Source organism: Tachypleus tridentatus, chromosome 6 (genome assembly GCF_004210375.1).
Source record: "Tachypleus tridentatus isolate NWPU-2018 chromosome 6, ASM421037v1, whole genome shotgun sequence".
Classification (NCBI taxonomy): Eukaryota; Metazoa; Arthropoda; class Merostomata; order Xiphosura; family Limulidae; genus Tachypleus; species Tachypleus tridentatus.
In genome coordinates, this window is record NC_134830.1 from 43,149,082 (window position 1) to 43,293,260 (window position 144,179).

A 144,179-nucleotide genomic window follows, 5' to 3' on the forward strand; every position below is an offset into this window, starting at 1 on the left:
TGGATACGTATCAATATGTAGCTATTCTGATACGTCAGATGTTATGAGCGTAAAGGGATAACATGATGAGGAAATATTTTGTACAGTGAAAACTTCTCATAAAATAAATTATAATAGTTATGTGACTCTGATATCTATAAATTAAAAACGTCTTTTGGCGTAGTTTCCGACTACTTGAAATTAACTCCCAAATATATCGAAAGGTAATAACAGAACAAGCTTATGTACAGTTTTGACAACTTTAATAACTCTATTGAACTATATTAAGAATTTAAAATGAAAGAAAAACAACTGTAAGGTTTATACCGGTAAAGCACAAATGGTTAATAGGTATTAGGTATAGGAAGATGCTTATATGTATCCACTGATGCTGCCTTGCCTCTAGTAAAGGGATTTGAAATTCAGTGACGGCTTACTTACGTAAAATAAGGTTAATCCGACTTTATTAGAATAATTTGCTGGACACTGATGTAAACCGTAACGCCACCTAAGAGATAGCACTTATATATTTGGTTAATGAAAATTCTTGATCATTTGACAGTGCAACGCTGTCATGGGGAGAATACTATGGCTGGAGGCTTTATCACGGTTATTTCGGGGAAAAGGATGCTCGTATATCGAAATAGCAAAGAGATAAAAACCAGGAACATGCTAATTTTAAAAAGGACTATTTATAACAAGGCGAACAGTCGAAGTAAAATATGAGATCTAGTGCTACAAACTAAGGTTTTAGCGATCGAAAATTAATTGTTGCAATAGTTAGGCCTTATTTAATCAATTTAGTCTAACTGTTATTAAAACAATAACAAGACCCCTACAGCACATAGTGCAAAAGAATACTAGCCCTTCCATTGAAGGATATAAAAACCATCAAAGTGGCGTTTCATCTCGTCTAAAATTGGTCGTGCTGCTGCCCAAAAAATTGCATACTGTTATTTTTTACCTTGTCCAATCACGCAAAAAGTGATTTTTAAAAAGTTGCAAATGTTGCACAGGACAATTTACAAAAATCTTACATTTGTGAATAAATACAAAATGCATTACAGACAGAAAGACGAACCGTTCGAAAATATGCCTTCCACCTGAGAAGTAGTTGTTTTTGGTTTTAACAGCGGACGAGGCATGAACTGGAATAACTGCGATAAGTAACAATCGATATACTACGGATTACAAAGTGTTATGGATTTTCCGACGTGTAAAATATGGTTGTCACAATTTTCTTGTGTGATGAAAAGCGTAACATAAAAAAAAAAGTACATAGTAAAACAAAGTTGATTTCTAGTTACTACCAAAACACCGTATCTAGCGACAGTATATTTCTGTGCTATGGGGTTAGGATAGATAGCCCAAAGATATGACCACATCAGGATAAAGCATCAAGTCATACTTCTAAATCCACATCATTAGTTACACAAAGGATGGGAACAGAAACCGGTGTATTCATGTTCTCTTCTTCTCCAATACATCTATGAAATTATCTTTCCAACGCACGGACTTCTGTGCAAAATAATTACTCGCAAGTTTAGAGGAACGTCCACCTGGCGGATAAAAACTTAACAGAGTGTAAGAAACGTTCTATATTGTTACCATCACAATATGAATCAGGAACGACTCGACTGGACTATGACACTATCGGATACAGAGTTATCATAAAAACATAAAATAATCACTAATTAAATTGTTATATTAAGGGTGTGTTAACCCTCAGAGAACTTATGTTAAGGCGATCTTATATAAAATAAGTTCAGATATATCTTAAAGTTATACACATATACAACTTTACAAATTATTATTAAACGAAATGGTTTTTGACCTCATAAAGTTTTTTAGAGAAATGGCTGAGAACGAGAGTTCTAGCGATATTTTTTTGTAATGTTAAGATAAATTATAGTAAACTATCGAATGTTATAGAAGTGAGATACTGTATTACGCATAAAACTATAAATTAATATACATCTCCTTGTTTCCCAACTATTTATACTTTAACATGTATATAAACTGTGTTCCGACACAGACATCAAGCACGTTTGATGCCCAAAACAAGTCATCCGATATAACATGGCGTTTAATCGACAATTTATATCCTTGTGTTATACATCATAACAAATCGCCCGGCATGGCCAGGTGGGTTAAGGCGTTCAACTCGTAATCTGAGGATCGCAGGTTCGAATACACGTCGCACCAAACATGTTTGCCTTTTCCGCCGTTGGGGCGTTATAATGTCATGGTCAATCCCTCTATTCGTTGGTAAAAGAGTAGCCCAAGAGTTGGCGATGGATGTGATGACTAGCAGGCCTTCCCTGTGGCCCTCGTGTAGCTTTGCGCGAAATTCAAAAACAAACTATTTTTACCCTTAATAACTTCATCGTGTAACAAAAAAAAAAAAAAAATCAGCCTTCCCTCAACCAGTAGCACAATTGTGTGTCTGTGTACTTCTATTACGGGTTTAGATGCTCATGGGGGGTATAGCACAGATAGTCCTTTGTGTTTATTGACAACAAGCAATTCAGATTTATCTACAAGGACTACAAAAAGAGCCATTTACAGATCATTGGCCAGGTGGTTAGGACTCTCAACTCGTAATCCGAGGGACGCGGGTTCGAATCCTCTTTGCACCAAACATGCTCGCCTTTTCCGCCGTGGGAGCGTTATAATGTCATGGTTAATCCCTCTATTCGTTGGTAAAAAAGCAGCCCAACATTTGGCGGCGGGTAGTGATGACTAACGCCTTTCATCTAGTCTTACACTGCTAAATTAGGGACGGCTAACGCAGATAGCTCTATTGTAGCTTTACGCGAAGTTAAAAAAAATAAACAGATAATCTTGATAAATGCTGATGTGGTCGTGTAAACTCTGTCGTCGTTTGATGCGTTATTCAACGCAAAGTTTTGTGTAAAGGAAAAGAAATGATAAAATTCCAAAGAACATTTATTCAGAATGTGTATGTGTTTTTGTATTATAAATCTGTGTACACCGAGGTGGATCAAACCCCTGATTTACCGTTGTAAATCCGTAGGGGAACATTTATACAGTATGATTCTATTGGTTTTAGTGTTTTACTTTCCCGGCCTTTGCTACAAGCTCGGTGAAGAAATTAACATATTATATTGTTTACATTATATTATATGAATAGTGGTAAACTGTAACATTAACGAGAAGTAACTACTGCAGAAGATATTTTAAACACCACGTTTTAAACAACCATTTCAGTTCTCTTCTCAATTTGGACCTGATATGGCCATGTGATTAGGTCGCTCGACTCACAGTCTCAGGATTCGAATCCCCGTCCCAATAGACATGCTCGCCCTTGCAGCTGTGGGTTCAGTTCCACTATTCCTTGGTAAAAGAGTAGCTCAAAGGTTGGCAATGGGTGATGACGACTAGCTAGCTGCCTTTCCTCTAGTCTTTTACTGCTAAATTTAAGGACGGCTAGCGTATACAGCCCCCGTGTAGCTTTGTGCGAAATACTAACAAATCAAACCAAATTATTCTCAATTTACGAATAAATCCCGAGAGCCCCAAATACTCTTAATCCATATTTAGAAACATTTTAAAATGTAAAGGATGTTTTTTTTTTCCATATCAGGTTTTACGTAAACCCGTAGATCCAGCTCCAAGACTCACCGACATGGTTTTAAACTCCCTATGAAGCTAGCAATTTAAAAATTTCTAATATTAAAATTTAGATTACAGTTTTAATCCGATTACTTATATGATAATACAAATTTCTAAGTAAATCAAGTCAGTCAAACCAGAGAGCATCAACATTCACCTTGTTCCACATTTTAGGGCTTTCTTCATGACGTTTCAACAAATACACATTGATAAAACCTGTGAAAGGAGTTAAAAATCAATACGGAATCATGGTCACAATTGAGGATTAATATAATTGTAACTAATTTATCAAAATCATTTCATTTCTCGAATTTTTTATCATTTTTATGTCCACCGTTTTAAGTTATAAGTATCTTGTGTCGATAGACTCCTTTCTTAGTCGTAATTATAAGTATATTGTATCTTGTGTCGATAGACTCCTTTCTTAGTCGTAAGAACTTCTTGAAAACCCATACTTCAAGTTTAAAACCCAATAATTAAACTTCTCATTGTCACGTTGATTACAGAAGCATTATAAATGAAACTATTGAGCCTGATAGGCCATAATATAATTGTTTTATTTATTGAAGCTGTTTATCACACAGTTTTCAATTCCACAAGCGACCAGGACCACTGATAACGATACCAGGATGAGAACACTGATAACAATACCAGGATGAGAACCTAGGCCTTACACTCCCTCTTCAATCACTGACGATGCTTTGTGTTGAGGCTTTGGTTATGAGCTATTGCTTTAAGCGCAATTTCATCTGCAAATGGTTTTTTTTTTTTACGTTACAGTAATTTCAATGTTATGACAGTCCTTTTTTACATGCTTTCCAATGTCAATTACCCACGCGCAAACAACAACTCCCGAAGGCTCTTGTAACATGTCAAAGGCACATAATTCCAAGTAACATATCTTTGAACGCTATAGTACGAATTACATATTATTATTTCCATCATTTTCATAACAACTGCTTTTTCTTGATGGAACTGTACCTTACTGGCGTCCAGTTTGTAAAAGTACATTACGTCTTCGTGGTATAATGGGGTCAACGAGTTAGCCTGATAGTAAACAGCGAAGTACATCTCAACGTTTTTCTCGACTATCCAGATGTCTATTTATTCTTATAGCTGTAATCTATATCCATAATATACTCATTGTACCAACCACATATTCTACTCATACAGCTTCCGACAGTTGCTCTATTCACACTATGTGCTTTAGAAGCAGTTTTTGCCACAGTTATAGAGCCATGCCCGTGCAAATAAATACCTTGTTTACAGCTTTGAAGGAGCTTGAGTTACTCTCTGAGATAAACTGTTTAACCTTCTTCGCTGCCTCCGATGGGTAACTGTTAGCCGATCGTGGAATAGTCTATTTGTCTCTGTTGGAAACAAGCGTTACACGATTTTTAAATTGCAGAATAGAAGGGCTTTAGGTCGAAAACATCTTGTAATGTTACCCTCTCCGAAGCAATATATGTTTTAAAAACCGTCTGAGACAGCTGATTCCTACCCTCCAACAACTAAGTTACAGGAGGGTCACAACTTTTAACTTAGTTCTTTAGTTATAAATATGCATATTGTGACCATAAGGTAAAACAACAATCTCTACACACTTTGAACCCTTTACTCTTCTGTCGTATTTAATTGCAAATGATAAACCTAATTATCTGGGTATCTTTTGTACATAAGAAAAACGTTTCTTTGTGTTTGATATGAACAACCTGTATTACACTATGTAACACAAATTTTGTTCCTAGATAGTGTGTGTTATTAATTAATTGCTTATGTTGTAAAGTACAGAAAATGGCCATTATTCCCTTCAAACTTTGCTTTTGTGATCTGGATAACGAAATTTATAAATTAACCTATTTTTCTGTGTAAAAAACGGGAAAATTTGCACATTTTCATTTACATAAAGTCTGAATAAAACAACATATGAATCAAGATTTACATGTATTTGTATTAAAGTTATACAAAAATGTTTAAAAGTGAGTACGTTTTTGAGATTTGCGACTGTAATGTAAATCACTTCCACGTATCAGTCCCCAAATGTAGTCTCCCATCATGTTTTCGTTATACGCTCCCAGGTCACAAAAGCAAAGTTTGAAGAAAAAAAAAAAAGTCTTTTCCATTTACTTTAGGCATAAGTAATTGGGAAATAACACTTTCTGTCCAGGAACAAGAAAAAGTAAAAATTTTGTTACCTAGTGTAATCCAGTACTAAGGTGACAAAGTTACTTAATAGTGAGAGAATGTTGTGTATCAATATATTTAAATTATATGTTCAAGATATTTTGTAGTTCATATGGAACTACAAATATGGAAGAGTGAAATATGGACGTGTGGAAGTAAAGGAGGAAAGACTGACTCATTCCAGCAAGAATTTAATTTATAAATCTCGATTCATAAATAAAATTTGTTTTCACAACATAGTAATATACAAGAAAACACAGACATAATAAACCAGAGGTTAACAAAGAAATCTAATACTGGTGAGAGAGAAAAAAGAGTGAGAGAGAGAGAGAGAAAAAATCGCTGGAGCCGAGAATATATTTATCAAACCTAAACAATTAACAAAAAAAACCTTCCAAGACGATAATCATTACTTTCTTTTTGTACCATTTCAATATCTTAAAACACGTGGTTAGATCTAATAATCTAAATTGTGTACTTCAAAAACGAATTACGTTTTTAATTAAAAAAATTTAATCAAAATTAGCGACTCTGTTATAACGTATTAATCCATATAATAAAATTAAAGTAACGTGGCAAAATAACACGTAGAAATGAAAACAAAATAATGTCAGAGAAAAAAAAAGTAGCCATTAAAACACTTTATATTGATACTGACACAGCCCAGAACAACAGTCTGATCCGGTTAATAGTTTAACTGGCTTAGATATGTTCGTCCCCCTGGAGTTTTAACAAAAAGCAACTTATTAACATCAAGCCAGGAATAACGTATATAATTACCACATGCCTATGAGTCCTTCTTCATTACACTATTCTTTTCACCGGATACTTTTTATTTTGTATACATTACCCTTTAGACATGATAACCTAATATCTAGGTTTGCTGAAAAAGTGTCTCAAACAGCGTTACTAATTTATGATGAACAAGAGAGCGACTATTCACACATCTTTGTTATACATATCAGTATCAATAGAGAAACAACCAAAATAATATTTATGAGGATCCCTAATCGTTAAAGAATCATCGATACATTACTCTCTTCTAACATGTCATCACACCTCACGATATAATTATTTTAAGACAAGATATAATATACAAACATACATACAGTATGAGCCTTCTCAAATCGCCACGAGACATAGCCCCAACTACGTAATTTGCAAATATTTTTGCACCGAGCAAAAAAAAAAAAAAAAAAATACGGGACAGTAATATCATCCAAACTCTTATCACTCGTAATAAAACAAAGCACACCTACTTACATTTAAAGGTACATTTTTACCTTGGTAACATATAACCCGGAAACTGGGCACTTCTGTAGTGCTCGCAAGATAGTGCTTTAAGCAACAAACAACAAAAATATTCTACTGGACAATACTCTTTTAATGTTAAAAGCTAAAAAAAAAACACATCTGGGTTAAAATATAATTCTTCATAGCTACATTTCTTCACTTCAAAAGAAAGTTATTTCCAGCGAGAATGTTTCTTTCATTCGTTTCCGCGAGAAACTAATACAAAGCGCTGTTTCTGTTGTTTGTTTGTTTTTTTTTTGAAGGAGAAACGAACTCCAAAACTTATCTCAACATGAATATGGTTGTAGTTTATAATTCATTGACGGCCATATGCAGTGAACACTCGTGACAAGAAAATTTATCTTTCATTATATGTGTATAAATCTATAGTCCTACTCTGTAGAAATGACAACTAAGTCTGAAGGTTTGAAGATCGCCGAAAAAGAAACTGAGAGTTTCATATGCACTATTTTCTTTTTTATGCGTAAAGAAAAAGAAATTTCCATTTGACTTGAAAACATACTTCAAGAAATATACCAGTATAACATATCAATAATCTTGTAGGTTGTATATCTCTAGATGCTCTTGTGAGTTACACCGTACAACAACATAAAAACCACAAGCAACGTTCGCATTTCATTTTGAATCTCCATGTGTGTGTGTGTTGTTCTGATTTTTTATGTTTTATGTTCTTACTTTTAAGAGCGTATATAAATAAGAAACCTGGAGGTAATAAAAATGACTTCAAGTTTTTAGACTTCTGTGTTTAATATTATTCTCTAGGGAAGTTAATTCCTGTTTCTTCATAATGGATAACACAGCTTCATTAAAAACAAAACAGAATAAAACAACAACAACAGTTGCACATAAAACAAATCCAAAAGAAAAGGATGTTACAAACGCAACGGGTGAACCAACTAACAGAACTTTGTAGCTCAATATGTATGAAGGCAGTTCCATAAAAACTGACAAAAATTTTACCAAAATTGCTTTCTATCGTTTTTGCTTTACAAAACTAACGCAGTCTTTGATAAATTCATGTACTCCATTCTTCCTGGTGATTTCGAGCAACTAAACTGAAATATGCAGAAACTGAGATTTCACGCTTTTAAAAAGCCCTTTTTTATGTGGTAAGAAAACTGAATTTAAAGATTCTAAAACCGTTAGAGTCTAGTTAGGATCCGTTTTAGAAAAACAAATATTTTCGTTAAAAATTTTAGGACTGGTGAATTATTAATTTCAAACTGCCCAAAACAAAGTAATACCTAAATCTGTTGCCCAAAACATAGTAATACCTAAATCTGTTCATCTGGAAAGTTCTCAAGCAACTTTTCACTGATCTCAATCATTCTATCTTCTTTTTCTTAAGTTTTGGTTTCTCTGATGTAAAATTAACACGTAAATATAATTAAATACGTTACTAACGCACTTTAATAATGTATGCATTTTGGATCAAGTTATTTAACACTGGTATGTGATTTACATTAATATTTAGGTTTAGCATAATATATTCCAGGTGGAGCTTTTCTTTAAACGTACACAAAGCAGCTTATCAAATTCTTATAATAGTTAAAAAATAATGACACGTGACAATGTGGAGATAAAACGGGTGTTCAATAGACGTAGAAAGGCACTGATTATCAGGTACGACTGCTTCTCGTACAGTGCTAAAGTATATATAACACGTATGGGATGAGGCCAGTTGTGGAAGCAATCTCTGCGCAACGTATATGCTTGTACCTGTACGTATATAGATGTATAACTTCACGATTTTGCAACATAAGTTACTTTTCATTTTCTCGAAAAATCACAGATTATCTTATGAATGACAAAAAAAATATATATAAGTTTAAAGAAAATATAAACTCAGAACTAACTGATAAGTTTTGTTCTAATGATCTTATATAAATTACTGGCTAACTACTGGCTGTAGTTTTAACAAAGTTAGATAAAACTACCACAATGTGGGAACATTTATAAAGCTTGATTTAGACGATACATCCAAATTACTTCCGACAGTCACATACTTGTAATCACTATGTATACACGTAACCATTCAGCTTCAACAAACGAGTCCATGAAGACGAATAATCAAAAGAGACTGAATCATAATCCGATATAAAAGATTCTAGTAAGAAAGGAAAGACTTACGATATTACCAATCAAAAGCTAATACAATTAATGTTAAAATATATCGTCCTTCAGTTCATCCTTAGCTAAGTGTCTGGGAAAACAACGTTTAAATTACGTATTTCTTTACGATTTTAGTTGGTATCTCTAACGTAAAATAACTCTGAAAAAAATTTTGAGCCACGTGTCTAACCGAGATTTTTGTTTTAAATGCAATAGATTTGAATGTCTTTAGTAGCCCTCTTAAAATCGCGAATATTAGCTCATCACTTCGGTAATAAAATTAAACAGAACGCTAAGACGATCCGAAAGACCATATATATAAATATACAGTCATGTAAGCACTCAAATTTCATTTTGTTTGTAAGCACGTGGGATTATCGTCATTAAACGTAACTCCAAAATTACTGACAAACAACGACATGGTTACGTTGGCAGGATTCAAATCCGCTGACATCTTTGTCTTATTAATATTTACAGACGCGTTTTCTTTACAGAGTTCAAAACTGTCTTTTTCAGTCAGTTTGCAACCTTATTAAAGTTCTGTACGTTCAGACCGAGTTTTGAAATCTCCCCCTTTTCTGTCCAACAAGGATAAAAATTAATATTGAAAAAAAAGAACTCTAATCATCACAAGATGACGTTTGAAAATGTATACGATCACAGAATAAACGTAATACACAATTTCTAACGGATTATATCTAATAATAGCTCCTAAATCTATGGAACAGAACAGGAAAAAATGGAATAAGGTGTTACAGTTAGTAAGGTGTTTCCTTTACTCTGCTGTGATTCATCTCTAATAACCGTTTTAATGGCTTTTATTTGTTGTTAGCTAACAGTGTTCCGTGTCTTTTTCGATGTAACATGAAACACTATCTTGGAAATCACATTTAATGCTACATAACTATCTCAGTTCTGCAATACTTTTGCCTACAATTGCTTTACTTTCATTTAAAATGTTGATTCTCTTTTCTTTTCTCTCAGGTTTAATTCAGTTTCGAAAGATATAACTTATACCAATTTTTCTTTCCTAATAATATTCTTCCAAATGACAGGCAAAGAATCCGCTTTCACTTTGAGCGAACGGAAGTTTGTACAAAGGAGACTCGCCGTGCCTTCCATGATGTAGTTTTAGATCCCCCGTACACATAGTAAAAAAGGTTTTGAACCTCGACACTGTATATTAACATACATATTTATAGGCACTTAGACAAGATGAGATCGGTCTTTGTCCGGTCATTTGGAGCAGGCCTTAGTTCACGGTTTGACTCGAAAATGTGACTCGGTACGTTGCGCAAAATTGTTAGATATAATTTCTAATGAGTTTATTTTATTTCTGTCCACCTTCGCTATTGGGCAAAAGACTAATGTGAGTAAAATAACGTTAGAATAATTTGTCTAAAACTATTCATTTAACCGTTAGTCGACGCAGGTATACACCTGGTGGAAACGTTTAGAACAAGCTGTTGAGCACTGACCCTCAACTATTGAACAAACGTTCTCCACGTATAAAAGTGTCTGCAATAATCTAACAATTTCCGTAACGAACAAATGTATGAAATAATTTAAGTTACTACTAAGACAATAACGTTGAAACTCTGTTGGTGATTATTTGCAAAATAGAAATAATTAAAATAATGTGTTGGGATTGTGGATCTAAATTAAAGAACCTTCTGTTTAAAATTCCCTCTAATAAGATATGGAATACATGAATAACGTTTTCTGAAAAATGAAATTATTATGATTGTCCAATGAAATAAGAACTTCACAATATGTTGGCTTAGCCAAAAGATATACTACATTTCGTTCTAAACCTCGTTTTTTGTTAAAAAAAAGGGAACAACAGGATATTTTAGCTAGGAAAAAGAGCAAATTTGAAGCTGTTACAATTCCCACGGATCAAGGCTTTCAAAAAAAACGGATATGCACCTTTCTTGGTTAACTACGCTTTTAAGCACAGCTGTTCCGCAAAATGGGCTAAACAGATACTAAAATACTTTCAAGAAATTTCTATCTTGGTTTTACCACAGATATGTTTTACATCGTGCAAACACGATGAAACATGTAGAAAGACAATTTATGTTTTTTTTTCTCTTCAATGCAGTGGAGAACATTACTAGTAGTGCATATTTTAGCTATAGACAGATAAATTTTGACACCTCATACACAACACAAACACACGCACACACACACACACACATATATATATATATATCATATCATATAAACGTGGAGCTACTCAAACAATATCTTCCCATTATATTAATAATGCACAAACACAAATAACCATGACACCAGAATGAATGTTCTAAGTGTAAGAAGTTAATAGATACTATTGCTATCAACGCTTTACGGGGTTTCTCTGGAGTCCGAATCTTTGCTATATGAGATGGCGACTTGACTCATCTGCTTGCTTTCACTGCTTTCAAGAGACTCACCATCCCTGTCTGCTAATAAAGGGTTGTTATCAACTACACATTTTCTCATGTGTTTCTCCAGTGTACTTACAACAGAGAAAGGCATGTTACACAAGCGACAGCGATACACATCTTTTCCAAACCGACCGTGGGTCTTCATGTGTCTGGTTAGTTTTGAGCTCTGAGCACAAGCGTAACTACACAATTCACATTTGTATGGCTTCTCGCCTGTGTGAGACCGTCTATGAACTGTCAAATTGCTACAATTCTTGAAGACTTTGCCACAAAACTCACATGTATCGTTCCGCCGCTGTTCTTTGGGTTTGGGGGTAGTTGTTGTGCAAGGCGTGCTAGTCCCTGGCAAGGGACTAGACGAACTGCTTGTTTTGTTGGAGGTGACCGCCATCAAGGCACTTTCACTGGCTGACATTTGGTCAGTGGTGGACGCACTTCCTTGGTAGTAGTCACGTTGGGGAGATGGAAGCCACATTCCTGCATAAAGACTGTTCTTTTCATGTTGACGGTCTCCGACAGCAAATTTGCCATGTTTCTTTGAATCCAAAACATCGAGAAGACTGTGGCTAAAGTCTACTGGTGGCTCTCTGGGCTTACTATTTTTCGAACCATCTGAGCAATCTAAGCCATTTTCAGGTAATGTATCAGTGGATCTTGCCTCAGACTTGATTTTTCCTGAACTGCTTTCTTCTAAAGCCTGTTTATAGGCATCATTATATTGTTGTATATTACCTAATCCAATCTTTTCCAAAACTTCGCCCAGTAAAGACTGTCTTTTTATAGGTGGATTTGACTGTTCTGTTTTACCAATTATATCCTCCTGAGTAGGAGATTCTGAAATACTCTTGGGTGTAGTACTTGTCGTCATATTTTCAGCAACATGTTCTTCTAGTTCCTCCTCTTCCAGTTCTTCTTCTTCATCTTCCAAGTCTTCTTCATCCTCATCCTCGTCGTTTTCCCCTTTAACTTCTTCTTCGTTATTCTGATCAGCATCATCTTTCACATCTGGTGTGGACCTTCCGGAACCAACAGTGGCACATGCTGCCAAACTTTTTTTACCTTTTCTATGAGTTTTCATATGCCTTTTTAGTTTACTGGCCTGAGTACAAGCGTGATTGCAAATGTTACATTTATAAGGTTTTTCGCCAGTGTGTGATCGACGATGAACCGTTAAGTTGCTCTGGAATCGAAACGACTTGCCACAAAATTCGCAAGACTTTAACTTTGCTGATTCCAAAAGATCACTTGGCGATGGAGACACTGTCTGTACTGGATGAGAAGTTATTGGTTGACTGGAAGCTAATGGTTGAGAAAATTGGATTGGCTGTTTGCCTAAGGATGCATTGGTAGGACTTGTGGCTCCTGCTAACTGGCGTAGCCTCTTAGAATAAAATCATTTTGGTGTTCAAAGCCAAGCCCTATAGACACTCCTCGAGAACGGTCAAAACGCCCTCTGTCCAAAGTATTATGGGTCTCAATCGAATTTACGTTCAAAGAGTTATTGGAGTTCAGCCGTTGGTACGTATCCCCAAGGATGTCTAGCCGGGTCCCTTGACTAGATGGACGGGGTAAGTAGTTGCTTTTGAGCGAAGAATTGAACTGCTTTTCACCCCGGGAATCTGCAAAGTTGCATGGCTGGGTGGATCAACTTCCTTCCTCTAGACACCCGAGTTTGGCCGGATAGCGTAGGGGACACGGAGGATGTTGTAGTTTGTTCCAAATTTGACCTATTTTTCTCTAAATTCTTTTCTAGAATGTTGCTTGTGTCCATATAGATCTTCATGCCATGCACATTCTGCACGTGCTGTAATAGAACCCAAGCTGTGACAAATGGCTGCTCACACGTGGAACACGAATAACTGTTTGGTTCTGAAAATATAAAAAAAAAAATACAAAATTTTCAAATTTTCATTTTGTGAAAACAGGCCAGTTAATTCCACCTTGAAAATTAAAATTACATATTGCATTTAATAATTATGATTATTATAATTGCATTTAATAATTATAAGCACACATACAAAACAAATCAGATTAGTTAAGTTCCCCCTCCTCGATAGCTCAGCGGCATGGGGACTTATAACGCTCAGAATCGGGTTCCGATACCTGTTGTGTGCAATGCAAAGATAGCACATTGTGCAGCTTTGCTCTAAACAACAAATAAACAATCAATTAAATCATTTTAAAATTTCAGTGTTCATCGACTACAACGTTTTCGCAAACATATCAGAGTTACTCAAGTGAAAATTGATTAATCCAATGTCGCACATAAATCATATTACCAAGTTCTGGAGAGAGTAATGTACATTGTGCTTTCTTCTGCGGAACACACATTTTTTTTTCATAGCAAAGCCACATCGGGCTAGCTGATGTGTCCACTAAGGAGAATGGAGCTCCTGATTGTAGCGTTGTAAATCCAAAGACTTACCGCTGTCACAGCTGGGGACGCATATTTTTTTGTTCGTTCGTTTTGAATTTCGCACAAAGCTGCTCGAGGGCTATCTGTGATAGCCGTCCCTAATTTAGCAGTGTGAGACTAGAGGGAAGGCAGCTAGCCATCACCACCCACCGCCAACTCTTGGGCTACTCTTTTTACCAACGAATAGTAGGATTGACCGTTACATTATAACGCCCCCACGGCTGAAAGGGCGAGCATGTTTGGCGCGACCGGGATGCGAACCCGCGACCCTCAGATTACGAGTCGCACGCCTTAACACGCTTGGCCATGTCTGCATATTTTGAAGATGTGCATCGTCTTATCACCTGATGGATATAATCAACCAATGGTACGTTGCCCATTTGTTTTAGATTATTAGGCCTAAAGTAGAGAAGTAAATGTAAGATGATATCCATAAGTAGTGCTTGAATACATTCACAATTATATAGTTTGAACTGACGCTTTTTGGTAATCGAAAATTTATAAGTACAATTTACTTTAATCATTTTCAACTTCTTTTATAGAGATTTGTAATAAATCGGTAGATTCGCAAATTACATAAATATTTCAAAATTACAAGTTCATCAGACCAAACTTCGCTGATGTTCCAATATACCCTAGCGGTCTATCCTAATGCACTGGCAGAATTAGTAGAGCTAGTGACGTCACACCATAACAGCAGGTACAGTTGTAATTAAACATTTATTGCTACAACCAAATACCTATGCACGAGCTTATATTTCGACATTAATAAATGTAATTGAAATTCTAATCAACGACAGGATGGCTAAGTAATCAGGTACTTAATAATTTTCGTACGTGGGCACGAACCGATAAAATAGAAACCGATATTGTTGCAACATGTATTTTTTAAATTTTTCATCACAGATATTACACTATATCAATAGCTATGGCTGAAACCTATTTAAATCTCCTATACATATGCATAAACTATAGTGTGATCATACACTTATGTTATCCTAGTTTAAACGTAAAGTCCATAACATTTATCACGACCGAGTAAGTGTGGCTAAACTTTGTAGGCATAGTTTTTCTGTTTTTTTCACATTTCAGTGGTTTCTTGAGTGACAACAGCACCCGGAGCTACAATGTTTCTATCACATTTCTGAGGAAATGTGTAAATACGAATCGTGATAACAATGTAAAACAATACTACTGTTTTAATATAATACATATTACATAATACATATAGTATTAACTTTATTCGTGTTCACTGATTCATGAAAGAAAAAAGAATAACAAGCACTGTTAAAAAATGGGTGTAGATAAGTCTGTCCAGTGAGCACTGAGCAACACTAAATACGGCGTTTATGTAAACACCTCTCCAGTGAGCACTGAGCAACACTAAATACGGCGTTTATGTAAACATCTCTCCAGTGAGCTGCACGAAATACAGTGTATATCAAAACCTCTTCAGCAACAAACATAAATGTGTGTGTGTATGTATAAACACCTCTCTAGCGAGCAGACGAAATACGGTACGTGCGTAAACACCTCTCTAGTGAACAGACGAAATACGGTACGTGTGTAAACACCTCTCTAGTGAACAGACGAAATACGGTACGTGTGTAAACACCTCTCTAGTGAACAGACGAAATACGGTACGTGTGTAAACACCTCTCTAGTGAACAGACGAAATACGGTACGTGTGTAAACACCTCTCTAGTGAACAGACGAAATACGGTACGTGTGTAAACACCTCTCTAGTGAACAGACGAAATACGGTACGTGTGTAAACACCTCTAGTGAACAGACGAAATACGGTACGTGTGTAAACACCTCTCTAGTGAACAGACGAAATACGGTACGTGTGTAAACACCTCTCTAGTGAACAGACGAAATACGGTACGTGTGTAAACACCTCTCTAGTGAACAGACGAAATACGGTACGTGTGTAAACACCTCTCCAGTGAACAGACGAAATACGGTACGTGTGTAAGCCTCTTCAGAATAAAGCACTAAATAAAGCGTGAGCAAACCTCTTCCTGTTATTGCTCCAGTTTGATATACTATTCTGTAAATAACTGAAATGTAAAAGATAACTGGTTGCATCTAAATTTTAAACAAGAGGTTTAATAGTTTCAAACATTTAATCATAAAATAAAGACACATTTGTGAAAGCAACCACCTATATCATGTCATCTTTCCTGTCTAATAAAGTAAGCATAAAATATTTTAAATAATTATTTTAAAAACTCCAAAGAACATAAACGTATTCAGTGCTAACATTTTCAAACAATCTTACTTATCTGCAAATAATAAGTTATTAATCTTGTATAAAATTCGTTTCTGAATATGAAGCCATATTGAGCCACTCATGAGCTTCGCGATATGTTCTCACAGAACGTATAATATTTTTTTCATAGATTATAGGTGTACTACGCAAGTTAGTACTTTACTAAAAAAAATTTCCTGTGGTTGGAAGTTGAAAAAAAAAAACAGATGAGGAGAGAAAATAAAATTGGAGATGTAGTTTTAAAATAAGACTGATGGTTACACGTATACGTGGCTAAGTCATGCACGTAGAAAATATTTGTTACGTGAAGTATATAATAAAGCAAGGAGAATGAATTTCCATAGTTACCAGCACAAAATGAACGTTTTGTGCTCTTATAGACCTCTCACATACATACACATGACATTCTACTTCGCAGATTTAAGGCGGTATTAAGTATTAGCTGTACAGATGTATACTTAAGATACATACACTACCTTATGCTCAATACCTATACTGTATATACTTCAGCAGCAATGACGTACGCACGTCATAAATAGCCGACGAGCTAGTGTTAGCCAATTTGTTTAGAGCGTTGCACTAGTGAAGTTGCGAATGCTTTGGCGACTATTTTATTCTTAGGGCATATTATTCCCGGGAAGGCTAGTAGAAAAAAAGAAAAAAAAAATTAAACATAAGCTTTATTTGTGGCGAGTCGAAACGTAATCACTTCAATTCGTTCCGAAGTATAATTTTCATGGTTAAGAAAAGAAAAGAACAATATTTGAAAATAAAATAAATATTCAGCCAATCCGTATGAGAGTTGGAATGTAATAAAAATTTCTGTTTTACACGCATTTTAAATTTATGGAAATTTTATTGCAAATAAAACTATCAAATTATAGGTAATCCTGAGTGTATGTGTATATATATATATATGCATATATCATATAAACAAACTCTGATTTAGGATATTTGAGTATAGTTGTTTAGGGGCTATTTGCGCTAGCTGTCTATAATTTTGAGCTGGTATACTAACAGGAAGGCAGTAAGTCAATAGCACCCACCGCCAACTCTTGGGATACTCTAATCTAATATCGGAATTTTCTGGTATCTTTTACGATATATAAATAAAAGCAAATTATGCAAAAATCTAAAGTTATATCAATGATAAAACAGAATTTTATGTCTCTAGTGGCACAGGAGTAAAGCTGTGGACTTACAACACTAAAACTGGGGTTTCCACACTCTCAGTGACCATACTGCAGATAACCCTTTAGTAGTTTCTTGTTCAACAATAAAAAATGAAACATAGAAAAATATCTGTAGGTAGCAAATATTACTTCGAATATCTTTAGCTCTCACGATCTTTAACAAAAGAAGGTGTTATGTCATGAGAACTTAAAATTTCGAAGCGTCTTTTACAGTGTATGTTGTGATACATTTGTAAGAACGTTTTTTTTTTTTTAAATCTGGTCATAAGTGTCTATAAATATTACCGTCAGCATTCGCATGCGTTAATATGTTTGTCACGCGTGGTTGTTTTACTTCGATTTTGGTTAAGATATCTAGTAGTTAAGTAGTCTATACTTCGGGGTGTATACTAACAATCGATTAAATGTACATGCAATTAAAAGAGTTATTAGTTCCAAGACAGTAACGTAATTTGTAATATCTACTTCATGAATTATTAAAACGTTTATGAAAATCTGATTTCCAACGGAACGTTGAAATACACCTGTTAAAACTACACCGTCGTGTGCATTAAATTCGTATACTAAACATTAAAGAAAAACTAAGTGTAATTACTAATAATTAAACATGAAACTTGCAGCGTTCGCTAGCTCGTAGTATGCTCTGCAACGCTTTAAAAAGAGAATTCATATTATACACGTTGCTGCTACACGGTTTTAGTAGTTCTATCGGCAAAAAGAAATATATATTACCTTATATATATGACAATCTTCATAATGGTTTGCAAAGCAAGCTGTTACTGTCTAAAGATTAAACATGACGTCATAATAAAACATAACGCTTTGACAAAGGTACCACTACGTTCTTTTTTACCTTACGTAAAGCCCCGCGTGTAATGAATAGTTTGTAATTTACATGAACAATCAAGAGATAATAACACATCAACAATAGCTTTGCACATGTACGACACACACACATACATACGCGTAATTCTTTATGCTTTCCGGTAAAAAAGCAAGTCTGACAATAACTATGTAAATCGTTCTCGTGAAGCTCTGAGCATGCGCTTAGTGGAAAAGGTTCCCACTTTTGCATTTTTATATATATTTTTAAATCGGATCATTATATGGACTTCGATTCGCTTGCTCACTCCTACAGCAGCATTAAAGCGATGGTAGCTTCGGTCTCTTCCTTCACAGGAGATGTAGTTAGGTACATCACGTATACACGGACTGTCCAGCCTGCTGTCTCTCGCTGGTTCTGCAAACGTCATTAAAATATTGATTTCAACTTAGGAACAGTTGAACTGTGTGTTTAAAATGTCTAGTTTGGCAGCCGTACAGCCAGACAACCCGATCAATATTTCTAATAAGACGTTTTCCCTCAGTTCTCTTCCTTTCTCCCTGTGTTTCTAGTCATTTAAATAAATGGCATCATCCTCATTTACCACATGTTCCAACCTTTATCTTCCTGTCTCTTTTTATCCTATATTCACCACATGTTCCAACCCTTATCTTCCTGTCTCTTATTATCCTATATTCGCAGCTATTTTTATTCTTTCATTTTCCACCTTTTTAGTATCAATGATATTTTCTGCTTTCACTTCTCTACCAATAAAAATAAAAACGCTAAAGAATTTAATTTAGTTTGGAATGAGCTAGTCACATTTCTAATTTGAAATAGTATATACTTTATAAAGCAAGCTCGTATGTCTGCCTCGAACAGTACGTGATGGGTTTATGATGAGTTTCGTACGAATAATAAAAATTTGAACCTAGCGGATGAAAAAAAAATTATTTTAAAAATTAATTAGCAATAGTTTTTTTGTTAAAGCTGACGACTGTAATCGTGGAGTAGAATAAGAGTCGGCATGTGAAAGGTGCAAAATAATGTAGTTAAAATACACATACAAACGGTGAGCTCGTTTCAATACCTATTAGTAAATACATTTTGTTTTGAATTTCGCGCAAAGCTACTCGAGGGCTATCTGCGCTAGCCGTCCCTAATTTAGCAGTGTAAGACTAGAGGGAAGGCAGCTAGTCATCACCACCCACCGCCAACTCTTGGGCTATTCTTTTACCAACGAATAGTGGGATTGACCGTAACATTATAACGCCCCCACGGTTGAAAGGGCGAGCATGTTTGGTGCGACCGGGATTTGAACCCGCGCCCCTCGGATTACGAGTCGAACGCCTTAACGCGCTTGGCCATGCTGGGCCCAAAGTAAATACGCATGGATATATTTTATTACAAAATACAGTAACAATAACCATAGTGATGATGAGGTGAAAACTTTTGTGAGTAATATTCTACAGGATTACACCCAACATAAAAATCACCAATTTTCTTAACAATATTTATCCTTCATACCTCTGTGTTTTGTTTTGTTTTTACATTCAATTTCCACTTCTATTTGCCTTGATGTTTCATTTCGTTGGTTAAATACATATGCTTATGTAGATAGACGTACACCTGAAAGAAAGTTTTGAATGTCTAATTTATCTTCATTACTATCGAGGTATAAATACATGCGTACGCTGACAGCAGTGTTTTCTACAGTTTCGATGTATTTCACATCTGAACAAAGATTGCGAACGTTCATATCCAGTCACAACGTCCTTCAATTTTGACAGGAGAGGAGGGAGGAGTCGAAAGAAGGGGAGTACGTTTCCCCAAGACCCCCATCACAGTATTTGTAGAGTATTGGCGGTGAATAGGAGAATGGGTCTTCATATCAGGGACTATTCCTGACCTGTATCTGACTACACGGACGATTCTGTGGTCCGCATGAACGTCATTACTCATTCTAATCGTGTGAAACCGCGAAGGCAAATGATAAAGTCTAAAAATATATGAAAACATCTATCATCTTTAACATTTGGGCCATTCAATTTCCACCCGCGTTCCTGTGAATGGAGAGCACAGAAATTCTTCTGAATAAGTAAAGTACGGTTCATTAATTTATATTCCGCTGTATAAAACTTACGTTTAACCAGTAGAAAGATAGCGCCATTAATCATTAAGCCTACATAAGGTGCACCAATCACCATGTGTGAAAATTGGGTTTTCTTACTCTTTAATCTCACCAGCAATGTTGTCACCATAATTATTGATCTCGATAATTTGTAGCGACTACTGTCTATACAAATGTTTCAAACATTTTTTTAGCTAATAATTCAATATCATCTAAATCCCCATGAAGCAGGGGGGAAGGTGAGAGTCTTGAGGCGTTCCATTTTAACATTACGCGTAATATGTAGCAAATACTTTTTACATGTGATATCAATAGTGTCCTCAAGATGTACGTAAGTTATCGTATTAACATGTGTAAAGTTAATTTTACGTTGTCGTTTTTGGCAATTGGTGATAAAGTGACATCGTAGCAGAACCCTGAATTTCTGAGCTGACGAGGTGGTTGCTAATCCGTGCGATACAACGAGATATCCCACACATTAAACCTCGAAGTATTATAAAAGTCAGAGTCAATTCCACTAGATGGTAAGGTGCTGCTACCTGGGTGCCTTTCTTCCGGTCTATAGTTCAAAATTAGGTATGCTGGGATAGAGCTTTAATAACTTTGATATAAATACAAAATAAAAACATGTACTAAGTGTTTTGGGAGTATTCAACCATTCGTTGTGTTAATACTTTAATGTGAAAATAAATTATATTTTAAGTTTATATATAAACCAGATCCGTTTAAATAATAAATATGCCCACGAACAGCGTAGAAACATCTTGTTAAAAAAAAACAAAATCAAACTGTGAGCACGATTCGTTTCACAAAGCGTCAAATATGAACGAACAAAAGCCACAAAGTTAATGACAACAAACTGAAAACATTCCAATAATACTTCGTAGAAATCGAGACGAAAATACAAACATCGCTTTTATGCTACTATTTAACGTTCTTTGAATTATCTAAAGTGCGTTTTTTGTTGCTATTATTTGTTATCTGTTTCTTCCCACCACGGGTATCGAAACCCAGTTTCTAGCGGTATAACTGAAGTGTTTGCCCAGAGGATCAAGTGTAAGCTCCTTATATGATAAACATACTCATGTTTAATAAGATTTGGAGATGGCTTGAACAGATAATGAAGGAAACTTTATTACAAGTACAAATGTACAGCGTTTCGACAAGCTTTTGTTAAGCAATATCCGGTCACGTGACCTCTTTGTTCTACATTGTATCTACAGATATTTTAAGTACTTGTACCTTCTGATGACAAAGGCTTATCAAAACGTTGTACAGTTGTTGCTTTTAATAAATTTTCTTGTTTGCTTGTTTTGAATTTCGCGCAAAGCTTAACCCTAACTACTAAAGCGCCCTAACAACTTAGCCATACCGAGCCCCAATAAAGTTTCTATTGACACCCACTGAAGCCACCTTCAAACTTTTATTTTCTAAAAATAGGTTATTGTCATCAAATTTGGACACCTGTGTTTTTGTTACATAAAGATCTGTTATCCAGTTCATATGTGCTTGCTTCAGGAACATTAAAGATGTATAAGTTACCAACTGGACAAAGTGCGTCATGCGTGGATCTGGTTTCTTCGGTTACCTTATGCACACAACAGAAACGGCCAGGTCGACGAGTTCTGCGTCAGAATTTGGTCCATGTTTCGACCAGGGAAGGTCAGGTTCATGTTCCTTCCTAAAGTCAAATATAGCCCTCACTAATTTTGAACTTTCGACCAAAGGAAAAGCAACCAGTTCGCATCCACCATCTCAGTGGCTGTTCTTAAACCGAACAAATATATCGGCTGTTACTCTTATAATGCATCCAACGCGGAAACTGCTAAGTGTGTTTAAGTAGCACCGTGCCTCGAATCCGAGACCCTATAATCATCAGTACAAAAACCATTAGACTTACTCGAGTCTGTGTGGTAACAAATTCAAATAATTTATGTTGCACTTCATATTTTAGCTGTTAAAGATTCTGAATCCACTACATCAGAAAAAAATTGTGACAAGTTGTTGTTGTTGCTAATTTTTAAGGATAAAGTTACACAATGAGCTATTCGCGCTTTATGTACTGTGAGAAATCGAGCCTCGAATTTTAGTGTTTTAAGTGCGGAAGCTTACCGCTGACCCACAGTTGGACATGGCCAAAAATATATGTATTTTTTTACTACTGCTGATGAACTTATGCCCTTTCAACAAAAAATGAACCAGCAACAACATACGAGAAAAATTATAAGAATACATTTTATATTCCCTCTTCCGCGAAATGTTTTCGTTCCGTCCAATATTCACGTCTATCTAACCTGTAGCCTCCCTCTCTTCTTCTCTTCTTATTTTCACAACACCCTCTGGTTGTATCTCCTCCATGGATGATCTACGTTTTCTTTGACTCGTTTCCGGCCCACCAGGAGACATGCTTTTAGATAGGCCTTCCTCAGGTTCTTCATCAGAATTAGATTCTGCTAAGGAAACTGAGGAAGGCCTCACTTTTTCCTCGTGCCCTCGGATCAAGATTGGTGTACTTCTGTTACTGTTTCCTTTACTGATGGGAGCTGATGATACACTGGATCTTCGAGTTGCCATCGCAACCGTGTCTGCCTCATTCTCATCACCACTAATGTCGTTTCTCTCATCATAGAGCAGACAGTTTTCTTTGTTACAACTCCGCACTTTGTGCTGAATAAACTTCAAAATGTCGGATAAGGCAAAATCTTTATGACAAACACCGCAGGTCAGGATATCTTGTAAAAGTTCAGGGTCGGCTGTAGAAGAAAAAAGAAACAAATTAAAACGGTGATGATACCAAACAGAAGTAGAAACAACAACTAAATAATCAACTCATTATTATTCAGATTTTAGGAAAATATAGGAGCCGAACTGTAAAGGTCAACACATCTAAGTCTTACTGAAGATAAAACAAAATAAACGTTAGTAGCTTTCCTTACTTAGTACCAAAACTCTGTTGTAATTTTACTGTGCCACCTTTTACTTCCAATGAGGTTCTTATTCCTCACTCTACAACATTACATTATTTTTATTATTTGTTCTTCAGAGAAATATTTTTTTTTTATGTTTTAAATGACAGCGTACGACATCACTACCTACTGATTTATCAACAGTTTTTATTTTTATTTTTTACATGGCAGATGTTTTATTTTTATTTACAACGGGTGTAGCCCCCAGTAGCACACCAGTATAAATGCTGGCTTCTACAGCTAGAACCCGAGTTAAGATACCCTAGGAGGGCATAGCACAGATAACTCCATTGTGTAGCTTTGTGGTTACCTGTAAGGAAACAGATACAACGTCTTTACCCAACCGGTGAAACAAAGCTTTCTATTTTTTTTTTAGAAGAAACTTAAGAAGGGCTTATTTAATTAAAAATATTGATTCCTGGGTTGAAGGGATTATTTAATGAGAAATATTGATTCCTGGGTTGAAAAGGTTATTTAATCAGAAATCTTCAATTCCTCGATTGAAGGGGTTATTGAATTAGAAATATTGATCCCTAAATTGATGGGGTTATTTAATCCGAGATATTGATTCCTAGGTTGAGGTTTTTTTTAATCAGAACTATTGATTCATCGGTTGAAGGGGGTTATAAAATTAGAAATATCGATTCCTAGATTGATGGGGCTATTTACTCCGAGATACTGATTCCTAGGTTGACGGGGTTAGTTAATTACAAATATTGGTTCCAAGGTTGATTTTGAGTTTTTCCTCTAAACACGTAGCTTTGCTCTGATCGAAAGTTGTTATTAACATCATAATTAATTTTCATTGCTTATATTGTATATCTCACTATTGTAACATAAATCACTTTTCAATATTAAATTACAAAAAAACAACAACAACCCTGACATCCAAAACACTCGCTGAATTGCACAAGTGGGCATTAATTTATCGTAATCCACTTTTCATAAAACCGACATTCAGTACCAAACTGGTACAGAACAACATATTGATAAATCCATATCAAACATTTACGGTTTCGAATTTACCGAACATAAAATAATAACTGGATAATCTACTCTATTCCAGCTAGAAATGTTATACAGAAATATACTGACAAATCCTAATATGACAACCTGGGCATTTCTAGCTACCGTATAGCTAAAAATGTTACTAATGATTAAAGTTGTTTCTTCTGGAAATCTACTTGATGGTTATCTTACATACCGGATCCCGCGCAGCTTCCGACATTGGTAGTTAGAAAAAACAAAAGCTTCAAAAATACGGTCAAATACAGTATGGATTTTAATATACTTCGATTAGTTTGGAGCTGTATCGTTGCGGTAAGATTCAAATTAAAATTCCAATTCTTGAACATTGTTGTATTATTTACGTACATAATATTCCTCTTACGTGATAATTCATGTAAAAAATAAAACGTTATTTAATTATAATTTTTATGGATACAAGACAAGCTCATCAAATATAAAACAGATGTTAATGAAACATATTCAACTTCGAGATCACCCGAATCTTCCTTCGTGTTTCAAAGATAATTCACTACAGGTGGTGGTGTTTGTTTTTTTTTATATTATCACTCAGTGCTAATTTTCAATATACTTGCTTTTAAAAATATAAGTTATAGTTTAATAGATTCGCTTGCGATATTCCGTACGATAAAATTAAGGCCGATATGACCAGTTTATATCAGCATACCTTGAAGTGCTAATAAAGATTAGGTACACGACTGCATATACTATAAACAGTTTACTGAAAATCGAGCTCTTTATTTTTTGTGTTCACAACTTTCACAAGAAATTCACACAGAACTATTCATAATTTTAAACTAAGTGGAGAAAAGGCAACTAGCAAATAGCACCTGCCGCCAATTCATAAACTACTCTCTTGCAACCGAATAGTGTAATCATCCCTCATGTAATGCGTTCACATCTCTAAAGTGCGGAGCAATTTTCTGTGGTAACGGGACGCGAACCATGAATTCTCGGATGTAAATTTTGAGTATGAAGTCCATTAGGCCAAATCTGGCTCAATATGACATCATAGTTACAAGTCCTAGTTTTTTGCTTTCTATTGCTTGTTCTGTCATTAGTCAGTCATACCCATATGATACGTTTTTGTCAATTTCTTATAAAATAGATAATTTTATTTTTAATTTTGTATTTTTATGCCATTACCACACCAGTTTTACTTTTACATAATTTATTTTAGGATTCAGATGTATAAAATGTACCTGAAGCTGTTGTTTTGGCACATAGTTACAATACTGGCTAACTGCCCTCTGTCGAGACGTAGAATCAAACTCCAGATTTTAGCATTATAAGCCCGTTAATTAAGAGCTGACCCACAGAGGAGACCGTACCGGAAGACCTTAGAAACAAGAATGAATAAGTTGATATTTCGGGATCGTTTTCATTAAACTTCTATAAAATCAAACAAATGTATAACTGTGTATTTGAAAAGTTATGCGGGAAAGCACACGTTCTTTATAGGAATAACTAACGCTTAAACTTAAGGGATGTTTTGCATTAACTAGCGAAACACGAAACAGAGCTAAGGTAAACGCAGAACGAAAAACAAATTCGATACATATGCCTGAATTTTACCTGTTGTTGTGGGTACGACTTTGAAACGAGCCATTTCCTGTGTACCGTTAGGGATTCCTACATCATGTACAAACTATTCTCACAAACACACACGCAGCTGACCATTGGTTCTTTCTCTGACCATGTCATTGTCCTAACCACCCTAGTGTGGGAAAGCCACGATGCGTCCATAGGTCAGGATATTTTTTGGTCGTGGAATACTACACCAACATAACAAACAAGTTTCTCTACTATAAGTTGGACCTCATGCTAACTTGTAATAAAATTTAGACTGCAAAGAAAATAACCTCCTTGATATGGCTTACCAGTTAGCCACTGAGGTCGTTGGCTATTTAACACTAAGCCTAGAAAATATTTCTTTACTGTTTATAAGTTACTAACAGTGAACACAAAATTCAGTCTTTCGAACTCTTAGCTGGTGAACCGTTAGGTTATACCACTTAAAAAAAATAACAACAAATATACAGTGCCTATTTATATTACGTACGAGAAAATATGTCCTGAAATTTCACATCTAGTTTAATTTTTTAAGACGGATATATTCCACACTTTTATATCCCGATTAACTCACTCTGACAACCTGTAGTAATGACAAGGAAGAATATTTTCGTTAACAAACACTTTTTTTCTTCAAGGCATATTATTTTGTATATTAAAATCCCTCTTTGGATACAAATGTTTAAACGTTTATTTTGCTACTTTTAATCATTATTTCAGTCCCAAGCAGGTTTTTAAATAGACTATTCATTCTTCAGACAAAGAAAAAATATTTTTGATTTCGCGAGACATTTTTATAACATGTAACGACAACAGAGCTATAAACATGTTAATGGAATAATAATAATAAAAAAGTAGAAACCTAAAATTGTTTTTGAATTTCGCGCAAAGCTACTCGAGGGCTATCTGCGCTAGCCATCCCTAATTTAGCGGTGTAAAACTAGACGGAAGGCAGCTAGTCATCACCACCCACCGCCAACTCTTGGGCTACTCTTTTACCAACGAATAGTTGGATTGAACGTCACATTATAACGCCCCCACGGCTGAAAGGGCGACCATGTTTGGCGTGACGGAGATTCAAACGCGCAACCTTCGGATTATAGGTCGAGCGCCTTAAACACCTGGCCATGCCTGGACGGTGACCTAAAACGACTTTACACGTGTACTTTGCAAACATTCAATTAAGTGAACATTTCTATTGAAATGGAATTAAAAATCTATTTATTATAACTGACAAAATGTCCAGAATGTACATAAGTAAGTGTGTTTTCTTATAGCAAAGCCACATCGGGCTATCTGCTAAGAAAGTACATAAGTAAGTGTGTTTTCTTACAGCAAAGCCACATCGGGCTATCTGCTAAGAAAGTACATAAGTAAGTGTATATGAATCTACTTATTTTTGTGTTTTTTTTTTATCTGAGTAGAAAATTAATGTAAGGTTAATTCAGAGCACTCGGTTCCTAGACTAGAATAGTTCCAGTAAGTAGTCAATAGAAACAATCTATAAAAAGACCATTTTTATGTATTAAATCTATTACCACAAAAATAATCTATCGTCAAGTATATATTATTAATACATTGCTTTTACTGATGCTGTCTATATAATCACACGACAAATGGATCTTATGTCATATATACTAAGCAAACAGAGACAGTTTATTGTTAGAAACACTTCCAAAAATTTAGTATACGAGTTACTGTGAATCTTCTGTGTATTTTTCTTACTTCATTTCGTATCCGACAGTATGACATATTCATAAGACAGTAATTTAGATAACACACTATATAATGTAAGAAACTGTGATAGCTTTGGTTGAGTTGTTTTCTTCAATATCATAAGTTTCTCTAAATAGTAAATGAAAACATTCTCACACAATAATCTGATTTGGATTTTGTTTTGAATCTCGCGCAAAGCAACATGAGGGCTATCTGTGCTAACCATCTCTAATTTAGCAGTATAAGACTAGTGGCAAGGCAGCTATTCATCACCACCCACTGCCAACTGTTGGGCTACTCTTGTACCAACGAATAATGAGATTGACCATCACATTATAACGCCCCCACGACTGAAAGGGCGAGCATGTTTGGTGTGACGGGGATTCGAACCCACCACCCTCGAATTACGAGCCGAGTGTCTTAACCACCTGGCCATGTCGGGACGATAATCTGACAGTGATTTAACGAAGCGTTTGGATGTGCAATTTTTATTTCATGTAAAGCCTAACCAAACATCTAAACACGTAAGTAACATTTTTTGGTTTTATATGTAATAATTGTGTTTATATACACAATCTTAGGTTTTTATTTCTTTCAAGCACAAACATGTTCCTAATCTTTGAGGTCTCACGGTCTCCAGTATTTGATTACTGTCAGCTCCAAGTTTTTCACATTTTTCAAGCAAATTACGAGAACCTCGAAACTCTACAAAATCAAATTTACTTGTTTTACAGAAAGAAAAATATTTCTGCAAAGATAACTCGAGTCAAAACAAGATACCAAGAGGCTTCATATGAACGAATATACGGTGAATATCTTTAAAAGGTCATGTAAGAGTCTAAAACATATGGCTTCCCTTTCAGAAATGCAGTGACAGCATGCTCATGTAGGAATGTTTGGTCTTTAAAGAGACAAGTCATAAAAGTTTTACGACTACCGTCTAGTGGTCAGCTACACAATGATGCCTATCTGCGAGTCAATCCGCTGCAGAGAAGGGGGGGAACACTAGACTTGTAACATACTAAGTGTTTAAAGAACGTTTTATTCGTGTCCTTGCAGGGTTTGCTTGTAAAGGCGTTCAGAAATGAAATGCCACTGACCGATAGACCCAGAGGTCTTGTTTGACGAAATTCCTTTCTACTTTTCGCCCTTTGGTCATCGTAGATGGTCATACGAGAATTTTACTCAACGGATAATCCGGTTTAAGTTGTGAGTAAATAACTCCTGCTCGTAAACTTTTGAGGCCAAGATGTAGTGTTGAACACTAAAACTGTGTAAGCGAATATCTTTCTTGGATTTAGCACTACGAGACTAAAGAGCATGACACAGTACGTTGGCACGTTAAAAGTTCAAGGAAAATATACTGTAAATAATATTTAAGCTTCATAACAAAGTCCATTGCTATAAAAAATAGATATTTTGTTAAAAAAACTGTCAAATTTGTATGAATGTTTGGTACTCACAAGTAAGGTAAAAAGGCGAAGTACAAGTTGTAGCAAGTTGCAAAATATGATATTGTATTCTCAAGACGGCTGGTATGGGTATTAAACCTTTAATTAAAGTACAAAACAACGCTTAGACCTTCTTAGTTCATCTTCAGGTTAATAATACCCATATCAGCCGTCTTGAGAATAAATGTATACTTCAAGTGGGTTTCTCGTCATCACGAAGATACGATATTATATACATTTTCCCAATTAAAATATCATTAAATTCGAGTATATACTTAAACTTTTTTCTTCAATTAATTGTTTATCTAATTTTAGGTAGCTAGTAAAAAATGTCTAGTTTTGAGAATAAAGTTTGTTTGTTCTTTGAATTTCGCGCAAAGCTACACGAGGGCTATCTGCGTTAGCTGTTCATAATTTTGCAGTGTAAGACTAGAGGGAAGGTAACTAGTAATCATCATCCACAGCCAGCTCTTGGGCTACTCTTTTACCAACGAATAGTGGGATTGACCGTCACGGCTGAAAGGGCGAGCATGTTTGGTGTGAGGGGGATTCGCACCCGCAACCCTCAGATTACAAGTCACGTGCCTTAACCACCTGGCCATGCCGAGCCTAGAATAAAGTACAAATGCATTTCGAACAAAAAATACAATGGTTTATATATAAAGAAACAATAAGACAATTTTTCTTTGGTACACCTATCTGTCCTCCTATACTTAGATCTGTTTTGTTTTGTTTTTTCCTTTCACAATGCATATATATATATATATATATATACACACACACTACTATAGTCATTTGTATTAACGATATAATACACATGGCTGATACTCAATATTTGTGTTGCATGTATTAAAAGTTCTTAAGGTATGCTAGTGAACAAGATGTCCTCGAGAGAGATCACGCACTAAAACCTCTAGGGTTAAAAGAAAACCAGCAACCAAGATACATACATAATATATTTAAAAGTTAAAAGTTTCTTAAAATGCCGTTATCTTCTACACTTTTGAAAATGAAAAACTGTCCTTAACTATGGTTGAGAAACGAATACTGGAACAAAGATGGATTCGAACACTATTTGATAGAGCAGTGTTTTAGCCACATACATTATTGACTCTGCAGGATAAAAACACATTATTTATCACTTCATTGTTTCCTAAGAAAGAGGTTGGTGAGGTTCTTGAACTGTGCGAAATTTCTCGGAAACTGTAACTTTGTGTGACAATAACCAATAACCTTCAGTGTTACAAACTTACATATACTTACATATGTATATAAAATAAAATTCAAGAAGCCTGCTAAATTAGGGACGGCTAGAGCAGATAGCCCATGTATAGCTTTGCCCGAATTTCAAAACAAAAAACTTTTAACACCTAAACTAAGTGTAACTATTTAATACTGACTAGACTAATATTGAAACTACTGAGAACAATAAACGTGCACACGTTTCTTTCTGTCAGCTCCAATGTTTACAAAACATTTGTGGGTCCGTGAAGACCCCGGAAAATTAACGCAGGGTTAATGTTATGAGATATGTTGATTTTTGGTTTTCAAGTTTATCATAATAATATGAAGCGTCAGTGGTGAAATGGACTAAACTGTTTCTGAAGATCTCGTTTACTAAGTGTTAGTATAACCAACGTTATATATTTATTATTGGTTAACAAAACCGGTGTCTTTTTCTCAATTTTCATATTGTTAATATCGTATTCTCAGTGGTTATTTTTGTGAAAATGTGTTGTGATCTATATAGTCAATGCAACATGTATCAATCCTTGTACGTATTAAGTGGCAGCGATGAAAAGTATTGGAATGTTGCTGTTGTTTTGTATTAAGCACAAAGCTACACAATGGGCTATCTGTGCTCTGCCCACCACGGGTATCGAAACCCGAATTTTAGCGTTGTAAATCCGCAGACATACCGCTGATCCACTGGGGGGCCGTATTGGAATGACAAAATAGTATAACCAAATCGAAAGAACTTCACAATTCCAGGTGAATCAATGGATGTTTGTTTGTTGAACGAAAGTTTACACACTGGGATCTGTCTGTTGCGGGTATTGAAACCCTATGTTTAGCGTTATAAACTCCCAGACGTACCTCCGGGGTACTATGGGGCGCTAACTGTGTAGTTTGTTGGCAAGATACTTATAACGAAGTCTAAAGAATTCCACAATCATAGAGGAAACAAGTAAAGTGTATGAGCTGAAAGAAAAATATTTGTTTGTTTGTTTCACTTGTTTTGTTTCTACTTTTGGAAGAGTGTTTTTTAGTCTTTGAGCTACCATTTTTGTGCCTAGAACGTTTGAATATTTAACATATATCACAAACCTTGTCTGTTAGGTACACTATTTTCAGTTGTTAGTAGTTTGTGTTTTGTTTAGATATGGACACAAACAACCAACAAGAGATTTAACATTTTCGTTTTGTATTATCCCTCTTTTAATGTGGTTAATATTGTTTTTTTTAAAGAAAGTTTAAAATGACATAAATATTTAACGCAACCACATGGGGACGCTGTGATTGTTCTAGTTTCTTGAATTATTTTTTTAAATTTCGCGCAAAGCTACTCGAGGGCTATCTGCGCTAGCCGTCCCTAATTTATGATAGTAACAAATGTTAAGAGTAATAATAATAATAATACTATAAATGCGACAATGTTTATCACTTTGCAGTAATGTGTTGTCTGTCAGTCAGTCAGTAGACATTAGAGTGACGTTACATAATGTAACGCTTAACAGTACAGTCGTGACATCAGTAAAACGTGCTTATGCAATGAATCACGAGAAGAATTATTAACATTGTAGTCTACGACACAACATGACATATGAACTTGAAAAGCAAAAAATAAAGATATTTATTATTTTTAATTATTTACTTTTGAAACAGAATACTTTCGTCGACCCTGCAAAAATACATCTAGTTTATAGTACTATGAATTGGCTGAAATAGTATTTTATGACATTACTTTGTCGTTGTTGTTAAAAACAGCAATATTTTAACCGATATATAAGCAATCTATAGTAGAAGGCAGGTAAGTATGACTCTCCCTTAGTCATACATATGACATACCAATGTGTCCCATAATTATTAACCTATATAAACTTCTTCTAGCAATTTGACGAACACGGCTTTACGAAAAATGAGATAAAACTGAACACAAAGTTATTCAGTATAGCATTAATATATGTATACACACCCGCGTATTCAACTGCTTTATACAGAGAACTGAAGCTGAGCTGTTGTAACTGTGAAAGCTTCACGAGTTTTGTGTAGAGCGACTGTAGACATAACGGGTGAGTAGCGGAAACACCACGCACGCACACACACGCGCACGCGAGCTCTGGTTTAGTGTTTATTCTTGCACCAAACAGCATCACCTTGTTGACCCACATCTGGTCGCTTTTAAGAATGTTTGTTGACCAGTCAGTCACCCGACGGACACCCAAGCCTGTTCAGCTGAGCAGTGAACACAGTTCCAGGGAGTCAGGGCCGAATACAATAGATACTCGCCGTTGTCCTTCTGATAATGAAGGAAAACTGAGAGGCCAAGGTCAAATGAAAAGTCCACTTAAGGGTAACGGTTGGTGGTACAGTACTTCTTTGAAAAAATAATTTAGCCTCTGTCTGGCTACGCGATTCGTAGCACAGCATCATGCTGCCCAGAGGTCACTGGGGGTCATTTGTCCAGCCATGCGTGTTTCTGTCTCTTCAAACGACAGAATTTATTGCCCCAGGGGACGAGAGTACCAAACGTTAGGGTCCCGCGGAGAGGGAAGAAAATGAACAAGTAAACCTATCAGACAAGGTTATTAGGTCTTAAACGCTGACCAGTTTGCTGTGCATAAACAACCTTGTTTTTATGGACATAAAGAAAGAGTTTCAATATTGACCAGCCAAAAGGAGAAGAAAAATAACGGTATAGACAACAGTTCAGAACACTTTGAAACACTGTTTCAATGCTAAAAATACACAAAGCAATAGTTAGTGTGTTTTTCTGTTTTTTCTGGTGTACGTAATTGAATCTCGTAATTAGCTTTTACAATATACGTAATGTGCATAACGTTATACGGTGTCGCTGTTTCAGAGCAGGGCCACAGAATGCTTCTTGCGCATTGTTCACCGTAAAGAATCGAACCCCGAATTTCAGCGTTGTAGTTGCATAAACTCATCACTGATCCACCAGGGACCATAATGTTGAGTAGCATACTTTTACAAAATGTGTTTTTCAAAAACGTAGAAGGAACATTCTACAAAAGTGGCACGCGATTCCTTTATAACATAGAACGAAAATATTACAAAAAGATCGTAAAATTGAACAACTTGAGACAAAAAGTTACGTTTTACATCAAAACTCAACTACAGTAACATTAGAGCACAAAATCCTTCCATACTAATATGCTATTTCACAATAAAACACAAATATATCCACCATCATACCATACACGACCTTACAATGTTGAATGTTGACCGACTCGAAGCAAGAATTGTTCTAAAGATAAAATTATTTTTCCATCGTGTTACAAAACACATTAGTGGGCCATGAATTTTTTCTCACTCATGAGGTATACCAGTGGGTCAGAATATTAACGCATACAAATTTATTCAGGTCAACGTGATGAACACGCATTGACGACTTATTAAATAATAAGTGTTAAATTATTTTTTGGTGAAAACGTAAGGTTAATAAACAGATTAATTCATTTAAATCAAATATGTGTTTGCAAAACACAGTTTCAGTTCACTGTCATCAACTGAAGAACGCTACGAAAACAAACGATTCTACGTCGTTTCAGTTAACTTCCTTGAGGAATGTTCAACTATTTCAGAAGAAAAATCTGAGAAATAAACTACTCAACAACCAAACGAACAATCAATCACCAAACTTAATAATTCAATGTTAACATCAACACACATTCTTACAGGAGTTGCCGGATGTGGTCTGATAGATAAAGATCCTGGCTGCAGATCATAACCTTTAAGGTTCTTTTTGTAAAACTAGGGACGGATACACCTAAACCCCAGGAATCCCTGGTTTCGCTGGTTTGACCACGTGAGCATAAGGTGTCATTCAAGTTGAAAATAACTATACCAGTCTTAAAAGAAACTAACTGACTGTTCATATCGCTCATATGGTATAATTTCCATTTATAGTACAGAGAGTGAAATACTAAATGTAAAAAAGTTTCAAATGTGTGAACTTTCGTGTGTTTCGTGGATTGCTATTAAAACAAAGGAAACTTTGGTACAGCCACTAAAATACAAAGTTACAGTTATCGAAAGTTAAGGTGACAAAAATCCTAGTCTCGTTAGCCTTTTCTAATACATATAATAACAAGTTCAATTTGGGATCGAGAAACGTCCGCTTAAAAAAAAACTGTTTATACTTCTGCCATTATGAATTCAATCAAATAATTGGTCAAGTTCAATCTACACTTTGATCAACGTGGGTTATATTAGTTTCAGAGAATTCCACTCCTAATCAATAACCCTGAACACAAGATAACCAAAGAGAGAGATAAGCTGGTCCTATATCACAGTGAAAAGTATCAAACATATGACACATTTTCTTCACTTGACTTATTGGTTTTTCTCATACTGACTATAAAGTACGTTCTCATCAACAATACGTTTGAACACACTCTATATTGGTGCAATATAACTTGTAAATCCGTAGACTTACCGCTGTACCAGCGGGGGACACAATATAACTTACCAGGACATCCTACATTGGGAATCTGGAAGTATGAATAGTTAATTAGTTACATGAACCTAATAAAATTAGTTGTTCTTTAAGCGAAGGTTGTGCTATCTTATAATGAAATTATTGAATCCAATTTTAAAATATCTGGACAAAATTGAGGAAATTAATGGCCCCGAAAGTCTATATTAAAACACACACACACTACTTTCTATGTAGAAATGGTAAATGAGTTTAGAAAATAGTGGTATTAGAGGACTTGAATTAAAATTGTTGATTAGTAAGTTACTGTACACAATGAAATAAAAGAACACAAACGTTTGTTTGTAGTTAAGGATGTTAATTATTTTTGTTCTAGGATTATAAAATCAATATAAACATATTAACAACTAGGAATAGCACTTCAACTTACTAGTTAACATACGTATTTATTACGTATATTTTTCAATACAGTGTACTAGGATCGAGACTATATTCACAAAACTTGCAAACACTGATTAAAGTACAAAAAAATGTATATACTAAAATTATTCTAAAATCACCCTGTAAATTTCGATACAAACGTCTTCAGAGAGCTTAACATATTGACAATTGTACTTAAAAGGTTTTACATTCTAACCAGTACGCAATACACATTCAGTGTATAATACTCACGATCAAACAACGATGAATATCCCAAAACCGAACAAAAAATATCAAATATTTTGTATCAAAAGTTCATCGTTATTACGGACGTCTATGAAGTGAACTTGCTACATAGCTAACAACCGACTATACCTAGACTTTCTTTGATAATTTATATTAAGTTTAAAATTGCACAAATGTGTTATACTTTTCATTTAATTATTAATAGTATTTATTTTTTCATTAACGGTGATTATACCTACGTAAGATACTCGTTTGGAGAATTTTATTGTCTTCGTGTGGAAATAATATAAGGCCTTGATATAAATACTTTTAAGTTGATATTCAAAGAAGACGTTATGTCATATATTGTGGGAATGTATGACTTAAAAAGCAGTAACACATGTGGTATGTTTATATATACATTAAAAGTATTTTATGTATATAATTAAAGTTCCTAACTTTTGCCTTCAGGGACAATGCAACAGAACCACATAGTGTATAACACTGCTAGATGGATCTACATATCCTTATATTTTCTATAAGTCGCTAATCGTGTGTTTTTTACGATGGTTGTTTTAAAATAAATTGTGTAATCCATGCATAACATTTCAATCTCACTAAGAATTAGTTATTATATCCAAGAGATGGCGCCAGTTACATCTGAAAAAAAAAAAAACCACCACCAACAACAAATTACATCTAGATAATGAAACTAAAACTTTAGAGAGTGGAAGTAATGATGTCTTTTACAAAATGAATATCATACCAGATGGAAAGGTTCAAAATCGAAGCGACGTTACATCCAGACGTAATGAAGCACGTGGCAGACAAAGTGTGGGGGAAACAGCTGTACGTAGGTTTCCACCTGACATGGCCTGAGTGATGCGACAGTTGGTCTCGAGCTATTCTTATGTGGTAAAAGGAAAACAAACTACACCTTACTGTCCAACAAGAGAGTCAATTATTCCATTAAGAGGCAAATATGAAAGCCCAAAGGAAGTGTAAGAGTTATTTTTAACTCTGGGTTGGCAACTGGAAGACACTACAACGAATATTCTATATTTTCTGCAATCGTTCACAAATTTCTTAACAACATAACAAGTATCTATCATACAAGTATTCGCAGGTGACAAGAACATTATTTAACTAAATTCTAAATGTATCGAGTACTTGTATATTCCATAGAACAAAGAGGAAATTGTCTAACTCCCCTATTATAACCTTCATATAAAACCTAAGTCAACTTTAAAATTTTGCAACATAACCAATTACATAACAATACAAGCACAATCATGTGTGTTTTATTAACATTTGTCAACAACGTTTGATACACAAAATTCAAGATTTTGTGTTTGTTGTTAAGCGCAAAGGTAAAAATTGGGCTAACTGTGCCCATCACGGGTATCGAAACTCGGTTTTAGCAATATAAATCTGTGGACTTTCCGCTGAGCCACTAGAGGGGGAAAGTTCTAGAACTTAGTGTTTAACCTATATCAAGAAATTACAACTTATTACGACTTATCTCTTAGACACCCGAACTTGCACTAATGTACAGACAGTCTTTATGTAGGTTAAAACGGAAACACACGCACACTTAACGTGACGTAATAAAAATAATGTCGTGTTCTGTGCAGCACGATAATAAGGCAACTTAAACTGATAACTGTACAACACTCAACAAAATCTAACAGTTTATATATACGCACACACATAAAGGCACGCATCTAAATATACCTACATACTATTGTAACTGACCGTAAATCATTCACTTATTCAGGTTTTGGTTTTGTTTTGTAACGAGCGGTATTGTTTATATATACTAACTTTTTTTTTTAGTATACCAAGCTATACGGTTTTATTGCAGATACTTTCGTCAGTAACAGTATGTGTACAAACACCCAGACACACATTTCCTCCAGACAAAACGCATACTTCGTCCACACACTGTGAGAACTTGTAACGTTCCATTGTACCTTTCCATGTGCCCCCTACCATTGGTGATGATTTATTTTTGACACGCACAACATCTAATATAATGGTCGAAATGTTAATGAATCTGCTATAAAATTTCACACTAAGCTGACAAGTCGCCAAAAGTCCACCCCCACCATTACCTATTGTTAGCATCGAATACAATACATAAGAAGGAAGGTGCTCTCTTACGACAGGTCTTTGTTGTGGCTGTTTTGTACGCCTTTCAAACAGTATAGTGTTAAACACCGGTGCGATCCATACGACAAACTTCAAACTCTTAACTCGAGTAATCCAACAAAGAAGTCATTATAATGGATTTAAATGAAGGCGAATTAAGATAAAATAATTTACTTTATTCGAATTCCAATTATTTATGCAAAATAATGGATCAAACTTTCTTTTTGTGCTGACTGTTGGCTAAAAGATATGATTTATGGGATTAGTGACATTCCAACCAATGGAAATGATACAGCCAGAATGTTTTCTACATGTACGGGTTCTTCTTCATCTTTACGTTCGGCCAGTGCAGTTGTTCTGCTTACTGCTCGTGCAAATATGGATTACAAATAACGGAGCTAATTTCAAAATTTGACTCAGGAATAGAGAAAGTGCATGGGCACAGAGAGGGTTACTTTCTTGATATAGTGCGCTGAGCTTTGCCTACCTATAGCTACAGTGACCACCCCATTTAACATAAGCCGTATTACTTCACATTTTCTATAACTGGACACTAATAATTAATATTGTCTACTTATCAAACGTACTTGTCGTTATATATTCATAAGTCAATGACGGAGGTAAGTTTATAGATGTTTTAAATTATATTTAGTGTATCATTATGTTATACGAAGATAATTAGGCTGTCTTTCATTTACGAAAAAAAAAAGGTATAAGAGAGAACGTTCTTAAAGTATAAATATAGCTTTCAGCACTTGAACCAAAACCGTGGAGATAATTACTGTAATAAGCCTGATAAGATACGGTCAGTTAATCAGTTCTAATTAGAAGCAAACTACGTGTCGCCTGTGGTTACAGGGAAGCATCATAAAGAAATGTCTTGTAACTTCACTAACATTGGTTAAAATAGAGCAGGTATCCTCTCACAAAGTAAAAAGAAAGAAAACGATTGGTGGAACCAGGTCAGTTCCATAGCTGAACATGAATAGTGAGTGACATGTTATTAGTAGCATGATTAAAACTAAATAAAGTCAAAGATACCCTAGAAAAGTACAACAAAAAAGCATAAAAACCACTTTCATGCAATGAAATGGTTCAATATAAAGAGTTATACGAAAAAAATACAGCGGAACTTTGCCTCACATGTCGTCAACGAAAGACTTCAATCTAATGCGTTATACGACGAAAGTACAATGAAAATTTGCCTCATAACTAGCCTGCAAGATTGTTTACACTGGTAGAAGTTGTCGCTTTCACAACTGGAAATCTCTCCAGGCAAAATAAAAGAAAATTATCTCAATTTCTATCATGATTACCAGCTGAAAACGATCCGAGCTCCAGGGCATCTGCTGTTATCAGAAACCAGAGACATCTAAACAATGTCGCAATGTGCATGTGTGAGAACATGTGGGTAATAAGTGGAAGACAAACCTTTCGGTGGTTTTCAAATATACTTGTATATAAAGTGGTAAAAGAATGGGACACAAGCAATACTTGGAAAAGTTAAAAGCGAAATTTTGAAACAACTGACATTTTAACAGTATGGTAATATACAGAAATAAGAACTTTTAAACACAGGATGAAATAAATCGAATAATTTTGTCCAAAGGATCTGTTGAGAGTAGTGTGGTTGGACGCCGCACTAAAATATAAACAATTTTTTTTCCCAAACCTCATAACTGAGCCCTGGCATGGCTAGGTGGTTAAGGCGCTCTGTTCATAATCTGATAGTCGCGGATTCGAATCCCCGTCACACCAAACATGCTCGCCCTTTCAGCTGTGGGGGTGTTATATAATGTGACGGTCGATTCTACTATTCGTTGGTAAAAGAGTAGCCCAAGAGTTGGCGGTGGGTGGTGATCACTAGCTGTCGTCCCTCTAGTCTTACACTGTTAAATTAGGAATGGCTAGCGCAGATAGCCCGTGTAGCTTTGCGCGAAATTAAAAAAAAAAAAAAATCATAACTGAAATGTGCTGAAAGCTTTCGATTTTATTTTTATAGTACAAAAACGAATTATCCGGTTTCAGGAATATTACGATTAAAATAAGGAAAAGAGTTACAATGTGTTCTGCAGTAATGTTACATGTTGTTCTCATATTATCCTGTAATGCGACATCTGAGGATGCAGTTGGTCTCTTTTAAACTATCGTTTACATACGTATGTGTGGATATGCAATCAAAATATCCACTACGAATTTTCAGTGTAGTCAATCTAAAACACTATATTACTGTTTGCACGCAACATTTAACCACCAAATATGGTCTTTTAAATTCGAACAATTTTCCCCAAAAAATTTATAAAGATGATTTACGATAAGAACACTAAACTGCATCTTCCTACCTAATATGCAGTCAGTCATCCCGCGTTTGATGTCAGACCAGTCTAGTGTTTCCTATTTTTACCATGTAGTGTCCTTCTGTCCGTCACTATATCGTCGCTCCATCTTCTCTCTTGCCTTCTCATAGATCTTTACCCTAACCTAGGTTGTCATTCGATTGTTCATAATGTCCACCTATTATCGGAATATTATACTAAATTGCCCAGTCCATTTCTGTTTACTTCTTAACATGCACCTTAATAGATATATTATAATTTGTTTTGTTTTTTCTATTATACTGTCATTTTTCCACCTGTCTTATTGTGTTATAAAGTATTTTTCTTCCCATAGCTCTTTGCGTGGTTTATATCTTTTGTTAGTACCTATGTTAAGGCTGGTAGTATACACTGATCCATGATCGTTCACTGTAATGTACTGGGGATATCTTAATCCTCTAGAATTTCTTTATACATTCCAAAACATCGACTTGTTGTCTTTATTCTTACCATACATTCTTCCCTTATTGTGGTTTCCATTTTGAAGGTTTGTCCTAAATATTTGTACTCTGGCACTCTCTCTCTTTCTTCATCTTCAGCTTTGATGGATGGCCCCCGGCATGGTCAGGTGGGTTAAGGCGTTCGATTCGTAATGTAAGGGTCGTGGGTTCGAACCTCCGTCGCACCAGACATGCTCGTCCTTTCAGCCATGAGGGCATTATAATATGACGGTCAATCCCACTATTCGTTGGTAAAAGAGGAGCCCAAGAGTTGGCGGTGGGTGGTGATTACTAGTTGCGTTCCCTCTAGTCTTACACTGCTAAATTACCAACTCTTAGAAACAGACTACCAGAAATGTCATACAAATATTATTTAAAAGCAGAACACAGAAACAAACTAACTGCATCACTATGTAAATTAGCCAGTGTACCAACCAAATATATTTAGTTGTACCATACAACATATTTCAGCAATTACAAATCACACAGCAAAGTACATAAAGGATAAACCTTACGTATATAATACGTACTTCATTTTCAGGTCTCGGGCACAGGACAGGTAAATCTTTCGGTGCCTGTCCTGTGAAAGTGGGTTTTCTCGGGGCACTCCCGTTTCCTCCCACAGCATTGGATCTTTAGATCCCAGCCAAGGCAACATTATTGCCATGCCCTGAATCGGGTCGTTTCGCGTTTATGTTCATGTTTATATTTGCTTTGACATCTGCTTTTCGGGATCTGGTCTGGCTGGTTTCTCCGATGCTACCATTGTCTTGCTCATCAATATTATGACCAACCTCACTCCTTTTCCTAAAAAGAGTCAAAATAAAAGAAAAGCAAAAAAACCCTGCAAATTTCAATAATATTTCACGAAAGGGAACGAAGAGGAACCACAACGTTCCTGATCACTCCAGTTGGAGAGAGAATTCTCCAGATTTCTCTTTCTCTAAACTAAACCCCTGCCACGTTAGTTTGCGTTTGCAGATAGCCCTCGAGTAGCTTTGCACGAAATGCAAAAAACAAACAAACAAATCAGTTTTGATGGTATCTGTGTCATGATAGTTGGTTATATATTTGGTTTTTCCCTTTTGTATTTTTTAAACCTGTTTTCTCACTACTGGCATTCAAACTGTTTAACAGGGTTTCCATCTCTTTTTGTCGAACTTGTAACAAGAGTTACATCCGGAAACCTGAGATCTGATGATGTCTCACCATCTAATTTCATATCTTCATTCTCTAACTTAGTTTGTCTGAATACTTCTTGAAAAGTTGCTGTAAACACCTTTGGATATTGGAGCACCATGCCTCACCCCTCTCTCTACCTTTATCACTCGTTACATTTCTTTATCAAGGGGTATTTTGGGCTTTGCATTAGATTCCGATGTACATTAGATTGACACCTTTTGTGGCTAAAGCGTTTACTACTGTGCTGTCTTCTACAGAATCAATTATTTTCATAATGCTCCCTAGTGGTATAGCGGTATGTCTGCGGAATTATACTGCTAGAAATCGCGTTTTGATACTCGTGGTGGACAGAACACCAATATCGCTTTGTGTAGTTTTGTACTTACTAACAAACAATAGCTTTTTCATAATCTATAAATCCCACACACAAAGGTGAGATGCATTCAACTGATTTTTCTATTATTTTGTTAGTTACATGTAAATGATCTGTGTTTCCTGATTGGTCTCTTGGCTGGTGTTCGTCCAGATTTCTTTCCAATATTTTTCGCAGCACTTTTTTGAATAGTGAATAAAAGTTAGATAATAGGACGGTAACTACTCATATCCTGCTTGTCGTCCTTCTTATATAGAATGATGATCTTCGTCTCTTTCTATTTCTTTCATATCTTCCTTTGATTCCAATATTTTGCCACAATACAGTTTTGGTACATCACTTAACGCTTCATTAATTAGTATAAATTAAAGGCTTAACACAAGTTATTGTGTAATGTATTGCCATATTGTTGCGGTTACGTTATACAGGTATCTTCTCTAAATAACCAGCCAGAAACTGGCATGGCTAATTTCACTTAATTTGTTTAAAGTTTTCATAATCTAAAAGATTATTCACTTAACTTTATAGACGATGTTGATTATACAGAAAGTTAGTGCGTTTTTTTTAAAGATAACTCGCTAATTAGTATAGCACAGTTTGGTAATTTTAGTAGAAGAAGGGGGCCCATCTCGAAATGTTATATATAAATAGTATGGAAATAAAATTAATATTTTTATTATATTTTCCCGTGGTTTTTAAAGTATTTATTTATTCTACTTTTTTACTATTATTTCACCTTTGTATTGTCCCTTTTTAATCTACTGATCGTATATTTCACCTCGTTTATAAAACAAACAAAATAACTTTGTTTTAGTATACGTTAGTATGTTTTCTTATAGTAAAGCTACACCGGGCTATCTGCTGAGTTCACCTTTGTTTTAGTTGTCATTAGTTTATCTAACTCTGTTATCATCGGCTTCACGCAGTTTACTTTTGCACTTTAAAACAGCCTTCTAACGAACAATCTGAATTTCAAATGATCACAGAGAATAACAGTAAAACCAGTTCGGAGAATAATCAATATCACCAGTCTCGGCTTGAAGCGACTGATGAGGCGAGGACTTGTGATAAATCATGCAAAGATGTAATTGACACGTATCAGATTTCAGAATGTGTGAAACCATCAAACACAGAAAACACCAGCAACGCATTTAAAGAAGAAGAAATACAATATCAAACGCTTATTAAAGTGAAAAACGTTAGAAATGAGGTTAATTTTAGGGAATTTTTAACCAATTTCGCAACGTTTTCACACGATAAAATACAAGCTATCTTCCAGAAAGTTCGCAAAGACAGTCAATTCTAAAAGTAACGATTCACATCAAAGTTTATACCGTTTATATATTTATATGTTTAGTCGTTTAAAAGCGTTGTTTTTTATTAAGAGCTTTTCATTTAAAAGTTAGAGCAACATTTTTATAAGATAAGGAGCTAAATGCGAGTTTCCTAGCTGATGATTTTTGATTGAAACTCATTTGAAACATCAGGGCACGTAATAAAAATTCAGCTTTGAGGGAAGTTGTAAAGGGTACGTCCAAAGAAAACCGCTTCTGCATACTGAGAAGATGGTGAAGTTATATTTGAAGTTGCATGTATTAAAATACTATTTGTTGCATTGGACGAAACATCAAGTCTCTGAAATTTCCTTTTGTACAGAAAGCATGTTTAAACACGAGTTACAACTTATTGCATTCATTATGAGTGACGATTAGTCGTTTATGTTATACCACCGTGATATTATCTTACTCTGATATTGTACTACCGTGATATTATCTTACTCTGATATTGTACTACTGTAATATTATCTTACTCTGATATTGTACTACTGTAATATTATCTTACTCTGATATTGTATTACTCTCCAAAACCAGATTTACTTACTGCCTTTTTTTTTTTTAAACTCACTAGTTACCCTCAGTAGCACAGCGTATATTTGTGGACTTACAACGATTGAAACGGGGTTTCGATACCCGTGGTGGGTAGAGTACAAATAGTCCATTGTATAGTTTTGCACTTAATTTCAAACAAATCTCACTAGTTTTCTAGCTTCAAGCATGTTATGTTTCATATTTACAAAAACGAGAGAGAGAACTTCATAGCTGAATTAGTTACTTACATGTTTTCAACTTTTTATTAACTGTCATCAATATTTAAATAAATAACTTGTGAATTAATGAAGGTCTTGTGAGATATTTTAACTACATACAAATACATGTGTGTCAATAAATAACGTTTTAGAATAGATGAAACAAGAAATACTGAACTTTCTAGCTAACAAAATATATTAGTTATTATTCTTTTTATCAGTTAACTAGACTTACGTATCACTTGCCTGGAGAGCCTTAAATTTAACATTAAAACATTAGCAAATCTACTTATTAAAAGAAACCAACTAACAAATCCAAATGTTTATCAATGTTAGACAATTCAAACTTCGCAAAATTTTAAAATCTGTTGTTCATGAACACGGATTATTAACATATTCCATTAACCCAAGTGATGTATCAATATTTTATATGCCCATGACAATTCAAACGACAGATATTTTACTGACAAAATTAACAGGTTTAATCGTGAAATAGGGCGAAAACGTTTCCACAATTATGAGAATCTCCACTTTTGTATTAAATTGAAAGATTTTTCTTTGGAGATGATCTGGTGTTATACGATCAGTGACTGCTGTCTCAATTACTCTGACACTTCAAACTGACAGCTGAGAGTCCTCGTCGCGTATTTTGATTTTAACTGGCATTTTTAACCAACTTTGATTTTAAATGTTCTTGTTTTTGAGTACAAAAAATAAGATTTCTTCCAAACATCTGTCATTTAACGAAAACTAATAAGTCATTTGTTTTTATTTTTCAAATGTTTCATAACGATAGCACTGACCTATGTACGAAACCATTACAACAAATATTAAATCTTTAACACACTTAAGCTAATTTTAGTTCTTTATTTATGTGTATACTTAACAGAACTCATGCGAATGACACCGTTTTACTTCAAAAAATGAAGAACAGGATATTAAAACAGAACCATCCGCCTCTACTTGTGTCCACAAACATCCATTCAATATATTTTCACTATTTTCAAGCTGACCCTTGGTTTTACGTAACAAAAACCATCGTTAAACAACCAGCGTACAAAGGAAGAGCTACCAAGCAGTGTCAATAAGGTCGTGTGAAGCGGACGAAAGTGCCACGTACCACATGCAGTTTTCTATCATGTATTTTACAGCTGGACCAATGACAACTCGACTTTCGTGCTGCTTACATCGCCATCAGCAGAAGTTCTCGATATATGTATATACAAACACACACACACACATATACACAACACCCAGTAACACACACACAAAAGGTATATGTGACAAGTGGATGATAAATGTTAGTACAGGTGTTAGGGTGGCTTCAAATGTTCACATGATTATATACTTCCCATACGTATTTGGATGTTCCAAATAAAAGCGCTTGATGAGAAAACTGATGTTTCATACGGGTTATATATTCAGCCGAAGTCTGATTAGGTTAAAATATGACGTACTGTAAAGGAATACCATGTTTTCTGTTCTACGTAAATCTTTTTAGGTTAAACTTATAATAATTGTCACGTTCAACGTGTTATCTATTAAACGTTTTTTACGGGGTGTGTGTGAAACACTTCTTAATGCACGAGAAAACCTCACACACACTTTTAACTGTTAAGGTGAGATGTTATTGAAATAGGGCAAATAAAAAGGCCAGTTCTAGCTTAACCTTATAATCAGTGCAGAAAGGATCAGCCCCTTCCATGTGCTAGATGGCTCTAACACTGGGACTTTGGTTTATAATAACGTAGACAATATTATCCAATGTGTGCAAGCTCCACGGAATATAGAATTAGTCACGATTTGATTTTCTATCTTGGAAGAGGCTTAGGTATTTGGATTGTCTCTTTCTTCAGATGACGGTAAAGTACAAAAGTTATAGCAGATGGTCAACAGTGTTGAGAGAGGGGCTTCTAGACAATTATGCAAAAACCATAAAAAATAATCATAGCATGTATGTAGTCTGACATATGTTCCAAGTCTGCACCACAGTTACATATTGCGACCTCTTTACTAATGATTAATTGTGGTCAGTCTCCGCAGGAGGAACTAGTTTGTGAAGGAACTGTGTGGGTGACCCGTACAGACAGTTCATGCTAGAAACGTCAATTGTTAAAGTATTCCTTTCATCGAAATGCAGTCTCTTGTGAAGTTTTCAGCCGCTAGCGCCAAAGAAACATGGAAATGTGGGAAGTTATTCTTCTGAAAGCACGTGCACGACAGATACCGTTTTATCAGCTCAATGTTAACTGCCAGTAATGTACGCCGAACACAGAAAACCAGTAACTGAAACTATCTAATGAAGTTAATTAGAGTGACAGCAAAAGTCACGTGCTCCCTGCATTTTTAATAGCATCACCAGCTTTTTAATCCACTTCTTCTAGTTTTATTCTGATTATGTTCCTGAGAACGTCACTTCCGCTTTGTAACTCAATTAATGCAAACCGGGGTGTTTAAAAAAAAAGAAAGAAAGACATTTCTTGTTTAGGACATCCAGTTTCGACAAAGTTTAGTAACTAGTCTTTGAAAGAGGAAATTTCTCATTTGTAGATACTAAAACAGAGAAGGATTCCATAATTATTGTTACAAGAAATGTTTTTAGTTATTTCTAAACAATTATCAAGCTGAAGTACTAGACAAGGTTATAACGAAACGTATTTATTTTATGCATGTGATGTTCTGACAGTAACTGTATGAAACTAAACTTTATAAATTTGCATTTAGCGTGACACGACAAAACTCGTAAATTGACATAGTCTGAGATTTATAAACCTGGGCATTGTATATTAAGGCTCTCCTCAAACAGACAATCGTAAATCAGATCTTAATGGTGCAGGACAACTCTGGCCCTCCAAAATGTCAGACCATGTTTACAACCTTCCTTTGACAAACAACAATAAGCTCTAAATCTGCACTGCCAGTTAACCATCTTTGTATCACCACCCCCGCAGAGTGACCGCTATTATATCCACCACATTCGTATCCACGGGTCAGTCACAGATACAATTCAACTACGGGGGTGAGCCTGTGGTAGTGGGGTGTATCTATTTGTGTTAACAAACACCTATTATGATTGTGGTTGTTATGTGCTAATTCAGGAGATGACAACGATTTGATAGTTCTGCATCTGACACCGCCGTTCGTACAAACGTGCATTTGAAAGATACCATATCGGTTTCCGCCGAGAACCACTGAACTAGTGAATTACTACACATCCAACAACAAAAGAATAAACGTCAAAGTCAGTACTGGTCTATATAAATAGTTCATTCGTTATATACTTATGTGTATATTTATATAAACCTTGAGACGTTCGCAGCAAATACAAATTATATGTCAGTAATTTAAATCATTAAAACTGAGCGAAATGTTAGATACACTGAAACATATTTAACTAAATAATGGCGTGTACACTAACCGAACATTTTCTAGTTCACGACATTATCATTGGTTCATAAACGGCATTAGTTAGAGTTAATACAAACAAGGTGTTCATATTCTGACGAGTCTGTAATAAACGACGAAAAATTTATTCTCATATTAACAGTGCTCCCTCCCCCAGTGTGGCAGCGGTATGTCTGCAGACTCACATCGCTAGAAACCAGGTTTCGATACCCATGGTGGGCAGAACACGGATAGCCCATCATGTAAATTTGAGCTTAATTCTAAACAAACAAACAAATCGTTAATAGCGCACGCTTGAGCGAACACATTTTGTTCCCCATTGTTAGCAGCTATCAGATTATTAACAGCTGTCATCACTGCCATCCCATCCACTAACAAATATAGTGACAGAACTTGCAGTACCTCTCCCCTTTCTCCGTATGTACTTCCATTTACAACTTTTTTCCGTTCATGTCACCTGAACAGTTCATTTTTTTTTCAGTTATTTGAATAAAGTAAAAATCCAAAATGTTTTGTATGATTCACTTTCAAGCACTTAGTTATTGATAAACACATAATTTTCCTTTAATAGTTCTTGTGAAGCACTTAGGTCACTTTCTGGGCAAGTAATGACTAAAGAATTACCATTAAAAACACCCTGGAGAGATTTCAATTTTAAACTTGCTAAATGTGTTTTCTACTAAAACGGTCAAGTATGTCATTAAAACGATTTTGGAGTCGCACCACGTTATCGCAGTTCATGTTCTGTCTGACGACCGTGCACTTTAACAAAAGTCCTGCAGTGTTGTATCTGTTGCAAAATATTTAGTCATGGAGTTGTCATGATCAAAGCACATCATTACTTTCTGCTTGCTTTCTATAATCTGTGTAGTGTACGAAGACTACAATTTTCTAGTGCCTTTCAAAAGTTTAATCGCATAAGCACTGTGTCAGGTGAATTGATATGGGTGTCCTCGTATGGAATTGAATGAATACTAGTTACATTCTCCAGTTGCTTAAGGTATGTGACAGTTGAAGGCAAGGTATACCCGGAATACTTATCTTGGTGAACCCATACCCTATTGGGGTCGTTTCCACATGAAGATTTTTCTCAATTATGTTGCATAGTATTGCCTGAGAAACGTGAACTGTTTCATTTATATTTTTGCCACTGACAATTGTTTTTGTGGATTTTCATCTGTTACAACGGCTAAGATACGATTTGTTGCAGATCTCTTTCTGTATGGTCGTGGTTTCTCAAGTTGATCCATATATCTTTGTTTCCAGTGCCAATAAGTACAAGGGATACTTCCGTCTTGGAGCTTCTACATCCTAATCTGAAAAAGGTTATTATTTCAGTGTATCATAAAACTTTCTTCGGAAACGGTACTGACTTTTCTCAAAAGTACTCAGTTTACGATGATATGATACTGCCTCTACAACACCAAACGGTGTATTTAAACAATGTATTTAAGATACACGCCGTTCCACTGCGACTTTATATCAGCTGTTACTGTCACGTGATTTGCATATTCAAAACAGCATACCGAACCCTTCTATATACTAATATTTTAACCATTATGCAAATTAAGATTATTGAATTTTACTACAGTTTAGTTGCCGTACACTAAAACTTTTATTCTGAGAGATACATTTTCTCTGTTATATATTTATGTTAAACTATTTATGTTACGGCTTCATTGAGCTGGAATGTTTCAGACGAACTTTAACTTAATTTTCGGTAATCGTGTTTTGTTTAATAACATTAAAGTGGTATAATTTTAACAGCTGTTAGTAAATGTTAATATTTAAGCAAAATAAGTCGGAGTGTTATTATATAAATGAAAATTTTATCATCACAAACCATCTCAGAAAAATTGAAGCTACAACCGAATTTTTTTAATTAACCTACATTTCATGAGAAATATTTTACACAGATCGCATGGTACCAGTAAATCATTTAGTTAACATTTAAAAGCTCCAAATATATAGTCAAATATGATATCCATAAGTTTTATGATGCTTTAACAAAAAAATAAAATTCTTGGCTTGTATTATATTTAGTTTTCCCTAATTTTAACCTCCATATACACAATACATTCAAGGTTTCTTAAAACCAGCTGTTAAATTTAAAATAAGAAGGTATGGAAGTCTTATCTGCGTGAAACTCTCAAATCCAAAAAAATCCCTCGAAAACATTTGCAGGGCTACGGAAAACTGGCATGTTTAACCACATCGAATTATCAAGACGCCACCGTCTGATGACAATGTACAGGTATCATAAACAGGTGTTGTTGACTTTGGATGTTCCAAGGCTCATTGTTCTGTTTGGGTCCAATGATCCATGCAGGTGGTCAGCCCACGTACAGGTACGGGTCACGAGACCTGTAGACACTCATGGGCGGAACTCCTTTCTGCTTTTGAAACTCGTTGGATCTGACACCAAAATTATGCCTTTGGGAGGTTATGTACCTCTGTGTTTGTATCACGAATTAACCATGCAGGATTTAGTAAATACTAAAAAATAATTTAATATATAGTGAAGATATTATATAAATATAAAATATTCTACGACCACCGACAAACATATTTGTGCCCTATCACATTTTGTAACGTAAGCTGTATACTTATTATTTGAGAATTATAAAAGTAACTTTTTTTTTTGTTGTTACTTTGAAGTTAAGAACAAAATTACACAATGAGCTATCTGTGCTCTGCCCACCACGGGTATCGAAACCCAGTTACTAGCTTTGTAAGTCCGCAGACACAACAGTCTCCCACTTATTAAAGGGGGACACTATTTTGATCACATATATTATTCCTTTGCAATAAACAAGTATCAAGCTTGCCAAGTAAGAATACCCTTGCAAAATAAAGATAATTACTTAATTAATTTAATTTGATTAATTATCAAGTGCATCAAGTGCCGCAACTGAAGTAACAGAGCATAAATAAACCGCAAACGAGTGTTTTAAATGGTCAGTCGAGACGTCTGAGTTTTGACCTTGTTACAAAGAAAACATTACAAGTATCGAAAGCAAATTTTCTATGAGAGTCGAACTAGAAATGGAGGTTAAAAGTTAGACCTTGCCTATGGTTACGTCAGAACGTACTAAGCAATATTACAAGTTGAACCTTAAAAGAGATTGGAAAAATTCATGCCAGGAGAAGGAAAAGAGTTGAGATTTAAAAATATTTACACCAGTTGGGAGTTGTGTCTTGTGTTATAATAGTTATATATAAATTTATACAAACAGAAAGTAAAATGATCAGTGGGAAATATCAAGAGCTACACAAGTTGCTTGGAATTTGATAGAATGTACATTTTAGTCAAAAAAGCAAAATGGCTAAGCTCTTTGAAACGATTTCAACACTTTCAAATAGTATAAGTAAAACATTTTTCTTGTCAAGATTCGTTTTTAGGCATATATAATACTACACTTTTATTTTTCGTGCAACTGAATGAGACCAATAATAAATAAACACAAAATAATTATTACAAGCTAAACCTTATCTGAGCGTATCATGTAATTATAAATGATAAACAGGCAGTTTCCCATCATTAGAATATTTCATTAAATGAAAAACAAATATTAGGATATCCCGCTTACCTTGACAAAATATTTGGGATAAAATATGTCAAGGTTCTTCACATGTGCTCAAAATTGAAAAGTTATTTATACATGCACACTTTGGAAATTTCAAGAATGGAGAGTATCCAGTTCTGAGAGGTATCACGCAAGACTAGCTACGATTTACTTGAGGACAAAATGACCTTTGCCGGTCAGCCTCGTGCGTATAGTCTGGTTCAACAATTGACTGAGGTTTGGGTTCCGTTATCTGATGGAACTTTATCCAATAACACAAAAGGACGCCTTTACAAAAATTGTTCTAGTAACAAAACAATAAACCCAATAACAGGTCGTTTTTGTAGTACGTGTACCGATTGTGCATTAGCCAATACAAGCAATGCGTAATGCTCTGTTATATGAATATACAGAAAGTATAGTAAATCACTAATATACTTTTTAAGATATCTTCTTCAGCCAACGTCAAATATACAGACATATATTCGTTCACATTGTATACATAAAACATTAAACATTTGGCCCGGCATGGCCAGGTGGGTTAAGGCGTGCGACTTGTAATCTGAGGGTCTCGGGTTCGCATCCCCCATCGCACCAAACATGCTCGCCTTTTCAGCCGTGGGGGCTTTATATTATGACGGTCAATCCCACTATTCGTTGGTAAAAGAGTAGGCCAAGAATTGGCGGTGGGTGGTGATGACTAGCTGCCTTCCCTCTAGTCTTGCACTGCTAAATTAGGGACGGCTAGTGCAGATAGCCCTCGAGTAGCTTTGCGCGAAATTAAAAAACAAAACAAACAATTAAACATTTTCGTTTTGACCAGTACAGGAATATATGCAGGAACACAAACGACTTGAGCTTACCCATAATCTATTCGTCCTATAACTTTAGGTACAATTTACATGTAGCATCCTTGCGCTTCTGATGTTTACATTTTTCACATCTTAATGAACATTTTAAAGCAACGAGCATGCCTCAAAAATATGATTACGTCCTTGTATGTTCGCTTTAATGTTGAAAAAACACAGGTAGAGTGCTTGCATTAGGCCTTGATCGAAGTACAACTGTGCACAATAATGCACTGAGATTAAGCCTAGATCGAAGAAGTACAATGGTGTGTGAGAATGTACAAAGAGTAGGCTTCTATCGAAGCAGTGCAATTTAGATGACTACAACAAAATATTTCGTAACATTATTTTTCATAAAGCAAAACGACCGTAGCCCGAAATGACTGATAAAATAAAAGCAAATAATTGTGTATCTACCCATTCATATCGGTGTTCCAAGCTGAGTAAATAAAATATCGTATAATTTTTAAAAAAAATATAAACTACAATTATTAAAATAAAACATAAAAATAACTGTTTCTTTTAGTGAAAAAAAAAAACACGTAATACGACGGTCAAAATAGAAAATATGGATACCTTACAAACGTACTTTGGTTCTGATGATTTATTGTCCATCCATATTATTAGTTTCAACATTTGTTTGTCGTTTTAATAACAAACTCGTACATTTGTATTTTAGCTATTATTCTGCAATATCATAAAAGTTGTGAAAAATAATATTTTAGTAATAAATAATAATTATTATTATTATAAACTGTTAATATATAGACTCGGAATGAGAGACATATCCGTACCTTATATTGTAAGCGGAGAAGTCTTTGAGTACCTAAAAAAAATCTAACAAGCCAGTTCGTTTTGTTATAGATGAGTGACTGCTTTAGCAATTATGACAAATAAATTACCAATTAATTTTTTTCTTTCAAGTTCGAAGGTACCATCTCAGCAGAAAAGACTGATGCAATGACTTTAAATATAACGTATGGCATATTGTATGTATTGAGTTCATGACTTACATTTAAGTGAAATATAAGTTTCGTCATGGTTATTTCAGAATTTTATATTTTCATTATAATTATATTAACTGATTTCTTCTAAGAGCATTGTTTTGAAAACACTTACTACCAACACAGTCACATTATTTCATACTAATAAAAAATCAATAGGTAATAAAGAACCTTACAGCTAGATTCATATACATATTTGTTTCTATTGAAAATTAATATTCAACAAAATTTTCAGCCTAATTATTTGGTATAAGACATTCTTTTCCCAACTTGCATAATTTGTAATTAATATTCACATTAATATCAAGTGGCGGAATTTATAAAGTGTAACAGTAATTTTCGGCTTTTGGCACATGAACTGTATATAACAAAATAACTGCTGTAACATATTTATTTATTTTAGAGTTGAAATACATTTAAATGATTTTATAAAGATGCAAGAAGAACATGCGATTTTTGTTAGTTTGTAAATTATTCAAGGTTATTTAATATCACAATGTTTCCAGTACTAAAAATACGTCCTTACGGCACATGGTATGTCTTCGGACTTATAAAACTAGAAACCGGGTTTCGATACCTGTGGCACGAACGGCACAGATATCCCAATGTGTAGCTTTGTGCTTAATTACAAACAACACTAGATTTTCCCACTAGTACATTTGACAAGTGTCTACTTTGAGTGGTATGTCCAGTTTGATATTAAGTTATTCTTCAGAGATACAGTTATAAACTACGAGTCCTAAACTCTCAGATATTTGTCAACAACACAATAAAGAGAACACACAGTTTTATATAGCAAGATCTGCAGACACTAGATTGTTACGCAACTTCAACAACTTCCCTAACGTGATCCTACTAGTCATGGGGTAAAAAGAAACACAATAACTTCCGGTCTTACACCTACACCATGTGTTGAAAGGTGGAATAAAACATTCGATATTTTATGAGGACATATAACCAGAGGCAATATTTTTTTTGTAGCCGGTATCAATACTTGATTTTTTAGCGATATAAAATATCAGACTTTCGACTGAGTCAAAGGGGATGGAAAGCAATCTGAATTCTAACATTTTATATCGTTTATAAACATCTCTTGCTTGAAACATTTGCATGGTTCTTTCGTGTATCCTAAAAAGACTTCCTTTTCAGATTACAAAATTAAACTTTGTTCAGTTAGAATTCTAACCGTGCAAATTAACGAATTAGCTAAAGAAACTGTATTAGTATTTATTTAAAGGTATTCATTAATTCAACAAACACGGACCGGTCAAAGTTTAAGTATTTCACGTTTAACTATGAACGTTTTTAATAATAAAAAAATTGATTAGACTGTTTCTAGGCAACGCTCTCACTTTACCAGTATAAATGATGGGAAAATAAGGTAGTTGACCTTGAAGAATCAGTTGGTAAACATCTCTCAGGTATAACCGCATTACAGAGAGGGCAGAAAGCCATAAAGGGGTGGTAGTTTTAGAGTCATAGTTCTTGTTTAGTAAAAAAAAAAAAAACACTCAACAGTTTTATTTAGAAACACTAACTACAGCGTATGTTTTATATACACATATATTAGGGCACTTTGATCATGGGAGCACCTAATAACACAGTATAAGTTAGGGTTACGGGGGGAACGTTAGACTAATACTATTCAGATGAACCTAACTCTTTTGGAATAACATTCTTATATAATAATGAAAATTATTTGGCAAGCGTCAGTTTATAAATAACAGCAACGCTGTATTATCGTGTATAGTATCTTAAAATGTAATACGATGCCTCTCACTGGTGCAGTTTCCTCTCCGTCATTTTGCTCAAATTGCAACAATAATTTCAATTGTAATTTATATTGTAATATAAATCATACGTTCTTTTTTGTGTGTTTTAGGCACTTATTATCTGAGGACAGATTTTGTTAGTCGTTTATAAAGACTAGTAGACATATACTCATGATGTACTGCAAAACTGTGAATAAAAATTACCTTCCCTCCTATAAAAATATTCAGGTGCGAGTGGCTTCACGGTTCCCAGCAATATAACTCGGACATACACTAAACAGTTGAAACCTATCACAGCTTGTTTGACCAGTACAAGGACCGGCCACTGGGACCACAGCGGCGGATAGTATAGGCAGGGAAGGTGCGTGGTATTTTAGTTCTTCTCTCCCCTCCCCTGAAAGATATAGCCTGGCCAGGATAGGGGATGGGCACAGTGCCATAGCCTTGACTGTTAACATGCATGGCCTCGAATATTTATCTACAAGAGCCTATGGTCTGCCCGCAATCTTCCATCGTCAAGTGTTCTTGCTTGGTTTACTATTACCCAATATACCTGAAATTGGACGAGTAGCCTTCTGGGTAATCACGTGAACGCTTGCACTGTCATCATATGATCGTTAGTATTTTATGAAACTACGATTGCAAATTGTACCTCAGTAAAAATATACTGCCTTTCGTTGATTTAGTGTCAACATTTACTACAAAGCTAGTATGGCACTAACAAACCCAAATATTTTCAGGACTTCTGATGTTATCGTGTTTCTCAGCACGAGACTAAATAAAACTGTTTTCAGAGATAAGGTTCTTAGTCACGTCTAAAATTATTTTATATCTATTCATCCCCCACCCCTTCCCCCCAAATAAATCCGTTTTCTAGTTTAACTTAAGAAGTATTCAATAATTTTTTTTAACAGTGTTTCTTCGTACATCCTAATGAAGAGGATACAATCCAAGATGACGTGGAATTAATATTTATTTTGTTCTTATGGCATCATTTTTGCCATAATACACAATATACCAGTTATAAGTAACTTAATATTTTACTTATGAAGTATGGTATTTTAAATTACGTCATTCAAATACAAGTTTTGTTTAAGAAATTTTACGAAATATATAATAAAAAAAATTAAATTTAGCTTGTATGTTTATAAATGCCATAAAATAGTTAAAGAATCGATTCATCATTTTGAAGTGGTTCCCTTACTTCCAGGCTCTTTCTTTCAAATGACCCGGCATGACTAAGTGTGTTAAGGCGTTCGACTCGTAATCAGAGGGTCGCGGGTTCTAATCCTGGTCGCACCAAACATGCTCGCCCTTTCAGCCGTGGGGGCGTTATAATGTGACGATCAATCGGACCATTCGTTGGTAAAAGAGAAGCCCAAGAGTTGGCGGTGATGACTAGCTGCCTTCCCTCTAGAGTCTTACACTACTAAATTAGGGACGGCTAGCGCAGATAGCCCTCGAGTAGCTTTGCGCAGAATCCAAAACAAACAAACTTTCTTTCAAACCACATTTCTTAAGAGACAATGAGACTCGATATATTCCGAAATCTCAAACATCAAATATCTTCCTTCATGAGAAATCAGAAATAGTATATTTTCCAATATCACCTAAGACGTAAATTCTTTTAATTCTAATGCACTTTCTTACAGATCGATAAAACAAAGTAAAATTATTAACTTTTCTTATTTTATGTATTGACTACACAATGATAAAAGTATTTTCGTTAATAGAGCAACTAATAATTATACCAAAGAACGACGTATCTGCTATAATAAGCTCGTGCTCCTTAATATCCATCCAATCATATTTATCGTTCGATTTAAAGCTCATGACGATAAATCGACCACGATATTTCTTCTCACCAAACGTCAGCTACAACAGATACTTTCCCTTTTAATCAGAAACACACGACATTCTATAAGCTTTTAAGCTACTCCAATCAAACAGTGAAAATTACATTGCTACACACGCATATATACATATCCCATTCACAGTCATTTTTTTTTATATCTGGCAAGCTGGGTTCGTCAAAAAATCTAATTATTCCGTTCTTTTCGACCTGTTTCTAATGCGCGTTTCTGATTAGTCAGAATATTGTTGACTTTCTTTTTTACGGTCTGTTTTGGTGAAGGTTAAATTTAATAGTGTGTTCAACGTAAACTTTCTTCGTCTATTAAAATCATCTTTCCACTACGGTATGGCATACTTGCCGAATATGCAAACTGAAGCGTATTTCTGGAAAATACTGAAATAATATAATTTGTATTACGCTGATGAAGTTTAAACTAAAATACGATAAAAAAAATGAAATCTCTAAACCTCAATTTTATCAATTCGATCACTGAAGATAAGGTGCCCTATTAATCACTAATATAAAGGTAACTGAAATAGGTTAAACCGCCTTTCCTTTTCTTGGTCTTCAGGTTTAATAAGGTTGTATACAAAATACATTTATTAAAAAGATACTGTTAGTTCACCTTCATTTGACCTCTTTCCCTACTTTAAAAGTAAAACGCAATGTACCGTGTCCTGCTAACACATGATAAGGATAAGAAGAGGCGAAACACATACATGTTTGTATACCATCGCTCTAGTTTGGACTACAGGTAATTCTAGAAATGCCCCCTCCTCGTGGCTCAGTGGTAACTATGCTGGCTTATTACACTAAAAGTCGGGTTTTATACCCGTAGTGGGCAGAGCACAGCGAATCCACTGTGTAGTTTTAACAACAACAACAATCCAATCAACCATCGAGAAATAACAAGATCTGAAACTTCGATAAAATCAGCTCGTGAAAAAGGTATTTTACGGTGGTGACTGTCATTAGATCACGCACTCTACCCATCATACAACTCAAGGCAAATTGCCTGTCTTGAAAGTGTTTGTTTGTTTGTTTTTGGAAAGCTACACGAGGGCTACCTGCGATTGTCGTCCCTAATTTAGCAGTGTAAGACTAGATGGAAGGCAGCTTGTCATCACCACTCATTGCCACCTCTTAGTAGAAGTGACCGTCACATTATAACGCTTCCACGGCTGAAAGAACGAGCATGTTTGGTGTGAGGGATTCGAACCCGTGACAATCATATTGAGAGTCGAGCACCCTTGACCACTTCGCCATACTGGGCCTATCTTGAAAGTGTGCGAAGCACGTGTTAATGCATTTCCAGAAATCATTTGATTAAACACCTAAGAATGAGATTGAACAATTACCAAGTACACAGAAGCCAGAAGAAGCTATTTGAAGCGGCGTAGCCTTAAATGCTTGGGAAGCATAATTCTAATTGGTGAAGAAATACAAATTATGTCACAGAGTGTAACTCTTATAAATGTTCGTTATCAATTTATTAGTTATATTCTAATACACACATTTCATAATATAGTAGTTAGGATAAATTATAATTAATTACACTTTCAATCTTAAAAAAAACTTATACCGGGCATAGGCATAGTTTTGAATAAAACAGAGGGTTTGCTTCACTGCGATATCAGTTGTTACGTCACAGAAATATAAACTATTTAAATAATTCGTTGAATACTTTGATATGGTATAATCTGTACCCGATTACCTTAACTGCGACAAGTCTAGATACTTTACAGCATTGTGGTGACTATGGTGTTTCTTGGGTACTGCGGAAATTATGGTTATATGGTTATCAATAGCTTTTGATTGAAGATAGGCTAACATTGTTGATATGAACTAAAAAGTAACGTATAAGTAAATGAACCCAATTCCAGAATTGCAACTGAGAAAGAGAAAAGTACATAACTCAATGCACAATAAAACTGCGACTAAAATGCATTGAATTATCGGCTAGATAAGCATTATATTAAGGATCATTTCGACCGTAATCCCAACAACATCGTATAAGAGTCGGTCAGCTTAGAGAATATTTAAATTAATCCCAAATGTCTGTACCAAACGAATGGAGAAAGACAATTTTCAATAGTGCAGAGCTATAGCAAATTAGCCAAAATGAAATTTATAAGAATAAATGGTATATATAGAGATCAAAGTTTTCATTATGCTTGTAACTATTTTTTGGACATTGTACTATTGTTTTCGCATAATGTGTATCTACCAATAATGCTAAACAAACTGTATTTCTCCACGTTACAATTTTAACCAAATATTTACAAAATTATTTTAATTGAGCTTTATTTATTCATATTTTTTCAAATATGGTTTCTCTGTCCAGACATGTAAACGATTTCAAATATAATCACGCAATCCGCTTACCAGTTACTTGTCCAAAATATTTTTAAAAAATTATCCTTCTTCCAAATGTAATTCGAATCTATGACAAAATTTAATCATTTCCAATTAGATAAATATACCTGAACCAACTTTTTCTATTTTAGATTAAGTAAGGACAAGGTGTACGTCTATTATACGCCAACACCTACACAAGTTGGGTTACAAAATTTAAAATTGCTGTACATTGTACTCAAGTGTACTCCAACAGTACTGTTTGCCTCTCATACGGGTTTATTAGCCTTGACAATTCTGTCAACAGTATTAAATAGTGTGCAGTCCTGTCGACCTAGAGACAATTATTTGCTTTAAAATGAAGCACAATCGTTTATTCAGTATATACTACAATCTAACTTTTCTTTCAATTAACCTTCACGGAGACTGCACAAATTACCCATATTTATTGGTGCAACAGCAGTTATACGTATGACATGGTCTTGACATTGTAAACTAATGAACGCTGATACTGGAACATCATGTATGAACGTTTTTTTTTTTTTTTTTTTTTAATTCTGTGTCGCACTTTAGAAAACATTAAATCTTTTCTTTACTATCTCATTGGCTATTAGCTGCTTTCGGGTTATTCTAACATATATTCTTCGTCTATACAAAAATTAAAATTAGCCACACATTTTAATGTACCCTACCTTGCTTTTCCAACCACTACGGTTTCTGTTACGCATGCAACTAAAATACAGCTTTCTAGCACGGTCGCAAAAAAAAAAAAAAATGTTTTTGCTACTATACCGTTCATTACTGTGGATGCGACTGCAAGTCATATTTTAGGTTCTTTCGAACGTTAAACCTTCTGAAAACGTGTAGCCATAGCCACCCACCCCCACCCTACTCAAACTCATAAGCTCTAGAGTCAGTGAACTCAAAGTCAAGGTCGTAATTTCGCATACCTCTAGCATTTAACCAATATTTCATAGAGAAAACACTGACATCAAATTAGTAGCTTACAAACTATTTAATCCAAGAAACGTCAGGAAATCAGTTTAAAACAAACTTTTTCAGCGACGTCTCAAACTGACAAAGTGACCATTTTGTCATTTACTGTAAGCATGGTTGATGTCTCCACGATTGTAGTATGGATGTATTCATATGCCTTTGGAAACAGCTAAAACAAGCTAACTTCCAATAAATACATAACAGGAGTGTACAGTGCAAGTACGCTGTCTCAAAACTCTTAACTTTTGACTAAAGGGAAAAGGTCAGAAAGTGTGCTTTTCTTATCTTTTTCATGTGCAAAATGTTGCCTCGATTTTCATTAGACCATGCACATAGACATGGCGTAAAATGTTGAAGTGGACTGCGAATTATGTGATGTTTTGATCAAAGGTTAACCGTGGCGACAAGTGGAAGTCACCAACGTACAAGTTTAGGCAATTGTTCAGATGTCGTTTACGGTCTCATTGTATTTGGAGAGCGCGTGAAGCATGCGTTTTTTTTTTTTTAACAGAGATGATCTATTTGTAATTCTCGTATAGAACGAGACTCAACGAGAACAAAATAATAAACGTAAGAATACTTGTGCGTTGAAACATATCTATAGCAGCTGATGCTGTAAGCTATGCAATTATTAAAGATACATCTTGATAATCGTCAGTATGGTTGAGATTAAGATAACTGATAGCCTAAACCAAAGTAATCACAACTTATACATTAACTCATTATGTCACTAATCTAGAAAATATACGAACAAGTCAAACAACAAACACATATATAACACAAGTCTCACCTTCGGATTGTCAAATTAATGTATCCTGACAAAAATCATAATATATCTCAAATTATTGAATTTGAAAGCCTGACACTCACCACCAACTGTCTGCACATCCAAGTCTTCAATGGATTAATGTTTGAACATCAAATCCTTTGTAATTTATTAACAAAATTATACTACCCTAACCTTAAAGAAAGATATATTTAATCACTAAAAGTGTTGTGTTATCTGTAAGTTCGTGTTACTTTGCTAAGACTAAGCGTTCTTAACAATATTTAAAATACTTAACATGAGAATGTTCTATACTCTACATCTTGGTAATTGGCCTCAGTGGCACAGCTGACTTACAACGCTAGAAACCGGGTTTCGATATCCGTGGCGGACAGAGTACAGATAACCCACTGTGTGTAGCTATGTGCTTAACTTTAAAACAAACAAACTTGGTAATTACTTCGTTATAATTCGGCATATTTAATACGCAGTATCAAAGAAAGTCATACAGTAGCGTTGATGATACACTTGTGATTTCATGCACACGAACACACGATACACATGGAATTAGCCACACAGAGCTAGGGATGTGAATATATACAATTTACCTATTACTTCGCATTTCCCCAGACACGCGTATAACTCTGAAAAAACTGTATTTTATGAGCTTGTTATTAAGCGCGAACCTACACGCTATTGTTAATTGTCTGATCAAGATTATATTTAATCCATAAACCAATAGTTTTTGGGTTGTTTTTTTTCGTAAAGACAGAAAAGAAAGGTTGGTTTCGATGAACGTCATCTTTTACTATTGAATAAGCAAATAATCATGTAATACTCAGTTATTTTTCACATATCCATTCTTAGATACGTGACTGGTCACACCGAATGTACTTGTAATCTGACAAACAAAAACCAAAGTCCACTCCAAGTTCTTATGACCTTATCGTTGTTGTTCGCAAACACAGTGCTAAAGAGCAAAACACGTTATTATAGATAAGAGCCTAAAAAGTTTCTTAAGGAAATATGTCTACTTGTTATATCTATATTAGAGTTAGAATATCAGTTAGTAGTTTAATAATTACTGCAAGTTACTTTAACACTCACACAGTTTTAGTGTTAGAACGTCGGTTAGTAGTTTAATATCACTGGAGGTTACTTTAACACTACATGATTTTAGGTGTTAGAACGTCGGTTATTAGTTTAATATCACTTGAGGTTACTTTAACACTACATGATTTTAGTGTTAGAACGTCGGTTAGTAGTTTAATATCACTGAAGTTTATTTTAACATTACATGATTTTAGTGTTAGAACGTCGGTTAGTAGTTTAATATCACTTGAGGTTACTTTAACACTACATGATTTGTGTTAGAACGTCGGTTAGTAGTTTAATATCACTTGAGGTTACTTTAACACTACATGATTTTAGTGTTAGAACGTCGGTTAGTAGTTTAATATCACTGGAGGCTACTTTAACATTACATGATTTTAGTGTTGGAACGTCGGTTAGTAGTTTAATATCACTGGAGGTTACTTTAACACTACATGATTTGTGTTAGAACGTCGGTTATTAGTTTAATATCACTGAAGGTTACTTTAACACTACATCATGTTTAAGATAGATGATGTTTCGCAGGCAAGACTAACATTTTTAACGTGAATTTTGTGTTTTGTTATCATGTTAGATTTTTGGTTGTGGGCAGCTTTTACCTCAGGTGTTAGTCTATTTTTTTATACATTTAGCGATTTGATAAGTGATATAGAGAATTTATTATTATTTAAAACTGATTTATTTTAGCTTTAATATTGTTTTGGAAACATTATTTTCTTTAATTTGATTGATAGTAAGTATTTCCGGCGGATCACCAATCTTGATGGTAAATATACACACTCTTCAGAGGTATCGTTACTGTATACCATGCATACTGTCCATACTATGAAAGTTTAAATACACAAAAATATAAGCAACTAAAACACAATATTTTCAGACAGTTTATTTCGGTATACTGTGATCAACCCCTTACTGACCTCCAAAATCTTACGCAAAACCAAGTTTTTGCTTTGTAAGTATTGTTTGATTTTTTAGTTTCAATTTTGAACATGTTGAATTGGCATGATATGACCTAAAACATACTTTAACAACTATATATCTCTACAGACTTGTATTAGAAACTAAGAAACAGGTATCTGAATTATCAAGTGTTTCAGGAAATGTTTCTCTATTAGTTTACGAGATATAATTATTTATGGTTATACTATATATATGATCAGCAATCACGAAAGCCATCGTGGTTTGAGAAACAGGTTCGAGAGGGAAATGACTAGCCCTCCTCTATGTATACACACACACATATGCTATATACTTTCTCTATAAGCGTATATACACGCATTTTTGAGTCAAATACTATAAATAACCACTCACTATACCTTATCGTGTATATATATACATGGAACTGCTTATGTGTTAAGTTTAAATGCTAAAGCACATTATAAATTTTTAAGCTTATAATAGTTGAGCTTAATATTGTGAGTATATTAACCCAAGTACTTTATAACTCATTTTATCAGGTTATTATGCCACATAATATGTTCTCTGCTATTCCTAATCGTATAAAGTATTAAGACAATATTGTTTTAGCAACTCGGTTTGATACTGAACCCAGTAGAAAAACAAAACAAAAAAATAAATACACAAGTTCACACGTGCAACAATTTTTTTTCCACATCACACAAACCAGAAACTGTTCAAATTCAGTTTTTTTTTTTTTTTATATAAAAGTGTTAGCACTGTAGCGCCACCATCTTTTTCAGAACGCAAGCTGTATTTCATAAGATACACTTATACGTCAGAGAACGAAACAAACCGAGAACCAGGCAACCATGATAAAGTTATCATAAAACTCTGCTTGCATAAAGCTGTTATCAACATGCATAACATGAACAAAAAATTACTCAAGGACGCTTTCCATAAAGGAGTGTCCGGTTTAGCCTCGGGCGCTCGGCTCTGTGTCAACTCGCCCAAAGGTGTATTATACCTAGGTCGAGGCCACAGAGTTTGAAAAACCGTGAGACATTCCTCGCCACCCCTCGCATATCCCTCTGGTGGAAAACTACTTACTCTAATTGTTTCTCAAAGGACAGACCAAAACAAAACAATGCTGGCTGATTACGCGAGAGGGAGCCACATTTCCTGTCATTTCACTGGTGCTTCTCTCTTTCAAATTAGACATTTCTCTTGAGTGTAACTCTCTACTGCAATAGCATAAGATCTTACGAAATGGCGTCAGACAAAAAAAAAATCAATTCGGTTCTATTCTAAAGTGGTATTATTACAGTTCCCTTCGCATATCCTTTCTGAATTCAGTTTCTTTCTCCCCTTTCCAGCCCCCCCGGGACACCAGCCCCACAGACTCTCACTCCCAAGGTCTGGCTGACAGTGCTACCATGGGAACGGGCATGCTTGGCCAGTGGTGGTGTCACAGTTGCACGTAATGATGTAAGGCCGAGGTCAGAGGCAGGTCACATGATACAGCGTCACACATATGCACTTTAATGTTGCCGTACTCGAAGCGTGTGACGGTATATAATCAGTAAACTGTTGTACAGCCTATGTGCTCGCATTACTTGCTTCTACACAGAGACAGTAATATTAGGATAACAGCTACATAATACACGAAGCCATACAAGCACTATTACTTATGCATACACAATTGTTTTGTAAATGCTTTGAAAATGCCAAATTCGAGCTAATAACCTAAAAAACAATAAGTAGAAACGCTTCACCAATCTCACAGTGTACACTAACAAGCGTCTAAAACTTTTAAAAGAAAATCTCACACGTGGCCGAGATGAGCGAGAAGAAAGTGATTTAATTCCATAGTTTTCAGAAGGATATGCAAACAAATACTGTTATAAATATAAACATTTAAATCTGATCAAAATCTCGAAAGAAAGAAAAGAGCTTCAATTGGTTTAACAATTTTCAACTTTTAAAGCGTTTCAAAGTAGAACCAAAGCATCTCTCATGTCTTCTGACCCTGTAGCCTAGTGGACTTTAATACCACAACTATAAACCTTCATTCAGAATTCCCATGCCTAAGTAATGCAACTTCAGGTGGGTGAGGAGGGATTAATTTCTTAACGTTATATGTGATGTTAAAAGTGGAATATACCGACAGGTGAATGCCAGTTAGACAAACTGTGTGCTACTTTAACACAAATATTAAAATGAATTAATTAATACCTAGATCCTATTGTGTCATATGTTTTGTAAAATGACAACAGATTATTTCTCACGCCTTAGTTATTTCTGTCTGTTCTTCCCTTTCTTACGTGTAAACATATTAGTTACACATCACATTGGTGCGTGCTTATAATGATTTTCTTGTCGTAATACTCCGAAATATTAAGTCATTACACTAACCGTTATTTGTTTGTACATTCAAGCTGGTAATTGGTATGTTTCTATATACCGGTAATACATTTCATAATCAACAGATAAAAACATACGCAGGTAATTAGCAGTGGTTTTAGAAATGGCGAATTGCTTAAAAATAAAATTTGAAATATTACAGAGAATTAAACAAAAAACAACAATAGTGGAGGAAGCTTTATATATAAACAGATTAATTTCACTAGTATGTGTTATCACAAACTACATTTTTAAACCTTACATTTTCGATAACGTATTAAAGCATCTTAAGCTGCAAAGTATCCTCGAAAGGTAATATTATTTACAAATAAGCATTATAGTTCTTTATGAAACAAATAAAATGCCTTAAAACCTCAAACGAAAGTCCTAGAGTCTCGTGTCCGATAAATAAAAACAACACACCAATCTTTTGTAATATTTATTTCTTAATAAATTTACCAGAATATTATACACCACTTGATTAATGCTCGAAACTGCTTATGTAAACGGCTACACAGCTTATGTACATACGTGCAGGTCTCGTGCATTTTCTTTGCAACAAAATGGAGTTGGTGGTTAAAGTAGCATGCCTATCAGTTTCAACTTGAAAGCTGTTATAATTGTACGTTTCAAAACAGTAAATAATTCATTCATTGTTTCGTCTCATTACCTGTATTAATTATGTTTAATTATGTCAAATCATATTGCAGTTTATAAAAGGTTTTAGTTGACCTTCTATATAAAATATAATTAGTATACAACCATTTTCTTTTACTACAAAAGGAAAATACCTATTCGTACATCTAATTTTTCAGTGGCCTAATTGCTACTAACGTAAATACATTATTAAATACTGAGCACCTTTACATATAATAAACTCGTTAAGAATATCTTTAATGGTACAGGGAGCATTTACGTTATGTTGTATTAAAAGGGGAATTACCACTCAAGAAACGTACTAAGTGAAATGTGACGGCAACTTAACAGATATTTATTAATTAGAACTGGTATATTAATCTATATTGCAATTAGAGAGGGTTGATCTCACTTTATAAGAATGATTTTCATATGCTAATGCTGTAATATGTCGCTACGAGCGATATGTTAAACGTCTGTACACTTTGTTTATGGAAAATTTCCGCCAATTAGACAGTGCAACACTATTAGGGATTAATATAGTCTCAGCCTTTTTAGAGGTACAGTGTTCGTATAGTTAATGTTAAATTATGTAGAATGAAATATATGAAATATTTCAAAAAGGTAGTCTTCAGTGTTCTCCCCAAAAACAAAATAGCTCGTACAAGAGACCGTTTAGGATAGTAAAAGATTTTTAAACAGCATCCAAAGTCAATCAAAAGCAACGCCCTCACCCGTAAGGTGAGACTATGGTTACGAAATAGAACCCTTCAATTTGAAAAGCTATGTAATGAAGCCGGGCATATATCTAGGCGTTGTTAACAAAATAATAGATAAGTATGTAAAGTTCACAATACCTTATGGGGCCCGGCATGGCCAGGTGGTTAAGGCACTCGACTCGTAATCCAAGGGTTGCGGGTTCGAATCCCTGTCACACCAAATATGCTCCCCCTTTCAGCCGTGGGGCGTTATAATGTGGCGGTCAATCCCGCTATACGTTGGTAAAAGAGTAGCCCAAGAGTTGGCGGTGGGTGGTGATGACTAGCTACCTTCCTTCTAATCTTACACTGCTAAATTAGAGACGGCTAGCTCAGATAGCCCTTGTGTAGCTTTGCACGAAATTCAAAACAAACATACTTTGCAAATTTCAGCTATACTCTCGAAAACAACAGTGGGTCATTAAGAAAGGTGGTCAAAAGGTTCTGGAATCTTTGCATCACATTCGACTACAAGTCTGTCAAATCAACCGATCCAGTTCTAATGAACTTTTGTGGTTCTGAACTGTGACAATGTATGAGGCAAAGATCTTATTTCTGTGTGTGTGTGTGTGTGTGTGTGTGTTTCTGGTGTAAATTATAATCTATTCTGTCTTTAATGTTAGTTTAATCAGTTGTTATGGTTAGAAATCTCTAATATATACAAACATTTCTTTCTTTATTTATAACGATTGTTATGCGTTGTTGTCCTCTTGTTAGGTTTTAGGACTAATCTAAATCTCCTAATGCGGCTGAACCTCATGACGCCATTACTGAGATTATGGCTAAAAATATCGTTAACAGTCACGGCACTTAACTGTGTTCTAATTATTTTGTTCTATAACATTATCTATTTTTAGTAAGATTGGCATATTACATTAGGTGTATTAATTACTGCGTTAAATTTTAACTGTGAATTTATATATCTAGCTTATTTTGATCGAAAGTTAACGGTAATGGTTTTGGAAGCCAGTTTTCATGTACAGAAAAGCTTGTGAAAATTTGTGGTCTAAGATTGACTATCCTACACAGAATCTTGTTACAATGGAAACTGCAGTGTTGGCCAATAGAGTGTAACCAATGCTATCAGACTTAGTACAATTGCTGGTGAAGAAAGTAATTCCAAAGACAACATGGAACCAGAAATACATCGTTCTTATGAAGCACGATTAACTTCAGTAGAAGTGGGAGTCATCACATGGAAGCGTTATAACATTTCCTATAAACTCGTACAGAGACACAGTGGTCTGGTGAATAGTCACATAGCATCATCTTAAAGTATACTGAATGAACTACTTGATTTTGGTTTGCGTTTTTATGCACCACACACACACAGACGAAAATTTCAAATAGATTTAAAAAAGCAATGAGATTCGATAATAAAAGATATACATATCTTCTATTATTATAGCTCCTGGCTCAACGGTAGAAAATAGCAAAATTAGATATAAAAATGTTCAGAAAATGTTGGACTGAGCTAATAAAAAATCAGTTGGTTTGAGATGCTATGAAACGAAATAGTTAAACATGTTCTTTCAGGAAACAATATAATTCTTTTATTGATAAGAAATAAAGGTAACAATGCAAACAAACATCCACACCTACAGGACATTGTAACAAACATTTTAAAGCGTGCGGGAGTGCCTTAAGAAGAAGAACCAGGGATGATGGCAGTTATAATGAGTTTAACTGTCTTACAGTTGACGAGATTAACTGAGGAACACTCATTCGATATCGTCGTAATGTCGAATAGTAAAGTTTGTTTGTTTGTTTTTGAATTTTGCGCAAAGCTGTTCGAGGGCTATCTGCGCTAGCCGTCCCTAATTTAGCAATGTAAGACTAGAGGGAAGGCAGCTAATCATCACCACCCACCGTCAACTCTTGGGCTACTCTTTTACCAACGAATAGTGGGATTGACCGTAACATTATAACGCCCCCACGGCTGAAAGAGCGAGCATGTTTGGTGCGACGGGGATGCGAATCCACAACCCTCAGATTACGAGTCGCACGTCATAACATGCTTGGCCATGCCGGGTCACGTCTAATAGTAAAAATTATAACATATGTATTTGTCTTATTACCCCATGATTAATGGCGAGTGCACTGTCTTCAGTCGGTGTGTATGTGAACAGTGTAACTTTTAAAAGTTTTCATCGGATTTTGACAAAATATGATCAAAGGTTAGGTGTCCCTCATGGTTCTATTTGGTAAGTTTTGATGAATGCAGCTCAAAGGACAAGGGCAAACTGACCTTCAATCAGTTTTCCTTTAAAGCTGGGAAAGTTAATATTTTCAAAAGCGTTGAGAACTTGCGAACAAATCGGGATAGAAACAGGATTATGATACCCGTGTACGCATTTCTTGGGGTGAGGAATCACTTCTTGTATGTTTTAAGTGGGTGGTGCAAAAGTCGAAATCCCTGCAGGGTGGGGGATAAACGTTTCTCAATATGTTTTAACGTGTTGTTACTTTCATACCAAAATATATATTTGTACTATGCTTTTTCGAATATAACGTCAAAGCAAAAATTTACTGTATATGTTTTGCATAGACTATGCTTATTGTTTACCTCGTGTATTTGAACCTGAAGTAAGCATACTAATGGACGAATGACTGCAGGGTACGGTATACATAAATACGATAATAATACACAAGAAATGTAGACACTCATACAAAATGTCTTTATACATATAAATTACCAGCAACGTGTTAAATTGCAATGGAAAATAAATTAGTGCAATTTTTTTCTTTTATTTCCTTTTAAGAATGATATTCGTAACGTCACATGTGAACCGTAGACTGATGATTTGAATCCTCGAAAAATTCGCGGAGTTCAAATCGACAAAAGCTTAAAAATTTCCAATGAGAAATATTTGGAAAAGACATGGTACAGCTAATAAAGATAAATCAACTACATTCAATGGAGTAAAAATGTTCTTCACAAAGAAGGTAAAATACAGTTAAACGTGCTTGAAAGAATCTCTCTCTAAATGACAGTTTCTTCATGAAAATTTAATTGGAAGAAATAATGGATTATCGCGTTATTCTAATCCTATCAGATGTTAATTATTTTCATTTTTATTTTTTGTCATTAATCGTATTACCTTGTCACATCACTACACACGTGCAGTTTTGATACAAAGCACTGTTGAGTAACGTGGCTTCTGTCCAAGAAGCCGGAAATGTACAGTTGTATAGTTTTTGAAGTAAGAAAATGTTAGGTATCCGTAAATAGTCAAGGCTAACTGTGAAAATATATAGAACAACGTGGGAGCAAGGTTTTCATTACCATAGCTAGCTGCAAGCTAGATCTTTGTTTGATACAAATTGATCTGAACAATATTGTAAAAATGTTTTAATTTTTGTAAATTCACGTCTTAACGACTTTATCATAGACATTCCATTATGTCATTCAAAAAGAAATGTTAATGTTTTTGAAGGGGTTATACAAGGTGTGTGTTTTAACATTCGAAAATGCATACGTTTAAATTAAATATGATTTTAAAAGGTGTGCGTGGCATAGAATTGTGAAAATTAGAACTACCGCGTTCATCTTTTTTCTGTAACTTACCTGAACCTTTGCTCTCACACATGCACTTATCGTGGGCCGGGTATAAGTTACGAATGTTATGTATATTTGCTTACAATCTGTGGCACTCAAAGAAAATGTTTATCAGAAAAGTAGAATCCCAAGAAACAGGTCCTGCAACCATCCGTTCTTCCTTTCACTCTCGACAAAAATCAACAAAATCCACTGAACCAGAATCGTGTGTATAAATATGTATACTTAAGAATCCCTTGTCGAGTACACTTTAGAAGCAACGTCATACTAAAACGCATATACAAACGTACATGTGTGTTTCCTGACCAACAGCCTCTGCCCCATTTCTCAAAGACTTGAGGGGGGATAAAACGTGCAAAGAATGTAAGAGAGACAGCAGTCGGCCATGCGCTTGTCCTCACGGCCTGGTCTGCTGATGTTAAGTTGTACATGTGGCTGCCAAGGGTGTGGGATATTTTTAGGCCCAGGAGCATGTGATGATATGTGTGTTTGTGCATACCTTTGTTAGACTCTATGAGTCATCAACTATTCCAAAGGGTTGCTCAGCGGCATGATACGCGATGCATGCTACGACAAACATGTCCAAGACAGACAGGGAAGGACATATTTAGTCAGGGGTTATTTGACCCCCCACACAGAACAGACGAGACACTCGGAGTGACATCTACACTGAAACGTGTAGACCAAAAGGAGCTTTAGAATTCATGCCCTGAAGAACTATGTGTGTGATTGAATTAAAAAAAAAAAAAAAAACCTGAACTCATTTTTTGTATATCTTAAAATACGAATCTGGATCTAAAGGGGGTGGAGGTACAATACTTAGCACACAAGGACATTCCTCTTAGATAATGTAAAAAATCAAATATCCGATACAACATTTTATCAAGGTGTGTGTGGGGGTAGCGACTTTCTTAGCTTGGCTCCCTGAGTAATTACGATAAGTAATTCAAAAATACCGGACGTTGACACAATGTTGAAGTTGACACGAGAACGAATATTATCACTGATGCCAGATTATCAAAACTATTTCAGATTTCCTCGAGGCTGCTGTTTTGTTCACATGATAAAAGTAACCAGTTACTTTAATTGTATATCTAAACATTTAATACTCTAATTTGCAATATGTTAGTCATTCGTCTGAAGGATATTTTAAAAAAGAGCCATATATATATTACTGTCCTAATATTACAAGCTAACACTACCTCCGATACATTAAGCCCCTACCGCTTTTAACACATTAAGTTGCATGTGTTTTATAACAAGTTATGCTGTCCTTAGAACATTGTACTGCTACTGTTTCTAATATATTACTGCCACAAAATATTAAACCATCACTGTTCTAGCTACTACTTCTATAATACATCATTATTGCTGTCCCCAGTGCATTAACCTACTACTTCTATAAACACGTCATTGCTGTCCCCAGTGCATTAACCTACTACTTCTATAAACACGTCATTGCTGTCCCCAGTGCATTAACCTATTACTTCTATAACACATTATTGCTGTCCCCAGTGCATTAACCTATTACTTCTATAACACATTATTGCTGTCCCCAGTGAATTAACCTATTACTTCTATAACACATTATTGCTGTCCCCAGTGCATTAAGCTACTACTTCTATAACACATTATTGCTGTCCCCAGTGCATTAAGCTACTACTTCTATAACACATTATTGCTGTCCCCAGTGCATTAAGCTACTACTTCTATAACACATTATTGCTGTCCCCAGTGCGTTAAGCTACTACTTCTATAAACACGTTATTGCTGTCCCCAGTGAATTAACCTACTACTTCTATAACACGTTATTGCTGTCCCCAGTGCGTTAAGCTACTACTTCTATAAACACGTTATTGCTGTCCCCAGTGCGTTAAGCTACTACTTCTATAAACACGTTATTGCTGTCCCCAGTGCGTTAACCTACTACTTCTATAACACGTTATTGCTGTCCCCAGTGCGTTAAGCTACTACTTCTATAAACACGTTATTGCTGTCCCCACTGCGTTAAGCTACTACTTCTATATAAACACATTATTGCTGTCCCCAGTGCGTTAAGCTACTACTTCTATAAACACATTATTGCTGTCCCCAGTGCGTTAAGCTACTACTTTTATAAACACATTATTACTGTCCCGGTTGCGTTAAGCTACTACTTTATAAACACATTATTGCTGTCCCCAGTGCATTAAGCTACTACTTCTATAAACACATTATTGCTGTCCCCAGTGCATTAACCTACTACTTCTATAAACACATTATTACTGTCCCCAGTGCATTAAGCTACTACTTCTATAAACACATTATTACTGTCCCCAGTGCATTAAGCTACTACTTCTATAAACACATTATTACTGTCCCCAGTGCATTAACCTACTACTTCTATAAACACATTATTTACTACTGTCCACAGTGCATTAACCTACTACTTCTATAAACACATTATTACTACTGTCCACAGTGCATTAACCTACTACTTCTATAAACACATTATTACTACTGTCCACAGTGCATTAACCTACTACTTCTATAAACACATTATTACTGTCCCCAGTGCATTAACCTATTACTTCTATAAACACATTATTACTGTCCCCAGTGCATTAACCTATTACTTCTATAACACATTATTACTGTCCCCAGTGCATTAACCTATTACTTCTATAACACATTATTACTGTCCCCAGTGCATTAACCTATTACTTCTATAACACATTATTACTGTCCCCAGTGCATTAAGCTACTACTTCTATAAACACATTATTACTGTCCCCAGTGCATTAACCTATTACTTCTATAACACATGATTGCTGTCCCCAGTGCATTAACCTATTACTTCTATAACACATTATTGCTGTCCCCAGTGCATTAACCTATTACTTCTATAACACATTATTACTGTCCCCAGTGCATTAAGCTACTACTTCTATAAACACATTATTACTGTCCCCAGTGCATTAACCTATTACTTCTATAACACATGATTGCTGTCCCCAGTGCATTAACCTATTACTTCTATAACACATTATTGCTGTCCCCAGTGCATTAACCTATTACTTCTATAACACGTTATTGCTGTCCCCAGTGCATTAACCTACTACTTCTATAAACACGTTATTGCTGTCCCCAGTGCATTAACCTACTACTTCTATAAACACGTTATTGCTGTCCCCAGTGCATTAACCTACTACTTCTATAAACACGTTATTGCTGTCCCCAGTTGCGTTAACCTATTGCTTCTATAACACGTTATTACTGTCCCCAGTGCGTTAACCTATTACTTCTATAACACGTTATTGCTGTCCCCAGTGTATTAACCTACTACTTCTATAAACACGTTATTGCTGTCCCCAGTGTATTAACCTATTACTTCTATAAACACGTTATTTCTGTCCCCAGTTCATTAACCTATTACTTCTATAACACATTATTGCTGTCCCCAGTGCGTTAACCTATTACTTCTATAACACATTATTGCTGTCCCCAGTGCATTAACCTACTACTTCTATAACACATTATTGCTGTCCCCAGTGCATTAACCTATTACTTCTATAACACATTATTGCTGTCCCCAGTGCATTAACCTATTACTTCTATAACACATTATTGCTGTCCCCAGTGCATTAACCTATTACTTCTATAACACATTATTACTGTCCCCAGTGCATTAAGCTACTACTTCTATAAACACATTATTACTGTCCCCAGTGCATTAACCTATTACTTCTATAACACATTATTACTGTCCCCAGTGCATTTAGCTACTACTTCTATAAACACATTATTACTGTACCCAGTGCATTAAGCTACTACTTCTATAAACACATTATTACTGTCCCCAGTGCATTAAGCTACTACTTGTAGAACACATTATTACTGTCTCCAGTACATTAAGCTACTAGTATATTTTATGCATTAAGCTATTACTTCTATTATACATTTTTATTGCTCCCAATGCATTAAATAGCTGCTAGTTACCCTGACACATTAACCTGCTACTATTTTTGACATGTTATGCTATCACTGCTCCCAATAAACATATCTAAGTTACTGGCGCTTCTAATATATGAAATTACTATTTTACCTGCATTATAATCCCTTATAATTGAAGTTACTTGAATATTTGGTTATTTACTTGCTCTTAGATAACAATCTCACACGCGTCTTTCCACGAAACTAGTTATGTTCAAAAAATTACACATTTTCAACAAACATGGTTACGTGTTTTCTTAATTCTTTTGTATAAGCCAAAAACATTTAACGCGAGTTAAAAAACTGAATAGTTTCTATTCAAATTTAATAGTCTTGTTTTAATGTGATCATGGGTTACATACGAGCTGATAGATACATTTAATACACGAAGAAGACACAGAGGCACACAGTGATAACTAAGCCAATCTCCGAGTACCTAATGGTAACTAACAGGATTGGTGAAAGTCGTTCTAGCGGTTCGTCAATTATAAAAAGACATATACATTGAGAAAATGCTATCAACTACCATCTTATGACCTTACAGGGACGTATCGCTGTGTGGCATCTCAGCTGTTAAATATAGAGCTTGTATAAGTCAGGTTATTTCAATATTGTCATTGTTATTACACATGATTTTCTCAACCGGAGCTTGATATCCGAAAAAAAAAAAAAAAAACTTTTCTAGACTGATATTTAATCGAAACATATTACTTGAAAATTCATACAAAAATATCTAATTCATGTTTCATCCATGGTAACAACTTATTTACTTTCAGCTAACGTCACAGATTATGGCTAAAAATTATGGATCATCCTATAATTTTACGCTGCTTTGTATTTAAGCGCAAAGCGACGCAGTGGGTTATCTGCACTGTGCTTAATAGGGGAATCCAACCAGGAATTTTAGCATATAAGCGTATCGCTGAACCACTGAGGACCAGAATTTAAGAAACGCAAAATATCAATTATTTGAACATAGGTATTTGGGATAACATCACTCAATCAGTGATATAGCAAGAGTCCTTGGGAGGACGACAGTAGCTGCATTGGACTTCACGATTCTTTAAAACTTATTTAATTCTCTCAAACATGGATTCAATAAGGTGCTAAATGTATAAGTTATATCTTAGATTCCTTTGTGTAACCTTTAAACAAAACAATAATGAGCAGGTATCATTCGACCTCACGAAGCAAAGCTAGACAGTGATGTTAAACATTTGGTTATAGCTGTAGTTTAGTATTCTAATGACAATCAGCAATAACGCAACCGAATTTCATTTTAGTGTAATTATTATTATTACAGCTCTTGAACATACCAGGTATAAACTTATAGAAAACGAGCTAAATTTTAAAGAACGTTGAATAAAATTTCATTTTATTCTACCAAACTAAGTATGAAAAACTAATGTAATAAGACAAAGTTTCAAGGAAAACTGCAATATTCCGGAAGTTAATACACCAGAATGAATTAAACACAGCTCACTAGACTGATACATATATCATTAATTTCTGTCGTACAACTACCGTGCTGGTTTCAAGTAAAGCACAAACCTACACAATGATGTTATCCGTGCTCTGTTCACCACGGGTATCGAAAGCCGGTTCTTAGCGTTGTAAATCCGTACCTTTACCACTGCGCTACTGGGGTGGGGAGGCTACTGAGTATTATATTATTTGGGATACTTGGAGTGTCATAGAGAGGAGTAAATAAAACGTTTTCTAAATTCCCGCAGAGTTTCAACCACAACGTTGGTTGCCCGAGTAAGTTTTATTTTTATGAAATAACTTTCATTATACCAGCTGTTAAAACGGCCTGGCATGGCCTAGCGCGTTAAGGCGTGCGACTCGTAATCTGAGGGTCGGGGATTCGCATCCCCGTCGCGCCAAACATGCTCACCCTTTCAGTCGTGGGCGAGTTATAATGTTCGGTCAATCCCACTATTCGTTGGTAAAAGAGTAGCCCAAGAGTTGGCGGTGGGTGGTGATGACTAGCTGCCTTCCCTCTAGTCTTACACTGCTAAATTAGGGACGGCTAGCGCAGATAGCCCTCGAGTAGTTTTGTGCGAAATTCAAAAACAAACAAACAAACTAGCTGGTAAAGAGATTACGAGTTGCACAAAATGTGAAGAACAGATTTCCAGAAAAAGCGTCTGAGCACAATAATGTGTTCCAAGGGTTACTCAGTGGTAAAGGGCTGCACTGCTTGTTCTTGTTTACCTGCTGTGCGAAACTGTAGATAATATAAATGTGTGTTTGTCTTATAGCAAAGACACTGAAAGGAATCGAACTCCTGATTTTAATATTATAAATCCACAAACTTACCACAGTTCTAGCGGAGAACAAAAATATAAAAATCAATATTTCAAGTCTCTAATTATAGTTCATAGCAGACTCCTGAAAATTTTGGCAATAATGTCGCATTCACTTACTTGGCAGTAAGATAATCCTACAAATCATAATTTCATAAAACAGGCCTGAAAATTTAAAATTAATAAAAATTATTTTGGTTTTAATAACGCAGATTTCAAAAATATTTTCTATCGCGTAAGGATTTTTTCTTTTTACAAATCGTGAAGAAAAAATAACTCTTACTTGACCAAATTATTATTTCGTTTACTACAATGAACACATTTTTATTATTATTATCTCTGTTAATGTTTGAGTTCTAGAACCATCGATAAGGCTCTTCAGGTTGTGATTGGTCTAGGGAAATCTATAACCAGTGGTTGTCAACCTTTTAAGCACAAGAAAATGTGATCAGATTTACATGAAAATTATTCACTTACGTAAAAGTACATTCGATTTTAAGAACGGTCTGGACGTGATGAAGAAGAATGGATATCAATTTCGGATTCGGCGCACAGGAATAAATGTAGTACATGAAAAAATTTAAAGACAATAAAACCACAGTAAGCCTATGCAATCAATAGGTAAATATCTCAGATTAAACACAGCCTATGTTTCGATAAATAATTCGATTTATTTACTTTCTATCTTAGGTTTTGGAAATTTTGCTGTCACCAGGTGAATTTATTTACGAAGGAAAAGATTACCTTAGTGAGGTTAGACCTCACGAAAGAACGTGTAATTAGAGAGTTTCAACTTAAGAAATTCCTTATAATATTGTAGTTAAACAGAAGACCCTGTTTAGACTTTATCCTTTTTTTCTCCGAGTTTTTATCCAGACGTCCGTTTTTAAAAGTTATGTTTTCAGTTGTTCAGAAATGTGTTCTAAGTTTTGCCAATTGACTGGAAAAGCTTTTAATGCGAGTTTAATCATTATGGATGATATTTTGTAGTACTAATCTGTTACTTGTTGTAATTGAGCTGGTAAAAGCTAGTCATTTACGAGTGTGACTGGTAAACAACAATGCTTACTAAACTTGATACCTGTTTGTACATCAGGACAAATAAGGGCTTTATAAATCCTTCATTATCCTGCTGGTCATTTAAAAAACCATAGCAAAGATTTATAAGTGACCATCCCATCATAATGAAATGTTACCACGTTTTGCTTGTTTCTTTGTTTTGAATTTCGTGCAAAGCTACACGAGGACTATCTCCACTAGCCATCCCTAATTCAGCAATGATAGGCTAGAAGAAAGGCAACTCTCCTATCAGCGAATATTGAGATTAATCATAAAATTATAACACCCCTTTGGCTGAAAGGCCGAGCACGTTCGGTTAAGGGGACTCGTACCCACGACTCGCAGATTGCGGGTTGATTGTCCTAACCACCAGGCCAGTTAAGTTTCAAAAGAACCTTGAAAAGACAAGACAAAGTAGTGGTCGAATAGTTCTTTAAAACAACGTGTTAATGATTAGGGTAATATACTTGTCAAATAATAATAATTAAAGTACAAGTAAGCGTTAGAACACATGTGGTAACTATTACCTACAAAACTTGTAAGATGTACGTGTTTGTTGTTAAAATGCTGGTAAACCAATCATGAACACACAACCCAAGCTGTGATAACCGTTCATGGCGCTGATTGGATATTGATTTCGTGTATGATATTTGTAAATTCACAAGTGAAAAACGTGTGTAGCACGATTTGTGGTTTATCTTTGTAATGAAAAACTAGTAAATATGATACTATAATTGTGGTGATTGGTGACCGTTCACAGTTTGCCTTTAACTATGTTTTTATATGCAAGAGTTAGTACTTCACCTTACACCCGTGTGAAAATTAATTGAAACAAATGGTCATTTTACAATATTTTCAGCATGGCGGCCGGTGATGGCTCGCTGGACACGCTGATTTCCTTTAATAGTCATTTTTTCATACAAACGGTGTCATTAACTGTTCTGCAGTACAGTCGATCTATTTTTGGGATATATGATAAATTTTTGAGGAATATTACGTCATTCGAAATTGCGTTACAAGGGCAAGGAGACCAGCCAAAAAATAACTTCTTACCAACTCAATGAAGAAAAAAACAGTATCAATGAGGTATGAAATACAAAAACTGGACGCAAGAACAATGGAGGAAGATGTTATTCAGTGGCGAGACTCATTTCTTCGTACAGGGTCAAAGAAGTCTGCATGTTCGCAGATCTCCAGGTGAGAAACTTCGAAAATCTCACATCAATCAGTTCGTAAAACATCCCTTGAAGAAGATGTTTTGGGGATTTTTCAGCTACTATGACGTCGGAGGCTTACATATCGTAGAAGGCATGATGCGAGAACCACAGTACATCAAAGTTTTGCAGAGAAGAGTCGTTCCAGAATTGGAAAAGAGATTTCCAGATGGAACTGACATTTTTCAGCAAGATCTGGCTACGTGCCACATATCGAAACTTAAATTTTACGACTACAACGCGAATAAAGGTGCTGGACTGGCCTGGAAACTCTCCAGACTTAAATCCTATTGAAAATCTTTGGGCGATTTGTAAAGAAAAACTTTGGGGGAAAAGACTGTACTACGAAATATAAGCTAATTGACGCCATAATTGAGGTGTGGTACCGCGATCCAAAAATTAATAAAGATTGCAGTCAACTCGTGGACTCAATACCAAAGCGGATTACTGATCTTCTGAAAAATAAAGGCGGTCATATCATGTATTAATTTGCGAGTAATTTTTGGATTCTCAGAAATAAAACGCAAAAAAAAAAGAAAAAATCGTAATTTTCCGTCTTGTTTCAATGAATTTGCACAAGGGTGTAACTTCTAAGAATATTCACGACAAGCTTTTCCCCTTAAGGAACAAAAACTGCTGTTGTAAATGATGTGGTTGTTACTTTTTAAAAGCTTTTTTAAATTATTTCATTTTTATGAATAGCATGCTAGAAAAATGCGTCAGGAAGAAGTTACTTAGTGCAAGTGAAATCGATTTTCTATACAAGTATGTCCAACAACAAACAACCAAATAATTATTTTAATATTTTTTATTACCATATTTTTTATTTTGAACGTGTAACAATGCTTGAGTAAGTATAAATAACACAGATTGAAATTTGTTGACAATTCAAATGTGGTTCTTTGTCTGATAGGTACTTAAGGTTAATGCTTTTAACGACATTTACTGTATTCAACAGAAAAGGAAAAAAACACACTTAACTTTTTACCAGTTTGATCTGCTAAAATCCGGAGTTCGATATTCGTGTGGTGGACAAAACACTGACAGCCCATCATGGACCTTTGTACTCAACACCAAACATTAAAACATCCATGTCACTTATCGGTCTTCAAAATTAAAATTACTTGAAAAACAACTTCAACGATATAATGATTTTTTTCTATAAAACCCCACAAAAACAGAGTGACTGGACGTATCAAAGAAGTACATAAAAGTAAGGATAATTCGAATAAAAAGGTTCTGCTCTTCGGTTCTTTGTGCAAAAAAGCATTTAAAAAGGTAAAATGAGTTCACAACTTAACAAATGTAACTTTAAGTTAAAACATACGAAGGTCGTTAAACATCATGAGATCAAATAAAAACAAAACGTAAACATCGTTTACAAAAAGATCACATTAAATAGGTCTCCCACTGTAAACAATATATCTATACATGTATGTTGTTGACGCTAAAGACATTGCGTTTAAGCAGCTGACCTCTCTATGGGGCGGAGATCCTCGTCTCCCAGTGGGTGTAGCCTTCTTGTTCAATACAAATCTTTGACAACTCAGCGAGATGTATAAAAAAAAAAGTGGGACCATCACCCTCTGACCACTTGAGCCCGTCGTCAAGGTGACACCATTGTTGAGTTACAGTGCAGCTGTCGTCTGGACATGGCGTAAAAAAGTGCACGTGACGTGACCGTATCGCCAGTCTCCCCAGTCGTGACGTAATTACACATACAACAGATTCAATAAAGAATAGAAGGTTCAAGGACTTTACAGCTGGACAATAAGAAATAGAATAATACTGAGTAAGGAAAATGGCCACGAGACGTAAACATCTGTCAGAGTTGAACAAAATATTTTTGTTAATCCACTATTTTTTAAATATTAATCTTTATCTATTTTTGTAAGGTTAATAAAACTTTAGGAAATACTGTTCGGAAACCTACTGAAATCAATTGAAAAAACGTGAATATGCGATTTAAAACGGTTAATACGTACTGGTTAGTCAATCAACTATTTTACCACTGTTACGCATGTTCTGTCACGTCACACAGCATTTTTAAGGTGTAACGACATAGAGAGTAACATACTGGCTTAAACAGGTGAGTTCGCTATCTATTTTCACAATAAAACACAGTCACACAAACACGTACATGTATAACTTCAGAAACAGATATGGGTTTACATATCAGCACACAAGCCGAAAGTCGACAGAATTTACAATACTTCTATTATTGTATTCAATGTCATTGTTTATTTATATCTCAGTAATAAAATATCGTGGACTATATATATATATATATATATTGTTTTGTTTTGTTTAATGTCGCGCAAAGTTACACGAGAGCTATCTGTGCTATCTGTCCCTAATTTAGCAGTGTAAGACCATAGAGAGAAAGAAGCTAGTCATCACCACTCACCACCAACTCTTGGGCTATTCATTTACCAACGAATAGTGGGATTGAGCGTGACATTATAATGCCCCCCCCCCCACAGTTGAAAGGGCGAGCATGTTTGGTGTGACGGGATTCGATCCTGCGACCCTCAGATTACGAGTCAAACGTCTTAACCAGCTGGCCATGCCGGATCACATATATGTTAAAATAAAATCGGATTTCGACACCCATGATGAATAGAACACATATAGCCCAATATGTAGATTTGTGCTTAACAACAAACAAATAAACATAACATAAATAATTACATATCGATTCTTTCTCTTCTGAAACCTAGTGGCTATATTCAAAACCTCTTGCCTCCACTAGTCATATTTATTTCACCTCTCAAAGCAGGTTATCATTAGATACTTGTATACAAGCATTAATTAAGAAATAGTGTTCTATTTCAGTGTGGATCCTCAAGACAATGAAATTACTTTTCAGATTTTTCATTCACTTTTTTTTTTTACTTACGTTGTACTTATTTATGTTCTAACTTTTCTCACAAACTCTTTATCAGCCTATAACTGCCTATTCTTATAAGAAAAGTAAACTTAATTTTTTCGTGAAACTCCGACATTAATTCTAAAAGACAATTAAATATTATATTCTATAAATATAATTATCTTATACTTTCCATTTTTTGAAGCGGGCAATTTGCAAATTAGCTTATCCGAGCTTTAATTTCATCTTTCTTCACCACGAGGAAATTCTAAACCTTGCTAGGTTTCCTTTGCATCATTTCTAATGATATTATATAATTTGTGTCATATAATATAAATATTACAGAAATTAGACATCAACCAATTTTCAAAGTGATTCGTTTGACCTCTTTGAAACTATCCAACTATTTTAAGCAAACGTTTTCTTACCCACCTATATACAAACTAGTGTTTCATAAGTGACCACCTCAATATTTGTGAAGAATTGTGTACATTTGTTATAGCGTGAATTTCTACAGAATCAAGTGACCTTTTATAATTTGATATTTCTTATACATTTCGAAGAAAGTGTTGAGTTACTTTTGTACCTTTCTATTAACATATCTTTAGAAAATTTTCAGCTAATTGAAAACTTTGGAATAAATCCGAGAAAAAAAAGAGTAACTATGTAACATCATAAAAATTACAAAAATAAATAACAATGAGAAAACGAATAAGTTTGATTTATTGCAATATCATTTATTACAGGCCTACCAGGCTTACATTAGTACAGTAGCAAGTTCAACGTTTTTTTAAGAGAGGAGAAGGCCTGTTCTTTTGTTAATGCCTCTGGCCATGGACAACCCAGAAAAGGGAGCTAAGAGAAGTTAGAAAACAACTGTAAGAATCTCTGTGGACAGTACTGATATACAAACGGTCAACATGCTATAGAAGAAGCCAGAAATCATCCACATGGTGCACTTACGTCCACTTATTTTATCACGTTGATATTATATAATGGGGAAGCGTTTTTTTTTTTTTTTAATTGTTAGGGCGCCCGTCCGTTCACTCCTTAGTTACTGTATGTGTACTACCCATTGAGGCTAGTTAGACCCCTCGGGGTTTTACCGAGCAGATGCCAAACAGACCCCCTTAGCGTGAGGCCCGTCAAAAAATAAAAAAATACTGGGAAAAAACTAGGGTAAGCAGCTGGGGTGGTAGAAAGGCAATACTTGATAGCTAAATCTGGCCTCTCGCTGTATGTACATAAGGTGAACTGGCCTCACCAAAAGGAAAAAAAATGGATGCCAACACAGCTGTCCATGGGTAGACGTTTTTTACTACAACAGTATCTGAATTTTTTTATAGTACTTAAAAGTTGAATTTACTTTGTCTAACGATTTTTCATATATGTAAAAATAATTAATGGTTACATAGGTATACATCAACTTTCAGGAATACATCAAAAAAGGTGTTAAATATATATCTCACAAAATAATTATATGACTAGAATATAACGAATTACATATCTACTACTATCAATTGAAAAAATCAATTAAAGACAAAATAGGTTTGACATCTTTCTCATAAATCGATTTTTTGAACTTAGTTATTTTCCTTAGATAATGAATATGTTACTATAGGTGGAGTTGGATACTATTAAAAATGTTAGCTATCACTATTTTTATTTCGAGCTATATATGCTGAAACATATCTTATATTATTGAAATAAAATACATTTTGTTAAGCCTAATTAGATAAATTTTAAGATTTCTTTTTCTCCTTGCACTATCTTTATAACTTCCGTGTATGTTAAATACGTTTGATAATACACAGAGGATTGAACAGTAAATAGTGATAAAAATCCGGCTCATCATTTATTTCAACTTCAAAATAATGACTCAAGCAGGCAGTGATTCAAAAACACGTAGCAGTCAAGCCAGTGTTAATGACGTAACTGCTGTACCATCAAACTTATAAACAGTAAAAAAAGTAAATAAACACCATACATATTGTACATCCTTTAGGTAATAACGCCGAAGTTAGCACTATATAAGAGGTAGCCGTGACACTCTCTATGAAGATAACAGAATTTACATTGTATATAATTACCATATAAATAAGCTGCATAAGCAGCTGGGCAGTTAGTAATTTGTAGAAATAAAACTAAAACATAAAAAAATTAAAATAATTTAATACACATTTACATAAACATATAAATATTGTACTAATGTTTGAATGTGTGTGTATGTAATGTTTATTTATCGTTCACAATTATATAAAATACATTGAAGATGATTTTTTTATAAGTATACTTTACGTATTTTTACAACAGATTACGAGCAGAAAATTTGTCTTAACACAAATAGAAGTGTAGCTTTGCGCGAAATTCCAAAACAAGCCAAACCAAACAAACGAAAGAGAAAACACACAAGGAAGATAGAAAACCGATAATTTTAAAGCTGAAAAATTGTACATTTAGAAATTGTTCATGGTTACCTACGTTGCAAATTAATTAACAGGCCATGAAACGCCTTCGTGATATTTCACAAATGAATACACACGTTATTAATAGAATAAACAAAAACACTTAAACATAGGAACTCATTTTATACGCATAACTGAATTTATTACCGAATTTTTCACACAATGATTTTCAAATATTTTAGGTCTAATTAAGGCCTCTTAGAAAATCAGGCATTTTACAGGAAAGAGCATATTTAATCGTTTCTTGAATGCTTCATCCGTGAATTTCCAAGTTGAAGCCAATTCACGACAATTGTTTTACTTCAATTGACTAAGGCAGGAGAATACTCTATAAAGTATGAAATTATTTCCCTCAATAGCTTGGCTTCACTTTTCATGCAGGATTATATGTAAATTCTACACGCCCAAATATCCTTGTATTCATTGGATCTCTGTAACGTTTCGGTGTTGTAATGACAAACTCAGATTAACACAATAACACATATGTTCACATATACAAACAAGCCTTAACAAAAATATACGCCATATTCTCAACATATTGATTTTATCTGAAAGTTACCTTTCACATTTTTATATCAGTGCACCCTGACTTCAAAATACCGAATGCAAGGAGATAATTACAATATTACTGGTGTATCTTCTCTACCACTATTTATAAAATATATCTAAGAATCTTGTGTTACCGAAAATATTTTTACATTGAACAAGCAGAGCTGAATATTTTAAATTTCGTCAGTTATTATCTCAAGATAAACGAACGTCTTTCGTTTGGATATTCACAAAAGGTTACATAAAAGCTGTTTGTGCTCTCTACCATTCAACTGATAGACTAGAGGAAAGCAACTAGCCAACAGCAACCGCCGCCGGCATTCTGGCTACTCTAAACAAATAATGAGATCTGACCGTTGGTCTTATAACATACCCGAGGCTCCACAATGTAGAACGCGATTTTTAAAGAAACGAGACGCGAGTCATGAACCGTCATATCCACAGTTCGGAACAATAACCCCTTGTCCACATCCGGTCCGAACGTATATGTAATTATTTACTTATCAGTACATCCTAGACAGGTCTTAGACATATACGTGCTTTTATAAATCGTAACAAACGGATATTTCATGAAAAACACGGTTATAGGTACTAAGAACAATTTGTTAGTTGATCCACCAAAAGAGGGCATTAAGTGAATATAAATCCATCAAGTAAACCATCTTGTTTTCCTGCCTTTCTCACACTAGAATTTTTCTCCATACCATTAAGGTATGAAGTTCAATTTATTTATGACGAATAGGCATAGTTGAAGCTAACTTTCCAGCATGTTTTTAAATTGTAGAGCAGTTATTTATTATAACCAAACACAATCCAATCAGGTTATTACAAAATTTTTTTTAACGTTCAGTGCAAAACCGATGCATTAATATTGTAAGCAATTTATGTTGTAAAGGTCAGTTTCATTGTGCATACAACCTACTTGTCCAAGGTATTCCTCTTTTTCATAAATAATACGTTATACGCCCAATCAATGAATACTTAACTTACTTCTTTTAATTTAATAAATTATTTAACCGATCTTTTACTTCGAAATACATAGCTTGTATGGCTAACCTTCAGTGTTACTTAATCAGCCAATGAAATAACACAAAACAGTGCTTTTTGTTTGCCGAATCTATTCGTGTTCTTTCTCTAAACAATGCTGTTACATATTTCTTTTACGAGTATATTAACAACCTTTTCTCAACGAATCCAGGACAATGTCTCACCTCCATGATTACGAACTCTCGCTTTAAAACAAACTAACTTTTCGTGTTGCATTCCTATTCATAATTACAGATTCTTGCAAAAACTTAGCATTACTTTGATAAAGCATAAGATGCATATTTTGTTATAAATTATAACTAAGATTTGAATGTGGTAATTAAGTGAAGTCAACCATCAAAATTTCTCTAATTTTTTTATAAATATTCAAGAAGGGTTTGAACAATGTGGGAAGTTTGTCTTTACATGAATTGAATCGTCATATTTTTTTTTGTTTATGTTCAGACAAAATTCTTTCTTTTCTTTTCGTATAAGTATGTATGTATTTTGTATTTTCTAACCATTTTTTGCAAATTTTTTAGCCTTTTGTATTCGACTTAAAAATGTGTTTCACAATCGGTTTATTGAAATACAACCATTTCTTTTTAATGAGATGCTAATTTTATACAACAATGTGTAATTTCTTATCTTGTAAAATGCGAGCTATAATTACCAAATTACCAACCTAATTAGATTTTTAATATGAAACAAACAAACTTTCAAGATGTATTAAAGAAGCAAGAAAAATAAATAAGAAAGTCGACTATATAAAAACATTTGGGCGAAACAATCCTTATCTCTCTTACCAACACCAGTGCAAGAAAAGCTTCATTTCGAATACCAACAATAATATCATTAAAACGTGCAATTTTGTTTCTCGAAATAATACTGTTAGAATTTAATAATTCGTTCTATCCAAATGCAAACATACAAAACATTTTCTTTCTTTTGAAATAACACATTTTAATCTTTTAATTTCACTACAGAAATGTATTTTAAACACCATTTCTAAAAACAACAACAGAATACTTTAGAACAATTTTTGTAACAAAGTCAAAATGGACTTTGCAGCCTTTAGCCATCACCACCATTAGATAATGTTCAGAACTTTGCCTCTAACATAAATAAACTCAATAACAGCAGCATCAACATGTGTGAAAGCCATTAACAGCACAACATGGCTGAACATGTTTTCACACTTTCCAGTAACCACTGTCACTATAAGAATATATTTATAAGCCATAAACCAAAGAAAGAAATACGTTTACAACCGTATTTTAACATTGTCACCTTACGAATGTATATCGCTATTATCACAGTCTCTCAGAAATGTTTTCATGGTACCATTCTCCACCAAAATTATGTTTATTATCCCTTTTAATAACTCGATAATCCTAACAGAATGTATTCATTTTGTCTTTCCTGAACACCATCAGAGACAGATTGAATTTGAATTATTTTCACGTTTTGGTTGTTATATTTCTTAGCATTATCATAACCACAAGAATGCAGTCCGACTTAATTATGGTACTATCATGAGGCACGTTGTATTGAAATATTTTTTATATGTGCAAGAAATTAGGTTTGCGAAGGTAAAACTTGTAATTTGTTTTCTGGAACTTGTTATGCCTATTGCACGTAAAATGTTTAGACTCAGGACTGGCTTCTTTCCTATTTATTTTGAAAATTAATGTCTCTGGACATCAAGTTTTGATTAAGCTTTAGAGACTTAAAAACAAAACGAGCATTTTTATAGCGAAATGTCTCCATCATTTAACAAAAACACTTGTCTAAATAAACAAACACGAATAACGAAATTTATAATAGAACTAAAAGTTCCTTAAGCTGGATTTACAATGAGTGAGAATTCCTATGAGAATTTAAAAACAAGGCTAATATACGAGATGACACTGAAGTAAAATCATGAAAAATGACACAGCAAGTTAAATTCACCTTTACCTATGCATATGTATACCTCCCCCCCCCCAAAAAAAAAGAAAGTTGGCAAACAACAAAAACTGTTATTACATTCTGGCACTTAAAGTAAAAGTGAATTGGGAGGTTATGTATGTGAAAACATTTCTGCTACTTATTAAAAACTTAGGGTTTGTTACCACCAATACCAAATATTATTAATTTTATACCCCTACATATCATCCTGTTTACCCTTTACAGTACTTTAAGTATATTATGTTGTATGACCAATCAAACATGACCAGTCAAGAGAAATACATTATTCTCACTTACAAATAGTAATTAAGATACATTCATCACGTAATTTTTATCTTATCAAACTAAGACTCATAACATTTTTATACCTATAACACGTTGTGTATCTGAAATGTCATGATTCCGTGCCTTAGGATACGTATTAACCTCAATTTATGCAAAATATAAAACACATTCTCCCCGTTTACAATATTTGTACAACCCTTCCTCCTGAATGTTAAAACAATCGAACTAATAGAGTTGTAGTCAGAAAACCCTATATATCATATGACATAAACTGAGTGAAATCCAATTTAGGTTAGTTTTTATCTCGTGTTTTGTATTTTGTAGCTAACATTTTTGTTAAATTTTTTGTACTGTTTTATGATTATTATTTGTTTGTACACACATATTAAAAATATTTAAAATTGAAAGCTCGGACCATTCTTTAGATAACATTATTCCTTCCAAAAATAAATAGTAAAAGGAGAAATTTTAATGTCAAGGTTTATTTGTTTTCTGAATTTCGAGAGCTATCTGTGTTAGCTATCCCTAATTTAGCAGTGTAAGACTAGAGGAAAGGCAGCTAGTCATCACAACCTACCGCCAACTCTTGGGCTACTCTTACCAACGAATGGTGGGATTGGCCGTAACATTATAACGCCTCCACGGATGAAAGGGCGAGCATATTTGGCGCGACGGGGATTCGAACCCGCGACCCTCAGATTACGAGTCGGACGCCTTAACCCACCTGGCCATGGGGGGCCTTAATGCCAAGGATTTCCTGCATTTTGTACGGAGGCAGAAGTGAAGAAAGCACAGCTCAAAACACAGGTTCAATATATATGTGCGTGTGTGCGTAGTTAGAAACCAAAACCAAAGCTGGAAAAAAAAAGTATGTGAAGTAAACAATTCCGAGAGTGACCTGAATCCAGAGTAATAAACAGAAGGTTCTTACATATATATAGTCAAAACAATCTAGAGTAATAAACAGAAGGTTCTTACATATATATAGTCAAAACAATCCAGAGTAATAAACAGAAGGTTCTTACATATATATAGTCAAAACAATCCAGAGTAATAAACAGAAGGTTCTTACATATATATAGTCAAAACAATCCAGAGTAATAAACAGAAGGTTCTTACATATATATAGTCAAAACAATCCAGAGTAATAAACAGAAGGTTCTTACATATATATAGTCAAAACAATCCAGAGTAATAAACAGAAGGTTCTTACATATATATAGTCAAAACAATCCAGAGTAATAAACAGAAGGTTCTTACATATATATAGTCAAAACCGGTTTTTAATTTATGAATGGGCGGAAGATGGAGAGACAAGGAGACCAAGTTTTTAGCTTCTGTATAATGTTTCAAAACAGTAAATGCAAGTTCACAATAGTTCAAAACATAAGAGAAGACTTAAAGACACCAACGAAGGGAGTACAACAGTTACCATGACTAAAATATTTCTTACTTTAGGGCATATTAACGATTATCACGTTTGCTTGCTTTTATAGAGATATCCGTGGAAATGTTCTAATGTGATGGACGACTTAATTTATTGCCTGTCTTTAGATAAAGATACTGTCACGAGATTTGTTTACTTAATATTTTATTTACGCCGCCCTCCATCTTAAAAAAAAAACCCAACAAAGTTACTGGATACAAACACTTCATACTTTAAAAATATGACTTTAGGTTAATAGTTTTTAAAATCAGTGTAAATAAATTGATGTTATTATTAAACAAAATAAACGAAACCACCACAAAGTAACGTATTATTACGATGGAATTTAAAAAGCTTACGATGCTTTAAAGTTACAGAACAGAGTGGTATTATAATAAAACAGATTACGTAAGTTAAGTAAGAAAAAAATTATACATGCTGATATGTATGTTTTAATGGAACTACCAATTAACACCCAATTATTGTTCTTTACGTAATAACTAAGTAGGTTGGTTTTAATTAGAAATCTCATAATTACAGGGTGTTCGGAAAGTCACTGTGCAGTTTTATCTGTTAATAAACATATAAGTGCACAGTGATTTTCCGAACACCCTGTACTTCATTTTAGCAGGTACATACAGAATGAGGTAAAAGTAACTTACCACAATAATTGAATTTAGTATTAAAATATAATATTAAAATCTTAATAAGTAATGTACTCTGTCTTAATTATTTTAATTTGTTTTGGTTAATTTTTAACGTATAATAGCTTAAAAACAAACTTGCGGCATGTTACTTTTATCTGGGCCTCTGCATACGTGGAAAAGTATACGATATAAACACAAGTGCTTGAGCTACTACGTATAACTGAAGAAATATCCAAAACCAAAACAAACAAAAGCGAAAGAATTTTTATATTCTACTCAACAGAGACAAAAAAAAAAAAATCGTTATCGTCTTTTATAAAAGTCCTTTTAACCTGTCAGTATCACGAAACAGAAAAAATAACACATGTTTTACTATGCGGAATTTCTAATGGTGGTATTACAACTAGTGTATAATGGTATTCTCAACATTGAGCTCGTGTATTCAGAATTGTTTTGTCTCATAACATCAAACACTTTCTCATGTTAGTGGTAAATTCAACCAACGAATCTACAGAACCAACCATACTTATTGAAAGGGTCATGGTCCTAAAAATTATGTTGATTTTTTTGGTTGAATATATTATAATAATATTAACTTAACGATCTTAGCTCATCAAAAATAACTTTCCTCGTTACTGTACATAAAAATTTAAATTATCACTCAACAATTTGACTTTTTTTTGTTAAAAACAACAACCATAGTGTTTGTCCTTTCTGGGTCTTATTATGGTGTAATTTTTTTCTCCTCGTGAAGTCATGGATGACAATACTGACGATGGCTGTTATATGTATTCCGAGAATAATGCAAAGATTAGACGTTAAAATTTGCCGCGCTATCTCTATAATCGACTTAAGAAATTTATCGATGACAACGTGGTTGAGATGAATAAAACATTAGACGCAATTTATAGTTTTAGTCCAGTAAAATAATTAAACACACTCCACTTTCTCTTCCAAATAAAAACAAAACAAATGAACAAAGTCGATGCTTATGAAGAACAACATATATATATATATATATTTTACACTTTATATCAATAGTTTTGATTTGTGAGATAGGCCTGCAGAGAATCGAACTCGAGTGCTCTACGTATGTATATGTAACATACACCACTGCTACGTTCTTTAGTCCATGACGAAACAATGGTTCCTGTTTACAACCAACAACCCATACGAAGGCTGCTCGGCTTGCGTAGTTCCGCGAGGTTGTGAAGCGAGTCTGTCTCTACTGCCACAACCAGGGTTCGCCGCAGGAGCAAGTCGTGCAGAGAGAGAGAGACACGGAGTTCAACCCGCGTGAAATGTACGTGTGCTCACACGGTTACTCACACTGGCCAGTGTCCCCTTTCTTTCCATGTTAGCACACGTTAGAAAAAACGGAAGAATTAAAAACCGTAGTTACATTGCCCCAAGCATTCTGGTGCAAACCTAAAGTAGGACAGAGTTAGGCCTATTCACCGATTTTGACCTGGCCTGGTTGGACTGCATGAGCTGCACTGCGTGAAATAGAAGCCCTTCGAGAATTGACTGTACTTTAAATCTATAAAACAACAACAACAACAAAAAACGAGGTAGATAATTTTTTTACAGTTATTTTACGATAATACAGGTCTTCTTAATTAAAATGTAGATCATTTTATATACGGTTGTATTTTTATATATGTACCAATCGTTTTTCAGCCACGATACAGCTACGTAAACGCGTTAAGACTGTTTGATTGCGTTCGTTGTAAAAAATGCGGCCAACAAAGCCCGCCATAATTGGCTAACGTGGTCACGAACCTTGACCACAAAGTCTTATGATCTTCTAGGAACAGAACGTTTTCTTATTTCCAAGAACATTAAACTTAAGAAATTAATGCTTACTTACCAGTGACTAGTTTTCTTGGCTGAGGCCGTTCCTGCTTCCTCCGTGACATTTCATCTGGTTTAAAACACAAAACGAAGGCGTGATAAGTTCTACATGGACATACAAAGAACAACAAGTATGGCGGCCACTAGTGCATTCTGGGTAATCTAACCCCTAGCACTTTGCGCTTGCTTATATGTCACCAAAGTCAGTTTACTGATAACTTTATCTGCATATCATATATGCTGGTCAGAGTTAGTGTGTTTCGCGCCCGGTAAGTTTAGATCCATGCACACGGCTCGCCTCGCACAGTCAGGTCGACATGCACGCGGCCCAGCGTAGAGAGCGACTGAGCTAGTGAGGGCAGGGGTGTGAGGTACGTGTAAGTTAGTGGTCACTGCTGTGTTTCCTGTATCCTGCTCTCCTTGCTGGGGCGCGCGCTGCTCGTGATAATGACTGTACCCATCTTATGCAGCCTGCCCAGAAAAATGAAGGGGTAGCTGGAAGAGACGGGGGTAGGGGGGTATCTTAACCAAGGAGTTGTGGCGAGGTACAAAATCCGAAAAAAAAAAAAACGTTTTCTAGAATACACCACTGTTTCTAGGTGAAGCGCGAAAAGATATTACATAATTATAAGCGTATTCAAACACACATTTTATATACATATTTATGCAGTTACAAATGTCTCTCCACTGAAGCAATGTAGTGGCGACTTAATCATAAGGAGGCGCACAATTAATTACGTTTATTAACCTTTTATGGGAAAAAGGACCGAAAGAAAAACAAACAGTTCAACTTTTAGGACTTTTGGGGTACAGTTTTAATGCCCTAGAACAACACGTTTCAACTGGACAGCCAGTGCAAGAAATCCTGTCCTACTCATTCGCAGAGAAAGGGTGTTTTTAGACGTCCACCGTATAGCAGGATGACCACAAAATAATTTAAAGGTGCGTCGCTGTTGTTGAAAGTTATTAGCAGAAAAACAAGCGAACAAAGGTTTTAGAGAAATATTTTGGCAGCCGTGATACCGGCAGTTCCAGATTGTTCAACGTGTAATTGAAAATCGCTTTCTATGTCCACTTGATAACACAATGAAAGCCTGGTTCATAGACTTTCCACAGAATTCACAAGTAAGCTGTAATGAAAAAAAAAAAACAACACAACTCCTCAGTTCTTCTCCACAGTTATGACCATATCTGGGCTATTAAGTTCATCACTCGCAAAAATTCCTTACTGAACCCATACGGTTATCAGCAGCTCTCAGTTCGCGCTCAGGTCTTGCTTTTACTGTTTTAAAGGGCAATATTGTTGCCTGCTTGTCCACACTCTTATGTTGCCGCGCCTGCCTGGTCGCGTCATGCCCGCAGGGGAGTGGTCACGAGTGCCACGTAGACCAAAGGTCAGCCCACTGAAATCTGATTGGTATGCAGGCATCGGTTGGTACAAACCACATCAGGCAACTAGATAATTTGATGAACGTAATAATAATATGGACAGAACAATGCCCAGAATCCATAATCACTTATGATTATTTGATTTTTTCGTTAATGGCATACATTGAGAAAGCCTCACACACCGATTAAAAAAAATCTTATGATTCAAAGTTACTGGTTATACATCTATATTTTTAACTTGTTTTTGTATTTTAAAGTGTTATTGAATAGAGAATGGAATTACTAAAGATTATTTCACTGAAGTATATCTTTGTAATATGAAAATATTTAACTAATGAAATAAAATTATATATTATTAAGCACTTCCGAAGTTAAAGACAGTGGGTTCTTCGTGTTTTAAAACTGTCAAACAAGGGCATGTGCATACGTAATAATGCAAAATATAAGTTAATATTTGCGCACGTGGTAGATGTCGCTGCTATCTTTACATCTTACAGCTCTTTTCCAAGAGCTCGTGATGTACACTCAACATATTAATCAACCAATAAAAAAGCAGCATGTGTTTATGACGTCAGTTCATACAAATGAATGGAGTGTGAGTATAATACTCGGAACAGGAAAAGTTAAAAAAAAAAGCATATTTGTGCAATTAACAAAATCGTGTTTGTTAATGTGAGTAATTAATTATTAATTACACATAAAATCAACTTTGAGAACAAATAATATCGCATCTTCTGGATTATACGTGGAAATACATTTTTATAAACCTTGTATTATTTGTATAAGTATATTGTCTTTCCTGAGATTGGAGGTCGTGATTATTTCAACTGAAGTCGACTGAAATTCGAAAATTTAAAGTCAGAATAAACAGAGTAAAAATAAGTGTGTAATAAGTAAAATAAAATAAATTCTTAGTGAAACGACAAACCTTCCTCTAAATGTTCTTTCATCGGGATAAAGTAAAGATAAATTTCTCCCACTGATGAAAGTAAATAATCAGGGTATCATAAACTATGACATACACAATAAATCAATGATATTTTTAACTAACCCTATAGTGGTTAAGGCACTCGACTCGTACTCCGAGGGTTGCGGGTTCGAATTTCTGTCGCAACAAACATGCTCGCCCTTTCAGCCGTGATGGCGTTATAATGTGACGGTTAATCTCACTATTTGGAGGTAAAAGAGTGGCCCAAGAGTTGATGGTGATGACTAGCTGCCTTCCCTCTAGTCTTACACTGCTAAATGAGGGACGGCTAGCGCAGATAGCTCTTGTGTAGCTTTCCGCGAAATTCAAAACAAATCAAACCAAACCCTATAGTATTTTATTACCATATGTATACGGCACAAATGATTAGGCCACGTGAGATCATTGTTTCGTTCAGTGACAGCATAACTGAAACAATAAAAACTAAAATATCCGAATATATTTAATACTTTTCAGTTAGTATTTTATGACAAAACTTACGTGAATCTAAAGCATAAACAATAATTCGAAAGTGAATTTTTACGAATCTAAACATCAATCAGTGACTCGTGACATAAGTCACCAAAGTTAAAATCATCTATTACGTTTTGTGACACTAGAGAGAATCCAGTAATTTTCAACTGAAGTTACACAAAAAAATCAAAACAAAACTAGTAATTTAGAAATAGAGATGAGAAATCTATAGCTAAACAAATAAGATAAGACCAAATTTTAAATGAATCTAAGGTAACACTAGTGATATGAGGTAAAAGCGATTTAAATCTGAGACAAAACTAGTGAGTTATGACGAACATTTCCTCAGAAATTAGTGAGTTGTGACCAAAATTGCTATTTGATTAAAACATGAACGACTTGAATTACCTTGCAGTCAAGTCCGTAACCTATTGGTTCCTACATATTAAAATAAAAGCACGACGTCATAAAATGTGTAACAAATATGCCATATACCCCCTTAAAACTGAAATGTTTCCTCATCTTTTAGACAAGGACAACTAAGTCGAGGTGAAACATATCAATTGGTTTAACATCTTCAGACATTGGTTAACAGCTTTAAAGATATAAACGTTTTATTATTATTATTACATTTTAACATTTTTATCGACGAACTGTTATATGTTAGAAAGTTGGATTTTTTTCTTTTAAATTATAGTTAATGTTTATATCAAAGTTTTCGATACAATGTCACTTTTCTTGTTTAACTTCTGTTTGTTTGTTGTTAAGCGCAAGGCTGTACAATGAATGAGTTAACGGTACTGTTTCCATCGTGGGTATCTAAACGCGGTTTTTAGCGTTAAAAGCCCACACTCGTATCGCCGAGTAACTGGGGGTCATTTGACCTACTAACTACGTTGATTTTTTTATTAGTATTAATCAGTGAAGACAGTAAAAAGGATGCTACAAAGTAAATGAAACCCCTTAAGGGTTGAATTTCGTCCAATGCTACAAGAGGGTTATCTGCGCTACCCGTCTCTGATTTAAAAGTGTAAGACTACAGTGAAGACAACTAACTAGTCATCACCACCCACCGCCAACTCTTCGGTTACTCTTTTACCAACGAATAGTAGGAGTGACCGTTACATTATAACGTCCCCGCGGCCTAACCACATCGTTATACAGAACATACAAAACAATTTACTGATCGGCTACTTTATAGCATATATTTAAAAGAACGACGGGCAACCGATATTTGAAACAAAAATTACATGATAGTAAAAGTGACATTGCTATATTATTACGGAGATTTTTAAAAATTACATGATAGTAAAAGTGATATTGCTATATTATTACGGAGATTTTGAAGCAGAACTTTAGCAAAGAGTTTTTTTGATCGAATGTATTTTGTTTTACTCTTTAACTTTCATATTTGTCCCATCTGGATGATGTCGTGATAACGTGTTTTTAGTCTTCAAAACTATCACACAAACAGACAGACACATGGGTTTATAAACACGTTGAGGCCATGTTCTTCTGGCCTACATAATCATTGTTGAAAGTGTAGTTATTATTTATTACTCTGTTTCAGAACAATGACAGACAAAACCCATGGGTTGTCATACTCGGAATAAGAAATGAGGTTTCTACTAAGCAGAAGCGAGTCTTTAACACTCCTACGAAAAGACGTTTCTAGTCCTGATTTCTCCAAGCCCGTTCCCCTGGCTGTGGTTTCGCTAGATAGTAGATAGGGAAAGTGGGAATCTCGTTAATCCATTCATTAATGGATTTAAATGGCAATTTCATTTAAATACAAAATTATTAGCCTAATATTAATAACCTTTCATGTTGCTCTGGGGCCTATTAGGCCCCACTTTTCGTAGGAGTGTTAAAGTTAAAATATCAAGGTCACTGTGGTCACACTCGTATGTATAGAAAGTGTAAATTTACAATAATGTTATACACTTGAATTCATCAAGCGGCACAGCGGTATATCTCCGGCACAACGCTAGAAACCGAGTTTCGATACCCGTTGTGGGCAGAGCAAAGACAACCCATCGTGAAGTTTTGCGCTGCACTACAAACAAAATATTTTTTCTTTCGAAGTCCAACATAGATTTATATTAAAGTGACTAATATATTTATATGATAGGTGAAGCTCTGTGCCTTAGACATACATAGTAAAACAAATGTTCATACTAACGTCAGTTGATACTCATAATAGTGTATGTATTACTGATATTTAAATATTTGTAGTTCCTTGCGGGTTAACGTTACGTTTACGGACTTAAAACGTTAAAAGGCGGAGATGAATTACTGGTAGTGAATGTTATTGTTTATCGTCAAGCACAAAGCTACACAAAGGGCTATCGTTGTTCTGCCCATCACGGGTATCGAAACCGGTTTCTAGCGTTGTAAGTTCACAGTAAATAGCCCAATTTTTAGCTTTGAGGTAAAACACGACAAATCAATGATGTGTATAGTTATGCTTAAGAAGTCACCGACTGAGGAATTTGAACAACAAACGTGCTTTTTCTCCGTGGCATTTCTATCTTCATTTATTAAATTAAAGTCGCTAAAAACCGGGTTTCGATACTCGCGATGGGTACAGTGCAGATAGCCTGTTGTGTTTCTTTGTGTTTAACTATGAAATAAATTAAAACTATCAATTATCATGTGCGAAGTTGCTGATACAGTGGTGCTGAAACCGACGAAACTGGTAAATTGTTAAACAATGTTTATGTGTTATGTCTCACTAATATACTAGGAATTGGACAGTTGAAAATTTCCCAACACATGATTTGAAACCTTCTATAAGAATATAAAAAATCACTTACCACGTTACCATTTTTTAAACACACACATATTTATTCTTAGGAACCGAGAATATATTTATCTGATAATATATTGTAGTGTAAGATATGAAAATTTAAAGTAATAAAGAAGCGTCAGAATAATTAGATGAGGAAGACACATGATGATCCTTCTTTTGCTGCATACAATCTTAAATACAGTAAGGTAGTGTCATCTAGTGGCCTTTATTGTAAAAATAAAGGCATAAGTGAGTTTTACATAATTGTTGGGCTCGGCATGCTCGGGTTGGTGGTTGGAGCGCCCGACTCGAAATCTGAGAGTCACGGGTTCGAATCCTTGTCATATCAAATATGCTTGCCCTTTCAGCTGTGGGGGCCTTATAATGTGACTGTCAAACCCTCCATTCATTGGCAAAGAGTAGCCAAAGAGTTGGCGGGGGGTGGGAATGATTAGCTGGTATCCCTCTAGTATTTCACTTTTAAATTAGGGCGGATAGCGGAAATAGCCCTGGTGTAGCTTTGCGTGAAATAGAAAAAAAAAACAACTATGACTCTTTTCATTATTAAAAATAATTAAAATGTGTGAAATAAAATGAGATAAAATTTACTGCTTACATGTTGTTTACATTTTTACATTCTTAAAATGTCGTTTCAATGGTAGAGCCTGGACATAGAAGAACTACTGTCGAGCGATAGAAGGTTTGACGTGTGCAGCCTATCCTCCAGGTAACTGAGCGATAAGCTTGAGAATTTACAATTCTACAATTCGGGGCTCGATCCTGACGATGGGTACGGCGCAGATAGCTAGCTCCTTGTGTAGATTTGTACTTAACAACAAACAAATAAGTGCAATATTCTTCATAGTATTGTAGGAATATAATCAGGAATAGTCCTTCTCCTCCTTTATTTCTTGTGTTTCCTTTACTACTTATAACTATTCTTACACGTACAGGTTTGCAACAGGGTGGGAAATAAACTAGTTAATAGTTCAAACTAACTAAATGTGTAAAGATGAATATATAATTTTATTTTTAGACCTCCAGAACTAAATATCGCCATTCTAAGTAATGCTTACTGTGGGAGTTATTTTGAAAGGCAGTTAATCTGACTGTCACTCTTGTCACAGAAACTGACTGGTGATTGATCAAGATATTTTTTTCTCCCGTATTTTAAAGCCATAATTTTATCATCCACCGTAGAGCACGCTTTGCTTTTGAAATAAGTGCATTTGCAAATATTAAATTTAGACATGACAAATTATCTAGAGGGGTAAGAGACAGGAAAATTTCCAACTGTTTTGTTTCTAAAGAAGTAACTCAGCTTTAAAAACTGGTATCGCAGCACGTTCCATTCAACTGTTTCTATCAATTGGGGTGCACTGTAACCTCACCCACCATAAAATAAAAATAAAAAATTAAAACGATGAATCTGAATGAATATTTTTAGGATTTTGTTTGTAAATTTTCTCCTGGATTACAGGACCGCTAGATTTACTATGGGGTTGGCTTGGTTTAGCGGTTAGTGTGTTAAACTGTAAAAAGGTCAAGGTTCGAGGCTGCAATATGTCGCAGAAAGCGCTCCGAATTTTGGTCTGGGAGCGTGTTTTATAAATATGAAAAGCAATCTCTGTATTCGGTTAAGTGGATTTTGTGTAGGCGGCGAGTGTTACTGATGGGGGTAACTTTTTTTTATCAGTAGTTACAACGTGTGTGTGTGTTTTCTTATAACAAAGCCACATTGGGCTATCTGCTGAGCCCACCGAGGGGAATCGAAACCCTGATTTCAGTGTTGTACTAGCGTGGAGCAGCTGTAACGTACGAATGAGTATATTTGAATTTTCCAGATTTTATTCCTGAGTGTTTAAACCCAAGTTTCTTACGAAGTGTCGTGAAACTTCAAAATATCAGTCAGATTCAGAGTTCGCATATCAGTTAGATTCAGAGGTTCGCACGTAACGCAAAATCTGATATTTCCTCAATACTATCACCCACAATTAAACAAAATATTATATACTCTCATACCAAGGTTGTTTTTCTTTTGTTAATCGCTTATATTAAAAATTAACTATATTTTAACGGAGTCAGTGATCAAATTCTCAAGGGTGTTCGGTAAACGAGCAAAATCATAGTAATGTGTTAATCAGTGTACTTCGCCGGGTTTGTTTATATGGTAGCAGTAAAGGAAATGTTTTGTTTTATTTTTAAACTACACGCAAAAATAAGAGATTTTCGTTTAATTATTCAAGGACTTCATAAACCAATTAAAGTAAATTTAACTCTTGCTGGCTTACCATAATGATTACTCTCTTCTCTTTCAGTGGTTCAGCTGTAAAAATCGTGGTAGGCATGGGTTATACGAATAAACAAATACCCTAGCTAGACAATACATTAAAAGTCAGACAAGTTAGAAACAACTCTAAATTTGAATGTTACCAAAGTTTACAAATCTGTACTTAGTTCTTCTGTTAAAAATTTCATTAGCTTTCTTTCGTTTTGGGGATCTGATGTAGGATATTTATTTAAAGGTGTGGCACATACTAAATCTTAAGATGTAATGTTTACATTGCGTGGTAAAGAAAATAAAACTTACATCATTATTTTGGGGTAATATTTTTTTATTTGTGTCTTTGGTTTGGTTTGTTTAGAATTTCGCACAAAGTTACACGAGGGCTATCTGCGCTAGCCGTCCCTAATTGTGCAGTGTAAGACTAGAGGGATGGCAGCTTGTCATCACCACTCACCGCCAACTCTTGGGCTACTCTTTTACCAACAAACGTCCTGGCATAGCCAGGTGGTTAAGGCACTCGACTCGTAATCCAATGTCGTGGGTTCGACTCCCCGTCACACCAAACATGCTAAACATTTCTTTGCCCCCCACTAGTACAGCGGCATGTCTTCGGATTTACAACGCTAAAATCAGGGGTTCGATTCCCCTCGGTGGGCTCAGCAGATAGCCCGATGTGGCCGTGCTATAAGAAAACACACGCATTTACCAACAAATAGTGAGATTGACCGTAACATTATAACGCACCCACGGCTGAAAGGGCAAGCATGTTTGGTGTGACAGGGACTCAAACCCGCGACCCTCGGATTACGAGTCGAATGCCTTAACCACCTAGCCATGCCGGGCCTTTTTTTTTATTTGGAGGGTACACATTCATTTGACTATTGCAAATTGTAACTGTGTAAATAAACGTAAGCTGGATTTTGTACAGCTCTGTTTTCGTTAAGTTGTGTGTGTAGTGAAGCGCAAATCTGCAAAATAGTAAATACGTTCTGTTCCTTTCGCATGTCTCGAAACCCGGTTTGCATCGTTATAATTCCGCCGACTTATTGCTGTGCCACTGGGAGGTGTTTTCATTAAGGTGAGGAAGACAATGTGAGAAGCTTTCGTATAGCAGTGCATAAAACGATGCGAAGTGGATGTTTAGTCTATCTTGGAAACACTTTACACAATATAGCTGTTCTTCACAGAGGTCTTAAACTTACTGTAGATATTTCATGCGATGATACTTGTTCGACTGTGAAAACCGTAATTGAGAGTGTACAAGATTAAGCGTTGATTAATTTAATCACACAATATACCCAAACCACATTATACTGTTGAAATTTTGAAATCTGTCCAATGACGTGTACTGAAAGACCTAAAGCAATATGTGATAATGCTGTATTTTTACCAACACTGGATAATTATACGACTATGGTAGAAGATGAAGGCCATCACAACAAAGGTTAAGTGATAAAAAAAACATGCGACGAAAGAGCTAAACATCCACCAAATACAGATCTACTAATACACTTAAATCTAATAGTTGCTTTGCACTTCGACATAACACGTATTTGTTAGCATTTTCAATAAGTTAATATATAAGATAATTTAAGACTTAAGTTGAAACCCTTTGGATCCATTTGAACATTTGTTTGCGTAATATTAATTCTGTTGCTAATAAAGCAGTCTCCAGCTTCATGGAATTCCCCTGGATTCATCGGTTTCAGCTGAAATAGCCAGTTTACTTACTAAACATGTCAAACAGGGAAGCATTGAATAATTATATTATATTGATACTGCTTATTATATTATAAAAACGGCCGTTAAGTTACGAATTTTTACTGGAAACCCACACATTGGGTTAGAAACCTACAATGCAAATCCCACCAATCACCAGTTCATGGGGTTTTTGTGGTAAAATCTCCGAAAGTAACAACAAAAGAGTTTATATAATATGTTTTTTTTTCAAGAAGCCACAGGGTATCATTCAATAGATGTTAAATTGAACTTGCCCGAGAATGAATTCTATATATAATTTGGTGAAAAATATTACTTATAATCCTGGGCCAGCATGGCCAAGTGAGTTAAGGCGTTCGACTATTAATCCGAAGGTCGCTGGTTCGAATCCCGTTCGCACCAAACATGCTCGCCTTTTCAGCCGTGGGGGCGTTATAATGTGACAGTCAATCTTACTATTCGTTAGTAAAAGAGTAACCCAAGAGTTGGCGGTGGGTGGTTATGACTATGTGCCTTCCCTCTAGTCTCACACTGCTAAAACAGGGACGGCTAGCGCAGATAGCCCTCGCGTAACTTTACGCGAAATTCAAAAACAAATAAACAAACTTATAAACCATTAAAGTGATTATACTTTGTGGTTAAGATAACTTAAATATCCAAAATATTGTTTGATCTTTTATATTCAGAGCATTTCAGTAGTATTTTTTAATGATGAGAAATCCACTTGAAGTAAAGATGTATCTAAATACGGTTTGCACACTCTTTTTGTTTACCCGAAGATGACCTGAGAAGATCGAATCGTTGTTTTCTAGTTTATTCCAATAAATGTTTCAACAACCATTTCACCCGTCTTGAGGTACACCATAGTGGTATGTTCTGTTATAGTTGGTTCCCAAGTTATCCTCAGATCGGGCGTGGACTCGTAGTTAAAGTGCCGGACTGTTGCTTCGAGCGTCCATAGTCCACGTTCCTTCACTGTAAAATTATTCTTGAAATAATGGAGCCGTAGGTGCTTTACAAGAGTAACGGTCAAACCCATTATTCGAATAGAGATTCCCAAGAACTGCTGGTGGGTGCTACTGCCTACCTGCTTTCCATTTAGTCTAGCAGTTAAATATTAAGGACGGCTAGAGAACACTGGTCCTGTGTAGCTTTATAGGAATATCCGAAACAACCAAATAAATCCTGTAGAGAATCTTCCTAAAGGCGGTCAAAAGAATATTGTTTATTGTACTCCTTGTATTATTGCGAAAATATGTATATAGATCAAATACGCAGAACTTTAAAAACTCAACAAGAACGGAGTAGATAATTAAAGTGTGGACGTAAAACATATTCATGATAAAATTTATGATTTTAACCGTCGCAGTTAACAAAGTTAATTTTTTTATAATTGTGGATTATTGTTAAAAACAATACATTGAACCGTGATGAGGGAAGCAGTTTACAATTGTTTCCTGCCTAACAATTGTTTCCCCATTAAAGTTCCCCACTTAAAATTTACACACACACACACACTCTCTCTCTAATTAATAGTCCCCCTCCCAGTGGCACAGTGGTATGTCTGCGAACTCACATCGTTAGAAACTGAGTTTCGATACCTGTGGTGGCCAGAGCAGAGATAGGTCATTGTGTAGCTTTGTGCTTAATTAAAAAAAAAAAAAACAAATTCCTGTTTAATATCCTGCATATCGTTCACTATCTAACATTTACATATCTAACACACCTTCTCTTTGATTACTTACCTAACATTTTTAAATAATGTATTTAGTTATGCACATTAGGTATCATGTGGCCTATCTTAACTTGTTTAATACTCTATTGGCTAATAAACTCTTAAATCAAGAGAAGCGTATTTGTAGCTTGGGAGCGGTGATACACTGTAGCCATCCCTACAGTTATCCATCTGTCACGCAGTTTGAGATTTTTGTGCACCTTGGGAGAGGAGGAGGCCACGATAGATCACGAGTTTCAGGGCTACAAACACTGCTAGGCGTCGTTGGTCAGGCATGGTGGGCCCCACTCCTGTAGGAGTTTTCAGGAACTAACCTACTTTGGGATTATTGATGAAATCAGATAATGGTGAATTATGTCTATTTTAAGTTTTTATTCGTATAGAGAGGTAAATAAATATTTTGACAATAAAATCTGCAGTGGTGCTTTCTTTTTCCATTGAATTATGAAAATAGTGTTGTATTCTTACACACCTACAAGTACGTGGTAGGGAAACCGAATTAAGTGCATGTGGGTCAGCCAGTTGAATATTCAATCTATTTTATCGACTACCCATTCACAGTCGCTTCTAATGTAATTATATGTCGTGTTTAGGTGGTAAGCATAATTGTGTTAGCACCTTCACTTGTTTGATGTCTTGTTTGAGTAGTGAACACAGTTTTTTTTGTACCTTCAGCTGTAGGGTAGTACACACAATTGTATTAACATCTGTACACATTTTATGATGCGTGTAGGTAATGTTCGTATTGGTATGTATACAAAATAGTAGATAGTATTTCAATGAAGGGCCCGCCATGACCAGTTGGTTAAGGCACTAGACTCGTAATCTGAGAGTCGCGTGTTCGATTCCCCGTCACACCAAACTTGTTCGCCTTTTCAGCCGGGGGTAGGCGTTATAATGTGACGGTATTCGTTGGTAAAAGAGTAGCCCAAGAGTTGGCGGTGGGTTGTGATGACTATGTGCCTTCCCTCTAGTCTTACACTGCTAAATTAGGGACGGCTAGCGCAGATAGCCCTCTAGCAGCTTTGCGCGAAATTCAAAACAAATCAAACCAAACCAAAGAGCAAGATAAGTAACCAAATTCCACTGCAGAACATCCAAGGATAAAATTTATCCGGTATTTTAATTAACACGACCAGCTTCTTCTGTCATACACTAAGCAACACAGCAGATGGCCAGCTACACTAAAATATTCAATATGATAACGTACCATTTTAAAGTTGAACAAGTCTCCCCCCCCGCTAGTACAGCGGTAAGTCTACGGAATTATAACGCTAAAATCAGGGGTTCTATTCCCTTCGGTGAGCTCAGCAGATAGCTCGATGTGGCTTTGCTCTAAGACAAACACACTGAACAAGTCTTCTCTGTAGAGTGTTCCAACGAGACCAGAGAGATGATCAGAAACTTGTGGTGTAAGTTTCCCTCAGAACTAGGCTGATTTGTAGAGGTTTGTGAAGTGGTTATGGATTTGATCCCTGCATGAAGGGTATACATTTACTGTCGAGTAGGAGTAGAGAGACACAGGGGTGAGTCTCTGCACTCCCTTTACCGTTTGTTAGTTCATTACCTTATCCAAGTGTTGAGGGAATCCCAGTTCGTAGGTTCACATGAACAAGTAAAGGTCACATACTGCTGAGCAGGGTCGTTTAGATAAGACAAGTGTTAGACTGAGACCAGTTTTAACTTTCACAGCTGGCATAACCATCTTCTGCAAAGGTTTCAAGTCTTTTATTGACATCGCGATCTTGAAGTTATGGCATATTTTATGTCAGAAAGACGGAGGAGATATCAGTTGATCAACAATCCCCACGTGTTAACCACCCACACAAAGGGCGACTTTTTTTTATTTGTCATATATACGAGGCATGACCTCCTGTGATCTCCTCTCTTCTCGTTTCAGATTGATAAACCTGTGTAAATTATTGATACGTTTGTGTATTTACTGCCGACTAGTCTGTTATGAAAATGAAGTTAATTTAATGATTTTCCAGTGTTAAAGAAAAAGCTAAAGTTGAAGCTTCCTGAGACGTACATCATGTTTACTGATCAAGAACTGTTAATTAACTGCGTGTTAAAAGCTGCTACTGAAGTTCCTGACAGCAATAGGATTGAATTTCGCGCAAAGCTAGGCTATCTTCCCTAGTCGTTCCTAATTTGGCAGTGTAAAACTAGAGGGAAGGCAGCTAATCATCACCACCCACCGCTAACTCTTGGGCTACTCTTTTGCTAATTAATAGTGGGATTGACCGAAACATTATAATGCCCCCACGGCTGAAAGAGCGAGCATGTTTGGTGTGACAGGGATTCGAACCCGCGCCCCTTGGATTACGAGTCGAGTGCCTTAACCACCCGGCCACGCCGGGCCTCCTAACAATAGGAAGTATACCACGAAAGTCGTTCATATCCGATAAGTTCGTCAACCACAATGTGTTGAAATGAATCAAGCAGTAAACTGCCAATTGACACGAGCATTTTTGTTAATATCAAGCTGCGTCTAATTGGATTTCTCAGACAATTTATTTCAATATGGCCACACAAAAAGTAAAAACAAAATGTGTGATGAACATCTGCATTGTGACAGGAGCAATATCACTTAGGTATTTCGACTGTTTTATTATAGAAAGTTATCTCTGTGTTACTTCCATTGCGATTTTTATTGGTACACATAATTGCACAAATAAGTATTTCCATGTAAAGCATGGTGGAAGAGATAAGAAAGTACTGGATGGAACGAAGGAACTGTGTTAATTTTAGTTAGGTTTTGAAAGTAACTCTTGAACTATGAGACATGTGGAAAAATAATAAGATTCACCTGGCTCAACGATGATTGGCCGGCATGGCCAAGCGTGTTAAGGCGTGCGACTCCTAATCCAAGGGTCGCGGGTTCGCATCTCTGTCGCACCAAACATGCTCGCCCTTTCAGCCGTGGGGGGCCTTATAATGTGATGGTCAATCCCACTATTCGTTGGTAAAAGAGTAGCCCAAGAGTTGGCGGTGGGTGGTGATGACTAGCTGCCTTCCCTCTTGTTTTACACTGCTAAATTAGGGACGGCTAGGGCAGATAGCCCTCGTGTAGCTTTGTGCGAAACTCAGAAACATAAAAGCTCAATGATAACTTTCTAGGATATCTTTAAAGAAACTACTTTTTACGTAAGTAAACTGTTTTGAATATACGGGAAACTATGCTGCATTTTCTATAAAAATGGGAGGGAAGGTAAATGAGATCAAATTGTTTGAAATAAAATAAATTATGTAATTAATGCAATAATTTACTTAAAATTCGATTGAAAGGTTTGCAAGATTGATTCCTAATGATTCGCTGGACCACATTTTCTGTTCCTTTCATAATATAACAAATAAATGTAACAAAATATCTGTTTCAAACTTTATATTCATTGTTCTGCATTTATTATTGGGTAATGTCAGAGGGCGCGAGAAGCATCACTTTACGGTCAGCACTGTAGTATAGGTTAGAGGTGTCATAAGAAGTGTACTCCAGTTATAGGTATGGGTTGATAAGATAAACGTAATATATTGGTGGAATTTGTTTTTATTTTTCAATATAAGTTATAACGCACTAAAATAAGGTAACTTGCTAAACTATATTTATGTTAGAAATAAGCATTTAAACGTTTGTTAATAAAATATGAAGGATAAAATAGAGATACGGATGTTAAAATAACTATACACTCTCTCTGGAGTCATTTTATTAATGCAATTAGAAGGTTTTAATTTATGACATCATAATGCTTGAACTACCTTTGATTTCTTATGTCATTTCATGTATTAGATTGAGTTTAGACATGTTTTTGTAATATTAATTTCATGGCTGGTGTATTTCTGATTGTAGTATATTTACTAAACGTTTCTTAAAGCACAGAGTGAAACTCTTAACGGATATCTGACCATCTAGTATGAAGATATAGTGACTGTGCCACCTACTTGGTGTGTAGAAAACAAACATAACTGAGTTACTTCAGATAATTTTAAAAACTGTTGACACACTGTCTGTGCTTAGAGGTTCTACTCAAGAAGTAGGCTACGATTAATCATCTGTTTTGGCATTCGGGCATGATCATGACTAGTACATTTGATAATGGAATCGTTGAAGGCCGAGGATCGCAGGTTCGAACCGCAAACATGCTCGCCCTTTCAGCCGTGGGGATGTTATAATGTTTACGGTCAATCATACGTTTCGTTGGTAAAAGGGTAGCAGAGTTGGCGGTGGGTGGTGATGACGAGCTGCCTTCCCTCTTGTCTTACATTGCTAAATTAGGGACGGCTAGTGCAGATAGCCCTCGTGTAGCTTTGCGCGAAATTCAATACAAACTAAATCTCTGAAGGCTCTAGAATGCCATCTGCAGGACAAAGAAAGAATTGCTTTCAGTGCTACAATTTTCAAACGTTAAACACAACTACTATTTGTATTGGTAGAAAGTTCTCTTTGAAGTGCAACATAGAATTGAAATGACTTGTGATTTTCAAACAATCCTAACGGTATGATTTATGGTACTGTAACACAATTTTGTCAATTTGTTGATTTTTATTATTTCATGCAGCTGTAATCTTGTTCTTTTGTCTTTAAGAATTCACACAAGTCTACAAAAAGGCTATCTAAACTAGCCATCTGTACTTTTGAACTAACAGAACACAGGGGAGACAGCTAATCACCTCACCCACAAGTGCCAACTTTTGGCTAAATCTGTACGAATGAGTAGTAGGATTTGATCATCGCCTTCAGAATACAGATATATGGCTCCAATGTGGTAAGAACTAACCTGCCTATCCATGATCTGACATGATAACCACTGGATCACTCTTAGTTAGAGCCATGAAAACTATTGTTGCAGAAGGTACCACGAACAATGCAATCATAGATAAATTTATTTATGAAAGACTTCAAATATGGTTAAGTGAGAGCTTCTGGGAGAGGAAGTGATGAAACCAGTCTCAGTATGGGCACTTTTTATTGTGTAAGAAGTTAAAGTGTGGCATTAAGAATTCACAAAACCCTGGATAAGTACTTAAATGAATCATAACATTATATTATACAGCTGTTATTCATCACACACAGAGATTTCACGTGAGTTAAGGTTTAGTAGTAGACACTAAAGTGTTTTTTACACTACTTTCAGTATTTAGAAGTAATGTTTTTAGTTCCTTCTGGTTCTGCCATTCGAATTAGGCGTATTTCGTTACAGTTGTAGGTTCTACTTTATATAAAATAACACCATATGTTGTTGGACCTCAGTGTTTTGGGTTGATTGAATACTTCATAAGTGGGTCAAAGATTATCCATTGTTTCACTGTTGCTCAAGGTATCTTCAGTAATCAGTTACCTGAAGGCTCTTACTACACTATATAATCACCAGTCTGATTCATTGGCTGGTTGTGTTGCACAGATCAATCATACATTTGGAATGTGGGTCAATTCCAACTTGATAGACTGGGATGACTCATACCACATGTCTGTATGGCAACAGTCATCTGGTTGTTTGCAAAACCCGACTGATGTTTGGACAAAAATGCAACTTCAAGAGGATAAATTGTATGATCACCATGAACTTCGTAAAAGCGTCCACATAAAGATATGGAGTGGTTAATATTTCTCTATAAGATGAATATCACTGTTATTTTTACTTTGTTTTTATATCAAAGAGAAAATATCTAATGGATTAGTGTGGGACTTGAAGTAAATGGCGTTTAGTTTTTACGTGAAACAACTAAAATGGTTCGAACTTCTATATACACTGCTGGTCAAAATCTTAAGGCCAATGAACATAAAAAATATGCATTTTACGTTGTTAGACTCAACCACTTATTTGAGTAAAGTTCAGAAAGATGAAAATAAGAAAAAGGAAAATAATTTTTTTTAGCATTTAAAAGGAAAATGGGAACACTATGAAATTAGCCTAAATACTAGCTGGTCAAAAGTTTAAGACCATGCCAAAAAGAAGTCCTAAACAGGGTAGGAAATGACCAACAAAAGGTCTTAGTAATGATTTGCACGGCCGTCATTGGGAATAACTGCAAACATTCGCTTTGGCATAGTCGATATAAGCGTTTGCAGAAGGCTGGCTAGAATGTTATTCCAAGTGGTAAAGATGGTTTCACGAAGATCATGCACTATTTGGAATTAACGTCCATTTCTATAGACTTCCCTTGCCATTCACCCCCAAACATTTTCAATGGGGTTCAGTTCGAGCGAACACGCTGGATGGTCCAAAAGAATCACATTATTCGCCATGAAAATGTCCTTTGTCCTGCGGGCATTGTGGATTGCAGCGTTGTCCTGCTGAAAGATCCAGTCATTTCCACGCAATCGAGGGCCTTCAATCAAATAAGGATGCTCTCTCCAACATGCCAATGTAGCCAACTGCTGTTTGATGCCCCTCTATAACCTGCAGCTCCACTGTTCCATGAAAGGAGAAAGCACCCTAGATCATGATGAAACTTCCTCCAATGTGTCGTGTAGAAAATGTCTCTGGTGGGATATCCTTATCGTGCCAGTAATGTTGGAAGCCATCTGGACCATCCAGGTTAATTTTTTCTCAACAGAGAACAAAACCTTCTTCCACTTTTCTACGTCCCATGTTCGGTGCTTCTCAGCAAAGTTTAACCGAACTGTTTCGTGGTGTGGAAAGAAACTTGGCCTTTGAAGACGTTTACGGTTTTTAAAGCTTTTCTCTCGTAGATGCCGTCTTATTGTTCTTGCGCTGCATTCTGCGTCCGTAAGGGCCTTAATCTGGTTCGACGATCGGCTGGTGTCTTGCTGGACAACCTGTCGAATCCTCCTGCTCAACGCCGGCAAAATTGTCTTTGGTCGACCACTTGAAATTCTCGTTTCGTATCGCTTAGGGTCTTTTAAGAAATCTTCAACAGCAGTTTTACTACGCCCAATCTCACCAGTGATGGCACGTTGAGAGAGACCTTGCTTTTGCAGCTCGACAATTCTGTCACGTTTAAAATCTGTCAACTGTTTAGCCTTTGCCATGTTGTTACCCAATGTAACACAGGAAATGTCAGTGGGAGATGTTAACAACGCTAATGCTTGAACACAAATGACTAAATTTCGTTACGTGTTTACCGATTAACGCTTCGTTTCAGTATGGTCTTAAACTTTTAACCAGCTTGTATTTAGGCTAATTTCATTGTGCTCACATTTTCTCTAATAAATGCTAAAAAAAGTTTTTTATTTTTATTTTCCCTTTTTTTATTTTCATCTTTCGAAGCTCTAACAACGCAAAATACATATTTTTTCTTTATGTTCATTGGCCTTAAGATTTTGGCCAGCAGTGTATATTTTTATAAAATTTCCAAATTTTATTGTGGAGCTATATTTGAAAGAAAAAACACATTAGAAATAGATTTACTCATCTTACATTTTAAATATTCTTAGAAGCTGATAAGAGCAATATATATGGTGCGTGTTTATTTCATTGATATTAATATATTCCTTTTGGTATTTTTTGTACAATTGACTTACTGTTATAAATAACACAAATGATGGCAAATCTGAAATACTGGTATATAAGCAATCCATGACCTTATTTTGTAAAATAGCGTCATCATTATCCTTATCAGACGTCATTATTTTGATCATAAAATATTTTAATAAATTATCATTTTATTGATTCATGTGCGTCGTATGAATACTTTAGACTAAACAATATATTCAATGAAAACACATATCATCTGAATAGCTGCTAACCACTACTTGCCGTAATTACTACATCTAACTAAATTCATTTATCTTGTAATAAAATTTCTTTTAAATTTCGATACAAAAATAAAAAAATTGTTGGGAAAGAAAATACCAAAAGTAATGAAACATTTTTTTTTTACTCTATGATTTATTACCAAATGTTATAAACCAAATTTAGGCTCAAATCATTTGTTCATCCAACAGGAATCATGACTGTTGACACTTAGACAAACATTTGCTGCTAAGATCACTTTGTTTACTTTGTAGAGTCAGAGATAGACCGGGATTTCCTCTTTCCAATCATTTATAGTTTTGTGTTTTGATTGCTTTTGCAACTGAGTTTTATTGGAGTAGAACAAAAGTGTTCTAAAACATAAAAGGAAATTAGAGTGACGTAAAAAGACAAGATTCATTATATGTCAAAAGAATAAAATCTTAATAAATGTAAAATATGCATTATTAAAATATAATAATAATCACTAAATGTTGTTTATAGACAAAACTTCTTACAACTGTACGGAAATGAAAGTAGTAAAATTACATTTTTCTTCGCGACTTAAAACTAAACGTTGTTTAGAGCTAAGCATCGGTTCTAAAATGTTTTTTTTTAAAGTTGATGAAATGGAAACAATTATTTTTTTACCTAAATTTTGAAATGCGCTAGGGTACTGTTGGCACAAAAATGTACACGTGGTAGTCCTGAGCATGTAGAGAATTGTATTAGCTGATGTACCTGAAAGTGAATGTCAGCAGCTGAGTAGAGCAACCATATGTCAAGTGAGGTATTTCATGACAATAAAAGGATCACACAAACCTACATATGGTAGTCCTGAATGTGTAAAGAATTGTATTAGTTGATGTACCTGAAAGTGGATGTCATCAACTGAGCAGAGCAACCATATGTCAAGTGAGGTATTTCATGACAATAAAAGGATAAATTTATTGGATGGAGATTGGACATGGATGTAGTTATACTTCCGCAAAGTTCAAACAGTATGGTTTTGGTTGGCTGAATTGGTCTTTTCCTGAAACAACTCAGTACAAATTATGAGCTTCACTCCATGAAGTTCCAGATTCATTTTATTATGAAAGACCCGGTTTTTTACACACACACACACACACACACACACACACTTGTCTTAAATAGTCTTACAGGGAACAAAACTGAATACATGTACTATATTTTACACCTATTCAGACTATGTTCTAGAAATAACTACTTTTAACTAGCAATATTTGAACCTTCTGAAGCTGAATACCACCAAACAGTAAATCCCGATTTACCCCGCACATAATGAAATCTTGACTATTGTTTGATCATCTGCCATCCATATAAAAATGCTGCTTCCGACCCAACTCAGTTATTGTTACTAGTGGTAACGATTGGAGCAGGCTTCACTTTCTGCCTATAGAGAACGTTAATCTGATCTGAATGTTAAGATTGACGTGTTAACATCGGCAGTGTTGGATACTTATTCTGCTTATCAATCTGGAAACAGGTATATCTTTTACTTTTAATTTGCTTGATGATTGTCCTTTCACTGAGTGGTCCAGCATAGCCAGGTGGTTGGGGGCGCTACACTCGTAATATGAGGGTCGCGGGTTCGAATCCCTGTTAATCAAACATGCTTGCATTTTCAGCTGTGGAGGCGTTATAATGTGATGGCCAATTCCACTATTAATTGGTAAGAGTACACCAAGAGTTGGCCGTGGGTGGTACTGACTTCCTTCTAGTCTTACACTGCTAAATTAGGGACGGCTAGCGCAAATAGTCCTCTTGTAACTTTGCGCGAAATCCAAAAAAACAAAACAAGAAGTTATGAAATTTCTAAAAAATTAGTCTTTCTTAATTTAAGAATGGTGAGAAGTGACTACGTAAGAGACGTATGTTTGATAAGAATAGTGAGAAGTGACTACGTAAGAGACATGTTTAATAAGAATAGTGAGAAGTGACTACGTAAGAGACGTATGTTTGATAAGAATAGTGAGAAGTGACTACGTAAGAGACGTATGTTTCATATAAGATTTTTGGAACTTAAACAAAATTACTCTTTATTTCTATGTAACTTAAGGTTCATTACAACTCCGAATGGATTGTTTCTAGTTAAGTACAAGGCTGTATGACGGACTACCCGTGCTGTGCTCTCAACGGTATTGGAACCTTTTTCTGTTTTTGCATTATTAGCCCTCAGATTTTTCGTTAACCCATTGGGGTGAGGGATTCGGAGTGGTGCTTGTATGAGCTAGCGTAAAATTACACAGTAACTACAGATGTTACCGTCACAATACATCCGACTCTGAATTTTACTTTTACGTCCATAAACACTCACTGCTGACCCACTGACCTGGGGTGGTGGTGATGACCTCGATAAAGTTTAATAATAAAAAAGTTGTATGTTGCTTTCTCGTTCTAAAAAAGCTCCCCAATGACAAAGCGATATATCTGGACTCATACCGCTAAAATCCGGGTTTCGATACTCGTGGGGGGGTAGAGCACAGATAGCCCACTGTGTAGCTTTTGCTTAATTCTAAAACAAACAAACCAGCGTTCTAAAAACGTCTCTACTTAAATATTAAAGGTCAAGTTTTTGTATCAAATATTGTTTTGTATTCTTAAAATTTAAATTTTATAACTTAATGAAAAAGTTTGTGATGTTCCATAACGCAAAACTTATGATTAGAATATTGTATCGTGTATAAAAAGAAGACAGAAATGTTATGTAAAGGTATATTAAGTTCAGCTGTATAAACAACTAAAATGGAATTAGTTTAGAGGTAAAATCGTAAAACAGTTACGTGAAATTAAAACCTCAGATTTTGTATGCTCTGGGTACAGTCGACGGTATAACAGTATTTATCGTTAAGAACCTCCAGACTTACAGTCGAGTCACTGAAGAGGGACATTTCAAAGTTCAAATATCTGAAACGTAAAAGTGACTAAAGTATAGAAAGTTTGAGAATAAATGCTAATAACGTTACTAAAAGAAGGCTACAACTATTTAACATGTAATGGTTTCATGAAACAACTATTTAACATGTAATGGTATTCATGAAACAAATATTTAACATGTGATGGTATTCATGAAATACTGTGTGAAAGGATCGAAAATACAAGTGTAAGTACACGTTTGTATATTTGAATAGCACAAAGATATATAGAGCTCAAATGAGTGAATATATGCTTTTTGAAAATACAAGTGTAAGTACACATTTATACATTTGAATAGCACAAAGATACACAGAGCTCAAACTGATCGAATATATGCTTTATACAAGTAACCCTATAAAGTTCCAAAACCCATTAATTCTATTTCTCATCAATTCGTCACAAAACTACTTCCATCTCATAAACACTGTTCAAAAGTCGACTGGTCTGTCTATATCTGATATTAAAATTGTCTTCGTGGCACGATTACGAAGTCCCTAATGATATCTTGTTCATCTTAATGGTGTCTTTCAATTCTGCAAATGATATACTAGTAGCCCTACGTGTGATATAGCTTTATTTACAATTACTTCTCTTCGTCAGACGTGACATTAAGGCAGCCTTCTGTGGTTCTTTAGTGAAAGAGGATATAGTTTGAAATATTCGGAAAACGGCCAAACAAACTGAATTCAGGAATGAGTCTGCAACTTTCAGCAAAGTTTCAAGACGAAGAAAATACTCCATTACATCCTACTGTTTTGGAAACCCTTCCTACTTCGCAAATGGCCGTCGAATCCCCGTCACCCCAAACACACTTGCCATTTTAGCCGTAGGGGCATTATGATGTAACGGTCAATCCCACTATTCGTTGTTAAAAGAGTAGCCCAAGAATTGGCGGTAGGTGGTGAGTACTAGCTGCCTTCCCTCTAGTCTTACACTGCTAAATTAGGGACGGCTAGCGCAGATAGCCCTCGAGTAGCTTTGCGCGAAATTCAAAACAAAATACTTCTCAAATCAGACCAGTTTGATGGCAGTACAACATATCCGAAACATCAGAGCTTCGACAGTGTAATTATTGTTTATCTATAAACCTAAACGGATAATCAATTGTAGAGGTAAGAAATTTTAAACTATACAAATATAAAGATACAAATACAGACGAGATTCATGTAATACTAGATTTCCGATATTATTCATCCATACGATTCTTCAAATTTTATACATTGTAAATAATCAATCATCTCTATATGTAAAACCATATGCAATAAGCTACAAAGCATGTCTGATAAGCATTTCGAAGCCTTTCCACAAAACCAGCCAGTTTGGTTAAATCCACAACAAAAGTCCTGACCACTCAAACAAGATTAGTTCTGTCAAATTAGAACATTGATATTTAAAATATCATCAAATTCACGATAAACGTATTTCATTTAGGTGTTTGTTTATTTATTTAGTTAACCATTATCAATTCGCGCATTTTCACGTTCTCTTGCACGACAACTCGGGTCACGCACGCGCAAACAACATTGGTAAGTGAAATATCTTTATCTGTGCAACATTCAGTCTGTATAAAGAGAACATTCATCGATTCCACCAAAGTAAAACTCTTTACATGTAATTTTTTCTCATATTAAAAATATTCAAGTAAAGGTTAAAATAAGTTTAAATTAAACTACTGTATTTGTCTCAAATATGAAACAATGACAGCACTTTTAATGAGTTTAGATTAACCATTGTTGTATTCACTCATTGTTGAAATTAGTTCTCTATTTTTCAAAAGTTTTATAAATTTGTTCAGCTAAACGGTATAGCAAAAGTTAATGATTTAAAGCATAATACTCGTTCAGAAGTTGCAGAGGTTTTCTCTGATACACCAATTACCTTTTACAGAAGCGAGACACCCCTTTTGCATAATACGTCTGAACTTCTATGACGTCGTTGTTAATATTACCGATAGATGGTGACGCTATGCCTTCTAATCGTCTCGTAAATAATATAATTTATGTGGGTAAAACCGAAGGTCTGTGCTGACATTTGTTCAAAATTTTAAAGTCGTCAAAGAAGATAATTTCAAATATATTTCTTTACATATAGAAGCAGAGGAAAATAAACCCGTTAAAACAATATCTCTATTTACTTTCTGAGGCATGAGGCAAAAGATAGACATCAAAGAAGGCTCGCTCCTTCAGGACAAAATGTCTTGTTTCCATAGTAACGTGTAGTTGTTATTACCGCACAACGCCTCACTTTTATTATTATTGTTGGCAACCGAGACTAAGTAAATTTACGGAAACTTCATAACGAAAGTCATTCCTGAATAATAATAAAAATATCGATCATCACGTAGGTGTTAGGTGAAGTGCATGTCGAAATTCGATACTGACTTCGTCAGAAAGATTGTGTTAGTTTTAACTTCTCTACACAGCCCTACACTTTGATTTTTAACATAGATATTTCTTATCGGAGTCTTTGTAATCCAACGAGATAAACGGTAAATGGAAGACTTGTTAGCGAAGAAAGTTAAAGCTGTGATAAACTGTTACCACGGTAACTAAAATCACATTCCGAACTGACCATCCGGGCACACCTTAAGGCCGACAACAGGACTATTATTGTCAAGGGGTGTGTACATTATCAGTTTTATTATGTAAGAAACAAAAATGTTTGGCTGAAAGTGTAACAGCAGAAAATAAACGAAATCTAACATACGAGGTAAAACAAGTGCAGATTACATCAGGTAATACAATACTACGATTGCTAAACATTATTATGAAATGATTCTTGATTTTTGTTATTCCGGTTGCTTCTTTGTTTTGCTCAAAGTTACTTGAGGGTTGTCTGTGCCAGCCGTCCCTAATTTACCAGTGTAAGACTAAAGGGAGGGCAGCTAGTCATCACCACCCACCGCCAACTCTTGGGCTACTCTTTTATGAACGAATAGTAGGATTGACCGTCACATTATAACGCCACCACGGCTGAAAGGGCGAGCATGTTTGGTGTGATGTGGCGGGGATTTGAACCCGCGACCCTCAGATTGCAAGTCGAATGCCTCAACCACCTGGCCATGCCGGGCCCATATTCCGGTTGCAATAACGTAGGAATGATAGAGATGTAGCCTTAAAGAACTGCGCTCGGTAGTGTGCTTTGGAAGAAACAATAGAAGAACAATGGTATCTCAACACAAGTTTCCCACAACAAATTATACCTCACTTACAGGGTATAAATTTGTGAGAGGTTGCTCTTCTTTTCTTCTGAAACGATAAGGAGTTTCGGTTTCTCTGAGAGGTATTTTTTTTCAGGTGTGTTTCTCAGACCATCAACGCTCACAGGACAATGAAAACTGATTCTAATATTGCGAAAAAACAACAACAACCGAACACGGAAGAATTAGCAAGACAAAATCAGTGTCTTTTGTGTTGTAGGAATTTACGTCAATGGCGAGGACTTGACGAGAGCTATTGTTTGAAATCACGAGAATGTGTGATGTTTTTGTAGAGTAGTGTATATTTGTGGATGTTTGAATTCATTCTGATCTTTACGGTTTGATCTGGATTGAGAGGTGACTGATTTAGTCACGTGCAGAATGATCGACTTATTTGTTTCCGTTGTTAAGCTTTGTCCAAGAATTAAGGTATTACTCCCAATTTATCATGTGGTGAGACAGGGAATTGTGTTTATCTAAGGCTCACAATTCCAATATACGTTTCTGCGGCACAAGATACAGTAACATCAAGAATATCCGACCATTACGAATGTAAGCCGTACAGTGCAAAAGATAGATAAGTTTAAAATGCCTTGTAAAATACCTAATCATGTTAAAAGTTATTAAACGAGATTTCAATGGATACAGATATTACTCCTAATTTAAAATGTATGAGACCTGTAAAGTAGGCTTCACTATAATACTTACCTCAAAATGATAAATTTCATGGTGTGATATTAATTTGAAGGTGACAGATTCACATCGCAATAATTATTCGAAACTAACCAGGTTTAAACTGCAATGTTTGCGTCAATACAATAAACTAATTGTAGGATATAATGTTTGCGGTTATAGGTAATTATTTAAAGATAACAAAACTTCGTGCCGTAATACCTATTTTAATGCTACAATATTTTTCCTGAAAGTGATAATCTCCGCGGAAAGTATTTTTAACATTTTGGAAAGCTATTTCACACACGTATGAGTAAAATATGGATATAAAATTATTACAATTTTGGTTGCAAGGTTAATTGCTATTAAAGATGAATCACAATTTTTAATTGCCAATTGCACAGTGAGTGTAATACCGAGTAACTGCTGAACAACTGAATGTAATGCGATGAAAGACATTGTGAAGTATGGTTTTTCATCACACCTGTACATATTAACTACATTTCGTCAAAAGCAAATGTTTCACCATTTTAACCAGTGACAGTGTTAACCATTGTTGCATAATAGTCGAGGTATTTTCTGATTGGCCCGGCATGGCCAGGTGGTTGAAGCACTCGACTTGTAATCTGAGGGTCGCGGGTTCGAATCCCCGTCACACCAAACAAGTTCACCTTTACAGCCGTGATGGTCAATGCCACTATTCGTTGGTAAAAGAGTAGCCCAAGAGTTGGCTGTGGGTGATGATGACTAGCTGCCTTCCCTCTAGTCTTACGCTGCTAAATTAGGGATGGCTAGCGCAGATAGCCCTCGAGTAGCTTTGCGTGAAATTCAAAAAACAAAACATCTGATTTTGAAGAGGTTGATCAGTGAAAGCATTGCAAATTTGCAACAAACGTAACAATTTTGTGCGATTACGTAATACACAAGTATAACCTTCTAGTCTTCGAACTTAACGGTAGAAATCACGTTTCGATGCTCGTGGTGGGCCGAGCATAGATAGCCAGTTGTGTAGTTTTGTGCTTAATTACAAAAGAAACACACGAAAAGACCATATAGAAAGAAAACTGCTTGTTCCATGTCTTTCATGAGAATTCTGTTTGGCAAAAATACTATTATTTATCAATTTTTATAATTTCCATGCACAGTGTTGAATATATTAATTATCTTGTCACAAACAGCGAATTGTGTATTTAAGTATCACCTTATGTCTGAAATAAAGCTTTTCATAATTATTAGTTAATTAAAATTAACGACTAGATATAATGATATCACTTTGCAAGAGTTCTTGTAACTCTTACAATAAACCTGACAACCCAGTTTCACATTTATATGAATGCCTATAACACACATCATTAATGACTTCTGTATACAGATGAAACGAACATAATTATGTTATTTCTATAAATCTTCTGGTTCACAAATGTGCTTCAGTGTCACATCGACAACGTCCTAAGATATCTTGTGGCTATCACTAAATGCAGCCGCCATCTAGGGATAAAATCTCGAATGAAACAAATTCCAGTCCGTCTGGACTATAAGTAGCAAAAATTATTTCTCATTGTCAGGTGCGGTACGTTTGAAGTCTTAACTGCAAACCCTTAGGCTTCAGATTTGACTCACAAGGTCCAGGTGTAACTCAAATAGGCACACATTCTATTTACTAATTGGAATGAAAAATATATTGTGTAAAAAAATCCAATTTAAAATGTTAAAAAGTAAAGCATAGCAAGGTAAAAGTTTCAACCAATATATTCCAATAAAATAGCAACAACAACAAATTCAGCTAAACATTTCCTTCACAGCTTTGGAAACAAATCTGTACATTCCCATAATGGTTAAGAACAAATGATTTTCGTTTCACCAAGTTTGTCTAAAACACAATTATAAAAACGCCAAAAACATTTTACGAAAATTATTTTATCATTAGAACGATTATATTAAAAAATACCCGTGGTTGTATCTTGACACTTTTATGAAAATATGGGTTCAGAGGAATTTTTGTTTGCTTGAAATACAATTAATTTTAAATTTTCCTCTGTTTAAAATTCTACAAGTACGTACTGTATTTTAAGACAAGAAAAATTCTAATCACATTCTTTGTATGGTCAGTGAAAATGTGGAATAATTCTTACTAGTTAGGGAAATGACCACTTTGTCTTTAATTTTGTCACGAAAACGCATGTAAAAAACTTCGCGAAATTATTTTGCTAGGTTGATGAAATATAAATCAACGAGCTTTGACATTCTAGAATTGACTGGATGGATTGACCAATCTATATCAAGGCAAAGAACAAAACACGAGTATTAAGAATAACTGGGAGTTTTCTTAATCTCCAGAATTTTTTCAAAATTAGTAGAAATAAGTGTGGTCTAAGTGGTGTATTTTAGACATTACGGCCTTACGACGAAGCATTTTACAACAGAAGACGACCCAGCATGGCCTGGTGGTTAGGGCACTCGACTCGTACTCTTAGGGTAGCGGGTTCGAATCCCCATCACACCAAACATGTTCGCCTTTTTCAGCCTTAGGGGCGTTATAATGTGACTGTCAATTCCACTATTCGTTGGTAAAGAAGTTAGCGCTGGGTAATGATGACTAGCTGCCTTCCCTTTAGTCTTACACTGTTAAATTAGGGAAAGCTAACGCAGATAGCTCTCGTGTAGCTTTGTGCGAAATTTAAAAACAAACAACGGAAACTACGCTGCAGAGCTATTGTAGATATGCACTGTTGTCAGATGGAGCACAGCCGAACGAAGCGACATGGACCGTAACAAAGTGTGAGGCTTCGAGATCGTTGTAGCACAGTGAAATCAATCCTTTTTATGTAGAAAAGTAGCTCTTAGTGTTCATGGGAATACAAACAACATGATTAAGTGTAGGTTCCAAATCAGCATAAACAATGACCAATTTCTTATTGCATTGTTATGACAAACTACTTGATGAATATCCAGACACCTTTAAACAACTAGTAATAAAGGTATTCTGATATCAGGTATTCTTAGGTATCCAGACACCTTTAAACAACTAGTAATAAAGGTATTCTGATATCAGGTATTCTTAGGCCCGGTATGGCCAAGTGTTTAAGGCACTCGACTCGTAATCCGCGGGTCAAATACTCGTCACACCAAACATGCTCGCTCTTTCAGCCGTGGGGGCGTTATAATGTGACGGTCAATCCCACTATTCGTTGGTAAAAGAGTAGCCCAAGAGTTGGCGGTGGGTGGTGATAATAAGCTGCCTTCCATCTAGTCTTACACTGCTAAATTAGGGACGGCTAGCGCAGATAGCCCTTGAGTAGCTTTGCGCGAAATTAAAAAAACCCAAAAAGAAACAAACCACCTTCAGGCACCTTTCCACACGAGTGAACTATAGTGTCGACAACTGAAAACTTTTCTTATTCGCACGTGAAGAATATGTATGACTGATGTCAATTCATTTCATTTCGGTATCTTAGGCATAGCTCAACATCAAAAACAATTGAGTTTGTTTCGTCTGTCATTTTCGTCACCTGAAGATATTTCGTCGTAAAATCGAAAGCTTGTGGCTTCAACTTAAATTGTTAAAAATTTTCATTTAATAACTAATAAACGGTGGGTGTTTTTTTTTTTACAACGAAGTTACTTCGAGTTATCTGCTCAGTTCACTGAAGAGAATCAAACTGCCGATTTTAGGAGTTGTAAATCCATAGACTTACCGCTGTACCACTGGAGGGGAACAACTAATAAAGGAAAGTGGAAAGGTTTTAGCCTGTGTTTCATGGTTTTATGATAACTATATTCAAGTATAACATTGAGAATGGTATTTAAAATTAAACACGAATGAGAATACAGACATGGTACGTGATACGACCTAACAAATGACATGAATTAACATAAAAGGACGACAATATTTAAAATTGTATGTACATTGTCGCGTGGGGCCCCCTCAGTGGCTCAGCGGTATGTCTGCGGCTTTACAACGCTAAAAATCGGGTTTCGATACCCGTGGTGGGCAGAGCACAGATAGTCCATTGAGTAGCTTTGTGTTTAATTCAAAACTTGTCGCGTGGCAAATTTCTGATACATAACATTGCTGGCGTCATCTTTTGGATTTATACAAAACTACTGCAGAATTAACACAATAAAGCTATCGAGATGCAAATGACAAAGATAAAATAGTCTCGCCTTTACTTATCTGCCGCTAGTACAATGGTAAGTCTACGGATTTACAATGCTAAGATCAGTGGTTCGATTCCCCTCGGTGGGCTCCGCAGATAACTCGCTAAAAGAAAATACACACATCTTATTTTTCAAAAATTCCTAATGTACAATTTATTTCCATAAAGGATTTTTAATTAGTTATGTTCAATACTTCATTCCAATTAATTAAATTACTTTTTCGTGTGTGTTTTAAATATTATACTTCTTATTTATCACTTGTGTTTGAAGTTTCTTAAAGCTGTCAGATTATTCATTACGATTTACGTGTACAGTGAAGATGGTCAACCAATATGAGAATACTTTTCCGAGTTATTTTCATATATTATATCCACTTCGGCTTCCATCTACACCTTGAAACGATTCTTCAATCGGTGAAAGATAGTTTTAAATGCAGGATAGTGTGAACAATCTTCGTTAACCTGCAAATAATAATATTTTGGTCGTTAAACGAGATACACCAGGTGAATGAAAAAAACAACATAACAGAAAAAATTAAAATTCTTATGTTGAATGATGGGTGAAAGATTAATTTTCTAGATTACATATCTGAGAGTTTATGGTTCTATTCTGTCTAGTACACAAAAAAGTCACTTTCGTGTTGTGGGTGCACTACAAGAACAACGGTCGAATCCCCTATTCAGTCATAGTAGACTAAAAGTTGGCGGTGGTTGCTGTGACTAGCCGCCTTCTTTCTAGTTTATATATTTAAAAATAGGTAAAGCTAACTAAGATAACGTTCCCTATGTAGCTTTACTTAACTTTCCAAAATTTATTTCCAGATAAAAAAATTATCTGACGAGTAGTCTCAACAGTTGACGGAGTGTGCTGTTGACTGGCTGCCTTCCGTCGATTCAAAATTAGTGACAACGCAGATAATTCTAGCAGATCTTTGTGAAATATTTTAAATCCAACTTCAAGTTTGAACGAATAGATTTTGTTTTTACTCTTAATATTACTTGTCAGCGTATAGACATGATAAATAGTTTGATGTATCCTTTGGAACTCCATGGAGTCAATTTTGTATTATTAAAACAACTAACGAAAAGTTTTGTTGAATTTCGCACGAAGCTACTTGACTATCTTCCCAAGCCGTCCCTGATTTTGAAGTGATAGACTAGAGGAAATGTAACTAGTTAACACTAACCACATCTAATTCTAGGGCCACTTTATCAATAAATAGTGGGATTTCCTATCACATTATAAGTATCTCACTGATAAAACGACGAGAACGAAAAGCGAAATAACACTTATATGGTCAAGTTTGTTTGTTTTAAATTTTCGCGCAAAGCTACACAAGGGCTATCTGCGCTAGCCGTCCCTAATGAATTGACATAAAAAGACAAGAACATTTAAAATGGTATGTACATTGTCACGTGCCAAGTTTCTGATACATAATATTGCTAGTGCCATCTAGCAATGTAAGACCAGACAGGAAAGGCAAGCTAATCATCACCACCTACCGCCAACTCTTGGGCTACTTTTTTACCAACGAATAATGGGATTGAGCATAACTTTATAACGCCCTCACGGCTGAAAGAGCGAGCATGTTTGGTGTGACGTGGATTCGAACCTGTGATCCTGGGATTACGAGTCGAGTGCCTTAACCTCCTGGCCGTGCCGGGCAAGAACGTCAAGAGCACACACAGTGCCAACACTTAATACTAAATAAAACATTATTTTATATTATTGTGAAAAGCTAACCTCTTTTTCTTTTCTTAAATAATAAATTGTTATTTTAACGACGGTGCTGTAGCTTAGTTGGTTAAAGCGCCTGTCTAGTAAACAGGAGATCGCGAATTCGATTCTCGCCGGTGCCTTTAAAAAGTTTATCAAATTTGCTTTATTGCCCCCCGCTAGTATAGCGGTATGTCTCCGGATTTACAACACTAAAATCAGAGGTTCGATTCCCCTCGGTAGGCTGAGCAGATAGCCCTTTGTGGCTTTCCAAAACGAAAAACAAATACAGACACGCTATTTTAACATTAATTCGGTTTTGTGTATTACGAGATCGAAACCAGCACAAGAGAAGTACAAAATATAACCTTATCATTTAATCTTTGGATTATCTACACTGGATATATGGATGTTCAAATCACAGTTATTAAAATTTATTCTGTAACATTTTGAGATATGAAATCTGTCACGTGATCAAATTTCCTGAAACATTTCAGATATCTGACTTTGTTGGATGACGTTACTAACTCTTTCTTGATAATTATTGAGAACGTGAGAAACACTGTGACTACCTTATGGCATTGCTTCCCCCTCTCTCCAGAAGAAAACCTATATTTTTATTTTCACCACGATTGTAAATAGTTAATTACGGCTCATAGCGAACTTTTAAACTGAAGAACATGTAACTTTTTTGTCACCAGATGGCAATGTAATTGTTTAGTCGGTTTGATATTGACGAATCAAGTGACGGCTTTACAAGTAAGTAACACTGTTTTTCACGCAGTAAAACGTAAGGGGACTAATCAACATCAGTCACATCGAAATCTTTGTCGTCACTTGTCTGACATATTTCTGATTGGTCTAGTAACCACTTTTGTGGCATTATCACGACCTCAAAATGTGGAATTGATTCTTTGACAACTCGATACAAGCTATTAATTTTTGGATTTGCAGTCTGTACACGATATCCATTAAGTTACCCCTGGACCTCCTGGTCTTACCTATCCGTATCTATCCCACTTAATATTATCCTCGATAACCGTAATAATAAGAAGTACACAAATGACCTGTTAGAATACTTCCTTGGTTCAAGTGTGGCTAGTGTTTATGGAGTAGGAATCCGAGAATCTGGGACTCAAACTGTGGTACTACCAAAATCACCTTCACAATTTCAGCTATAGTTACGTTATAAGCGTTACAGTCAACAGCGCTATTCCGGTAAGAATAGCTATTTTATAATAAAGTAACGTATGCATGAGAGTTATGGATCCAACTCATAAACATGATTATTAAGCTAAATAGGAGAACATTGGCCTTTGTGATGTATGTAGTTGTACTTAGACATCAGATTTTAATTCCACTTATCGGTTATCTTTTGATGGAGTGGAATATTTCACCTCTTGAGTTTCACATTATGGTTTGCGACCTGGTTCAGCTACGGAGTTTTGATCACTAAAAACGCATAAAATGCCGACGGATAGGTTATGATCACAAAGTTCAACGGGATCACGTCTGGAACCTTCGGTACGCAGCCCAATACGTTAACTACTATGCTATGTGTGACCTTTTGATTTCCAGAACAATTCATGTATACTTTAAAGAGTTTCACAGTCCTATTTCTTCTTACTGTCTGAGGCTTAGTATGTTATGAAACACAACGAATTCACATTGTGTCGTTACATTAAGTATACTTATTTGTTGTCCGCCTCAGTAAACTTACGTTTACCCTGAAGAAACAGCATATGATCTGGTGGAGCCTCTGCATGTCAAATGAGAAGGTATGAAAAATGTGACAGGAGACTAACCACAGTAATGTGGCAACTTAACGTTTATTTATTTATTACATACTACAACGTTCCCCAGCAGTTTATGGGTACTGCTATATGGACTTCTTTACAAGTGAGACATAACAAGACCAGTTAGAGACAGTCAGAATGTGGCGTAACAAAAGTGTTGTGAGTAAGTTTTAAGAAGAAGGTTGGGGAGTCTCAAAAACTCGTAGCTAATAACAGTCGTAGCGAGGACTGAGCAGGTCAAAGCAAAGTATTACGTAACGTTCATAAAATAAATTATAATAGCATAAATAACTTAAGGCTTACTGCTGCTGTTGAACAATAGCGTAACAAAAAGTGACTTAAGCCTTACTGCTGCTGTTGGATAATAGCATAACAAGAAATGACTTAAGGTTTACTGTTGCTATTGGATAATAGCATAACAAGAAATGACTTAAGGCTTACTGTTGTTATTGGATAATAGCGTAACAAGAAATGACTTAAGGTTTACTGTTGCTATTGGATAATAGCATAACAAGAAATGACTTAAGGCTTACTGTTGTTATTGGATAATATACTATTGCTATTGGATAATAGCATAACAAGAAATGACTTAAGGCTTACTGTTGCTATTGGATAATAGCGTAACAAGAAATGACTTAAGGTTTACTGTTGCTATTGGATAATAGCATAACAAGAAATGACTTAAGGCTTACTGTTGCTATTGGATAATAGCGTAACAAGAAATGACTTAAGGCTTACTGTTGCTATTGGATAATAGCATAACAAGAAATGACTTAAGGTTTACTGTTGCTATTGGATAATAGCATAACGAGAAATGACTTAAGGCCTACTGATGTTGCATAATAGTATAGCAAGATGTGACTTAATGCCTACTGATGCTGTTGAATAACAGTATAACAAGAAGTGACTTAAGGCCAACTGCTGTTGGAAAATTATAAGCTAGATAATTGTGAAGATAAATAAAACCACTTCCAACTGGAGATATCTTAGGTTTAAACAAACATTAAAGTCTTGGAGCATGCTGTAATTACAAAAGTGACAGTAAATAAGAGTCTAGATAACAAAATTCACACGTGAGTTTGAAATATTTGATATGGGAAGGGGGGCTTCTAATTCACTTCCCTGAAACTACAGATCGAGTGTCCTAACCACTAAGCTATGCCAATCGTGGTACAATTGTAATCTGATTGCTGGAATTATATCAGCTTTAGATCAGAGTTTCTTGATATCACTGTAAGAAGTCTCGTGTAGATCCGAAAGCCTGTGTCATTTTGTAGTTAGAAATGAAGGTTATGATAAAATCAAGAACAGTATGCTCCAAACACGTATAGCTTTATAGTCATTTTAAGAGTAGTAAAGACCACCCAGTTTTTCATTTATACTGCAAATTCTTGTTCCTTATCCGTTTCAATTTATGGCGGTTACAGAATATAAAAAGTAATATGTGAAAGCATTCGTTCACATTAGCTAAACAGTCAACAGTCACAGGACTTACACATTTAAACTAAATATTAATTAAGTCTCATTGACCCAGCTAAGTTGGTGATACAGAATATCTCACACGGACGCTTTGTGTTTCATAACAAGAAGAAAACAAAAAAGAACCTTGCAAACTGCTGGTTTTAACTGCACCATCTAGCGGCCGTCTCACGAGTTAATACGTATCGTTACACGCCTTGAATCGATATGCAAAAAGAAAGAACTCTATTGGAAACTGTCTGCAAGACGTAAAAACACAATACGTACTCATAGGATTAGAAAGGCTTCTAAACAATGAAAATTTTAAGATATAGAATGTTTTGCAATCAGAAAAACTTTAAGAGTGTCCAGATGTTCAAGCAGATACGTGTGTGTTTTCTTATAGCAAAGCCATATTAGGTTATTTGCGGAGTCCACCGAGGGGAATCGAACCTCTGATTTTAGCGTTATAAATTCGTAAACTTACCGCTGTACCAGCGGCGGACTCAAGTAGGTAATAATATTAAAGTTTTCTCTAGGATTATTTATGATCTAATTATTCAAATAATTTATTTGGTGTTTTAGGTTACTTGTTTTAACAAAGTTACGTTAAATAGTTACATAAAGTACCTTAAATTGCATTCAAGATAATTCTCTAAAATATTCTTTACGTTTAAAAAGCAGTCTCTCAAGTACCATTGATTACATGAAGGATTTTTTTTTTGTCTACCCCTTTTGGTTTTGTTTGTTTGTTTGTTTTTAATTTCGCGCAAAGCTACTAGAGGGCTATCTGCGCTAGCCGTCCCTAATTTAGTAGTGTAAGACTAGAGGGAAAGCAGCTAGTCATCACCACCCACCGCCAACTCTTGGGTTACTCTTTTACCAACGAATAGTGGGATTGATCGTAACATTATAATGCCCCACAACTGAAGGGGGGAAGTTTGGTGTGATGGGGATTTGAACCCGCGACCCTCGAATTACGAGTCGAACGCCTTAACCAACCTGGCCATGCCGGGCCTCAATGATGGACAATTGCAACTTTGTCACTAATGTACTGCATTAGGAAACTTTAACGTAAAATAAACAATTACTTGAATATTTACATACCTACTTTTACTTAAACAAATTGACTTTAACTCGTTGTATTTTATATTATGTACCCCGATAAGACACCGGTGAATTTACAGACTTACAATGCCAAAACTGAGGTTCGATTCTTCGTGTTGGACACAGCAACTACCTTAATGTGTTTTGCTCTAAAACAAACAAACAACTAATTTCTGGTACAAATTAACCAAAACTGAGCTATTGCTATCTTATTTTTTCCATATACATTATTCTCATTAGGTTTCGAACGTCTGTCCAGTAAGTACGTATTTTCTGACAATTGATGCACACTTGATATACCACATAATAATACCTTTAGCATGTGTACATATATCAGCTTTTTGTATTGATGAGTAATGTTTGACGGCAATGCGTCTGTAAATATCGGTGTGCATGTGTTATTTTTATTATGTGTGCGGGTAGAGTTTTAAGTAACGAAGTCGTAGGTAATGTAATGATACAAAGGTGAAGTGAAATTCAAAACTATGCTGTTAATAATTGATCGGATAAGTCTCGTACACTCAAAGATATTAAGCACAGAAGATGCAATTAATTCATTATCCGATATTTTTGGAAACACAGAAGATAAGTATTAATAAGAACCATAAATTACATGAAATACATTTAGTTCATTGACGTCAACAAAGATAAATTTCTGGATTCATCTGTTAGAGGTAAACAGATGTAATGATAATTCTTCAGATACAACTTTAATGATATAACTTTGTATAGAGTGTGTTTTCTTATAGCAAAGCCACATGGGGCTATCTGCCGAGCCCATCGAGGGGAATCGAACCCTTATTTTAGCGTTGTAAATCCGTAGGCATACCGCTGTACTAGCGGGGGGGGGGCAACTTTGTATAGAAACTAAAATAACTGGCCATGAGATTATAACTACAAAAAAACAAAACATGTATCTTAAAACTGAAAAATGCGTCTCGTTAAACACATATGGTTGAAGACATCTACTTGTTTTCAACCTTTTAATTTTTGAATGCTAGTAATCTTCACGTTATTTGCTTTATTTCGAATTTCGCACAAAGCTACATGAAGGCTATTTGTTCTAGCCGTCCCTAACTTAGTAATAACAGACCAGAGAAATGTCAGCTAGTGAATATCACCAGTCGTTAACTCCCATTAGGCTATTTTTCCTAACGAATAGTGGGATTCACCGTGACATTATAACTCCAGACGGCTGAAATAGAGAGTATATTCAGTGTGTCGTGGGTTCGAACTCGTGATCTGGATATTGCGAATTGAGCGACTTAAACACCAGGCCATTCGGGGCCTTATTTGCTATTTTCGTTGTAAAGTAGCATAACGAACGAAAACTGGTCATTACTTTTCCAGACATAACTAATATTTATACCTAAGTAAAACGGATGTTTCAGGAAACCGTCAAAGACCTTTTGATTTCATTGAAACAAGTACAAGAAAAGATCATTATTCTTATTAGAACTAATCTGTATTTAGATATTTAAACAGAAATCTAAAGAAGTCGGAAATTCTCTTTGAAGTTATGCATGTTTATTTTCTCTTAAAACATAAAATGGTATCACTCAAACTATAATTAATTATTTTATAATATCTTGTTACCAGTAAATTAAAAAGCTTAATTATGTCAACTGTAACTCTATACACACACACACACTTTGTGCACGAACTTTCACCTATACATAAAAGCGTTCATTCTGTTCGCAAATAAATGACGTATAATTTTGAATGCTGTTTAATTTTTTAAAGACTTATGTTCGAAATTTTTTAAAAATATACTTTTCTATTCGCATAATAAAATCCACTGGGTATGGCATTAAAAATCAGCCAAAACTACAAATGTATACATGCAGTTTGGCCTAAGTGTAGTCGTTATTATTATTTGACTTTTAGTTTTCCAGCAACATTTTAATTAGGTTTTAATTTTTATTACCAGATGGCAATGCAGTCCATATGTTGGAATGAAATTACCGAAGGAAGTAATTACTGAGTCACAAAACGGTTAAGTTAGAAAGCTCCTCTAACTGAAAATAGAAAAAAGGAAAACACACACAAAAAACATCGAATAATTGTCGTGATTTTTATTGTCAGGTTACCAACTATGTGTTCAATATGATCCGTCATAAAAATAATACCATTCGCAATGTGCGCAATATTTATCAATTAGCCTAATTCGTAGTCGATGCAGCATTCTCGACTCTGAATGAAGAGAAAAACAACAACAAGGTCTCTTACAGAATACGAATCTGACATACACACACCTAAAGAATCAAATAATTAAACTTACATGGTATATTAAGTTAACTTTCACACATCTAAAATATGTTATTGTTGGTTCATCAAGATGTTTCTTTCATATTTAGCATTTTAAAATCAAAGTTGCTATTTCTGTTGTATATATGACATTGTGTTATTAACGCTAGACATGAAATTTGCGAAACACATTATTATGTAGTTAAATAACAGAAAAAAAGGTGAGAGAACATTACAGAGATAATGTTTCTGTTTTGAATTTCGCGCAAGGCTACACGAGGGCTATCTGTGCTAGCTGTCCCTAATTTAGCAGTGTAAGACTAGAGGGAAGGCAACTAGTCATCACCACCGACTCTTTTACTAATGATTAGTAGGATTGACCGTAACATTATAACGCCCTCACGGCTGAAAGGGCGAGCATGTTTGGTGTGATTGGGATTCGAGCCCTGGACCATCGGATTACGCGTCCAGTACCCTGACCGCCTGGCCATGTCGGTCATGCCTCAGAGACAAGGCAAAATTTCCGAAAAAAATAATCAATCTTGTGATATGACTTTTTAACAAATACTGGATAAACATGATCCACTTGAATATTAATAAGAGACCAATCAAGTAATTTTCATATGTCTCTTACAATGTTTAAAGACCCTCTCAGTGGTAAGTATGAGGGTTTATAACACTGAAAACTAGTTTTAATACATGCGTTAGTCATAACTGGAATAGCTCATCGTTTAGTTTTGTATTAACAACAAACAAACAATACAACATTTTCCATTGATATTTGTTATGTGATCGTGTGTTACAAGCATATATATGTGCGAACTGTTATATTCAGTATATTGGACCTAAACTGTTTTCTTGCTGAGAGGTAAGCTTGAGGGCTTAAAACCTTAAAATTGGGGCTCAGTTTCTGCGACGAGCACAAAGCAGATACCTGACTGGGCAGCTTTGTCAATAGAATTGAGTATTAAAAACTTACGTTCTGAAGATTCTTACGTTACGGTTTTTTACTGAGTAAAGAAAGCTTTTTTTAATGTAGTTCCAAGTAAACTTTGTAACAGACAAATGTCTTTATGTTTATAAATTAATAAACAGATTTCTTCCGTCAAAACTGAATTTACTTTATTTTGTTTTATCACTTCTAAACGACACTACTCTCTGACAACACATGGTAACCACATGGCCATGATTTAGACAATTTTAAATTCAAACCATTTTAACGAATAATTTTAGAAACACGACGATCTGTATTGCTGGAAATGAAAGGTAAAAGCTTGGTTGTCCTTTGCTGTTTTCTATGGGGTTTTGTCATGTCTTTCATAGCCCTTTAAAGGTGTATTGAATCATTGCTTTAATTAGCAACATCCGGACAAGTGAGCACCTTTTATGTGTGAAGTTCACCATCTTTTTGGATAAGTTAAGATTGTCCTATAGAAACAGCACACATAGATAAAGTAAAGTTAGTATTCATTTAAAAGAACCTGTACGAATTAAAGATAAACAGATTTTTACCCAGACAACTGTTAGTCTTGTTCGAAAACCCAGTTTACAGACATACCGCTGTATCACTGGGGGGGCGTGTACTTAGTAAATAAAGGCTTAACAGTGTCAGGCCTAAGACAAGTACACTTGCAGATTTAGGAATCTGCGATTAGAATTATTTTATATTATTCTAGTAATCGTGTATTTACATAAATACTGTTACAATAAAGATACTAATTTGACTGCAAAGATCTTGCGGGTCTTTGCTAACATCTAAGTTTCTTAAACTACTGCGAGAATTCGCATTCTTAGGTCTTAGAGCCTTTAGAAAGTGTGAAGCTAAATCGTGCCATTATACAACAATTTTCAAAAGCGAACAGTGTGTTTTTGTTCCTTTTCTTTTCACAAGGGTTATGAATTATTCACACTATAGACCCTGAAGAAAGTTCCCTCCTAAGATCTTTAGAAAGTCCATGTCATTCGGAAGTGTTTTGGAGACCAAGAGCAAAGGAAGACAACATAAATATGAAGAGTTTGGATCTCCTTGGAAAAGTGATAAACATTTCATACCAGTTTTCTTAACTGTTGTGTTACAAGTTGAATTTTAAAGGTAGAACACGACCTTATTAATATGAATTATATTGCACAGAAGTAACATTCTCAGTATAAACAGCTAGGGATACGAATGGAGGGATTTGTTTTGTTTTGAATTTCGTGCAAAGCTACACGAGAGCTATCTGCGCTAGCCGTCCCTAATTTAGCAGTATAAGACTAGAGGGAAGACAGCTAGTCATCACCACCCACCGCCAACTCTTGGACTACTCTTTTACCAACGAATAGGGGGATTGGCCATCACCTCATAACGCCCCCACGACTGAAAGAGCGAGCATGTTTGAGGCGACGGGGATTCGAACCCGCTACCCTCGGATTAAGAGTCGAGTGCTTGAAACACTTGGCCATGCCGGGCCACGAAGAGAGGGCATTATATTATTCCCAAGCTGCTCCCAAAGTTTTGAGGTATTGGAGAACCAAGGAACATCATGTGTCTTACTGCCTGCATTTCCTCAAAAATGTGGAAATATGGTGCAGGTAACACTAAGAAAGTTAGAAAAATAGAAAAAGATGGTGTAAGTAACACCAGGGAAGTTTGAAAAATGTGAAAAGATGAGATAGATCACATCATGGAAATTACGAAAACGAGAAAAGATGGTATAGGTCATACAAGTCACAAAAGATAACCGCCCGGTCTCCAACATAAAGCATTAGCCATAAATATTACGAAATGTGTCTTGAAAAAAGTGAAAATAATTGATAGATGCTAACCGTGAGCGATAATTTGATCAAGTAAAGCGAAGCTTTTCATTGACACTTCAGCAAAACTAATGGCTGATTAGCCAGCTGACCAACAAATGAAAAAATTCGCATAGATGACATAGTGAAATGTAAGTTTCTGTTGGGTATTGCATTAGGCCTTTGTGTCACAGATTTCCTTTTCAATGTTACCTCTGGTGAAAAAGAAAATAAATGTTTAACATGTAAAAAAAACAAGTTTGTTGCGCAGGGTTTTCTCGAGTGCTAAACATAATGTAGAGGTATAGTTAACCTTATCATCTTTAGTTAGATGGTCTGAACAAATAAGTGGTACAAACTACCAAATTGATGCTTACAAACAAGCTTATTGGGATTATCACCTATCTCTGTATAATACACAGTTACTGGGCAACTATATACAAGTTCGTTGTCAAACTGGATCTGATGTATGGTTCTGTAGTTACTCCAAATATTCCTGAACATCTGCAAAAATATATGAAAAGACAACACACCACTATCATCGACTTCATATGTATGACATAGGCAAGAGCGACCAATCTTACTTTGTAGAATTGTCAAGAAAAAATAAGTCCTTCATGGAGGTTGAGTATGACTATGGTGAGTGCAAGTTTTCCAATATCTATATCAGTCGAACTGAGAATTTAGGTGATCCTGTTACAAGAACCTTAAATAGGTGACACTCTATGTCACTAGCGAGCGTCTGGAGCATTTGCTTGACCAAACTCGATAGGGAAAGAGCTGAGCAGCCACAAAGTGATGAGAATAAAGGTTACAGTAACCATCACCTGGCTGTAGCCAGGAGTCAAACTTTGAAGCATTTCCCTTGTTCTTGAGAGTAACCATAAGACAAAGAACCAATTCCCACACTGTTCGAAACAGCCAGTGGCATCATTACCTCCAGTATACTATGGCTAGGAATAAACAAAATACACTATTAGTTAGCTGTGGAGCTAAAAGGGAGTTGCACATTTAACTTCCTGAGTCATTGAATATAATTTATCGATAGAGTATCGAAAGAATGTTTTGTGTTAGCCACTACAGTGGACGGCTGAGAAGTAGTTGTGTGCTTTGTCTTCTAGGCTAGCGAATAGAATATCATTGTAAAAGTATCCTGGTTAAATAGCCAACATTGGCAGTAAGTAAATGGTAATGTAACAAGGAAACAAAATGATGGCAGAAGAAAAATAAGAGAGTAATGAATATCTTATAAGAGGGAACAAATATCGAAAATAAAGTTTGGCGGTTAAGAAAATTACTAAAAACTTGATATATGAAAACATAATTTGACTCTAAAAAATCGCCAACATTATAATTACATTACAAAGGTTAGGATTACTACCTCTAGATAGCAGCACAATAGCCTATCTGTTTCGTTTACAACGAGTTGTCACAGCAGTAGGTGTCGGTGTGTGAGTGTTTTCTTATAGCAATCCGAGGGTTGATGGTTCGAATCCCGGTCGCATCAAAACATGCTCGCCCTTTCAGCCGTGGGGGCGTTATAATGATACAGTCAATCCCACTATTCGTTGGTAAAAGAGTAACCCAAGAGTTGGCGGTGGATGGTGATGACTAGCTGCCTTCCCTCTAGTCTTACACTGCTAAATTAGGGACGGCTAGCGCAGACAGCCCTCGAGTAGTTTTGCGCGAAATTCAAAACAAACATTCTTATAGCAAAGCCACATCTGGTTATCTGCTGAGTCCACCGAGAGGAATCGAGCCCCTGATTTTAGCATTGTAAATCCGTACTAGCGGGGGACACACACCATTAGGTTTCTTACTTAGTACCTTTTGTTTGCTTGCATTATATTTTTCCTGCTTGAAGGATTGAATTTCCTTTCGCCAGACTTTAATGGATTACAGACTAGAAGTATGTTAGAGAAAAAAAAACAGGTGAAGATACAGAATATTTTGTGCATGCAATGTAACAATGTCAAAAACACATTCAATTAATGTTTGCATGATGATAGTAGATGGAATGCCACGGGATTCCCACTACATCTGAAGATAAGCCCCCCGCTAGTACAGCGGTATATCTCCGGATTTACAAGGCTACAATCAGGGGTTTAATTCCCCTTGGTGGGTTCAGCAGATAGCCCAATGTGGCTTTGCTGAAAGAAAACACACACACACACTCTGAAGATAACCCATAGTTTTCTATGCTATCATGAACGCAAGTGGCTAGAAAATTACCAACGTGAATTCCAACATGTCCTTTATAACGTTTTATCGATAATTACTTTTCTGTTCTTTCGAAAATTAAGCCACGTTCCCAAGTTCCTTTCTTACCTTAATTCCCCGGCCCGGTATGGCCAGGTGGGTTAAGGCGTTCGACTCGTAATCTGAGGATCGCAGGTTCGAATCCCCGTCTTACCAAACACGCTCGCCATTTCAGCCGTGGGGGCGTTATAATGTTACGGTCAATCCCACTATTCGTTGGTAAAAGGGTACCCCAAGAGTTGGTGATGGGTGATGGTGACAAGCTGCTTTCCCTGTAGCCTTACACTGCTAAATTAGGGACGGCTAATGCAGATAGCCCTTGTGTAGCTTTACGCGAAATTCCAAAAGGAAAAAAAAACACCTTAATTCCCAGTACCCCTATCAAATTCACATTCGAACTCGAGAGAAATGATGCGTTTCCATTTCTATACGTCAGCATTATTAATGCAGGTAAACACTTTTCTACTTCTGTGTATTTTTATTGACCTTTACACTAATTTCAATAGTTTTACCCCTAACTTCGTTAAACGTAATCTGGTTATATCATTGTAAAACATAATTTTTTAATATTTGTTCTCATTACTGTATTTTACACGAATAAATTACCCTCCTACAGAAACACGTGTCAAATAATTGCTATTCGTTTGATTTTCTAAACAAAGTAACATGCAAATTCCTAAACTACCAGCCAATGCATACACCATCTCCAAATATCCCTTCATTATCTACCTGTCTTTTATGGGCTCGCAATCTCTACTAATTAAAAAAAAAACGACTTTCTTCCCTAATAAAAACTTTACCCTCTAATTCAGCTTAGAATAATATACAGATCTAGCCTCCACGTTAAACACTAATTTCAGTACAGAGACAAAGCGCCTAAACATCTACGTTCAGGGTTCGTGTAGAGACAGTAAAGTCACGTATATTGGGAGAACGAAACGCCACATAAAAACCAGAATCTGTGAACATCTAACAGAACCGGTCATCCACTATTGAAACCCATCCATTCATTCATTTGTATACATTCTGAAACCACAGGTCAAAATACTTCATTTAAAACTTTCTCTGTCATCACTACAGGATTTTGAAACCTTGACCTATACATTAAAGAAGTCTACTCGTGTCTAAAGACCGCCCAACCCTTAACGATTCACAAAGATCTTTTAGTTTAAATTATTCTAAATTTTCACACCTAAATCGGCTGTAGTATATATATATATATAAACATTGTTTTATGCATCCATTTACCGCTTTCCTTAATAACTATTTACACTAATGATTATGTTATTATGTTATAGTTTTAGTAATAATCATCTTTGTACCATCACTTCCAGATTGCGCTGAAGATGGAATAAGTTATTCCGAAACGATCAAAATATGTAAACAAAATGTTTTATGTTTTATCAATCGTCTTCATTTTTATTATCAAACATCGGTTTCACCATCATGAATCCATTGCTAATAAAATATGTCATTTAACTCAAAAGTTTCTCATTATATTTGCCTGTCATTGAGAGAGATAAACGCTACCCCGATGTGAGATAGTAATGTAATGTTTAACGATATCAGATGACGGCGTTATCATGGCTGTTGGTTTAATAGCTTTGTATATGAAACTTATTCTGGGAGGTTCAATAATGGTTGAAAGTCAATGTGGAATTTTAGTTTTTTGTTTTAGCAGGTCTACTCATACGTTTATAAAACCTGAATGATTGTTCACAGTTCTATATTGTACTTAAAACATCAGCTAAAAACCTGAGTTTACACTGCATGTCTCTCGTTTTTGAACAGCTGATGGTACACGACTAATATCGCTGTTATGGTCTGTGAACAAGAGTGTGATGTACCACTGGCACGAACCTGACTGCTACTTGCTGTGTTTAATGGATACATACTGGACACTGCATCTTTCTTTAGCGCCAATTTCTTTTTGTTTGCTTTTTTTTTTTTTGCAACTCTCATATCAAATTTTTGTTTATTTTTGTGGTCTGATTCCAAAAAGTGTTCACTGCATGCGTGACAGCTTTCAGTGGACTCCATTTATTACGAATTATTGATATGAGCTTTGTCCAAACAATGTACCGTTTTCTAACTGACTTGTGAGGAAACTCGTGCAGAGATGTCTCCTTCTTCTTGGGGATGTCCGCTATTCGTTGGTAAAAGAGTCGCCCAAGAGTTGGCGGTGGGTGGTGATGACTAGCTGCCTTCCCTCTAGTCTTACACTGCTAGATTAGGGACGGCTAGCACAGATAGCCCTCGAGTACCTTTGTGCGAAATTCAAAAACAAACAAACAAACAAACCTACTTCTTGGAGATGTTTCCCACATCCTTGATCAAAGCGAAAAATCAGAGTTGTTTACCCACGAATTGCTGTATTCACGACGTCTGTCAAATAAAATTTGTCCAGTAAAAAAAAAAAAGGAAAAAAGAAAAAAAACGAGAACAAACAAACAAACAAACCCAAAATGTTTTCACAAATAAATCGACAGTTTTACACACACGGAGAGAAAGCCTTGTTTACCTTGACTGACGTCACCGGCTTCTGACTAATTGTTAGACTAATTTGACTAGCTTGCAGGGACTAGGCGGGGGCAAATTATCGAAAAACGTGGTCTTAATTTTTAACTTATATTTCTACGGCACTTAAGTATAAATACAAACTTATTGTGTTTTTAACTGTTCAACGTCTTTAGGATTCAGCTCATTATAAAGATATTTTTGTCATCTACACGTGATCTTGATTTTTATTAACTGATCAGTGATATATTTTACTTTGGATGTTACATAAAAGTATATTATGTGATTGTCTCCCCTAACCGTTATCACTATTTTTACATTAACTTCTGCCGTCATTTTCGGCTCTTATTTAACGAATGAAGTTGACTATTTATTTTACCTCTGCAGTTACGAATAATTTATTATTTTGTAGTAATTTCTCAGGCTGCGTGGGTCCACTGGTGTAGCTGTTTTTAATAAAAAGTACATGCACTTACCTTCAATAGTCCGTGTAGCGGATTTAATGTTGCGTTATCGGTACGTTATTGTGCGCTTTTCAAATTGAACAGCCGGAAAACAACAAAAAGGAAAACTAAACTAGATGCCAGTTTAACAAGGGACAGTATTCAATTTGGAATGCCTAAAGAAAGTAATACTGACTCCTGGTAAGTTCCGTAAAATTTCACTCCTGTTAAGTGTTAGAGCGTTAATTGTTTAGGAGCTTACGTTTGCGAGTTAGGCTTAGGATACGTTAATGTATTAAAATGTTGTATACATAACATAGTTTGTTTATGTTTAACGAATGTGTTGTTAGGGTTCTAGTTACTATTTTTGGTGGGTATCAGAAAGCCTGTTTATGTTTGGTTTTAGAGTTGTTAGGACAGTTAGTTGAATTAGTTTTCGACACACTTAACAGAGTCTGTATTTGTGTTTGATATTACATTTAAATCTTGTGGGATCACGTAACATGGTTTAAAAGTTGCGGACACAGTAATCTATTGTAGTCGTACGTTAAAAACACATTTGATACAAGGGAACCAGCCATTTCGGAGGCGAATGCTGCTTTCTTTGTCGGCTTTTTATTTACCTCTGTCTTTATTTTTAATGTGTTTCCAATAAAAAAAAACATGTTTTGGGTTTTATTTCATCTGTTTATGTTTGTTTAATTTTGAAAATATTTTATAATGTGTCAGAAATTGCTAAAATATTGTATTGTCATTGTTTGTATATTCATGGTTATTATTATTTTATGTTAAACAGCTCCCTTTATATTATTGTCAACATTGGCTTTATTATTAATTATTACTTGTCACTGACGTATATAGCAGCTTAGATGTTATATGTATTATTTTATTAAACATTAACATCATCTAAGCTTGATGAGAAAAATCATTCGTTTCTTTCAGAAATGTCTGAAATATCTGAATGACTTGTGTCGTACCTACTTTCAATTATTTTGTACATTGTGACATTCGTCGTCTGTATAGTTGTAGCTCATGAGCAGGTGAAACTTGCCTTCTTGTGTATTTTACTATCTTTTTGCCCCCCGCCCCAGTGGCTCAGCGGTATGACTGCGGACTTACGACGCTAAAAACCGGGTTTCGATACCCGTGGTGGGCAGAGCACAGATAGCCCATTGTGCTTAATTCAAAACAACAACAGCTACTACCTTTTTATTTGTTTGAAATATTGTTCGTAAAAAAGTTCAAAGGACAGTGAGCTATCTTTCAAATTTCTTTTCCTTGAACACTTAAAATCGGCACTTCCAACCAAACTAAAAAGAGTGGTAAACTGACTTTGATTTTTACAAGTAGCCGACAGTTTCTGTTCATAACAACCAATGAAATAAATAGTTAACGTTCTAACATTTGAAACGCGGTAGGCGATTCGTGGTTTCGAATCTTATCCGTTCTATTTTTTTCTGTTTTTTGTTAGAGGAAACCTAACTTGTTTGTTTGTTTGTTTTGGAATTTCGCACAAAGCTACTCGAGGGCTATCTGTGCTAGCCGTCCCTAATTTAACAGTGTAAGACTAGAGGGAAGGCAGCTAGTCATCACCACCCACCGCTAACTCTTGGGCTACTCTTTTACCAACGAATAGTGGGATTGACCGTCACGTTATGTACGCCCACACGGCTGGGAGGACGAGTATGTGACCCTCGGATTACGAGTCGCACGCCTTACGCGCTTGGCCATGCCAGGCCTCGAAACCTAACTTCAAAGAACGGCATGCCATCCTCAAACATCCTTTAGGGAAAAAGTTTAATAACACTACGTAAGTACTCGACTAACTTTTAAGTCAGAATAAGAATGTTTATTATTTGGGTAATCACTGCTAACATTCAACACGGAAGCGAAACATAGCATCAGACTTATCAGAAACTCCCATTAAAATGGTGCAACCAACAATCATTATGGGAAATTGGACTGTCATTTTGTGTGATTGTTTGTTTTAGAATTTCGCGCAAGCTACACGAAAGTTATCTGTGCTAGCCGTCCCTAATTTAGTGGTGTAAGACTATAGGGAAGACAGTTACTCATCACTAACCACCGTCAAGTCTTGGGCTACTCTTTTACCAACGAATAGTGGGTTTGATCTTACATTATAACGCCCCCACGGATAAGAAGGCTAGCATGTTTGGTGTGACGGGGATTCGAACCCGAGACCCTCAGATTACGAGTCGAGCGCCCTAACAACCTAACCATGTTGGGCTATTACCCAAGTATGACAGCTTGTATTAGACATGCCATTAATCATTACATATCGTTCCAATGATATTTATTTAATCATAAAATGCCAATATAGATGTATGATCAAATACATTGCTGGCCAAAATCGTAAGGCCAATGAACATAATGAAAAAATATGCATTTTGCGTTGTCAGACTCAACCACTTATTTGAGTAAAGCTTCGAAAGATGAAAATAAGAAAAGGGGGAAAAAAAAAGCATTTAATAGGGAAAATGTGAACACTGTGAAATTAGCCTTTATTAGCAACACATTTATTGTTGCTTTTTTATTTCATCAAAAGCTAGTCGAGGGGTATATGCGCTATCAGTCCTTAATTTTGAAGTAATAGACTAGAGAGAAGGCAGATAGTCAACGTTGCCTACTGCCAACTCTTGGGCTCCATTTGTGTTTTTTCCAGAAAATGATTTTAACGTCCTCTTGGCTGAAAGGGTATGTTTGATGATGGGATTCAAACCCACAATCCACAGATTGCAAGTCAAGCGCCCTAACCGTGAGATGATGCCAGATCTAGAGACAATTCTGTTGTCCCTATAGGTTTCTGACTTCTATAATTAACTTAACAACAGCGAAATATATTCCATACGACAAAAGGATATCCAGAAAAGATGGATCCTTTTGAAACATCTGGAGATTTCACTTACGCCACGAAATTCTTCGAGAAAAATATTAATTTAATATGTGAACGAAGTATTATCTCAGTTAGAGAGAAAAGTATTATAATTACAGTTTGTTTGTGTTATTAAGCAACACAATATTTAATACGAAACAAACAGGTAAAGTGTAACAAGCAAGCAGTCTTGATATCTAAGCAAGTAACAACTCTGAACGCAGTGAAGACTGAGTTTTATGTTTCCAATTTTACAGTGAGTTTCAGTGATAACATTATTGAGGAACACCATCTTAATGTTATAGACTTTCATACACATTATGTAACCCTATACTGGAATGAAACAAGTTGTGGTTTTCATAAAGGAAATTGAGTAGATGAAACATTTTTAATATGAAACTGACACGTGTAAATGTGATTTCATTCGATATTATCTTTGTATCTAGAAATAAAACGTATACCAGTTACATTTAAAATAAAAGTTAAACTCCACATAACGCTATTTATGTTAAACCTTGATAATATAAATAGTATTTTCTTTTTTCAGTTTGGCGTATTTATTTATTTTTTTCATGCACGAGGGTTAACCACGCTAGTCGTCCCTAATTAAGCAGTGATAGACTAGAGGGAAGGCAGCTAGTCAACTTTCCACCGCCAACTCTTGGGCTACTCTTTTATTAACGAATAATGGGATTGACTGTCACATTATATAGTCTCTAAGACTGAAAGGACATGTATGTTCGTGACGAGGATTCGAATTCGCGACCCACAGAATGACTTAACCACCTAGCCATGCCAGTCCCTTTGTAAAGAGTTTAATTGGTAGATCAATGAGACGAATAAAAGCACACATTCGGTTTCTTAATTAAGGTAAAACGTAGCTCATCATTTAGAACAAAACTATATTTCTTGAAAATCTTTGTTTCAAACTTTTCTCATTCTGTCTATTCATAATATTTATCTTGTATAATAAACTCATCTTTGGTTTGTCCGTAAAATGAGCGCGCATTTCATTTCAACGGACAAAAACACATTAAAAGATTATCAAAGTTTTTAAAAGGTCTAACGTTAGATCGTAGAATTACATTATAAGTTTGTTTACTGATAGTATTAAGTGCAGTAAAGTTTAGCCCAAACTAAACTGAAGGCAAAACAAACAACCAAAACGTACACAGATTGCAGTGTTAATTTATCTCTTTACCAAATATAGGCCTTAATGAATAAAAACTTAATTAATATAGGTAGGTGGGTAATAATGTTAGGCTTAACTTAAGACAAGTGGACTTACAGATTTCGATGTCTGCGATTATAATTCTTTTGTATTATTCCAAAACTCCAGTATTTAAAGAAGTGTTGTTGCAATAAATATACCAATATAAAACCTGTAGTCCATAGAAAGTATCTACAGTATATCTATAGAGCATTTAAGAAGTAGAATAACGCCGATCAGAATTTTAGTGTTATCATAACACTTGACTATTAAGCCTATCTTTATAAACGTATTTCATATTAGCAACTAATTTTATGTATCCAGATGTTACGTATATTTATACAAATCCACTCTTGATTGCTTAGGCCATAAAATCATTCCACCCATTCAGATGATCCACAATGAGTGCATGTTAACGCCGTATTAACGTACAATGCAAACACACAGTTGTGATCGACAAATTTGTCAAAAGTTTGTTCATCGAGTCCACAAAGTGCTGGAGATCCAAAGAAGATATCCAAAGCTACACACCATGTTGGTAATGGTCAAGCTATTATTGTCAGCTGCAAGCACAACATTCAGTTGAAAATACACCGTTTCAAATGCATCATATTGATCGAGGCAATCAAAATATAGGGATTTGAAAACTAATTAATGATGTCTTAGGAATACAGCTGGAGATGGGGGCCTATACTAATAAAGTAATATGTCTTCAGACTTCTACCCAACAGTAAAGATGTGGCCCTTACTTTAACTATAACTAATTATGGCATTGTTTATATTTTGTGAAACTAAAGAGAAGTATACCTCTCCGTTTCTTATGTTCAAACCTACAACAGCGGAAACATAGCTACAGGTAAACCATGTTCCAGCCTGCTTAAAACTAGTCTTTCTCAAGTTACCCGATGACTTAGAATGGAAGTATGGATTCTGTGGTTTGTCTTAGATGGCGGAGTGGTTAGTTGAGACTCTCTATTACCACAGTAAGCCTGGCATGTATCAGTATTAATTTTTGAACACAAGATGAGCTTTTGATAAATACTGAACCACTAGGATTTTCCTTAATAGGAATTTCTTGTATTCATTTTTAATGGTTCGACACTTTCAGAAATCCAGCCTTGCCTGTTGACACTCACTAAATCAAGACTTGTTCTGGTGGTCGTAACCGGACTTGGCAGATGTTCTTTTGACCCCAAAATGTGAAATCAATACTCATGATCCTGGTTGAGATTAATTAAGTGTTCAAAAGGAAATCTACTGATCCAAAAAGAAAATAAAACTGGAAATCCGCTAAAGAAACCAAAGACTTTAAAATGCGTGTGTTTGTTTCATTACTAAACCATATTAAAGTTTTGGTCGTAATACAATATTTTTGTTACCGTAAGAACCACTGAATAATAATAATAATAAAGTACGAGGTACAATTACAGGTAACTTTCTAAAAATAATTCTGTTAGATTTTTAATGCCCCTAGTAGCACAGCGATACGTCTGAGGACTCGCATTGCTAGCAACCGGATTTCGATACCTGTGGTGGGCAGAGCATTGATAACCCATTGTGTAACTTTGCGCTTAATTCTAAACAAACAAAGAAACGCATGTTATATTACTTAGTATAAGATTCGACAAACAAAAGAAAATAATCTCTGTTTCTCCTAAATGCAAGTGCGTTACTAATGCTGTTTTGTTTCATGTCCCCTTCTGGAACAGAGGTAAGTCTTTGGTTTTGTTTTTGATTTTGCGAAAAGCTACACAAGGGCTTTCCGCGCTAGCCGTCCCTCAATTTAGCAGTGTAAGACTAGAGGGAAGGCAGCTAGTACACACCGCCCACCGCCAACTCTTGTGCTGCTCTTTTATCAACGAATAGTTGGATTGACTGTCACATAATAACGTCCCAATGGCTGAAAAGATGAGCATGTTTGGTGTGACGGGGATTTGAGTCCGCGACACTCAGATTATGAGTCGAGCGCTCTAACCACTTGGCTATGCCGGGCCAAGTTTGTGGACTAGAGACCGAGTTT

At 35.3% G+C, this 144,179-nt stretch overlaps 2 protein-coding genes, 1 long non-coding RNA gene and 1 other non-coding gene across 5 annotated transcripts; 2 read left to right on the forward strand and 2 right to left on the reverse strand.

Annotated features, from left to right (window-relative positions):
- Nucleotides 1-5,976: 5,976 nt before the first annotated feature.
- Nucleotides 5,977-12,735, reverse strand: LOC143252343 (uncharacterized). The gene has a single exon (XM_076504329.1). It carries the CDS (start codon nt 12,733-12,735, stop codon nt 11,575-11,577), a length of 1,161 nt encoding a protein of 386 aa, XP_076360444.1. The 3' UTR covers nt 5,977-11,574.
- LOC143252345 (BCL11 transcription factor A-like) lies at nt 10,194-93,363 on the reverse strand. Of its 2 annotated transcripts, none has more exons than XM_076504331.1 (3): nt 91,733-93,363; nt 22,790-23,248; nt 10,194-13,526 (listed from the first exon to the last, which is right to left on the reverse strand). In XM_076504331.1, exons 1-3 carry the CDS (start codon nt 91,779-91,781, stop codon nt 13,264-13,266), a joined length of 771 nt encoding a protein of 256 aa, XP_076360446.1. In that variant the 5' UTR covers nt 91,782-93,363; the 3' UTR covers nt 10,194-13,263. The 2 variants fall into 2 exon arrangements, with proteins under 2 accessions (XP_076360446.1, XP_076360447.1); XM_076504332.1 differs by lacking the exon at nt 91,733-93,363 and adding an exon at nt 70,101-70,470.
- On the forward strand, nt 38,109-83,151 carry LOC143252349 (uncharacterized). Its single transcript, XR_013028949.1, has 3 exons — nt 38,109-38,322; nt 43,981-44,047; nt 82,261-83,151. It is a non-coding gene; the product is annotated as an uncharacterized LOC143252349 (long non-coding RNA).
- A 30,163-nt stretch (nt 93,364-123,526) lies between the features above and the next one.
- TRNAT-AGU (transfer RNA threonine (anticodon AGU)) lies at nt 123,527-123,600 on the forward strand. Its single transcript has one exon. It is a non-coding gene; the product is annotated as a tRNA-Thr (tRNA).
- Nucleotides 123,601-144,179: the final 20,579 nt, after the last annotated feature.

Coding starts and splice junctions, on each gene's coding strand:
- LOC143252343 (XM_076504329.1), bottom strand. CDS start 12,735: ATGAAAACTCATAGAAAAGGTAAAAAAAGTTTGGCAGCATGTGCCACT.
- LOC143252345 (XM_076504331.1), bottom strand. CDS start 91,781: ATGTCACGGAGGAAGCAGGAACGGCCTCAGCCAAGAAAACTAGTCACT. Junction 23,249..91,732: donor GCCAAGAAAACTAGTCACTG/GTAAGTAAGCAT, acceptor TTTCTTCTACAG/CCGACCCTGAACTTTTACAA. Junction 13,527..22,789: donor AGAAGAGAGGGAGGCTACAG/GTTAGATAGACG, acceptor TTATATTTTCAG/AACCAAACAGTTATTCGTGT.